Here is a 144,179-nt window from a genome sequence, read left to right on the forward strand (position 1 = left end):
TGTTCAATCCTGAGCTGATGGTGTCAAATTTGCAGATGAACTGAAGCTCAGCAGTTTCTCTTTGAAGTCTGGTCCTGAAGTTTTTTTGCTGCAGGATGGCCACCTTAAGGTCTGCTATAGTGTGACCAGGGAGGTTGAAGTGCTCTCCTACAGGTTTTTGTATATTGCCATTCCTAATGTCTGATTTGTGTCCATTTATCCTTTTCCGTAGAGACTGTCCAGTTTGGCCGATGTACATAGCAGAGGGGCATTGCTGGCATATGATGGCGTATATTACATTGGTGGATGTGCAGGTGAATGAACCAGTGATGGTGTGGCTGATCTGGTTAGGTCCTGTGATGGTATCGCTGGTGTAGATATGTGACGGCTGCCCTCTGATACTTGTTTCCAAACAGTACAGGGAGTCATCAATGACATCCGTATCCCAATACTTTAGCTACCAAAATGGGCAAGTGAGTATGTGAACCAAAAAGGCTGCAAGGCAGATTCATAAATACAAACATGGAAAGGTTCATGGCATCACAGTGCTGAGAAGATTGGGATTGTACTTAAAGGGGGAAGAAGGGAGTTTATTCCCCAGAAATGATACGGTTCTTTACAGTATGTCTTTGTCAACTGTTGTTTGGGTGCATATCCACTCCTACCTTAGCTCATGAAACCAAACATTGACATCAATGACACTGGAAAAAAGGAATTCAGTTACAAACTCCCTAGCTTCAAAACAGTTGTGGAGAGTGCATTTGAAAAGCTTAGATCTTGTTGGTGCTGCCTACACACCCATCTGGATGCCAGTGTGGCAAACACTGTTCATATAATCATCACCTGCTGCACATTCCATAATGCCTGTGAGCATGGAGGGGGATGCTTCCATCCCAACGGGGCTCAGGACAAACTCTGTACAAGCAGCTGGATCCAAACCAAGTTTCCAGTAGGTGAGGGAACTCAGGGATACCATTTGTTCACATATCTTGGCACAGCTGGGACACAGAGGATGATATTTGCCCGTGCCAAGGGATGCCTTCACAACTTTGTGCAGCTGCTGGAAAAGCACAGGCACATACACTGGCATATACTTGTGGGGCTACTTATTTTGTGAGAGTTTTGTTTCCTTGTAGCTGAAGACCTTTAGCTGTTCATTCCTGTGACAATTCACACATTATAGAAAATTATAACAGGGCACTTCCAGAGGGTTAACACCTTAGGATTGGATTTGTGTTGCAGAGGTGGAGGCTGAGTTATAATGCAGTTATTGCACAATGCTTCTGTCTTTACTGTTTGCACTTGTTTACAAACCTTTGTTATTGGGAGCACTCAGTCTTTCTTAATGGCCTTATCAACATTTGTTTTGGGGTGGTGGTGCACTGATGCTTTTTTTTTTTAACTTTTTGTCAGTGGTGTTAACTGACAAAAGCAGCTGTTATGAAGCACTAATCCCTACCAAGGTTGAAACTGGGGAAAAGAGGCAATTTACTGACTGGGTAGTTGCAGATGCCTTTGTTGATATTTGAACTATGTTTCATTTTTCTCTATGTGAACCAAACAATAAAATGTTTATCTACCATGTTTTTTGTTCTGCTGCATATTTACAAATAGCAGTGCTTTCTGTAACCACATAACACTAATTGTACTTTCCTCATCCCTCCCATGTATCCTTGGCTCTTTAGAAATGTTTGACCTGAGATTGGGGGAGGGGAGGTACAGACAGAAAAGCATTTGCAGTATGATGGCACCAGAAAGTTATATCATTCCAATTTATGTGCTGTAAATCATGGGACCCAACCCTGAACCTAAAACATCTTCAGTTCATAATACTTAGGAAGGAGGGCCCACACACAAGTCAAGGAAACTGTAACATTTCTTAAAAGTACTATATGGAAAGTGTAAGTAAAACATTTTAAAAAAGAGATGGAACCCCTCTTTGCCCTCCCACTGACTAGGGAGGAAAATGATCACTTGATTATTGTTTGTTTGGTTCATTCCTTCAGATGTACCTGACATTGGACATTGTCAGAAGACAGGATACTGGGCCAGATTGACCATTGGTCTGACCCACTATGACTGTTCTTATGTAATGAGGGGAAATTGTTCTTGGGGACAACTGGGGTCACCTCTTGTATGTGTTGTGGGGGCCAGGCATGTAGTGGGGTTCAGGGACTCCTGCAGGCATATTGTTCCCCTCCTGTATGCTCAGGAGGAAGGAGTTCCAGATGTCAGTGGAGGGTGTGCTCCTGGGAGTCCTGCAGGCTCCTCCTGGTCACTAGGAGGGGATTGGGTCCTCCAGCTCAGCAGCACCCTGGGTGGCAGCTGGAGCAGAAAAAGCTGGTAATTGTGGTTCACAGAGAGGTGCAGTGGCCATGGCAATAGACAGACTCAAAACATGTTTGGTCACCAGTTCTATCAACTTCTCCGTTAGAGAAAGATCCTGTTCCATGTGCCATGCCTCCTACTCCATAAACCAGTTCATCAATGTCTCTTCCTGCTAAAAAGCCCAATACTCCCCTGCCCTGATGAACTCAAACTGTTTCTGATTCCTTCTGTCCACCCTTGCAACTCTTCCGAGGTCCATCTGGTTTCTCTCTTGGAAACCAGATAGTCCTGACAGTTCGAAGACAAGGATATATATATACTTTGGAAGACTTTGAGAAACCCTCTCCATGTCTCCCCTTTTCATCGTTCCAGGAATACAGTTGTTAGACTATCCTCAGTTCTCAGATAACTTTTGCAGCCCCTGGGGAAGGAGCAGAGGCTACTAATGGTAAGATACATGTACTGATATTTTAAAAAATTAAAATTTTCAGTGTCCCAAAGTGGGAGGTGGCGGGGGGGGTGTGTGGCAGATCCTTCCAGGTGCTATGTTACCAGTTTGCAGTTTCTTCTTTAAAAGCTGGTCTACATTTGGAAAACGGTTGTTTTCAAGGTTCCAGAATAGAAAAGAGGTGGCTTTCCAGTCCAGTAGAAGAAATCCAGCAATGCCAGCAAGATGTTTCTGCTAACATATTGATGCATGGAGGGGTCTGGTCATCTATGAAGGTGGACTAAGCAGATTTGCACTGCTGTTCAACCTCAAGACCCAGCTGGACTTTCTCCTACACGCAGGGCCACCCGGGGGGGGGGGGGCAAGTGGGTCAATTTGCCCCAGGCCCCAGGCCCGGCAGAGGCTCCCATGAGAGTTTTCGGGGCCTCTGGAGCGGGGTCCTTCACTCGCTCCTGGAGCCCTGGAAAACTGGGGGGCTGGGCCCCCAGAGCTTCTTCCTCTCCTGGTCTTTGCCGGTGGGGGGTCCTTCCGCTCTGGGGCAGAAGGACTCCTGCCACCGAATTACCGCCAAAGCGGGACCCGCCGCTGAAGCGCAGCTGGGTCTTCAGCGATAATTCTGCTGTGGGGGGTCCTTCCATTCCGGGACCCGCAGCTGAAGTGCCCTGAAGACCCAGCTGCGATTCAGTGGTGGGCCCCGCTTTGACGGTAATTCGGCAGCTGGGGGCCCCTGCTGTGGGTCTTCGGGGCACTTCAGCGGGGGGTCCCGGAGCGGAAGGACCCCACCACCACCGAATTACTGCCGAAGCAGGAGCACCCTGCCGCCGAAGACCCCAGGCCCCCGAATCCTCTGGGCGGCCCTGCCTACATGAGAAATTTACTGAAATATGGTTACAGGACTCAGAAGCAATTTGACTGGGTATTGACTATATGCTCAGCTAGCTTACGGAACTTCTGTGCAAAGGGAAATGCAAAGCATGAAAACCACCTGCCCCACTCCATCCCTGGCATCACCAAAAATCCTGCCCATGGGCCTGCCTAACAAAGATGATATGGACAAGGAAAGAAAGAGACACACCACAGTGTCAGATCAGCACCACAAGTCCCTCTCTTCTTAACACAAAAGGACACCACACTGTGTTTATCCATCTGTAAGACCAGATCCTTCTCTCACTTCCATTTTTGCCACTCGTGTATCAATGATTAGTGCACAGAGGCCAGAAACCAAGGAGAGGGACAGTAAACATTTTGTAATTGCCCAAGGAATAGATTGTTGTGAATAACTTTCCTCTGATAAACAAAGTGGTCCCTTCCCCTTCCGGAACCTAGCCCTGGGCCAAAGTCCATTTAATGCCCACCTGCTACAGCATCCCTGAAATTTCCCAGTACATATGAATATTCCTGATGCTCTGGGTGAAGTCATGGAGGATGGTGTAGTCCAACCTCACATTGATCAGCTCCCAGGTATGACTGGTGGGCCAGGCGGCTGCTCTAGGAGCAAGATCCATGTTAACTTGTACTAATCAAAAAAGCAGTGGAAAGCAGTTAAGGTGTGATTAGCACAGCATGGTACTATGGGGGGGCAGGGACCTTTATAGGATGGGTAAGGGTCAGGAAGAAGAGGATTCAGTGCATTGTGGAACTGTGGGGTGGAGGACTATTGAAAATCAAGACATGGTACAAACTCCTTACCTCCATCTACACTGCACACTGGGATGGGTGTGGGCTATGCCACAGCTGAAGGCATGTACTTACATCCACCCCTCACATGTGCTAGCTTACTCAGTCTTTACTTGCCTTCAGGCATGTGCTAATGGCATTTACATGTGGACTGTGGGTGGGGGAGAGGTTCAATCTAATCCAAAATTGATTTTCTTTTCAGTGTGGATAAATGTAAAACAGCGATAATGATTGGAAATTGGCTTCTATGTCATATGAAAAAATGTTAACATCTGGTGACTCCCATCCAAGTCTAACTGAGCACTACTCTTTCAGTTTATTTGGAGTCCTTTCTATTATCTAATAATCTTACTTCAATAATTCATATTAAATCTAGCTCGTAATGACAGATTTTTAATCTAAGATTAGGCTAGCTTCCTTGTTTGATGTAATGTCTCCATCTGTATAGCCAACTTCCATGTCACTGCAAATTCTTTTAGGAACATAACTTGCCATAGATTGCTGTGGGAACAGTGTATTCAAACCAGATAAAGTATAAAATCCTTTCAGATGGAGGATAATTCAAAGTTCAAAAGGACATTTAAAAGAGATAAGAGAGAAAATTATTGTAGGAACAAGTTTTTAAGTATTTTCCAGGACTCTAATAGCCTGAATAAATTATAACTCATCATAAAAAATAAGATTCTATTTCACAGTTTCTCATTTCTTTTCTTTTTTTGGACTTTGGCCAGCTAAAAAGACACTACAGCATCTAGCCCGGCAGGTCTCATTTTAGGCTCATTAGCTTTGTTTCTCTTTACAGGCAGGCAAATTCATATCACACCCTTTTCTGTCCTCTGCCTGCCTGCTTCATTCTTGAGAGCTGGCAGAGGTTTGGTGGAAAATATAGATGTATGTATAAATGACAGTTACCCACTGCTCCTCCAAAACTAGGCTTCCATAGTTCTTTTGTAGCCTTTCAGAGTCTCTCTCCTGAAGACTACAACGGCTGTCAGCCGTTAGATAGTGCAGGCTCAGCATGAAAGGAGAAGAAAGTGGCAATAAAATTTCAGGGCTAGATGAGGGTCTGACATATGACTTGCAGAGTACCAGAAATATACAGGGAGCTTGGTCTAACTAGTTATAAAGTTTAGGGAATAAAAAAATAAAAGGATATTTTATAGAGTTCTGGTTTTATGAGGCTCGGCTGCTTGTTTGCCAAACATAATGGACACACACTCATCCATTTTTGGAGGAAAAACACCCCCCAAACACACTGTGAGCTTCAAATGAGATTATTTTTTCTATTGTTTGTAAAAGGCATCATCATACAGAACTGCAGCTTTAAAAACATCTAGCCTCCTTACAGAATGTCACAGTGCTCTTGGTTAGTTCTTAAGAAAGAGATCAAAGTAAGATTTTCAGGTCTTGATGTTCCTGTTCACACTGTGTTCTTTCTGTTCTGTCTGCACAACACTGAACAGAACTCAATATGCCAAGCAAGTGACAAGAGAACACATTTGTCACTACTTTGTTCTTTTATAAACCCATGAGTGCACTCCAAAGGAGTAATGTGAAAAAAGTGTTCACTGGTTATAGATTTAGGAAAGATGATTTTCTTTAGTGGACCAGATTCTACCTTCATTTATACCTGTATAACCCAAACTAATCCATTGTGCCAGATGCTGATGTGAATTGGCATATTTCCATTGGCTTCAATGGAGCTACACTCATTTAGACCAACCAAGGATCCGTGTCATTCTATTTTAATATATTATCTGCCAGATTACTTTAGTCTCCTTTTTTTATAATAATATTTGGTGCAACTCAAAATAGTATTCTTGCTATGTTACAACCTGACTGATCCATAATTAAGAATGCATGTCAAAATGCTTTTTAAGCTACTGGGCTAACTAAATGACTTTTAAAGCTAACATGGTTGTCATTATTAATGAAAGACTAAATACCAGTTTTTTCTAGGGATTTAATGTATGCAATTTGTTCTCTTTTTAAAATGTTATATTCCAAATAGGGACACAGGAAATACAGGCATCACATGAACAAGATACACTCCTGCAATCTGAATAGAACCCTAAGCAAGAGGCACAGAGAAGGAGAATAAAAGAATATTTTTATGTGACAACTGATATAATAGCAGAAAAGTAATTGCCTCCAAGTTTACAAGGTAATAAATGTTTCCCAGTGGCTGATGAACATCAAAGCCATCGACATTACAGGCAGAAAAGCTGAGTGTACTTACTAGACCCTTGAACTCTAGTGCAGAGTCTATCAGAAAGTAATAATGGTTTAAAGTGTGATTGCTTTTTTAACTTATATTTTATTAAAATTTATAGTATCCTTACATGGATCCAATCATACATAAAACAGAATGCTATAATCAGCACTCACAACGCAGATACAATGCAACCTAAGGAGATCCTACAGTTAAACCAAATCTGATGAGCAAACCCAGCTAAAAATTTACACTGTCCATATCTGACAGCAAGTCTACACTCAAAATGCTGCATCAGCACAGTTGCATTGATGCAGCTGCATCACTGTAGCACTTTAATGAAGACACTCTACGTCAATGGGAGAACACTCTCCCATCGGCATAGTTAATCCACCTCTCCAAGTGGATTTTTCACAGCCCTGGGTGACATGGTTATACTGATGAAGATCTGAAATAGCCCAAGAGAAGGAGTAACTCCTTAGAAAAGTCAAAAGTGACAAGATAAAGGTAACAAAGTGGAGGTGGGGGAGGGGGGAGGGGAGAGAAGGGGAAGAAAAGACGCGTAAATGTTTAGAACCTGAGGTGTGTGAAGAATTGAGTCCATACTGAACTCTGCTATGAATAACTCCCATGCACATAGTTATCTAGCACACAGACATAATGTTGAAGGAATGTTCCAGAAATACCATAGTTAAAGAGTTAAGAAGCAACATGAAAGGGTACTTCATTTTGAAGTGAACAATGACCTCTATCTCCACAGTAGCTTTTATTTGGCAATGCCATCATATTTTATATTTAATTAAGCCCAGATCCTCAGATGTATGTAGGTGCCAAACTCCCATCAAAATCAATACATTTGTTTCTCTTTCACCATTAAAGATTCCATTAAGTTTCAGAAACCATATGCATTCAGCACAAATGAAATACAGTTATCTCCAGGGTGGACTAGGTAGACGACTAATTCAAAGTTTTCTTCTCAAAAGTAGGAATGGAAGAAATGTTCTTCAAGGGCTCTGTGGTAAACCCCTAGTCTTATTAAATATGCCATGGGGTATTTAATGGCCAAACACAACATCACTTTTTAAGGTCTGATATATACAACCCACATTTAGCAAAGCAGATGGTACTCACTTTATCTAACAAAATTAGAAAGGGTTGAGTCAATCTCACTGACAGCTGAACCTGTGAGATCAGGCAGTTTAGGTATTGTCAAGCTATAGTTAAGAGCACTAAACTGATCCTTTGGCACCAGAATATGTCACCCTTATTTGCCTTACCATCTATTTCAATGGAAACACTCACAAATAAGGTACTGCACAACTAAGGCAGGCAGAATCTGACCCTTGATTACCTATATTGTGTAAATACCCTTTCAGTCTGCTCATTTAAGCCACCAGCTATAATCACCTTGTCAGCAGAAAATATTCATATTGAATGTAAAAGCAGCAAAGAATCCTGTGGCACCTTATAGACTAACAGACATTTTGGAGCATGAACTTTCGTGGGTGAATACCCACTTCGTCAGATGCATATTGAATGTGTTCATTGTGAAAAACATTTGAGTGAAAACTTAGTGTCATTTAAATAAATGGCAAAACGTCCATTGACTTCAATGGGTCGAGGATTTACTCCATTCTTACTAAATATATTGTTATATTTATTACATAAATTAAAATCAGTTAATCCATTACAAATCACAGTACATGGGTAGTATGAGAACAGGTTGGATAATTGTAACATTATGAATAATAGCCATCATAAATTAAATACAGAAATCAGATTAATCAAATAGTAAGTAATTATACACTGCAAGTTGCAGAGAATGACAGAGAAGGTGAGCAGCACATGAGACAAAGACCCACCATTAGCCTGAAACTCTTATTGGTGTGCCCAGAAAAATGAGATAATTATAGAGAACTCTCAAAAATGCTAGTAAGAAACCTAAATTACAATAATTAACCCTTCCCCAACCAATATTATAAAACAAGGGATATATTTAAAAGCAAAACAGATATTCCCAAATATTTCCTCCTTCAGGAGCACGTTTCTGTGTGCAGTGTGTATCAAGAGGCCCATAAAAAAACAGAAGTTTTAAATTAAAACCATAAACTCACTCCAAAAATGTCACCTGAAAAGTCCAAAAGATTATTTCAGCAGTGAACTCCATACCCAATTCACATGTTAAAAATATCCAATAGAAACATCTTGACTGTGAGACCTATTAGATTTTCCACTGTTGTAAAATATGGTTCAGTACAACCATGAACAGGGTCCCTCAATAAAATTAATCCCTTCTCCTTCAGCACATCTGCCCTTCCCCCCCCCCCCCGCCCACTTGCATGACAAATCTTGTCCTCTTTTTGAGTTCTAAATATGTATGACTACAGTTTACTGAAACTCTGACTCATGGGGAAAAAATGTGCTAAGCTTGTGGATTCTACATGTAACCCTTCTTCCCCTCTGAGTTGGCAGCAACAAGGGCCGGGTTCAGTATCCAGGGGTTGCGTTTCAGTAACACAATGCATAACCGGCTCGAGCCCCCACTCAGTGACCTGGGACACTTACATACCACACCCCCTGGGTGCCTCTAGGAGGCAATACTTCACCTCTCACAAGCACGGAGTCTGAGTGTAGCAAAATCTTTTTAATAAAGGAAGGAATCAATGTGGCATCCCATTGGAGAAACACCACAAACAGGGTTATAACACAAACCATAAACAAAAACCCACCTCCAAGTACGTTTGGCAATGTCCTTTTTCCCCTTAGGGTCTTAAGTCCAATCACCCCAAAGTCCAACAACCCAAAAGTCTCTGGTCAGTGCCACCCCAGAGTTCGAGAGTTTATCTGTAGAGGTCCCTCCCCGCAGCCTGGGTAGAAAGGGGCACCTTACGTGGTCCGGGGCCAACTGCCCTGCTTCTCCGTGGGTTCTGCTTCCGCCTTCTCCACGAACTGCTCCACTTTACCAGCCGCCCCACTCTGCTCCTCCAGCCGTCCTCACAAACTGCTCCGCTCCACCAGCTGCTCTACTCCATGAGCTGCTCCAGTTCTCCCTGCAAACTGCTCGGCTCCACTCGCTCTGTGGGCTGCTCCACCTGTCCCACAGCTACTCTGCTCTGCCAGCCGCTCCACTCCACCAGCTGTCCTGTGATCCGCTCCAGCCATCCCCACAAACTGCTCCACTCCGCCAGCTGCTCTGTTCCACAGTATAGCTTCAGGCTCCCCCACTAGTTAGCACAATACTCAGTGCTCTCAGCTCAGTAATTTCAACTCTTAGTGATCTCAGCTCTTAATAGGGGAGCCCCAGTGCTAGTGCACCATTAGCCCAAAGTGAGTTCAGCTCAGTAACCTGTATCTAGATTCTTGAGAGAATAAAAAAATCAACTCTGACATTCCACAGCGGAGAGAGGAGGGGGGTGGAACTGGTGCTTCTGGCTCCACAAGGAGACTGCACCACCAGGCACAGATACCTATCCCCCGCCTTCTCAATTCACTGGGTTTGGAACCCATGTCCCTTGTCTAGCAAGTACCACCCAACTGAGGTTGAGTCATTTCTGTCACAAAGCAGTCCCACAGCTCGGCAGCCTGGGATGGGGTAGGCGTGCCTATGCAAATACACTCTCTGAAATTCTTTCCACCAGATTGTCAGGGTTACATACACATCAGCCATTGAAAATGAATAGAGATTGATACTGAGGTAGCATGGGACCGCTGAAATGCAGCTTTTGGGATAAAAAGGCTTTCACTTCTAAATTGTCAGTTAAAATTCAGACCAGGTAAGTAATGAATGAATATTGTTTACCATCAGATGACTATTCTCTTGTACATGGGAAGTGAGTTGGTAGTGGTCTTTGTGGTGGTGGTAGGCAAGTGTTATCATAATACCATCACTACACTTCATATGAAACTTTGTTGACAGTCTCAGGAGAAAGGCAAGGACTGAATGAGCTGGTTGACTGAACTGCCTTCTCTTATCTCTACAGTTTGCCACTCCAGGGCAATTCTGCTCAGTTGCTACCCTGTGCTCTTTGAATAGTAAACAGAGGCCTACGGTCTAGAAAGGATGTCAATCTAGTAGTCGCTCTCATGGGTGCTGTATTTAGCAGAACATTAATAACTATGATAACAGAGAAATTTGTGAGTTCTAAGAAAGGCCCACAAGCTTTCCTTATAATTCCCTGCTACTTTTTTTGAATAATTTTTATGTTGCTAAGTTGTTCACCAACTTTTATGCTTCTTATTTAATCTTCTTATCCTCATCACATATTACAGTAGGTAAACCAAATACATCCTAGCAAATGATAAGTACTGAATTAAAAGAAGCTTCATGAACACCTGCAAAAACCTCTGTTATGGGGCCAGTGTTTTCAGGGACAATCTAATTCTTTTAATAACAGCTGTGTGGTAGAGCAGCAGTATATTATTGAGAGTGTCCATTATTGAAAATGAATACCTCCATGCTGAGAAATCGCTCAGTTGCTAAGAAAAATTCACAAGTTCATTGAGAGATAAAGTTTTGATGTGTTCCCTTTCAGGTATAAACCTAGTCGCTATTGGTTGATGGACTCTATCTGACAAAATATTTCTATTTATTCCACAAAAGGTTTTGATGTCTCATTCAGCTGAAACTGGATCTGGGAAATCGCTTGGATTTCCAGGTCCTTAAAACTGCTCTCCTTTATGATGTGTTCCCTTTGAGATTGAAATGTGGTGTTATTTTGATATTAATATATTTTTAATAATAATACTGTAATGTCTTTCCAGGAATTATTATTCATAATTGTTGTTTAGATAGTTTATTTAGATTAGTTTAGATAGTGGACTTAATATCACCCACTGAAATTCCTTTCTTCCAACTTCTTCACAATGTAATCTTGAGCATTTTTGCTGTGTGTCAGAGTCAATAACTGTCCATTCCATTATTTGTTCTTCCTTCACTTTTTTAAACAAAAGATAGTCAAGTATCTTTATAACACAATCACTTATTTTCTAAAAACTCCTGGGTTGTCAAGAAGTCTCTATAATTTTCACAAACTTTTATGGCATGTCATGAAAGCTGAACACTAACAGTTCTCTAGATCATTTAGGAGTCACAGGCTTTATGTAGAAATTACGAGATAAAATTCTATGGTCTGTGTCATGCAGGAGGTCAGAGTAGACAATCTTGAAGGATCTTCTGGCATTAAAATCAGTGAAAAGAACTCCAGTGCCTAAGAAAGAAATCCAGACATCAGTGTATCCAGGGACATAGCTCCAGAACTGTTATCCATTCACCCACAAGACAAAGTCATTCAGCCCAATCCACTACTACAATACTTTGCATACTTTGTGTGAACGTTGCACATTTATGTTATGAAGAGACAAGAAAGGCTACTACAAAAACCTTCATTGTAAAGATCCCCCCAAAGCTCTCACATTTCACCACCAAATAAACTTTTTTTCTCTTTGTTCATCAGGAGTTGCAACAGTGAATAAGTTAGGTCAGCTACAGCGATGCAATGTGTCCACCTCCTCTTCATTCCTCATGAAAGGCTTGAAAACCCAGATGATTCTTTTACTAAATTAACTAGAGATCCCAGGCTTGACAAGTTCTAGTTATTTTTAAAGCTCTGAAACTCATGGCTTGGAAGCATACATGATTAGTGACCATGCAGAAAAACTTAGTATAGCATGAGTAGATGGCAAATGCCTAGAAGATCTAGATTTGGCTGATGATATTGCTTTACTGAGTGACAGTCCTGAAAATTTACAAAGATAGACAACATGGCAAAAACAGCAGCGCAAGCAGGGCTCAAAATAAGTTATGCTAAAACAAACATCCTTGAAATCAAGACATCAAACAATAACACACTAGGCAAAAATATTAAAAAAAAGTAAAACAGTTTGTCTACCTGGGCAGCACCATATTGGCCAACGAAGACCACAAGAAGTAACTGACACTGAAGATAGGAAAGGCATCCACAGCATTTACTAAACCTACTGACATATGGTAATCAAAGATATATACCATCCGAACAAAACTGAGATATTTCAGTTCAGGCATAATATCAGTGCTAACGTATGACTGTGAGAGCTGCATATCTACCAAAAGTGGTAGACAGGAGAGTAGGCACTTTCAAAACTAAGTGCCTATAAAGATTCTGGGCATTGGTGGGTAAGTCTTCACTACCAGTACAGAGATCCATGAAATCACCAACCAGCAGTTTCCACCACAAACAGTAAAAGATGCATGACATATTTGGGGCATGTACTTCACATGCCAACACACGAACTCCCCCATGGAGCTGTAAAATGGAAACCAACTGTTGTGAGGAAATGAAGGTACCCAAGAGAAACCTGAAAAAGAAAACTCTTAGCAGGGAGGGCAGAACAGTTCATCTCAACATCATATAACAGATGGAAGCAGCAGCAAATGACAGAGGACTGGAAGAGACAGGTTTCTGCCCTGGGTGCCAACATTGCCATGAAGAGGATGTAGGAGGAAAAAAGAATAAAATGTCAAGCAAAAATTAGACAAAAGGCTTTTATCTACCTTTTGACTCTCTCCTCAAACCCTCTCCCCTCTTTTCCCTTCCCTCTCTATTCAAAATCTGTCTACTTAAAAGAATAAATCAAAGGCATTCTGCATAATCTTCCACTAACTTCCCCATGATGACTTTCCTCAGTCTGTTCAGACTTCTATTTCCAGCTGCCTATCTGATTTCTTCTCCATCATCTTCGACCAAAAAAACATCAGTTCCCAGAGTGATGCCAGGACAAAAAAGGCTAACATGATCTCTGGATTTATAAACAAGGGAGTAATGAGGCATAGGAATAGGGACATAATATTATTTCTATATATAGTGCCGTGAGGCAACTACTAGAATACTTTGTTCAGGCCTGTTGTCCACCTATTAAAAAAAGATGTTAAAAAGATGGGACGGGTACATAGAAGAATGATTTGAAGGATGGAAAACACCCTTACAATGAAAGACTAATAGATCTCTGGCTATTTAGCTCCTCAAAGAGCTGTTTAAGAGGTGGATTATGGTCTGAAGGGAGAAGGTATCTAATACGAGAGGGCACTGTACTCTGTCTGCTGAAAGCATAATGATTTCCGATGTCTGGATATTGAAACTAAAAATATTCAAACTGGAAATAACACTCATTTTTAACAATGAGGGTAATTAACCTTTGTAACAGATTACCAAGGGATGTGTGTGGAAGATTCTCCATCATTTGAAGGCTAAAAATCTAGATTAGACATTTTTTTAATGACACACTATAATTCAACACCAAGTTATAGAGCTTGTTGCAGGAATTACTAGGTGAAATTCTATAGTTTATGTTAAGCTCTAGTTTAACTCTGAAGGTATGTCTACACTTGCAGCAGAATGTAGAGAACAGGCTTTGCCTGCTCAACCACCATGGGTGTAAATAGCAGCATAGATGGTGACGCACAGCTTAGGTAACCAAAGGAGAGTGCCCTATACTCCTGAATCCTAGAGTATATAATCTGCAGAGCTCTCTACATGTCCAAGCAGTGCCTCCCATGTCTACACTGCCTTTCCACCCCATGAGTAACTACGCACCACAGTGAAAATTGTGGATGCTGCCTCCCTTTCACTGCACTGTGTAGCCACACATGTAGTGCCTGTACTCTGCATGCTGCCATTAGCGTAGACATAGCTTGAGTCTGCATCACAATTTATTTTCTGCTGCTCCCCTCTCATAGCTCAGGTGAGAAGTAAATTACTGCAGCTTTTTACTGGATGCAGGTTACAGCTTCCTCATACTGGTTAACTTCCACTGGCTGGTATACTGCAATGGTGGAGCTATAGCTCCCAGCTTCCCTGCCCATATGCTTAGAGGGGGGTCAGAATCTGGCCCACTATGTAGTTTGCAGCCACAAAATAGCACTCAAAGCACATACTTGATGCACAGTAAATTATTTTGCAATATACTAAATCCCTCAGCATGTTTTAAACACCAAAGTTAAATGCAGCATTTGTCACTCATCGCTATTTCCACCCACACATGTATTATTTCATAATCAATCGCAGCATCCTTCAGAGCAGCTGAACTGCATAAATTCTTCATGTATTAATATTTTGATTAACAGTTTAATAAAAAATAATGACTCTCTTAAGCACCACTACTGAAGCGTGAGCATATTATTGTGAGCAATCCACTCGCTGAAAAAATAATTTTGCTCTTTAAAGATATATATATGTGTGTGTGCTAGAGAGCGGGCTGTTAAAGTGTAAAAAAAGAGACCATGTAGTTGCCATTTGCCTCTGAGTCAGCAGCTAACATTTCACAAAAATTAGCATTTTAAGCATAAGTGCTCCCCCTACATGCTATGAGCCATCCATCCTGTATAATCATGTACACATAGCCTGCTGCACTCTGAGGGTGCTTCACAGTTTGTGCAGTCTAAAGGGTAACAAACTGATTCACTGTAGATTAGTCATTTGTAGCTGGTTACGCTGAAGACACACTGTGTCCTGGTCAGGGAAGGAGAAGTTGACAGCACACACAGGATTGCAGAGACACTTGCAGCTTTCTCAGAGGTTGAAGGTGAATATCTCAAGTGAGAGAACTGTGTTTACTACTGGAGGTAATTAACGATCAGTAATTAACACACAAGGAGGAGATGAAAAAGTTTGTTGAGACAATTAAATCTTAGCTCTTTCTGAATTTAGGCTATTTAAACAACACTAGCACGGTAAACTAGTAGCCCTAATTAGTTAAGAAGGATAGTACTTGCTATTAGACTGAATTCATAATAAAGGATCTTTATGTAATAGTTCTGTGACATGTTACCATCCTAGAATAGGGTCACAATGCCCTGCAAACTATGTACTACTGTATTACACCTATTTTCTTTGAAAGTTCTAAGACACAGTGACACAGAGCTGTTCTTTACTGAGTGTCTCTGATAAATCCAGACTGTCAGATTGCCGGTCAAAGGTAAATGGGACATTAAAAAAAAAAAAAAAAAGTTTTGACCTTTTACGCAAGGCTTGCAGCAGTAAGTGGTTCATATGAAGGGACTTGTGTAACTCTGTGCCACCAGATGGGAAAAGCTGTTTTGTATGTGGACTGCATGACCTCCTTTATTTATTCTTTTGTCCTGGAATGGTTTCACAGTTGCCATGGCTTTTCAAGATGTGTGAGGTCTGGAGTAGAGATACAATTGTATATAGGAGCAGACATTTGTAAAAGATCTATGAGGCACCGCTTTACAATTATTACAGTGGATAAGGCATACCCAGTCTCATTATTTCCTCTGAATAAAAGCAGACACCCTGTAGGCTCAGAGGAGATCTAAGATGACATATTGGGTCATATCATGCCCTGTAAAGGCGAAACCCAGAGTAAGGAGGCAAAGTGACAGAAAACTCTGCAAAGTTCCCACATAAGGAGGGATCTGGAGAAGAATTTGCATGAAAAGAACAAGATGTCGCCTCTGTACCCTCACAAAACTTTGCATTCTGGAAAAACAACAAAGGAAGGGGTTACCACTTCAGGCTGCTCCCTGACTGTTTGGCGTCCTTTGTAACTCTGATGCCATTTGCTCATCTGCCTGTGAAATACCCCGGCCTTGGCTACATTGGCACTTTACAGCGCTGCAACTTTCACGCTCAGGCGTGTGAAAAAAACACCCCCCTGAGCACTGCAAGGTACAGCGCTGTAAAGCCTCAGTGTAATCAGTGCCGCAGCGCTGGGAGCACAGCTCCCAGCACTGCAAGCTACACTCATAGCGGATGTGGTTTACGTGCAGCGCTGGGAGACCTCTCTCCCAGCGCTGGCGCTCCGACCACACTCACACTTGCGCTTTGAAATTTCAAGTGTAGCCATACCCTCCAATCCCCAAGGTGGTGTTGCAGGTAGAGATCTGAATTAAAAGCTGCAGAAAGCAGCGTTAATTCTTGCACAGGCATCCATGAGGTTTGTGTGTGAGTGTGTTGCACAGGTGGATTTTCTCTGACCCCAAAAACTTACCTCTTTACAGAGGGGTTCTGTGTTGCTTTCCCATCTTCTATTCTCCCCACCCCATCTCCACCCACTTTTGCTCCTCTCCAGACCCTTACATGCATGAGAGTATCAGACTCATTATTTTTAAAGATATGCTGTAAGCCTTTAAGAACTGATTAGTCGGAATGGCCTCTGCAGCCCAGATAAAAAAAACAAGATTATCCCCTAGAGGATCTTAGTGGAAAGGCCCCAGGCCAGCCAGCATCTACAATTAGTTAGCTGGAAATAAGTATTAATTCAAAGACACCTAGAGCTGGTCAAATGATCTATTCTGCATAATAGAGCTGATGGATTTGGGCACATTTTGTTGAATATATGATTCATTATACATTTTTTTATCATTTGACCTGATCCGAAAGCAACCAAAGAAGCGCTAGCTATGGCAATTAGGCCCTGATTCAGCAAGATATGTAAGCAAGTTTGGTTCTTAAAGCATATGAGTAGTCCCACTGAAATTATCTGACTATTCTTGTGCTTAAAGTTACGCACATGTTTAAGTATCTTGCTGGACTGGGCCTCAGGTAGGACACATATTACAAAGTGAAAATGTAACAAATTAGGGTATGAGTTAACCTGGACTCTTATCTGGGTTTTAGACCAACCCCCACTACTGTCCACACTGAAAAACCTAGAACCTGGGTTTATATGTAATTTAAACCTGAGTTTACTTATCTCGCTGGGATATAGATTAAAGCCTGAGTTTTACTTTAACCTGGGCTCTCACTCACCTACTTTGCAGTGTGGACACAGGCTACTGCTCAGGTTCCAGAACTCAGTTGCCAACAGTCTGCCAGTGCCTTCCCACAATCCTTCAATATCCATATTTTTTTAACTTTTTACCTCCTCCCTTCTGCACCAGCAGTCACTTACCAGTTTCTTCAGAGTCACAAGAGGGGCCACTAAATGATCTACTCTGATGTCCTGTATATCACCACCCTGCACTCACACAGCAACTGAAAGTAGATCAAAATAGTATAGCCTGCAGGAGACTATCCTGTTATATGCCACAAGCCGAGAACAGGAGGACTTGAGGTGGGGACCAGTGCCCTGCAATAGCAAGGAAATGCGTAAGAGAACTATACCCAGACAACTTGCTAAGTGACTTGAACCCCAAGGGGAAATAACCCCAAAGTCACTGCCAATCTGACCTGGGGGAAAATTCCTTCCTGACTCTACATATGGCAATCAGTTAGACCCTGAGTATGTGAGCATATCAGCTAGCCATGCACCTGAGAGAGAGAATGCTTGGTGCCAAATCCAAGCCGTACCCATCTTGTCCAATGTCCCATCTCTGGTTGTGGCAAAGGAGATTAAAACAAAAACAAAACAGAATACATTTGGGTAGGGGAATCCCTTTCTGCCCCCTGCAGGAAGCCAGCTAAAACATGGGTCAGTGTTTAAACCCCACATTCCACATGGCCTGCTCCATTTCTACACAGCACTCAAACAGAACTTGAACTGAGGTAATGTCTGGAAGAGCCTCATCCAACAGGGCTGTGAGCAGGCCAGAGACTTCCATCAAGGTTCTGGTGTGAGGTCAGTAAGGCCCACAATTTGGGGAGTAGAACCTGAAATCACCTCTACAAGAACATCTCCCAGTGGCTGGTAAAGGAAAGGATTAAACAGACAGCAATTTAGTGCAGGGAGAAAATAAAAAAAACCCTGAAGGTCACCTATCACAAGGGAAAATGATTCCAGTGACAAGTATGGAAACTCATCACCAACCAGCCCCCACTACAAAGAATTTGACCTGGTGCTCGGCACTGCCCCCTGCAAGGAGTCCAGTGTTGTGCTTTGGAGACATAATGAGATTATTTTGGGAGGGCAGCCAAGAAGGACCGGTGGAGCCAGAGGCGACCCTGACAGAAAAAGGACCAGAGAAGATGGAACAGACCTAGAGCTACCACAGATCCATCAGGCAGAGGGGATTGGAGGATGTCCTCATCCTGGAGTCCATGGACCTGTTCAGAGAAGGTCCCAGACAGCTATTTTGGAGCAGTTCTCTGGCCTGAGTTATATAAAAGATCAGATTAGATCACAGTGGTCCCTCCTGACCTTATTCTCTTCCTTTTATCCTTGCCTATGTTGTGCAGTGTGCAGCACACTCAAGTTACTCAAATAGAGTGGGCACACTGACATCCAAATGGGTTTGTAGGCTGTACCGTCTTGTCTTCAATTAGCCAAATGTACATCCGATTACAATATTGTAACTGCTCAGGATGTAATTAAACTTTCTTCTACCAAGTGCTCTCACATCATAACTCTGAGCATTAAAAGGATAGTCTGGGAACCCTAAAACACACTTTCAGTATCCATATTATTGGGAAGAAATGAAATCTCTTTGTGTACAAATCTTTAAATAGTGGCATTATGCATCCTGCTGATGCATCCCACATTGGTGTTCATGAACCTCCTTATATGGTCATCCAGAATCTACACAATGAGCAAGATCCTTTCCAGTTGCTATACTCGTGTGCCTCCTGCAGGGGGCAGACAATGGGCGTATAAACCTTTGATGGTCCCAGTGGATTTCAGCAACCCCATTCTCTCAAAGCCAGCAATAATTGCAGGAATTTTAGCAATTTTCACTACCCATGGTAAAACACAGCAAAAACTGCTTCACAAAATTCCCATCACCACAGCACCAGTAGTATATTTGCCAGCACCAAACTAGTTAGCCACTGACCTGTAGCAGTTTGGAGTAGACAACTTCCAGATGGCAATAGCAACCCACTTTTGACTGGTATGGCCTCTTTTACCCATGAGTCCTGTTGCTGAAGGATTGGGGTGAGCTCCTCGCACAACTCCATGAAGTGGCCTTCCTCATGCAGAAGCTCTAAAGCCATTGCTGGTCAACCAGGTCATTATGATGATGTCCTACCACGACTGTGTGCTTAGGGTCTTACTCTAGAATTGCTGGTCAGTGAAGGGGGAGTCTACAGCTATTAAAACGTGCATCAGATAGCTCCAATGCTCCATGAGTGCATCCAGCCAGCATGATCTCCTCACTAATGGCCAGTGCTACCTTCTGCGGCTGACAAGCCTCATGCCTTTATCTGCCTCCAGTTGCAGAAATGGGTATTGCATTAATGTCAACATCTGCACCAGGTCATGATCCTGAGTTGGATCCATGCCTTGGCATTGGCTGGAATGGAGGCCAAGGACAGAAGTGAAGAGAGTGCAGAGAGGGAAGTGACTTAGTTACTTGTATTAGTGGCTGTGACAATCAGGGTCCAGACATCTCAAGTGGGAGTACAGGGGATCTGAACACCAAAAGAATCAAGTGATTGTATATAAAAGTGTAAAGAGTAAGGCCTTTTATGAAAGCCGGTGACACACTAGTGATTAACATCATTGTGAAATGTATATATTAACACTGTGAGAGGAATTATGGATGCTTACTGATATTATGCTTTAAAGGCTGTGGCCAAACAGGGAGAAACAGGTTTTCTTGCAGACAGAAAACAGGGTTCTCACCTGCAGCCTACAATTCAGCCAGTGGCAGACCCACCTGCAGTATTTTAAGAAAGGAATTCTAGAATCATAGAATACCAGGGTTGGAAGGGACCTCAGAAGGTCATCTAGTCCAACCCCCTGTTCAAAGCAGGACCTAATCCCCAACTAAATCATCCCAGCAAGGGCTTTCTCAAGCCTGACCTTAAAAACCTTGAAGGAAGGAGATTCCACCACCTCCCTAGGTAACACATTCCAGTGCTTCACCACCCACCTGGTGAAAAAGTTTTTCCTAATATCCAATCTAAACTTCCCCCACTGCAACCTGAGACCATTGCTCCTTTACTCCTTGTTCTGTCATCAGGTACCACTGAGAACAGTCTAGATCCATCCTCTTTGGAACCCCCTTTCAGGTAGCTGAAAGCAGCTATCAAATCCCCCCTCATTATTCTCTTCTGCAGACTAAATAATCCCAGTTCCCTCAGCCTCTCCTCATACATCTTGTGCTCCAGCCCACTAATCATTTTTGTTGCCCTCCACTGGACTCTTTCCAATTTTTCCACATCCTTCTTGTAGTGTGGAGCCCAAAACTGGACACAGTACTCCAGATGAGGCCTCATCAATGCCAAAGAGAGGGGAATGATCACGTCCCTCAATCTGCTGGCAATGCTCCTACTTATACAGCCCCAAATGCCATTAGCCTTCTTGGCAACAAAGGCACACTGTTGACTCATATCCACCTTCTTATCCACTGTAACCCCTAAGTCCTTTTCTGCAGAACTGCTGCCTAGCCATCTGGTCCCTAGTCTGTAGCAGTGCATGGGAATCTTCCATCCTAAATGCAGGACTCTGCACTTGTCCTTGTTGAACCTCCTCAGATTTCTTTTGGCCCAATCCCCTAAATTTTCTGGGTCCCTCTGTATCCTATCCCTACCCTCCACCATATCTTCCACTCTTTCCAGTTTAGTGTCATCTGCAAACTTGCTGAGGGTGAAGTCCACGCCATCCTCCAGATCATTAATGAAGATATTGAACAAAACCAGTCCCAGGACTGACCCTTGGGGCACTCTGCTTGATACCGGCTGCCAACTAGACATGGAGCCATTTATCACTACCTGATGAGCCCGATGATCTAGCCAGCTTATAGTCCATTCATCCAGCCCACACTTTAACTTGCTGGCAAGAATACTGTGGGATACCATATCAAAAGCTTTGCTAAAGTCAAGGAATAACAAGTCCACTGCCTTCCCATCATCCACAGAGCCAGTTGTCTCATCATAGAAGGCATTTAGGTTAGTTAGGCATGACTTGCCCTTGGAGGATCCACGCTCACTGTTCCTGATCACTTTCCTCTTCTCAAAGTGCTTCAAAATTGATTCCTTGAGGACCTGCTCCATGATTATTCCAGGAAGTGTGACTCAGGGAGACCTGCAAATACCAACTAGCAGAGGACCATACCATACCGTACCTCTCATCAGGCCTGGCACACTCATTATCCCTAACTCACTGTTGTCATCATCTGTAACTAAAAGGTGTTGTGTAAGATGTCATATGCAAACTGGTAACACTCTAGTTATTAATATTATCGTGTCATTTATGCAGCGGTGGTATATTAAGAGTTATAGTCTTGTGATGAAAATATGGTCCTAAAATGTATCTGGCAGGTTGGGCTTAAGCCCAGCCTGTCCTAGACAAAGGAATGTTGGTTAGCTGGCTTGACTATATCTCCAGTGGACATTAAGCAAAGTGAGACCAGAGACAATGAAAAGGGCACTTATATGTCAAGTAAACAAAGCCATCAGGCAAGCAAGTGGAGGAAGCTGGCCACTTAACCCCAGTGGGGGATGGAGACTGACCGCACCCCCAGGAAGCCTTCTTGACTCTTGAATCAGGGTCAATGAACTATGGAAAATATAAGCAGAGACAAAAAGCCATTTTGTTATTCATTATTGAATGGATACAAAGGGCCAGACCATTTGAACTGTGAGAAAAATGGATCCTTTCAACAAAGGGGTTTTTGGAAACTGACTGTAGGCGTGAAATCTGCTTACACCAAGAGTGTAACTTGCTGAAATTAAGTGTGCATCACTAGAAAGTATGTTTTGTTTTGTTTTACCAATAAACTTAACTGATTCTCCTATTCTTACTCGTTATCACTTAAATATCTTCTCTTTGTTAATAAACTTACTCTTGTTTTTACTACAAAAACACTCCAGTGCCATGAATCAAACTGAAGGATAAAATCCTCAGCCAAACTAACAGGCTGATGCGTGTTCTGTCTCCCTGGAGGAAGCAGACTAGATAACTTATGTGCAGATCCACTAAGAGGGACTGGACACTGCAAGGGAGATATCTTGGGGAGACTTGGGACTGGAAGAGCTGTTGATGTCACCCTGTAATGAGTACCTCAGCTGGTGGAAGTCAGGGTGAGGTAATTGTGCTGTGGGTAGGCTACTGGTACCAGCTTTCTGAGATAAAGCTGCAGCACACAGAAGCACCTGGTGTTACAAGGCAGGAAGTGAAACAACCTCTTATTGGTCTGTGACCCTATAGTATCACAGTGCTATAAGAGCACTTCCACACAGGGGCTCAGGAAAGTCAGACAAGTTCTCCCACAATACACTGCAAAACAGTTCATAGAGCGGATATGCCCCAGAAATCCTAATGCCTAATCTGGGTTACTCTAGCACAAGCGTGGACTCAGCTACACAACTATGATGCAAGCATCATTTATCAGCCTGGATAGTCACACCCAGAGTACTAATCCAGGTGCCCAGCCCTGCATAAACTCGGAAGTGAAGACATGCCCTTAGAGTCTTGCACCCAGTGAGAGAGTTACTTAGCAGTTATGATCTCATGCCATGTAGTATTTTCACCAAAAATATCCTTTGTACAGATTTCCATGATATCCAGCAATTTCATCTCTATAGCCCCAATAAGCTTTCTACGCTTAGCAGTGCCTGGCACATTAAAGTATAAAAATGCATCTGATATATTATAAATGACTTTCTGTACAACTCTGTCTATTTTATGATATATAAAAAAATTGTACTGGGGCACTCTTTTTGAATGCCATCTATTTCTAAATAAAGTTAATAAAGTGTAATGAGAATAAGTATAAAAATTGATAGGATAAGCAAAGATTTAGAATAAAAAGAAAGAAGTTTAAAAGTTTGTTTGTGTTTAAATACCCAATAGAACAATAAAAGTAGCAGAAAAATGCAAGAGATTGAAAGGTTAATTTGTCGACAAAAGAGGCAAACAATTAGCTTACTCTTTACAAATAACTTCCTGTCTTAGTTTTCATAAGGTATATTTGGAGGCAGTTGCTAGAAACAGATGTACATTTCTCAAGGGGTGAAGAAAAATATAGAAAATAACCAAGATCAAGCTGGAGCAAATGATGAAAAGGTAGAACATCTGCTAAGCAACAAAACATTGGTGCTACGCTGGCTGTGTTCCACAATTCATGAATGGTAAAACTGAGAAAGCAAACTCTAGCAGATATATTGGACACATCTAGGGAGACTGAAGAGATACTGCTGGCCTGATGGAAGCCATATAACATTTCAGTTTCAGGATATGGAAGTTCTGGATCCACTGTTCATCCCAGGTCTGAATGACAATGTAGTCCCACCACTCTGCAGTGCTGCTCCAGAACCTCAACATATTTACAGAAGTGAAATACTTGGTTTTATTTTATTTTATTTTTTAAGTGAAGGTAATGTTTGTGGAAGACAAACAACCTTGGAGTCTGAAATCTTCCATTTATCCCCAGATCAGGCAGTGCTAACTACACATATTTCCCCACTATTGTGCTTCAATCCTGACCTATAAGAAACCACTTTTAGCAGTGAAAGGGTAAAATCAGCCTTCAAGCTGTCCTTGACCTCCTTGCTGAAACTGTGAGAAAGGGTGTCAATTAGTGTCAAATGTGGTAGTGTTTTGTGATGCTTGTCTGCTAGGAATTGGATTTCAACCATCAATTCATTTCACAAAGGCCATTAATAAGCCCTTAGATGATAATGAAAAGTGGAACTCTTATTGTACTTCAGCTTTTGGGGAAATTATTACTGTATATTAAAAACACTCATCAATTACATAGCAGGGGAATACCTAATAAGCTAGGATTTCATTAAGAATTATCAGCAAGCTTAACAAATGTGAAATAATTCTTAATACATCTGTGCATTTCATGAGAAGCTATGAAAAAATATTGAGAGAGAGAAAGTGCTAATAATTTACTTTGGCTTTAGGAAATCATATGATAAAATATTGCAGAAAAGAGTAATCTACAAAGACAGTGACTATGGTATGTGGAGAGAAAGTGTCTGTTTAAATGGATATGGCTGAAACAGTTCAATATGTATCTTCTCTTTAAGCAACAAAAAAGAGAAACAGACAATAGGAATAACATGAAGTAATTTTGCATACACTATATCTGCAGTAAAATACATACTTCAAATCCAGGAATTTTGTTTGTATTGAATAATATTTGAGAATGCCAAATACAGTATGATAGAGATAACTTGGTTATGATATTGGGTAGTCCACTATTAACTGGACTGAGATCACCAACTCGTTACATATTAGGCACTTTATAGCCATTAGTGAATTTTATCCTTGACCTGATTTGAACCTCTGATCAAAAGTGAATCTGTAATAAAAGTCTCCACCACTGTTTCCCTGTGTCATCCATTCACTCAGTGGTGTATCTAATAAATCAGTTTAAAAATATTAGCTATGGGCATTTTTTCTCTAAAAAAACAGATTTACAAGACTGCTTCAAAAACACTGCAGAAATGTATGATGTTTTCTTTTTACTAAGTACATCAGGAATGTTCTAACCTTCTGAAGCTTAGGATAAAGTAAGAGCACTACCGTTTTCTAGTAAACTACTTATGAACAAATAGCGTATTATTTTCTGCAAATATGCATATCCTTTAATTTTCTGTTCAGTTAATTGGCTTAATAGTTTTCATAATATTTCTGTCCTGCTCATTTTCTGAAATATCTACTGAATTATTGCATCTTACATTATGGGCTACATTTTTATTCAGTACATAAACATTATTAACATATACCTTCAGTCATTAAATGCAGACAATGACCGTATGTGGTACAGTGAGAATGTGAAATATATATGCTCTACTACAGCATTTTTCAAAGTTCAGGTCATGATCCAGTACTGGTTGGCGGCATGTCAGGTACTGGGTCGCTCTGGTCAGCATCGCTGATGTGAAAAATCCCGTTGGCAGTGCTGCCCAGCTAAGACAGGCTAGTTACTACCTGTTCCAACACCACGCTGTGCCCCAGAAGCAGCCAGCAGTGAGTCCAGCTTCTAGGCAGGGGAGCCACGGGCCTCTGCACGCTGCCCCCACCCCGAGCACCATCTCTGCACTCACATTGGCCAGTTACCAGGCAATGGGAGCTGGGGGGAGAATTGTGCCTGTGGGTGAGAGCCGCGTGGAGCTGCTTTTGCACCTCTGCTTAGGAGCCGGACCTTCTGCTGGCTGCTTCAGGCTCAGCGCAGTCAGCGGTGCCAGGACAGGTGGTAAGCCTGCATCTGCACCCCAGCTGTGATGCTGACCGAGAACCGCTGGAGATAAATCCACGCTCCAATCCTCTGCCCCAGCTCTGAGCTCCCCCAAACCCAGGACCCTTTCCTGCACCCCAAACCTCTCATCCCCAGCCCCCACCCCAGAGCCTGTACCCCTAGCCCAGAGTCCTGACTCCCTCCTGCATCCCAACCCCCTTCCCCAGCCCAGACCCCCCTCCCACACTGTGAATCGCTCATTCCTTTGCCCACCCTGCAGCCCTCACCCCGACACCACAACCCTCTGACCCAGCCTTGAGCCCCTCCCACACCCCAAACCCCTCATCCCCAGTTCCACTGGGTCCTAGACATCAACAATTTTCTTAAATAGCATCTGCAGAAAAAAAGTTTGAAAACCACTGCTCTACTAGAACAAAATGGAATTGTGGTTCCATATATTATCTTTCTTCTTTAAAGTAGGGTTACTCTACTCCTGTGAAACTGACCTGCAAGATGAAAAAATTACTAATTCCCCCCTCCACACACAACACACACACATACACTTTTTTTTAAAAATAACAAATTTAACTTTTTTTTCCAGTGGATCGTAGTCATGTTTGTCCCAGGACATTAGAGAGACAAGGTGGGTTAGGAAATATCTTTTATTGGACTAACTTTTCTGTTGGTCAAAGAGACAAGCTTTCGAGTTATGCAGAGTTATTCCCCCAGACCTGAAGAAGAGTTCTGTATAGCTCAAAAGATTGTCTCTTTCACCACTGAAGTTGATCCAGTAAAACATATTACCTTATCTATCTTGTCTCTCTCAACATATTTTGGGTCTCCAATTTTGTCTTTTTCCTGGGCTGAAGTCCAACCCAGTGTCCACGTGGTTCTTTTCCCAGAGTCATTGTCATGTGGCGGGTTGTGATTCTTGTCTCCATTTTTAAATCTGGAACAAAATCCACTCACAGAGAAATACAAGAATATACCAACCAAAAGTCAGCAACTAAGCAGGGACAGACTTAAGAAGGCTGCTCTCCTCTCTTAAGCTTAAGGTAAATTGGCATTGTGAAACATTCATTCTGGGCGAAATTCATTCCTGTGCAGTGGTCCAGCACAAGGGTTACTCACAAACTAACATCTCAAATTAGGGTTGAAGTGGGATTTAAGTGGTGCATAGGCCTTATGCTGAATTTTACCCTTTGTGCAAAGCCACACAGAATGCCAATACATAACAGATCCGTTCACTATCACCTGTGGAGGTCTGCAATTTTGGTGGTGATGGCGAATAGTAAAATGGCTAACACAAATTGGAATGTGTTGGGTTACTAGGGGAATGGGATTAGATTAGGAAGGAAATAGATACTGGGCATTAGGGATGGGGGTGTGACCAAGATAACTGCTGATACCTCTTGTGGCTGGTGTCAAGTGCAGCTAAAGCTCCCAGAGTAAATGAAGCCCAGGATTTGGCTGGAGAATCATTTGCCTGTAAAAAAGAAGGAAAGATTTGAAGTCTTTGCCGATCAAGGTCTTCCTGGGTATCCCCTACCCTTCTTGTGGTGGGCAGGGTGAGAGGATGCAGAAGCGAGCTGAATTCTAGGGGTAGATTGAAGAGGGTCTTTTATCAAGTTATTGGTTATATGGTGGGACCCTATAACCCCACACTGGACCCATCTAAATGCCTGGCATGTGAGAAGTGGTGGGCATGTTGTTAAATTAATAAAGTTGTTGCCTGTAGTTTAAATCCATCTCTGTGTACGTCTTTCATTGACCTGCATGTCTTGATCAATCAGGAATTGATACAGTGAAGGTTACACACCCAGCTATAACTCTGCCTCTTTCTTATTTATTATGATATAATGGGGCAAGCCCTCAGTTGGTGTAAATCAGTGGTTCTCAAACTTTTTTTTCATGGACAACTTGAAAATTGCTAAGGGTCACTTAAAAATCTTTCCAAATGTTGTTTGTACCGTTACCTAACTATTGTAAAACGCTTTGGATAAAAAGTGGTATATACAAAAATAAATAAATTTTTTTTGTTCTACAAAAAAAAGCACACAACTCATATTTTAATATCAGTGGTCTTACCTTTCTAATGCGATGGATGTGCCCTCTCTCCCCTACCACAGCAGCCCCAGAGCTGGGGCTAGGAAGCGGGGGGGTCTTTCCCTCTCTCCCCCGCCATGGCAGCCCCTGAGCTAGGGCTGGGAAGGAGGGCTGTCTCTCCCTGGCAGCCACAGCCCTGCAGCTGGGGAAAATTGCCTCTTTCGCTGGCCACCGTAGCTCTGCATATCCCAAATTCCCCCACCCTCTCTTCTCACCCCACTGTCCCCTCCCACCTACCCCCAAGGCTACCACCTCACCTTACATGTGCGTCTTCTCCAGGGTCCAAGCACCTAATTAGTGAAGCCACGTCTGCGTGGCTCCACTGATTAGGTAGATGGCCCTTCATTCTCTCACGTGCGGCCACCCAGGCACGCACCTTAGAGGGAACTATCCGCAAACCACCTGAATGGAGCTCACAGACCACTGTTGGTCTGTGGACCACAGTTTGAGAACCTCTGCACTAAGCCATCCTTACACCAGCATAAAACAGATTAAGTGTAACATTATAGCAAAATTTGCTGCCATTTATATTATGTGCAACTGTTAGCTCCTTAAGTAAATACATGATCCCACATTGCACATAAAGCGGTTTATTTGTGCATCTAAATTAGCTTTCTAGTTAACTTTATATGAAATGATAAAATACTTATCAATGACATGATGACTGAAGAAATAATATAAAACCTACCTTTAAAGAGAAAATGTGAAAAAAAATTGCATAACCTTAGGGAAAAGGAAAGAGACAGCAGAGATAACATCATGCTAGTTAGCAATCTGCCATGTATCAGAAATGAAGAACAATGACAGCTGAACACAAAGGATAAAATCCTAAAAACAAAAAAGTTTGATTTGTTGGGGTTTAAACCCCAAACAAACTGTGAAACCCTATCCTAATGGTGGATATACTGGACGTGTCTCTGTCAGAGACTTGTAGATGTTTTGCACTGAATTGAATTGAAGAAGGAAGATGACAGAGGGAAGAGGAGCAGAGGAACTTGGAGAGAGGATGAAGAGCAGAGAAAGAAATTGAAAAGAAAAAGGAGAAAAAATGAAGAGTTAATGAGCAAAAGAAAGAAAGGGTGAGGGAGAGAGAGAGAGGAAGAGGAGGGAGAAAGGAAAGGAAAAATTAAAAGAAGGAGGAGAAGACTTAGAAACAGGTGAAAATTAGTGATAGGAAGGTAAAGGGGAAAGAAAAGGAAGAGAAAAAAGGGAGGAGGAGGAGGAGGGTGGTGATAAAAAGAAGATGGAAGGGGGAGGAACAGAGAGGAAGAAGAAAAAGGTAAAAAGGATAAAGGAAAAGGGGATGACACTGCTGAGTTCACAATCCTACCAGTTTGTAACTGGGTAAAAGAGTATCAGCTAGCTGCTGGTAGAGGAATAACATTTTGCTTGGCCAAATGAAAAACTGTTGGCATCCAAATATTTTATATATGCTGAATGTGATACTTGATCTTATGCTAGGAACACACTATGGTGTGAAACCTTCACCAACCAATCACTATATTTGATTAATACTTTTTTTGTCATTTGAATTGTATTTCCTGCACCACAGAACTCTTAATCCAGTTGCATATTGATTTAGGTGGGAATGAAATTCAGATACAATGTAAAGCAATTGCTCACAATCAGTCCATAAAACAAATTCTACTTCAAGCAGAAACATTTCCCTCAGACCATAGAGCTGTACTTATTCCATATTTTTTATCCTTCAACAAAAATAATTCAGAGAATCAGGAACCCATATTTAGCTAATTACATGTTTAGCTGATAGCCTTCAGGCAGACATGGCTATTAGGGCTGGTGCTGGTAGCAAACCCTCTTGTCTTTATCTTTTATAGCGTTGCAGTATTAATTTATTCTATTATTCCAATCAAAGAGAGGCAGCCTGTAATCAATAATAAAGGGATGGTTTTATCTTATTCATCAATCCCTTACTCTTAAATATACAGATTTTTTGCCTCCCTAGTGACAATCTTTACAATTTGTCAATGTGTGTTAAAAATGGAATGAAGTAAAACTATTCCTTATAATAAAATGGGTGGACATGCCAGGCCTCGCTCAGGAGTGATGCTTATAGTGAAATGAAGTGTTTGTCTTTTAGATTTATTTATAACTAATCTATTGACCTGTAAGAGAGTTTGAATTAGTAAGAAATATATGCCGGTGGCTAGCAGATGTAAGTTAAAGTGGGACACGGGCTGCTTTAACTTCTGCCTTCCTACACCTTTGGCTGACTGCTGGAGACTTAAATTCCACTTATTTTGAATCTCTTGCAAGTTAGTAGAGCTAAGGCACTGTAATGGAGTGTAAAGGTATCAGAGGATAAATAGATTCGAGGATTTTAAGGCCAGAAGGGAACACCATTATGATCATCTAGTCTGACCTCCAGGACTCGATCTATGTTAGTTATACATTAATGAGCCTATTTTATTATTATCATGAGGACTCATAATTGCTTATTCCTTCTTTGAAATTGTAGATATATTATCTTGGGCCCAGTCTCTCAGACTTAGCCATGTGCCTTTTCCATACTACTATTGAAACGGAGGACTACTCACATGAGTGAAGTTCTACAGGATCAGTTGCTGTAATGGCAGGGAAAGCTGTGGTGGAGAACTCCTGTCTCTCATACTGCTGTTTTGCCACTAACATTCTGATATCCGTCTGTGGTTAAAAACACCATAGTGAATCTGAGCAACTACTTGGGTTAATAAGAGCTACTCACGTGAGAAACGGTTTGCTGGTCCCAGACAGACTTTTTTCACAACTTTTAAGCAGAAAGAAAATTAATAGGTCAAATCCTCTGGTGGGGTAACGCAGTGAAGTTATGCCAGCAGGGAGTTCAGCAGTCTATGTTCATGTAATATTAGGATTCAGATTTTGGTTCCCCACAGTTCAATGATGTCTGGACATGAGATTTTGGTTCAGAGTTTTCTCTACCCAGATGTATGATGAATAGATATAAATCACCTATGGAAACCATGTTTTCTAACCAACAAGAGTAATTTGCCTTTACAGTTACAGGCATTTCAAAATAAACAATATGATCACTAGGAGTGTATGCCAAGAGTCTGAACTTTCGCTGACCTCTCCTCGGATGTCGTTACATATCTTGCCCATTTTCTCTGTGCACACTATATAAAATTCCATAAGACTACAAAACAATCCATCTACATTTCAAGATGAATATTATTTCCGTGGGGTTAAAAAAAATTGAGGAATTCACATAATTCAAGTTACACTCACTTCAGTTACTGTTTCATATGTCTTTGTATTAAATCACAGATAAAATGACAGTTGTAAGTAAACAGGTAAGAAACACTCTGCCGTGTTTGATTTTTCTAGTGTTTTGTGGTTAGTCAGAATTAGCATATTTTAACTGGACTTTTCATACATATCTATAGACAGATTGAGGCTGATGCTGACCACATTCAAACCAGTCTTGGTAACAGTTTGTGCAAGTTCATTGGAGTGTAAAAATAAAATGACTGTGTTGATATCACAAGCTCTGCATTAAAAGCACAGTGCTTTTATTCCCCCAATGACTTTGCTAAAAGTACTGCACCATGGTGATTGCAAGCATGTGATCACAACAAAAGCCTCATATGACTCCCATGGGCAACTCAGCATGAGTAAGCAATTCCAAGCACCATCCAAAGCTACATTCCAGTAAGAGATTATCATTTCTGTGCAGCCTCGTGAGTCATGCCCCCATCCCCCAACAAAGATATCATTGTTATCAATCCCTTTATATGGAGTGATTTAATGAATATCACAATAAACTTTTTTTTAAAAAAAAATCTTGTATTTCTTATGGACAGTATTTACAATTCTATTTCATGCCAGTTTCTATTTTGGTTCTGAATGATGATGAACATGTGCTAATTTGTATAATGGACAGCAGATAAACTAAACCCAGGGCAGCTTTCCATCTGCATTGGCTTAAAACATTTTAAAACAAAGCAAACTGTTTCAGAAAAATTCAGTCCTTCAGCTCTCACAAAAAGCCCAGGTATTTCAGTTTTCTGTAGGAGGAATGAAATTCACTCTCCTGTCAATAGGCATGCAGGCAACACAGACATTCTAGATCCACAGTTCTATCATGTACTCTGGAATAGGAGTGGTTGCAGGCCAAGTCCATATGTTAGAGCCCCTTTATTTACACTGGAGCTGGTCAGGAAATGGGGACATTTCTCACAAAAAAACCTACATAAAATATTTGTCCTCATTTGTTGTTGAAAATTCCAAAATTTGATATTTTTCATCCAGCTCTAACACTCACACAGGTCTCGAGTCAGCTCTCATTGAGGCCAAAGAGAGTCTCCCCCCTGACTTGTCAGGGAGCTGGATCAGGCATTTAGGCTGCTTTAGACCTACTCTAATGGTGTTTAAGGAAGCATAAATAAGTGTAACAGGGTTCAAATGACACTATTTTAAACATTGCTTCTGAATCTGACTTTACCTCCCCATGCTTCTAATGTGGGGTTTGGGGGCCACAACATCTTTGTAAATATGGATTCAGTGGCAGTTCCACCACTATCTCTCTTCTTCCATACAAATCTATTTGGGGCCATAGCAGTTACTCCTGTGAAGCTGATTTGCTCACATCGGGCTCAAGGTAGGAAAATTCTCAGCTTATGGTATGTACGTGGACCTCCCTGGCCTGTGTGAATTTCATACTTTGGTCATAACTTATCCACTTTTACTCATCTTGCAAACAGTCCTTAGCTCCATCCAGCTCACTCATGGTGCAGCTCAAATGTGGGGGAGGCAAAGGTAGCTCTAAGCATTCTTTAAGTCTCCCCTCATCTCAAGCCATCTGGAAGGGCGACCTGAGGTCTGGTTCAGATTAAGGCAAACACAGGATTTCTCAAACTCATGACAGCTGCAGTGACTGCTCTCCTAGGGACTGGCTTGCTGGTGGGGATTCACAGAGAACATCACATTCTGGACTCACCTCCTATAGCCATCATCACGCTCTCTCTCTGCCCCAGAATGCCCCCACACCTGCTGTTCCCATGACACCCCCATGCCACAGGGGCTAAACTAGCTTTCCATCAGCCAAATCACCATTGGCCCCTTTAGGACTGGTCTGAGATTCTTTTCAAAGGCTCTGGCTCTCTATAACTCCACTCTTATTTGTTTTCTTATAGAAATTATAGATAAGTACATGGAGCAACTGGTTTCTTTAAGGACTTTGGCACAGATCCTCAAAGGTACTGTGGCCCTAACTCCCATTGAAGTCATTGGGGTCAGACCAATAAAAATACAGCAGAAGAGAATGAGATTGTAAGGTGGTTCGGGCAGGGGTCATCTTGCAATTCTGTTTGAACAGCGTCTAACACAATGGGGTCCTAATCCATGACTGGGTCTCCTAGATGCTACTGCAATACAAGTAAATAATAAATAATAATAACAATAGTGGAAAGTTGTGAGAGAGCAATGGACAGGATACTAGAGGGACACAGGATATAGAGCAGGGATCAGCAACCTTTGGCATGCAGCCCATCAGGGAAATCCACTGGTTGGGCCGGGACAGTTTGTTTACCTGCAACATCCGCAGGTTCAGCTGATCGCAGCTCCCACTGGTTGCGGTTTGCCATTCCAGGTCAATGGGAGCTACGGGAAGCAGCGGCCAGCACATCCCTCCACCCACGTCGCTTCCTGCAGCCCCATTGGCCTGGAACAGTGAACTGCAGCCAATGGGAGCTGCAATCCAAACGTGCGGACGTTGCAGGTAAACAAACAATCCCAGACCACTAGCGGATTTTCCTGACTGACCATGTGCCACAGGTTGCCAATCCCTGATCTAGACCATTACAGAGTCATGAGAGACAATGGGGAATCTACTGAGGGATAATAAGGATGGGGCCCAACAGATCAGTTTAACATATTAGAAGATGTTAGAGATGCTGTTGGCGACTACTGGTGAATTGTGAGTAAGGGAGTAGTGGTTGTATATGATTCTCATATGTCCCTCACTCAGGTCAATGCTTTTCTTACTAGATTTAACATCTGAATATCTTGTTTTATGCAATTAAGTACAACTCTGTATAATATAATACAGAAAAATCTCTGCTGTAAAAATAAAGATATGTACTGAAAACATTTTTTTTTGTGTAATCCTGAAACCTTGTTACAGCAGCAAGTCCTTTGGAAACCTTGCTTATAAAATGTTACCTATATAGGTAGCAGGACACTGATTGTACAGGTTGCTACTACCTACCACAGCTGACATCTGCAGGATGCTGTTAAATTCTATCCTGAGTTCAAATCCTGGTGCTGATACTGAAGAGTCCTGTGTGAGTCACTTCACCTTTCTGCCTGAGGACAATACACACAATACTTTCTCATCTCACAGGGTATTGCAGGGCTAACTGATTAGACAATGTTTGGAAAGTACTTCAGACATGAAAAGAATTATATTCATGCTAAGAATTATCACATTCAATATGAGGAGAAATTGAGGCAAAAATAGGCTAAGTGACTTGTTCAAGGTCATGGAGACTGTTATTTTACAAATTTGGCATTAGCAAATTTCAATTGTAATCCTGAAAACTGCTGAACATCCTCATCCTCCATGATTACAGTGGCAATTGAAGTCACCCAGCAACTCACAAGAGATGCTCTGCATGTTGCAGGGCTGGGCCCATGTTACTTTCCAGAATTATTGTGTTAACAGGTTGCACGAAAGTACATATATGCGTTGTGTGTGCAACTGTCTACTCAATTTGCTTTATACTTCTGTGAAATTTGCATCTTTCTCCCACAGTTCTGAGGCTCTCCATTATCTTTTTCTGTTAAAAAAAAATTGAAAGTACAAAAACACCTTGTAGAAACAACTTCAGTGTTGACTTGGCAAATAGATTCCATCAGAATGGTAAGAACTCTCAAATATGTAGCCTTTACCGGGTTGTTTAGTGGCTGTTTCAAGGTCTGTGTCCCATTGTGTATTGCTAATTGTCTTTTCTTTTTTGTTGCCCTGCTTTGCTCTTTCAGATGTATTATAAATGCAGGCCAGTGAATCCATATCCTGCTACTCTGGTTTCTTTGTGCAAAATACAGGCTATTTTAATTATTACCTTTAAAAATGAATCAGTATCTAATTCTGCAGTATTTTGTGGAGTGCACAGGCTTTCTGAGTTATTTATTTATTTGCATCTACTAGCTGATAGTATTTTGAATTTCCAATTACTGTGACAATATACCTTTCAGTATTACACTGTCAGTCTTGTGAAAAATACAGTAGCATGAACATCATCAATCAAGATTTTCACTGTATTATTTTCTTTTCATGACACACATTTGTTGGGTTTCTTTGCACTCAATATTTAAATTGTGGTTTATGTCAAATGCTCCTCAACTTTGATGCATAGGAGTCTGATTTATGTGCCTATAAACACACAACCACACATGCAAACCCTGATCTGTGCACATACTTATGCATGCACAAATCCTAGTCTGTGTGCATATATGGGTGTCTGCAGGTTGGGTACACACAGAAGTCACACGTTCCTCTATATATGCATGTTTGCATTTCTGGCTGTTGTGTCTTTTGCTCTTTAAAGAACAAACTTAACATGAAGGAACCCTATCAGCACAGTGGGGTACAAATAATAGTGTTTAATCACTATATATGACATGCAAGACCTCACTGCATAGATAAACTGCAGCTCTAGCAGGGTTCAGGTATTGTGAAACATAGAGACAGTGAGGACCACTAGAGGGCTCAGAAATTATTTAAAGGTATACTACCTAATTCCTAGACACTATATTGACCCTTAATTTTAAGAACTATAAGGTGCCCTTCATCTATGTGCAGCATTCTGATTGACAGTGGAAGATTTGGGCAGGGATTAAAAAGCCCCATTGGATAAAAAAGCTGTTCTATTTTATTTATCCATAGAAAACTAGTTCTGCTAAATATCATTGGAAGTTTTCTGTATCAAATTCAAGCTTCATGCTCTCACTTGCATAACTCTGCACCTACTTATATTTCTGCTCTCATTTCTCTCTCACCCCCATCTTTTCTCCTCTTTTTTCTCACTTCATACAGCACCTTTTGTATCTGTCTCCATTTCTCATTGTTCAGTCTCCTTCCACCACTGTAGCCCTCCAATTTCTAGTGTGTCACATGACCTTTCTCACCCTCATATACCTTCTCAAAACACATTTCTTTTCCAAAGCCTTTCAGAAATGCCTGCTCCGGAATTCTAATTCACCTTAGCTCATGCTCGTGCTTGTTGGCTCACTGAAGTCAATGAGGTTGCTTAGGTAAATAAGATGATCAAGTGTCAATGCTTTGTCCTTCCACTTTTTGTCAACAGACACGTCCTTCCTAAAGAGTTTTCTATTGGTTGTGGTGGTGTGTTTTGTTTTGTTTTGTTTTTATTTTTTAGCAGTATGGTAACAACCACAGTGCATGAAATCCGGCCACATTGAGTCAAAGGGAGTTTTGCCATTGACATCAAAGATAAGTTCATGGAGGATAGTTCCATTAATGGCTATTAGCCAAGAATCTGGGATGCAAACCAATGCTCTCAGTATCAGACTGCCAGATGCTGGAACTGTATGACAGGAGATGGATCACTCAATAAAATGCCCTTATTCTGTTCATTCCCTCTGAAGCATCTTGCATTGGTCACTGTCGGAAGACAGGATCCTGGACTACATGGACCATTGGTCTCACCCAGTATGGTCATTATTATGTTCTAAAGGGGCTAGGATTGCTGCCCCTATACTTGATTCCTACCGTTACTTGGATGAAACAATATGCTTATCTGCTGGCAATGTTTACAAATGACCCCATTAAACATCTGAGACCAGATTTTTCTCTCATTTACACCAGTAGAAAGAGATGGAGTTACTTTTGATTTACACCAGTGTAAGTGAGATCAGTATCAGGCCCATTTTCTTATGCAAGTTTGATCTCTTATGTTAAGACAACGCTTTATATAAAACTTAATGGGTACAAGATGCAGAAGGACTTTTCCTTGGGTGCAAAGTAATTTTAAAAAATTAATATAAAATAAACATAATTATGCATATGAAATATAATTCTAACACTGGCGCTATCAGCTATGTTTTAACCTATGCCCGCCAGTGTCAAAGCAGAACCTCTATCCCTTGAGCTTTAGGTGTAACTTTTTTAGCTGGCAGCTGAAGTAGATTCTTAACTTCTTGAATTAAGTAGTCACTAGAAGGGACAAAGATCAACATTAATCTAGTATAGGTTATATACTTATCTTGCCCACGGAGACTCATCCCAAGTGCTAAGCTCTAATGGATTCAAGCCCCACATTGGTGAGCTCTTTTTTATATATATATATATATATATAAGGTGACATAGTGTAGTGGTTAAGAATGCCGCCCTTTGATACGGGAGACAGGGGTTCAAATCCCAGTTGGTGCCCCTAACGCGTCACCTGCCTACCTCAAATATGAGAGCATCACGAACTAGGAGAGCCATACCAGCTCAGACGTCACCTGGATTAACAAAGTCCGCACCAGATGTTGAGGAACCAGGACAATCTGACGATAAGTGGGCTACTGGAACAAACCATTCATGGACAAGACAAGAGAACCTGGAATTGATGGAATGCTACTATAACAGTAGACCTAATGAGAGAGGATATATGAAACGTATGAGGGAGCTATGGATAGACAAAAGACCTACATCCACACTTACTGAGAAACAGCTAGTTACCCAACGCTTCAACATAGTAAAGAGGAAGCTGCTCTCACAGCTTGAGATAGACCAACTCCACATTACATCCCAGACGCAAGAAGGCCTGGAAGAACAAGTGGATGTACAGCCCACTCCTGAAGCTGAAACTTCACTGCCACCCCCTCCATTGCAGTGCACAGCAGCTGATATGAGGCATAAGATCATGGAGAAACTAGCTACAGTCAATCCTTGAGACCAATTACCAAGGCTCAGTGGAGAAGTACCATCAGATAGTATGTTAGAAGATGCCAATAGGGCCCTCATGACAATCCCTACTACCACCATAACTCGAACCAATGAACTGGTATACGCTACAGCCTCTGTAATGCTGGAGATGCTTGGCTGTACGATCAAGAAGAACAACAGTATGTACCCACCCTGGAAAATGAGGTTGGAGGATAAGACCAACGCAACTCGGAGAGAAGTTAGTCAGCTGGTGGAACTACAGAAGGGTGTAGATATTAAGGATGAGACTTGGCTACTGAAAAAATACAAGGGCCTGACTCCATCTGAAGCCCTAGAGACTGCTAAACAAAGGCTCACAGCACTGGCTACCAGGCTACGGAGATACACTAGAGAAGCAGAGGCCAAAAAAGTAAATGCCCTGTTCTCTAAAGAACCATCTAAGGTGTACTCCCAATTACGGTGCAACAACACAATAATAGCAGAAACTGAACAGTACTGGAAGAACATATGGGAGAAAGAGAAGACTCATAACACCTGTGCAAAGTGGCTGCAGGACCTGAGAACAGAGCACAGCAATCTCCCAGAACAGAAACCAGTTACCATCACAGTAGAAGACATCCAGCAGTGGGTTAAGAACATGAAGAGCTGGACAGCACCTGGACCAGACATGATCCACACCTACTGGCTAAAGAAACTAACAGCAGTGCATGAATGCCTAGCAGCACAGATGAACCAGCTGCTGGCAGCAGGCTCCCATCCAAATTGGCTAACACAAGGAAGGACAGTGCTGATCATGAAAGACCCCTGCAAGGGAATAGAACCATCCAACTACTGGCCAATAACCTGCCTCCCCACAACATGGAAAATCCTATCAGGTATCATAGCCGCCAAGCTACAGGACCATATGGGCCAGTACATGAGCACAGCTCAGAAGCGCATTGGGAACAACACCAGTTGCTCATAGATAGAGCAGTCACCCAAGACTCAAGGTCTAGACAGACCAATCTGAACACAGCCTGGATTGACTACAGGAAAGCCTACGACTCAATGCCACACACGTGGATCTCTGCTGCTATATAAAGTCAATAGGATACTAAGGACCTTCCTCAAGAACTCAATGGGACTATGGAAGACAACACTGGAAATCAACTCATGGCAGCTTGCACAAGTGGCCATCAAGTGCGGCATATACCAAGGTCATGCACTGTCTCCACTGCTGTGCTGCATAGGCTTAAACCCCCTCAGCCAGATAATTACAAGGACTGGATATGGGTATGGGTTTAGGAGTGGAACTACCATCAGCCACCTCCTCTACATGGATGACATCAAGCTGTATGCTAAGAATGAACGAGACATTGACTCGCTAATCCACCTGACGCGGATTTACAGTGAGGATATCGGGATGTCATTCGGACTGGAGAAGTGTGGCCCGATGGTAGTGAAGAGAGGGAAGGTAGTCAAGACTGATGGGGTGGAACTACCAGCGGGCCACATAGCAGACATACAGACCAGCTACAAGTACCTTGGCATCCCACAGTCACATGGAAACCACGATGAGGAGGCAAGGAAGACAGCAACATCCAAGTATCATCAAAGGATAAGACAGGTCCTGAAGAGCCAGCTCAGTGGGAAAAACAAGATCCACGCCATTAACAGATACGCCCTGCCGGTTATCAGATACCCTGCCAGTATAGTGAGCTGGCCAAAGGAGGACATGGAGGCTGCCGATGTGAAGACCCGGAAGCTCCTCACAATGCACGGAGGTTTCCACCCCAAGTCCAACACCCAGAGACTGTATACCAGCCGGAAAGAAGGTGGGCGGGGCTTGGTGAGCGTCAAAGCCACTGTCTTGGACAAAACCCAAAGCATCCAGGAGCACATCAGTAAGATGGCCCCCAAAGATGAGCTGCTGAGAGAATGCCTGAGGCGGCAGCAGACATGGGAGGAAGACCAAGCAGAAGAAGTGCCATGGCAAGACAAGATCCTGCATGGGATGTACCATCGACAGATAGCTGAGGTGGCTGACATTGGGAAATCCTACCAGTGGCTGGAAAGGGCTGGACTAAAAGACAGCACTGAGGCACTGATCATAGCAGCACAGGAACAGGCACTGAGCACCAGATCCATTGAAGCAGGGGTCTACCATACTAGAGAGGACCCAAGGTGCAGACTGTGCAGAGAGGCCTCAGAGACAGTCCAACACATAGTGGCAGGATGTAAGATGCAGGCAGGAACAGCATACAGTGAACGGCACAACCAAGTGGCTGGCATTGTGTACAGGAACATCTGCACAGCGTATGGGCTAGATCCTCCCAAGACCAGATGAGAGATTCCACAGAAGGTTGTGGAGAATAGCAGGGCTAAGATTCTGTGGGACTTCCAGATCCAGACGGACAAGCAGGTACTGGCCAATCAACCAGACATCGTGGTAATAGATAAGGACCAGAAGACAGCGATGGTGATAGATATAGCAGTGCCAAGTGACAGCAACATCAGGAAGAAGGAGTATGAGAAGCTGCAGAAGTACCAGGGCCTGAAAGAGGAACTAGAGAGGATGTGGAAAGTGAAGGCCAGAGTGGTCCCAGTGGTGGTAGGAGCACTCGGGGCTGTGACTCCTAAGCTGTGTGAGTGGCTCCAACAGATCCCAGGAACAACATCAGAGCTCTCTGTCCAGAAGAGTGCAGTGCTAGTAACAGCTAAGATACTGCGCAGAACCCTCAAACTGCCAGGCCTCTGGTAGAGGACCCGAGTTTGAGGAAGACACATACCACCCATAGGGGTGAGAGGGGGGAATATATATATATATATAAAAATATAACAATTCCCACTTGGGCTATCAGTGGTCCTTGACTTTGGGATCTTCACATAGGAAATGTAATGCTGGTTACATTTGCATAGGAAAGAGCATGAAGATCTTGTGAGCTTTGGTTTCTCCAAATGTTTATAATATTTAGTTCTATTATTACCAAAGCCTAGTCTCTCAAAGGTACAAATAAAGAAGCTCTGCTTCTAGTTTTCCAAAACTCTACATGAAGCTCTTTAAGAATTTCTAAAAGTATTGTATTTTATTTTATTGTATTGCCCTCTCCAGCACTGCGTACAATGCTTTTCTCTGCATACAGTATTCCTCTGTTCCTTTGAGTCTGGAAATCAGGTGCCACTTTCATCCCAGAGGTGAGTTTAGTTTATAATACAAAGTAAAAGAGAATTCTGTGTGCACATTACCCAAACAATGCACCTGCTCCTAAGAGACGCAGAACTATTCCGAGAGGTTCTTCTAAACAGAAGACTTCCACAATCAAAATAAGCTGCTTTCATCCTTGTGTTCTCTACCTCTTAACAGGTGAATATACTTTAGTGCATATACTCAGATATATTTTGCAAAGCCATCTTATTAAAACAATTATTTAGTCCTGAAACATTTGGGGCCACATGTTATTGGCATGACACCATTCATGTGAATGGATTGACCCTAATAGAGAATATGTTCTTAGTGTGAGAAAAAGAAACCACCAAATTAAAGAATACCTGAGAAAAACAAAACTAAAAGATCTCCTGTCATAAACAGATAGCTAAGGGTTAATGTCTCTTTCACCTAGAAAAGGGTTAACAAACAGTGACCTGAAACACCTAACCAGAGGACCAATCAGGAGACAAAATACTTTCAAAACTGGGTGGAGGGAAGTTTGGGTGTGAGTTTGTTGTTCTTTGTCTTGGTTCAGTGACCCTCTCGTCTCTGAGAGTGCTCTCTCTATCTCCAGGCTTTCTAATCTTCTGTTTCCAAGTTGTAAGTACAAGGATAGTAAGACAATAGGTTTATATTTGTTTTTTTGTATTTACATGTGTGTAGTTGCAGGAAGGTGTTAAATTGTATTCTGTTTGGATAAGGCTGTTTATTCATTTTTTCTTTTAAGCAATTGACCCTGTATATTGTCACCTTGATACAGAGACCAATTTTATGTCTTTTTCTTTCTTTTTATATAAAGCTTTCTTGTTGGATTTTTTTTTTAGTGGGGGCTCAACGGGATTGAGTCTGCAGCTCACCAGGGAATTGGTGGGAGGAAGAAGACAGGAGGGAAGAGAGAATCTCTTTGTGTTAGATTTACTAAGCCTGAATTTGCATAACCTCTGGGTGAGGGGAGAGAAATATTTGATTTCTCGGTGCGGTGTTTCAAAGACTTGAAGCAGGGAATCTCCTAGAGTACCCAGGGCGGGGAAATCTGGGAGGAGGTAAAGAGGGGGAAGGGAAGTGGGTTATTTCCTTTTGTGGTGAGACTCAGGGCATCTGAGTCTTGGGGTTCCCCAGGGAAGGTTTTGGGGAGACCAGAGTGAGCCAGACACTGGAATTCTCTGGCTGGTGGCAGCGGTATCAGATCCAAGCTGGTAATTAAGTTTGGAGGTTTCATGCTAGCTTCTCATGTTCTGAACTCTAAGGTTCCGATCTGAGTAGGAGAGTTATGACACCTCCTCATCATTAGGGCTTCTCATAGTCTCGAATCCATTGTAATGCTTCTAATGGGAGATTTAGACACTGGATGGAGATAGTGAAATGAGGAAAAAATTACCCAGAAATACGCTTTTGTGTCTAGTTTTTCTGACCATTGCCATAAAATTCTGATAACATTTTAGGTTTCAAAATACTAAAGCCTTACATCTGAAAAGCATAAAAACTATGTTTAAGTTGCTATCAAATGGGTACCTTGAGCTACCAGTGTCATTTCATTTACTATTTGTTACACTTTACCATGTCCAACAAAATAACCCTCCAGGTTAGATTTACTTTATCTACAGTTCCACACCCTGTAGCTATTCATTATGAAAGAAAATGAGGCTTCCTAACAGCTTGAGAGATGTTCCTATTTGGGCTACCATAGCAACCAGTATAGTAAAGTATAGGTCACATGGCTTAGCTAATTAATTTGACTAATTATGGCCTCATACCAGCTGCGGAAGGTGTTAGTGACCTAGTGAAATCAGCTGTGGAGAATGTAGTTCCTTACTATGACTGTACAACCTCACTGTGCAGCTATATTAATGTCATTATTAGACATGCCTCTAATACACACAAAAAACAAATACTACTGCATGATTAGAAGCTGGACATGGAGCCTTGAAAATGTTTAATGTAGACATTTAAATCTTCTTTATTGCTTTTTCTATCATCTGTCATTATTAAATAGGTTATAAAGAGCTGAATAGTTAAGCTTAAAAGATTGTCATTGAAAGGTGGTTTAATTCATCAGCTTTACAAAGGATTTATGAAGCACCTAGCACTTACAGCAATGCAGATATATACATAAGTACATATTTAGTACAATAATATTTATCAAGAGGGGAATATCTACTACCTAGCTAGCTTTTAATGGTCTTCTTTTTTGATACATTGTATAAATAATATTTAATTGATACTCAGAAGTGCTTTTATAGTGCAAATAGCATTGAATGTGTTACAAATTAGAAGACCGAAAGCTTTTGCATTGCCTTTATAAATGAGTTAATTTTAGTCAGCACCACATATGCAGTTTGATCTGGATTTTAATAGAAAAAGCAGGTGTCTACCTAGGCTTTGGGGAGCAATTAACAATTCATTTTGTATAAAACTGCATGTCTCACTGGCAAAACTAATTGAAGTAAATAAGACATTTTCAATCAGCTAAGAGAAGGGCATTAAAACAGCCAGGCAAAATTGTCATGACAAATTACCAGCCCAGACACAAAACCTTCTCAGAAGGCCTTTACTATGGTGATTGATGAGAATGAAAAATTAATGATATTTTACTGGCCTGTCAAAAAAAAAAAAAAAAACTTACTCGCCTGGGTGAGAAGAATTTTATAAGGCTGAATTAAAATATAGAAAATTAATTAAATGTGGTGTCTTTTTTAACCTAATTAGTAGTAGTGCTCTTCCCCTAATAATGTGATAAACAGCCAGATCTTGTCCCTACTCCTGAGCTATGGATAATCGCCTGACAATGGAACCACTGTAATTCCACAGTGCATGGAGGGGGTGGGATTTATGGAACTGTGCCAGAGGAAGATGGGGTCAGGATAGTCTGGGCGAAGACAGGGTTGGGGCTGGTGCAGTTACCACTGTGCTGCCCTTCTGTCATCTGCTGGTGGCAGGGACAGAACTAAAGGTCACATAATGATATTTCCATTCTGTGGCATCGGAGGGGATTCTTCTCACCTTCCTATGCCCAACACTCATCCATCCCAGATACTTAGACTGACGCAAAACTGTAAAGAGTGGGGTGGGGGCGGGCAGGAGAAGTGGTGATGGGAAGGATATATTTACATAATAGCCAGGGGAGAGGAGTATATAAACATTTTATTCATCTTCCTGCATTTATTCTGTCTGTCTCTTGTTCAGTTTCTCCTACTAGAAGGGCTACCATTACATAGCTTATCCCTGTGCCACAACTTAGCCACCCAAAAGAGAAAGAAATCTTTCAGTTCTTACTGGCAAATAAAACTATATGAAAAGATATCAAAGAGATTGGACTGTTTAATAGGGTGTAAGGTCGTGTCATTCACCATAAAATGGGTCACTGATTTTGTAATTTCAAATTTCATTTTGCAGAGTAAATTTAATAATCAAGTGTCATTGTGTATAAAAGCTATAACCCTTTTATTATAACATATAATTTTCCAATAAACGAAAGTAACTAGATGTTATTGAGGTCTCACATTTTTTATGATCATCTATAAATTATACTTCTATCTGTTAAAAAAAATCCTACCTTCTCACTGTAAGAGTGAGTTGTATTTCACGCTAAGGCACAAGAGGTTGTATATTTGACCACTGAATAATGTGACCTGTCAATATGATTATCTTTTTCTAGTTTATAGAAAAAAAGGCCTTGAGTTTATTGAAGCTAAGAGGCTAGTAAATTGGAATACTTCCTAAATATAGCAAACCTTGTGAAAAGAAGGGCAATTAGGAAGGCTGGTGATTAAGAAAGACCTCCTCTAAGCTTCTGAAAGGTCAGCTACTATGTAGACTATAGCTAATGGTACTAATTTTACAGCATCTTGTAAAGAATTGTTGTCAAGATATTGGTTTCAAAGAGATAATAAAAAAGGATCTTCAAAAAACTGTAAAAATGTTCCGCTATAAAATGAAGAACAGACATTGTCTTGATCCTATATTTCACCATGTGCAGAAAACAGATTACCTGACAAAAAACAAGAACAAAGAATAGCCTGCAGGAAAACAACCAGATATCTACTTTTGGCTCCTTTTTCAAGATATATATTGTGAAATTATGTCTCTCGTAGCTTATAAGGAGAAACCACTGTTTCAAGACAGGCATCTCTATCAAGCTATCAAGGCCTGAAGATGAAATGCAATGTGTTACATGGACCTAAAATGAGGGACACACAAAACTTATTCACACACAGGAAACTTAAACTATTGTGTTATTCATTCCATTTGGTACAAATAAACGTTTATATAATTTAAGTGTCATGGTTCTCTACTGCTGAGGTACATAATTTTAAACAGTAGAAGTGTGGGGTCAGCAAATGTGTGCAACACAGGTAACCTTAGGACTAAAATGAGCGATGTCTCTCAAAACAAGAGGTATGAACATGGGAGTCATATCTTTCCATCAAGGCTGAGCAATGTTTTTATGAATAGTACATAGTCACAGTTTCAGATTTCAGTGCATTGAGGATAGAAACAAATTTAAGTTACCAGGCAGCTAAGCTAGCAAATTATCCATGTTGACAGTTAGAGATGGTGAAATCAAAGAAATAATGTGAATATTTTTCCTTTTTCAATATGATACTGTGTCGGCTTCTGGGTAACCAGTGAGGTATTATAGAAGCTGTTTCATTCTGGCTTGGTAAATCTAAGGATTGGAATATCAACCAGCTTTGGGGATTGTATGTCCTCAGCTGGCTCCCTTGGGACCCTGGTCTCAGATACATATTGAATATTTTTAGGAATAAATGTAGTGACAGACATAACAAAGAGCAATGGTCTCAAGTTGCAGTGTGGGAGGTCTAGGTTGGATATTAGGAAACACTATTTCACTAGAAGAGTGGTGAAGCACTGGAATGGGTTAACTAGGGAGGTGGTGGAATCTCCATCCTTAGAGGTTTTTAAGGCCCAGATTGACAACACCCTGGCTGGGATGATTTAGTTGAAGTTATTCCTGCCTTGAGCAGGGGGTTGGACTAGATGACCTCCTAAGGTCTCTTCCAACCCTAATTTTCCATGATTCTAGTGGTTTCTGTTCTTCACATATTCCACCTGGCTAGTATTTTGGAGGGATATCATCACAGAAATTTTGACAAATAGGAATACTATAACCTTTCAAAAATTCAAATCCCCCAAAATATCTATGACAAATACATCCCTGAGTCTCACTACTGAAAGTGCAAACCTAGATTTTTATTAATCAACAAAGAATAAGTACAAGGTGGATGACATAACACTCTTTTATTGGGCAAATGTCTGTTGGTGAAGAAGAGAAACTTTTGACACACACAGAGCTCTTCTTCAGATCTGGCCAAGGTACTCAGAATGTCACAGTGAAATAAAAGGTGGAACAGATTGTTTAGCATAAGTAGTTAAAGTGTTCTAAAAGACCATTCAAGGTGAAGTGGGCAATTAACACCTCTGTAGTTGTAGCACAAATGGAGTGGGTGCTTAGTGGGTTATAGATAGTTGTAGTGAGCCATAAATCCAGTTTCTTTATTGAGTCCATGAGTTCCAATGTCTAATAAAAGGGAAAAAATATTTCTAGAGTCAAACAAAGGAAAAAGATTAACTGTGAAATCCTTAACAAACAACACTTCTACCACAATCTCTCTACCACTGATAGGGCAGCTATATATTTGCTGAAATCCAACCACCAGATAGTGATCAAACCAGCGGACAAAAGGGGCACCATCACGGTCTTCAACCATGATGACTATGTCACCGAGGCCAGCTGACAACTCTCCGACACCACCTACTATAATGAACTAATAAAAGAATGCCACACCACAGTTCATCCAGGAATTTAAAGATATCTTTGCTGTGATGGGGTGTGCATACCCCGCACTAGGTGAGAAAGGGTTACTCCCACACTATGGGCAGAAGGAGTGTGCATACACTGCCACACTTCCCCAGTTTCTCCAAGAGAAACTCTACAACCTCATCACCCACAAACCCACCCCAGTGACCTTCTACTTGCTTCCCAAGATCCACAAACAAAGGAACCCAGGACAATCTTTCATATCTGGCCATGGCAGTCTTACTGAAGGAATATCAGGACTCACAGAAACCATTCTCAAACCACTCGCCGTACAAAGGGCCATTTTCCTCCAGGACAAAACTGATTTCTTCCAACACTAACTCTGCAAGGTTAACAATCTCCCTCGGAACCCCATCCTTGCCACCATGGATGTCACCTCCCTATACACCAACATCCCTCACTGCCTGCCTCAGATATCTACAAGAAAATGCACAACACTTACATATCCAGCCCAAATTCATCCATTTCATCCTCACTCATAAGAAGTATACATTCAGCAGCAAACACCCACAGCTATGGGTACGAGGATGGCTCCTCGATAGGCCAACCTCTTCAATGGCCACCTCAAGGAAGAACTTCTGAACAAATACACCACAAAACTAATGATATATCTGAGATACAGTAATGCTACGTTCATCCCCTGGACAGACGACCTAAACTCTCCAGTAGATTTTCACCACAACTTCTACAACCATCATCCAGCCATCAAACTTTCTGTACAACACTCCCACATCGGCATCAGCTTCCATAACACCACAATCAGCATCAGCAGTGGAACCCTACATACAATTATATATAAGAAACCCATGTGTAGCCAATTAGTTCATTCTATCATCCATTTATCATTGTGTTATGTGGTGTTGTGGTCAATTCAGATGGCATTTTCATATATAACCAATGTATATTAAATAGATTTAGGTTGTAGGATTATTAAATATTTTGAGGCTGAGACCTGAAAGATTTTAGCTTAGACACACAAGGTCAGACTCTGCCATAATAAGAGATGCAAAACCTGCAACCATATTTCCACTGTTGTGATGATTAATGCCTCCCACAACACACCTTTCAAGATCAAGAGGTCCTCCATATGCCTATGATAACAAGTGGTATACCTCATCCAGTGAATGAATTGCCCCCCATAACAAGTGTGTGATGATCACTATGTTCTCAAATGAACTCACACAGTAAAATGATAAAGTGCAAAAACACAATATTATTCATGGGTAAACAGTTTTCACAGAATTATCGATCCATATCTGACCTATCAGTTCTCATCCTCAAAGGAAACCCGAAGAACAGCTTCAAAAGACAAGCCTGGGAGCTTATATTCATAACTATGTCAGACATGGAAAAACATGGACTCAGTAAAGACACTGGATTTACGGTACATAATAGCAATCTATTCCCCAATAACCTTCCTTTGTCCTATGACTACTGATGGGTAAACTGCCATTTCACCTCCTATGGTCTCGGACATGTTATCTCTTTATGCTAAACAATCTGTTCCACCTTATATTGAGCTGTGACACTTTGAATACCTTTCCCAGACATGAAGAAGAGCTTTGAGTAAGCTTGCAAGCTTGCTTCTTTCACCAGTAGAAGTTGGACTAATAAAAGACATTACCTCACCAACATTGTCTGTCTGATATCCTGGGACCAACAGGGCTACCACAACACTGCAAACAAAGAGTAAATATCTATTTCTGGGCTTGGTTCTACTCTCACACTGCCATTTACAATGGTGAAATTCTAGTAACTTCAATAAAGTTGATCCAGACTTACAATTAAGTAAATGAGGACAGATGCCAGCCTCTGAGTCATATTGATCTTCAGCTCTACTATTTTCTATATCTCTGGATATAATTTATATGTATAATATGTATATGTACATCAAAACAAAGTAGAGATGGGTGGAGGAGATAGTGCTAGCTTTCAACCCAATTTTAAATTTACACTATACTTCAAGTTTTAACTAGATTTAGGGTTTAAATTACATGGAGCTGAAAATTTTTAAGATATTCTTGAGAGGTTGTGGCCAGATATGACACAGATATAAGAACAACAATTCTTGCGAAATTTTTAGATGCATCTGGACCAGAATTGGAAAAATAGACCTTTTATAAGATTGTATCTACTATACTGTAACTTCTATGTAAGTTTGGTTAAGAAAACCCATGTTATATTATAACATAATATAATATATAATAATTAGGGCTCTCAAGCGATTAAAAAATTAATCATGATTAATCGCACCATTAAAGAATAATAGAATGCCATTTATTTAAATTTTTTGATGTTTTCTACATTTTCAAATATATTATTTCAATTACCACACAGAATAAAAAGTATACAGTGCTCATTTTATATTATTATTGATTACAAATATTTGCACAGTACAAAACAAGAAAGTTTTTTCAATTCACCTAATACAAATGATGTAGTGCAATCTCTTTATCATGAAAGTTGAACTTACAAATGTAAAATTATGTGCAAAAAAATAACTGCACTCAAACATAAAAACAATGTAAAATTTTAGAACCTGCATGTCCACTCTGTCCTACTTCTTGTTCAGCTAATCGCTCAGACAAACAAATTTGTTTACTTTGCAGGAGATCATGCTGCCCCTCCACTTTTTGGTTACAATGTTACCTGAAAGTGACAATAGGTGTTTGCCTGGCACAGTTGTAGCCGGCATCACAAGATATTGACATGCCAGGTGCTCTAAAGATTCATATGTCCCTTCATGCTTCAACCACCCTTTCAGAGGACATGCGTCCATGCCGATGACAGGTTCTGCTTGATAACGATCCAAAGCAGTGCGGAGTGACACATATTCCTTTTCATCCTCTGAGTCAGATGCCACCAGCAGAAGGTTGATTTTCTTTTTTGGTGCTTCAGGTTCTGCAGTTTCCACATCGGAGCGTTGCTCTTTTAAGACTTCTGAAAGCATGCTCCACACCTCATCCCTCTCAGGTTTTGGAAGGCACTTCAGATTCTTAAAACTTGGGATGATGTAGCTATCTTTAGAAATCTAACATTGGTACCTTCTTTAAATGACTCTGAAGTGAAAGTGTTCTTAAAATGAAAAACACGTGCTGGGTCATCATCTGAGACTGCTATGACATGAAATATATGAAAGAATGCAGGTAAGACAGAGCAGGAGACATACAGTTCTCCCCCAAGAAGTGCAGTCACAAATTTAATTAACACATTTTTTTTATCTGAGTGTCATCAGTATAGAAGCATGTCCTCTGGAATGGCAGCCGAAGCATGAAGGGGCATACAAATGTTTAGCTTATCTGATACGTAAATTCCTTGCAATGCTGGCTACAAAAATGCCATGTAAATATCTGTTATCACTTTCAGATGACATTGTACATAAGAAGCAGGCAGCAGTATGTCCCAAAAATGTAAACAAACTTGTTTGTTTTAGCAATTGGCTGAACAAGAAGTAGGATTGAGTGGATTTATAAGCTCTAAAGTTTTACATTGTTTTGTTTTTTTTGACTGCTGTTATGTAACAAAAAAATCTTACATTTGTAAATTGCACTTTCATGATAAAAGTATTGCATTACAGTACTTGTATGAGGTGAATTGAAAAACACTATTTCTTTATCATTTTTAGAGTGCAAATGTTTGTAATAAAAATAATATAATGTGAGCACTGTACACTTTGTATTCTGTGTTGTAATTGAAATCAATGTATTGAATATGTAGAAAAGCATCCAAAATATTTAATAAATTTCAGTTGGTATTCGATTGTTTAACAGCACTATTAATCGTGATTAATTTTTTTGAGTTAATCGTGTGAAACAACTGCGATTAATCAACAGCCCTAATTACAATATATTCACTGGCAAATGTTCATAATGATTTTGGTCCCGATTCAAAGCTCATTGAAGAGTCTTTCCATTTATTTTGGGTCACGTTGACAAGGACAGTATTTTAAGGCAGAAGCACAAAGAGGAAGAATTCAGGTTGAATTTTCAGTCTGAATTCAGCATCTCCTGACCTTTGAAAGTTTGATTTCTCAACCATAATACTACATTAGTAATATATTTATTGTTTGTTTTTTGTTTGGTTTGTTTTCTTTAAACATGGAATATATACATATGGAGTTTTCACATTGCCTTTGTCCTAATCAGCTGGTTTTCACACTAACACTGATTTGATAGTGGTGATCAGTGATTTCCTGCAATGGATGAAACATGTGACCTGCCTTTGACACTTTTGATAATGAGGTGTTGAGCTGGCTGTGATCACTAGCTGGGGTGGAGGGAGTCTCTCTTGACTGGTGCCACTTACATTGAGAGATGTCCAAGGGCAATTTTGGGCAATGGTCTTTCTGCTCAAAGGGCTTTCACATGGGGTACCACAGGGTTCAGTATTGTGACATCTCTTGTTCATTGTCTGTCTGAATCAGTTGAGAGTTTAGTGAGTAAACAAGAGATCAGTGGTGCCAAATGACGAAATTGAACTGTGATACTTTCTTAGGGTCCCCAGGACTGTGAGTCACCTTATTATCCCTCTGCCTCAGCAAATGAGAGAGATTTGCTTGTGTTTAATGGAGTGTCAGCTCTCTGACACCAACAGTCTGTCAGCTACCCAAACAGTCCCCTCAGTGCTCTGCCAGCCCATACTTTCCCTTGCAGTGCAACAATAAGTGAACCTCGAGCCCCTTGAAGCATTCCTCTGCAGTGTCCAGTCCTTAACCATTGGAAAGTCACAGAAATTACCAGGTCTGCTGTGCCCAAAGAAACAGAGCACATACCTGCTCCTCTAAAACATCACAACACTGAGCTATATTTATAGGAAAACAATAATGAATTTATTATCAAAGATTAAGATTTAAGAGCTACTGAGTAAGGATAATAATAGAAATGGTTACATATAAAATAAAAAGAATAACATGCTTCCTAGAGTCCAAGCTTAATTTCAACAGGCTAGACCAGGGATCGGCAACCTTTGGCAAGCAGCTTGCCAGGTAAGCACCCTGACGGGCCGGGCCGATTTGTTTACCTGCCACATCCATGGGTTCAGCTGATCGCGGCTCCCACTGGCTGTGGTTCACTGTCCCAGACCAATGGGGGCTGCAGGAAGCAGTGCAGGGGGAGGGATGTGCTGACCACCGCTTCCCGCCACCCCCATTGGCCTGGAACGGCGAACTGCAGCCAGTGGGAGCCACGATCGGCCAAACCTGGTGGGCCGTGTGTCAAAGGTTGCCAATCTCTGTAGATTGCCAGTTCAGCCTTAAGCAAACATTGTGGAGTCCAGTAGTACCTGATTAATATCTTGTTCTGGAAGAATCACAAGGATAACATTCCTGAAGTACCTTTCACTTGAAGCCAGATATCTTCCCAGGTTTCTGTTGTGATTGTAAAGCTAAGATATTTTTCCCATTTTTCTTTCTAAAGCAAAACATTGCACCACTTATAAGTAATTCCTACAAAGTGACTTTTGTTTCCATATTTCTTAACATGTTCTTCCAAAACTCTCAATTTTCATTTATTTTTGTCTGTCTTAATTTTTCCTCCAAGTAAATTCCATTTATAATTTTCCTCATCTTAGTGAAATATGTACAAAATTATTGTCTGGGACTTTCCTCATTTGCCCATATAGAATGTAGTCAGGTCATGATCATTGGTACCATCTTGTCCAGTGGTTAATTCACCTTTATGCCTCATACTTAGGTCCAAAATAGAGTTTCCTCAGGTTGGATACAATACCTTTTGTGTTAGAAAATTATCACCTCCCATTTTAAAATACCCTAGGGATCTTTTACTACTGGCTGTCTGAGCCCCTCCAGCATACATCTCCCAAATTGAATTCCCCCGTAACAATACATTTTTTCTTTCTACACATTGCAAACAGGTGTTTAAGGAGTAACTCATCCTGTTCTCTCATTTAATTTGATTTGATGGGCTGTAACAGACTCTAATCACTACCCTCCTCCTGGAGTTTGTTAGTAAGCACATTGGTTCATATGCATTGAAGATCTTACAGTTCTCAGTTACCAATAACCTGAAAAGAGGTAATGGCATCTTTAATGTATAGTCGCCCCCCTCCACACACACACACACACACACACACACACACACTTTACCAATTCTATCCTTCCTGAACAGGTTATAACCAGTAATTTTTCACATTCCAGTCATGTGAATTGTCCCACCAGGCTTCAGTAACGCCAATTATATGAAATTTCTTCTAATCAATGAGAATTTCCAATTCCTATTACTCATTGCCCAGCTGTTGGATTCACAAAGGAACTTAGGCACCTAACTCCCATTGATTTCAACATTAGGCACCTAACTATCGTTGTAAATCCCACTCCAGATTCCTATAGAAGTAACCAAAAGAGTCTCCTCTTCACATTCTTTGCCACTTTTGTTCAACTTGTTTACAATACACTGTGTACCACATTTGCCTTATTAGCACCCTCTTCTTATACTACTAATTTAATGCCCTCCTGGAAATCATAGCTAACGTCCAGAGAAGAAGATTAGCCCTCCTACCAGTTAGATTCAAGCTATCCCATCCATATGTCCCCTGTCTCTCTGGAATGTTGCCCAGTGTTCCATAAAACCACATCAGTCACACAACCAACAGTTCACTGCTGGTATTTTCTACCTTCTCCTGATTGTGGGAAGGATCTCTGAGAAGATCAGTTGGACACTTGTTTTCTTCACCTCTCTTCCTGAATTCCTGAAATCTGCTATGATCTATGTAGTTCCGTGTCATTGGTTCCAATGTATATTATTTCTTTCCTAATTTGCATAATTCCTATATTTAAAATACAGTGACTCTTCTTTAGTAATTCAGCAGTTTGTGACAATTGTTTTAAAAAGTGGCTGACCCAAAAGAGATTTAATTTCTTGGCAAAAATATTATACATATTTGATCTCATTGCTGTAAATAAATCTCTGCTTTTGGTGTGAATATGTGTTTGCATAGACGTAAAAAATTTTAAAAATGTTTAATGAGAAGTAGAACAAATATTTTAGCCATTAGAATGATTATTGAAAAAGGGTTAGAAAGACACTGTCTTTAAATATTAAAACAGCATTTGTTTTTAAGAAACATAACTGCTCAAATCTTCACCTCCAGATTTACCTTTAACAGTATAGTTTGTAGTTAAATATGACTAATGCAATAAACCTGCAATAAGACAAGTGAGCTTTCTTGTTTGTTTGATTGGTTTTTTTAAGGACATTTTTCATACCACTTGGTATGATGGGCAGTAAAGTTGGTTAATAATAATACAATATCCAGACTCTAAGGGCACAAGCTACAAGGCTTATGTCATTTTTTTACTTATAGAACATGATTAGAGAATGCAAGTGAAAGTGAATAACAAATAAGACAATTAGATTATAATGTATCATCTAAAGTATAGACACATGAAATATGTACAGAATGGAAACATTGTTTGCTCAGGCTAAAGAAAATGGCCCGAGTATCTTCTGCTTCTCCATACTCCACACCTAAATGCTGACTAATCACCCTCTGGGACAGATGAGATATACATGGGTACTACAGCTCCATCCTGTAGTTAGCAAAGTTTAGGATAGGTTTCTTATACAGAGGTCTCTCCCATTCTAGATTTTCTTCTTGAATCAACCACATGCCCTGTGGTAGAGAAGCAGCCAAATTTTAAACAAAAGAAAAGGAGGCAGGTAAAGAAAAAACAGATTTGGAAGAAAAGGAAAAGTGTGTGTTCCTTCAGAGCAGTCTACTGTCTGAATAATTAGCAAAGAAAGCCTGGGAGAAAAGTGAAGAAATGTCTTTAGAAGAGGACATTACAGGTTCACTCCTCTGTTGTGTAGGCCTCATGGTCAGGACAACACAGAAGGTGAAAGACACAAATGGAAGTTAGGTAGCTAACTCCCATTGACTTTCAACTACCTGTCTTTTGTGCTTTTGAAAATCTCCTCCATATTGTTTGCCACCAAATTTTACTTACCAGGTCCAAGAAAAACAGTAAGTTGTAGTTCTGAAGGACAAGGGGCCTCCTCTCTAGGTTTTGCCATGCTTTCAGCTTGTTCCCATGCTTTCCAATTAAATGTTCATATCATCTGTTCTAATGAACAGGAGTTGAAAGAGGTCAGGTCCAGGTTCAATTTGCCATCAATTGCTCTGTGCCCAATGCTTTGTCTGCCGCAGAAGACCCTTCTGTCATAACATTAAAGAAGGATGAATATAGTCTAATGATCATTAAAGTAAAAGTTCACATTTGCCACTATTATAATAAATAGAAAGATGACTAGGTGTTATATGTTTTGTTAGACTTGGGTTCTAGTGTTCTTTTTCTTAATATGACAACAAAAATAGGAAACTTTCCTTGAGGGCATGTTTCAGAGAACACTGAATTTTATGAGCCATAATCTCTGATGCAAGAAGAGTAAAATAAATCTTCTTTTGCCAGCAAGGTCTTTTGCCCCCAGGAAGTACTCACCTAAAGGAGTGCACACAAACTTTCCATCACTGCACTCCTCAGGGCTTTCCCTCAGGATACAGAAGCAGCTTTATATTCCACTGAGGGGTCCATAGGAGGTGCTGAATCAGCACACCTCCCTTTATCTTGACATGTGTCCATCACCTCTCCATGACACCCTTAAGTGACAGCTGCCTCGTGTTACTACAAGTTCTGCCCTCTCAGGCTTTCAGGTTCTAGGAACTTGTGTCAGGTTTTACACTGACAGAAGCAACTAAAGGTCAGGGTGAGTCTGGTACCATATGTGGAATTGTAACTTATAGTCAATTGATTTGGTATACGAAATGTGCTCTCATGACCTAAAGAGAGCCAAAATTTTCTACATTTAATAAAAGTACTTTTACATTTATTCACCATTCCATATAGAAATGCAGTAAATATTAATGCTATCTGTTTCCTGTCTTCATTCTGTTCTTCTGCCAGATTTACCAAGTGATTTATGGTGAAAGATGGACTCTCATTGATCTTAGTCTAAACAGTCAAACCACTACATTAAGCTGACATGGTTCAAAGCTTTCAAACTCTAAGGGAATGGTTTGCATGAAATACAATGGCCTGCCAAAGAGACACAGAATTAACAGCTGTCATCACCACAATGCTTACCATAACTGAGATCATTTTAATTGTGTGCTGTATCCCTTTCTGCCAACTTTATTTGCTATTTGCCTTCTTTAGATTGCAAGCTTTCTGGGGCAGCCACTATACCTTCCTGAATGCATGGAAACTTAAAGAGAAAATTTGGCTTTTACACAGTCTAAGGGCCAGATTCTTGTGCAATTCAGTGAGTAAGAGTATATTACTCTATTAAAGTCAATGAGACGACTTAGGAAGTAAGGTGCTACTAAAGTGGAATGAGGATGTCACATGGCCCTTAACAAGTTTGTGATCATTTATTAAGAGAGGCGAAACACATTAAGTACAATGTCCTTTACCTGAATCCAGGTTCCTTGTTTCAAAAAGGTTCAGCCACCGATTCCAAATTAAAGACGACTAAAAAGAAAACACAAGATAATAAACCTATTTGTTCACCGCAGTAGTGTAAGTGTTTCCATTTCAATAGCTTTCTCTTGTCAGATAGGTTTTGCCATGCTTTCAGCTTGTTCCGATGCTTTCCAATGAAAGGCCTGTGTTGTTTGTATCATCTGCTCTAATGAACAGGAGTTGAAAGAGGTCATGTCCAGATTCACTTGCTTGCTGTGTTCTGGGATTATGAAATAGAGGTAGAATGACCTTAGAAAGGACCTTTCCATAAGAGTGAATTATTGCTTGAAAGCTCTTTAGGACAAAGGATTTATCTTCCACAACCTGCAATTTTTGATCACAGTTGCCTGAATATGCTCACATTTCTCATACAGTGGTAGATAATATGCTAGAGAATATATATAAAGAACAGCATGGATTTCAGATGCTGGTTTTAATGGTTCATTTCATTAAGAAAGTTCTTAGAAAAATTGCGTGTCATTTTCAGGCCCACGGGTTATCTGTTCATTTCTGAAATAACACCAGGCTAGTCTCTCTCCAGGTGTTAAGCACCTAGCAGAGTAGGGACCTTGATCCTGGTTGGAGTCATTACAGTTCAAACGATCAAATATTAGTAGTAACGACACTGTAGCAGGTGTCACTATGTGGTGCTATTACATATCGTCTTCTAGGTTTTCCTTTTCTTTTCTTTTCTTAGCATCTAAGCAAGTTTTTAGTCTTGGAATAAATGCTTGTATTGTTTTATTGTTTTCTGGGCATAGGGAGCTGTGTGAGCAGCAGGAGAATGTGCTGAGTGCCTTGATCTCAATTCTTAAGGAAAAGTTGCTTCCTATGAATGGATCTTTAGTGTTGGGCTGAGATTCCTGAAAGAAGGGATTGCCCTGAATGCTGTTTGACCATCTTGTTTTATGACTGGGTTTTATGTATAAATACATTTTCAAACAAGGACTTTTGTGCTTTCTCCCATACTTCCCCTCCTGTGTAGGATAAGTTTAACCATCCACAAAGCTACCTCATTATCCACCTTCAAAACTCTCCTTTACTCTGAGGCCTACAAAAATCTTGATAACACTTAGGCTAGTGGTGTGCTGAGACCACAGACTTCCAATGTTGATCAGTATTATCTGATTGCTTGTACTCCCCAGGCACTCTGTATCCATCTGTTGTGTCTTGTTTCAGACCGCAAGCTCTTTGGGACTGGGACTGTCTATTTGTTCTGTGTTCGTGCAGCATCTACCACAACGGGGTTCTAGTCCATGACTGGATATTTTTATGTGTTATGATAATCATAGAATCATAGGACTGGAAGAGACCTCGAGAGGTCATCTAGACCTGTCCCCTGCACTCAAGGCAGGACTAAGTATTATCTAAAACCTCCCTGATAGGTGTTTGCCTAATCTGCTCTTAAAAATCTCCAGTGATGGAGATTCCACAACCTCCCTAGACTCTATTTATTCCAGTGCTTAACCACGCTCACAGTTAGGAAGTTTTTTCCTACTATCCAACCTAAACTGCCCTTGTTGCAATTTAAGCCCATTGCTTCTTGTCCCTTCTCAGAGGTTAAGGATATTTTTTTCTCTCTCCTGCTTGTAACAACCTTTTTTGTATTTGAAAACTATTATGTCCCCTCTCAGTCTTTTCTTCTCCAGATTAAACAAACCTAATTTTTTCAATCATTTCTCATAGGTCATGTTTTCTAGACCTTTAATCATTTTTGTTGCTCTTCTCTGGACTTTCTCCAATCTGTCCACCTCTTTCCTGGTACGTAGGGTGACCAGATGTCCCAATTTTATAGGGACAGTCCCGATTTTTGGGTCTTTTTCTTATATAGGCTCCCATTACCCCCCCCATCTCGATTTTTCACACTCGGTGTCTGGTCACCCTACTGGTATACGGTGCCCAGAACTGGACACAATACTCCAGTTGAGGCCTAATAAGTGCAGAGGAGAGCAGAAGAATGAGTTCTCGTGTCTTCCTTACAATACTCCTGCTAATACATCCCAGAATGATGTTTGCTTTTTTTTGAAACAGTGTTACATGGTTGGCTCATATTTAACTGGTGATCCACTATGACTCCCAGATCCATTTCTGCAGTACTCCTTCATAAGCAATCATTTCCATTTTGTATGTGTACAACTGATTGTTCCTTCCTAAGTGGAGTACTTTGAATTTGTCCTTATTGAATTTCATCCTATTTACTTCAAACTATTTCTCCAATTTGCCCAGTTCATTTTGAATTTTAATCCTCTCTTCCAAAGCACTTGCAACCCCTCCCAGCTTGGTATCATCCACAAACTTTATAAGTGTACTTTCTATGCCATTATCTAAATCATTGATGAAAGTATTAAACAGAACCAGAGTCACAACAGATACCTGAGGGACCCCACATTATTTATAATATAAATAAAAAGTAATAATAGAGAGTAACACTTAGAGTATCTGTATCACTGTTTTCTCCTCCACTTAGAAGCTGACCTGCAAAGAACCAAATGTCTATTACTAATCAGCAGAAGGGTGACAGTGGTGTCAGAACAGGACAGTGCAGTTATAAAAAGAGGCAACGATAAACAGGGATAGGACTTGATATTTAAGCTATTCCTATATGCATACAAGTAGCTAAGCATTATTATTATGGAGGCACCATGACAATTCTATATTTAAGGTTGAATTTTGATATTAAGGCAGTGATTTTCCTCCTTTTGCATGAAGATACAGAGTATATTCCCTAACATTACAGCACTCACTCTAAGTGCAGAATGAATTTCTGGAAAATTTACAGACCACCAAAGTAATTGCCTATGTAAATGGCTCCTGCAGCTGGACTTGATTACACTGGTCTTCAAATCCTCTATAGTGCTCACATGAGCATTTAAGCATATATATAGCAGTAGAGGTATGTATTTATATGTAAAGTGGCCAGATTTTAGAGCTCCAGCTCATGCTCTTACTCACTCAAGCACCCATTGAGATCAACAGGGCCACTCACATGTCTTTAGCAAAGCACACAAGTGATTGGCACTGTGGCCCATGTTTTGTGGACGGCTGTGGAATGAAAGGCACCATTTCAATGTATACCATTGTGGAAGGACAGAAAGAACTGACAGGGATTTGTAGGGGATCTTCATGCATGATAGTCTCTGTTAGCAAGAGTTAGGCTAACTGTAACCCTAATAACGCGAGATTTGTAGAAGCAAGGATTGTGTGAAGCGAGTGGAAAAGAACTGTGTGAGAAGTTGTTTTTCAACCATGTGTAGATAATACAATATGTAGACTGGCGTCTCTTAAGTGAGAAAAACAAGATATCAGGATGACCTATGTATAAACAAAATTCAACTGTTGCTTATTATTGTCTGTAACAAAAGTATAAATGCTTGCTGTAATTGTTTACCTGTGGAGAGACCTGTCTAGGAAGGGGAGACCCTATGTCCTAATGAACTCTCTCCCTGTTGTAGCTGCTAAACAGAATAACGCATCTGACTCTGCTGCACCCAAACAAAAAGCGAGGCCTGAGTTTTTTCTGACACCATTACCCAATGGGATTTTTCAACTGTTTTTGTGCCAGTACTTGAAGTCCTTTCTTCAGCTGCTTGTAAACAAAACAAACAAAAAACCCAGCCCCTTTTTCCCTCTAATTTCTTCCAAGGACACATTACACATTCTGCTGTTACTGATAGTCATTGGTGGCTGACAGAGAGCAAGACATTACTTAAGCCCACACCTTCAAAAGTATGTGCTTATAAATCTAAGAATGAATTGATTGCCTGTGTAGCAACACAGACAGGGGCTTTATCCAGGCCCACCCACACAGAATATGACCACACATTAGAAAGAAATTAACACCAGTTTGTGTTGATATTATGCATCACCCTAGCATTTTCTCTTGATGCATTCAAAGGGGACTGGGCTTATGCATTTATAAAAGCAGAAATGAATATAAACCTTTATTTAAAAAAAAACATTGTTTTCTCTGCAATACATTTCTGAGTTACAATGGGTCTTTCTTATTGTAAAAATGTTGATGGAGTCAATTCAGGGTCATCTGAATTAAAAAGAAATGAAGGAATAATCAATGTTCTTTAGTGGTGTTGAGTATTTCCAAAAATACTAAAGAGAAAGAGTGCTGAGAGTGATTGAAGTTTGGATCACTAGAAACTGAGGTTTCTATCCAGGTAATAGGTACAGCATATGCACCTGTTGTTATGTAAGAATGTAATGCTGTTGTTATGTAAGGATGTAATGAGTAGTTGCAGAGACCAAAGGTCAACCTCCATTTTGGAAGGTAGAGTTCTGGATAACAGGGAGGTAGATGTAGGCTCTGGTTGCTATTGTATTAGAATTATGTACTGGTTAAATAGAGAACTAACTCAATTGTTTGTTAAATATAAGCTCTCCAGCCCTTTAAAAGAAAACCACACAGCAGAGTTAACAGCAGTACAAGCTTCTCCACGGCACTTCAAAATTATATGGAGGAGCCACTTTGAGGAATGAATGCACAGTTTAACCTTGAGGTAAATAGGCTTCTCTTCTCACTGATTTACATCACTGTAAACCAAGCGTAACTCAGTTGAAATCACTGGCGTTCCATAATGTAAAACTGGAGGAGACTGAGGGTATGTCTACACTATGAAATTAGGTCAATTTAATAGAAGTCAATTTTTTAGAAATTGATTTGATACAGTCAATTGTGTGTGTCCCCACTAAGCGCATTAAGTTGGCGGTGTACATCCACAGTACCAAGGCTAGTGTCGACTTTCGAAGGGTTGCACCATTGTAGCGATCCCACAGTTCCCACAGTATCTGCTGCCCATTGGAATTCTGGGTTGAGCCTCCAGTGCCTGATGGGGCAAAAACATTGTTGCGGGTGGTTCTGGGTACATGTCGCCAGGCTCCCCTCCCTCCCTCCATGAAACCAATGGCAAAAAATTGTTTCTCGCCTTTTTTTCCTGGGTTACCCGTGCAGACGACATACCACAGCAAGCATGGAGCCCGCTCAGCTCACTATCACCATATGTCTCCTGGGTGCTGCTGGTAGACGTGGTACTGCAGTGCTACACAGCAGCATCCCCTTGCCTTGCCTTGCAGATGGCAGATGGTACAATACAACTGCTAGCCATCATGGGCATCCCAGGGGTGCTTCTGGCTGACCTCAGTCAGGTTGGTCGGGGGCACCTGGGCATACATAGGTGCTCCTGGTCGGCCTAGGTGAGGTCGGTTGGGGAGCTTGGACAAAAATGGGAATGACTTCAGGTCATTCTCTTCTTTAAGTTTTGTCTTCAGTCCTGCTTGGAATATCATGTCAGCTGAAGGCTTCTGCCTCAGGCTGCTCTCCCAGTCGGCAGCACCACCCGGTCGCACCTACCCCAGCCTACCCCTTGCTCCTATGGCTCATGAAGCCTGGACAGCCGTAAGGAGCAGTTCAACTATAGGCTGAGCAAGTGCAGAATGGTGCTAGAATGTGCCTTTGGACGTTTAAAAGGTTGCTGGTGCAATTGACTGACTCAGTTACACCGCAGCAAAATCAATATTCCCATCGTTATTACTGCTTGCCGTGTGCTCCACAATATCTGAGAGTAAGGGGGAGACATTTATGGTGGGGTGGGAAATTGAGGTAAATCATCTGGCCACTGATTACGCACAGCCAGACACCAGGACAGTTAGAAGAGCACAGCAGAGCACACTGTGCATCAGAGAAGCTTGAAAACCAGTTTCATGACTGGCCAGGCTATGGTGTGAAAGTTCTGTTTGTTTCTCCTTGATGAAAATCCATCCCCTTGGCTCACTCAACTTCCCTGTAAGCCAACCTCCCTCCCCTCCTCACTTTGATCTCCGCTGTTATAACCTCTGTCCTTCATGCCCTTGGAGATTTTTTCAAATATTCCAGCATTTCATCTTTTGGAACGGAGCTCAGATAGCACAGATTCGTCTCCTCATACAGCTGTCAGATGCAGTACCTCCCGTTCGGTCCATGCTGGAGCTCTTTTGCGATTCTGGGACTCCATGATCACCTATGCTGATCAGCTCTGCATGATCACCTGTGCTGATCAGCTCGCTATGCTGGCCAAACAGGAAACACAATTCAAAAGTTCCTAGAGCTTTTCCTGTCTACCTGTCCAGTGCATCTTAGTTGAAAGTGCTGTCCAGAGCGGTCAAAATGGAGCACTCTGGGATAGCTCCCAGAGGCCAAAACCTTTGAATTGGGTCCACACTACCCCAAATTCGACCCAGCAGGGTCGATTTCAGAGCTAATCCCCTCGTCAGGGAGGAGTACAGAAATCGATTTTAAGAGCCCTTTATGTCGACAAAAATGGCTTTATCGTGTGGACGGATGCAGAGTTAAATTGATTTAAAGCTGTTAAATTTTACTTAAACTCGTAGTATAGACCAGGGCTGACGCTCAAAGTCTCATTCCCAAATTTCTTAGCTTTTCTGTTCCCTATTATTTTACTATTTTACAGAACATGCCAGAAAAAATCATTAGAAAGCAATCAAAACATTCATTAAAAAAATGAAGCGAGTTTGGGTATTAGAATGTAATGCATACTGTTAGGGCTAGCATTAGGAGATGGCAGTCTGAGTAACTGTTCGTGTGGCTGAAGACATGAAATCTACCTCTGATGCACCCTCATAGCAGTGAAGTAGTTTGACACCATGACACCACAAGCTGCAAAGGCCTGATCCAAGGCCCTTTGGAGTCAATAAAAAGACTCTCATTGACTTCATTGGATTTTGGACCAGGTCCCAAGATAGCAGGAAGTACTGGAATTAAACTCAGAACTTTCCCTTCTACTGGTGGCACCATGTAAGGTGCACACAGTTTTGGTAAGGGTGTCAAAGACACTCTGTCTTGGCCTAAGTCTGCTCCCACTGAAGTCAATGAGTGCATTCAAAAATCCTACCCTTTTTGCCTCACCACAAACATGGCTCCAGCATGATGGATCGAAGGGAAAAGAAGGGGAACAAGTCTAAGAAAGTAGGAAGGAAGTGAACAAAGACATTAGAGTAAGGCAACAAAATGGATTAGAAGAAAAATAGAGGAGATTGGGAGACATAATAATAAAGAGAAGAAATTAAGACAAAGCCATTCTGCCAGAAATAGCACTTTTGGTCAGTTACAGATAGAAAGTTATGCTTCCCAGAAAGCCATTTCATGTAATGGGAAGTTGTGGGAGAACTAGGAAAGTCTAAAAAGTTTAAACAAACAAAAAAGTATGGGGTTCCCCAGTCATGTTTCTTTTAGTTTTAAATGTGTCACGTAGTTTCCAGTTTTATTCCAGAGAAGGCCTCAGGCTCGGACTGACCCTCTCATCCTCAGTCTTCCCCCTATATGGGCAATTCCGACTAGTTAAAATTAATGTCTTTTTCCTTCCTCTATTCTTTCCCTTTATTGTATGTAATTAGCTGGGGTTAGTACCATGGCCGTGCTACATCTTCTTGCCACTACAACTTTGCTCTTGGGCTATAATGTAGGCATCAGCACACTGCAATCCCCCAACTAAGTAATTCCTCCAACTTGCTTTTGTCATCAATTTTAGCATCTACTGGACTCAACCTACAGCAGCATCAACTGACTGTTTAGGCAGACTCTGTCCAAAGGCCAGCAGTGAATATTACATTCACACAACAATGGAATTGTCTCCTTCACCGAATAATTTTTGCTTTTTTACAATATGACTGTTTGGGCAGTCCACAAAGAAGTTTTGCTTGTATATGATCTCAGAATTGTTATTAACAGTTATATATGCTCAGGTAATATCAGTCTCTTTCCTTTGGTATTTATATTCCTGATTTGTGGTACATTGAACTTAACTGGACTATTGGATTACACTGTTCAGAGGAGGGATGTAGTATCAGCCCCACAGTGAGCATGCCTAGCAGTACCTGGGCAAATACACAGACTTCTTTATACTTTAAACTCAGGTTTAGAGGAACCAGACCTATTTTACAGGCACAAAAACGACTGATATCCTCAGGTCAAGTTCACTCTGTTTTATTTATTATGCACAATAAAGGCATGATGTGATCACAAACATTTTCAAGCTTATGGTTGACATTTGAATCCATATTGGGTTTGTCTACACTGCAATGAAAACCCCATGGATAATCTATGCCAGCTGACTTGGGTTTGTGACGCTTGGGCTAAGGAGCTGTTTAATTGCACCCCATAGAGCCCAGGCTCCAGCCCAAGCTCCAACATCTGCACTGCAATTAAACAGCCCCTTAGCCCAAGCCCCTGTGAGCCCAAAGCAGTTGGCACAGACCTGCCACAGGTGTCTAATTGTAGTGTAGACATACCCATTTAGGTACCTAAATAATTGGCCTGTAATTCAAAGGTGCTGAAATGCCAGCTTCCATTGACTTCAGGTCACTTCACAGACACTTCATTGATTTCTGAAAATCAGGCCACTTATTTAGGTGTCTAAATATGGATTTAGGTGCTAACTTCAGGAACCCAGATTTGAATATTATGACTGGCGTTTGTGATGTCATACTTATGTTCCAGAGAGCAAAAACTGATGGATTTATTCTACACTGTGTTGCTCCATTAATTTCAGGTCCGTTATGCCAGTTGAAATGCCTAACCTGCCCTTGTAAATCTAGCCCTTCATATATATGTACAAGAACAAATCAGTATTTCAGATGTGCCAGTACCAAATTCCCTCCAACAGTCGGAAAAAAACTAACATATGACCTAGTACTTCTATAACAAACTTTACATTTAGCAGTGTAAAATGATGTTCTCAATTAAAATGTGCACAAATAATTTTGAAATAGTTTTCAAATGTTCCATTGTTGCAGTTTCCAAGCAAATATGAAAATCTATAGTTCAAGAGTGGGTTATTTCCCTGTTGGGAAAAGAATGAACTGACAGGGACACAGGATACTGTATCCTGCTTTAATTAATGGAAGAGTATTTACAGTCAATCAAGGATATAAGATGAGAAAAGCAAAGTGCTTCATATAACTCATCGCTGAGGTACACTGCTTTCACGAGTCGGGCTAACAGTCCAACCTTCAGCCAGATTGTCTTCTCCTCAAATTATATGCCTTTTAACCACTTTACAAACACATTACATCTTCTAAGAACATGTGTCAGTGCTCTTGGCACTTCAAATTATTAGATCACTAATATTTTAAAATGACAGGGCAGAGCATGGTAGCATGTGGAATCCAAAGCATTCTGTGGTAAATCATATATGTGGCTGCCTGCAAATAGTCTCTAGTCAGGAATCCCACAATTTATCTTCAGTCTTTACACATGACCACACTACTGAGTTCATAAGACACTGACAAAGGTATCTTAATTTTTCATTTTCTCCACCTGCCTTACTAACTCTTACTGTACATGCCAAACGCTGGCCAGTAATTGAAACTTCCAGACAGGTACACTGATTATTTCGGGTATCTTGACAGCTCATTTATTTTTGTCTCCTTCAAGTACTTTATTGGCAACTAATAGGAAGTAAATGAGAAGGGAAAGGGCTCAGGAGAAAAGAGGGAGAAAACATCCAAAAATCGTGTGTCAGGCCCTGACATTTCATAAGATTATTTTTAAAATCATGAGTTGTAGTTGTTAATGTGTTTTTTTCTTTTTTAATTTGCCCTCTGGTTTTTAAGTCGTCAGGGTTCACTCAAGACATATTTTCAATCTTTTCTCTGCAGCCACAAAAGCCAGTAACTTTACTTCTATTTTTTTTTAATGAAAGCTGAGATTAACATGACTCCAGTAGCGGGGGCTTTAAATAAAACTTAAAATATTGCAAGACTTGCAATAATATTGTGAGAATTAGAAATATCATAGTGGGCACACATTTAAGCTGAGTTTGACATTTGTGACGAGAGTTTCATGAGTAGTCGCTATGTGAGGCAGTCATAAGACAATAGATTTAAAATAGGCACTCGGGTGCCACCTGCTGTTCAGGTAAGCAAATCCAACCTCCTCTTTGCTTAGATGGGAGCTCATCACACAGTTTCTCTTTTCTAGGCTGTTATGCACCATTCGGTCCTCCGTGGTGTTTTCTAGTTACATATACACTTTGGATAGTTATGCATCTGGATCTTCCTTCAAACTACTAGATTTTAAGGTCAGGAGTGAACAGCTAGAATGACCTGCTGCACAACAGCAGCTGGAGAATTTCACTTAATAATTTCTCTTACATCCCTCATGATTGCAACTGTAATGGGAAGGCCCAGAGTTCATCAAATGTTCTGCTCTGGGACAGAAAGAGGATCATTATGCTATCAGGAAAGAGAGCTTCCCAACAACATCCAGACCCCACTATAAGTCCTATAAGGACTTGAGATAACCATTAAAGCTGACTTTTTTATACACAGAATAGCTATTGCAGTAATTTTTAAGGGTTTATGTCTCCCTCTGGAGCACAGATGTTTAGACATATGGTAACTAAGGAACCTGGCTTGTTAAAGCAATATGTTAAAAATAATCACAAAAATTCCTTTTAAAGACTCTCAAATACTCCTAACATACCTTTAAAAAAAGCATCTGCAGCATAAACATATAGAAAATTGTATGGTGTGGTATATAGCTTTCATGAGCACAAGTTACATGTGGCTTCACCACTTACTACTGATGGAACATTCCCAAAATCATGACAATAAAACATTTGTACCACCTCACTTATCATTGATTCCATATACATACATACATATACATACTCATATAGACAGATATGTTGATTTTAAGACCTTTTGAAATCATCCCACTTCTGGGGTAATCCAGAACTTTTCAATGAACCAAGAATTCTGCCCCAGAATGAGTACGTTTTGTTGCCAAACTATATAGATTTGTAAAAAATTCTTGCATCTTCTTCATTTTAGCTTAGATTTTGAATTCTTATTTACAAAACAATTGCATCTTCTGTTTAATTTATCAGTGAAAGATGTAGAGGCCATGCAAGCTTTGTCCTGTTATGAAGATTTTAATTTTCTTGACTGCAGATAGTAACCAAACACTTTACAGGAATCAGTGTAGTAGTCCTGTATCCTCACTTTTGGAAATATCTCTTTACAGTTAATTGAAACAATCAAAGACAACCCCGTATACCTTGCAGGAAATCTTTTAAACTGACCCTAGGAACTTATGATGTCCTCAGCATTTTCCATAAATATTTTGCTGAATGTAAGAATCATGTCTTTATGATCTCTCAATATGTATGCCTGTCACAGTTTCAGGAGTGAGTCCCGGGCTCAGTGGCTTCTCCCCACCGCCTTGGGGGAGGGGCCTTGAGCTGTGGGCAGACTTGAGCCTGTCCACTTCCCCGGAACCCAATAGGACAGTTTCAGCAGGCACAGAAGTCAGCCACAAGGAACTAATATTCACTAAACTATGCATTTCTAAAATATTACCTTCATCTCCAAGAAGCCCAGTGTTTGAAGAGAGACAAAATAGACAGTTCAGATATTCTCAGTTATTCAGGTGTCAGGATCATGATTATTTGGAGGATCACAGAAGAAAATCTATGGTAAGTGCTTGAATCATTCGGGATAAACACCACTGTCATACATATTTACAATGGAACTATTCATTTTCCACAGTGCAGTGCTGAATATGTAATTTTTTTGGGGTGCAGAAGGGGGCTCCACACTGAGGCAAGGGTTCAGGAGGAGTGTGGGGTCCTGGCAGCGCTTACCACAGCTCCAAAGGAGCAGCTGCCAGGTCCCTGCAGCCTTTAGGTGGAGGCAGGGCCAGGCAGTGGTGCACACTGCCTTCATGCCCATAGGTGCTGTTCCTGGCCAATGGGAGCCATGTAGCAGGCGCTGGGGGCGGGGCAGCGTGCAGAACCTTCCAGTCAATGACCACCCCAGCGCCTAGAGGTCCTGGGGACCTGGTGACCACTTCTGGGGGCAATGTGGAGCCAGGGCAGATAGGGAACCTGCCTTAGACCCAGACCCCCCTACACCAACAACCAGACTTTTAACAGCCCAGTTGGGAGTGCCAACCGGAGCCACCATAGAATCATAGAATATTAGGGTTGAAAGGGACCTCAGGATGTCATCTAGTTCAACTCCCTGCTCAAAGCAGGACCAATCCCCAGACAGAATTTTACCCTAGTTCCCCAAATGGACCCCTCAAGGACTGAACTCACAACCCTGAGTTAGCAGGCCAATGCTCAAACCACTGAGCTATCCCTCCCCTCAGGGTCCCTTTTTGACCAGGTTTTCCAGTCAAAAACTGGACACCTGACAACCCTAGCTTATTCACATGGCATAGTTTTCTATTGACTGGACAACTTAATCTACTGTTACAATAACTGCAGTCAGTCATTTTCCTTTAGGCAATCCAGCCTAAAGTGAAAACTAGGGGTATTCCCTGGACTACTCATAAGCATAAAGTTAAGCATACATGTTTGTAGGAGCAGGGCCTAAATCGATAGTAAATCCAAACATCCCAGTAAACTTTTTAGAGGCCCACTGCTGGCGGAGGTGCTGTCTTTCAGATGAGTCATTGTCACAGAGTGCCTCTGCCACTACCTGGTGTGCTTAACTGCCTCAGTCACAAATAAACACTCCTTCACCGAGGTGCATATTTATTTTTTTCTTACATAGCAGCAGTATAATGCAGGCTTCCCCACAGCCTTCACTCTTCAGCCCAAGCTCACCCTCCAAACTCTCTTCTGAACTCTCTCCTGCTTCCTGTTCCTTCCACTTATATCCTCCCAATTACATCATTAGCCCAGTGATTAGAACCCAGGTGCTCAAAATCCCCCAACAGAAAGGTTAACTGCTTCCAGCTGGGCCTGTAGCCTTCTTCAGGCTGCAGCAATGTCAGGGATGAGGATGCTGCTAGTACCCTGTCACAATCATGTATCCAAAGTCCTGACTACTTATAGTGATTAAATACCACATTTCACAAGAGCTGGGAATTATCACTAGTATTTTAATTAAATACCACTTGGGTAACTATAGCTTGACTGACTTATTATCTCAACTGGATAAAGTGTTCTTCAGTAGAGTATTGTTGTGCCCTCTTTCAAAGCTGCTGCTGTCTGTGCAAGTGAAATCAATAGGACATGAGCATGTCAAAAAATAAAAAAAAAGTCTTACAAAAGTGGAAACTAGGCCAAATTACAAAGCATGAATATAAACAAATAACACACGTATGTAAGGACACAATTAGAAAGGCCAAGACACAAAACAAGATTAAACTAGCTAGAGGCATAAAAGGTAACAAGAAAACATTTTATAAATGCATTAAAAGCAAGAGGAAGACCAAGAACTGGGTTGGCCCATTACTCAAGGTATGTGTTGGGGGGGAAATACAACCTAGATGGAGATACTATAAGGTGGGTGCATAACCCAGAGAGTAATCAGTGGTTCACAGTCAAGCTGGAAAGGCATATTGAGTGGGATCCCGCAGCAATCAGTTCTGGGTCCGATTCTGTTCAATATCTTCATCAATGATTTAGATAATGGCACAGAGAGTACACTTCTAAAGTTTGTGGATGATACCAAGCTGGGAGGGGTTGCAAGTGCTTTGGAGGAGAGATTTAAAATTCAAAATGATCTGGACAAACTGGAGAAATGGTTTGAAGTAAATAGGATGAAATTCAATAAGGACAAATGCAAAGTAGTCTACTTAGGAAGGAACAATGAGTTGCACACATGCAAAAGGAGTATTGCAGAAAGAGATATGGGTTCATAGTGGGTCAACAGTGTAACACTGTTGCAAAAAGAGCAAACATCATTCTGGAATGTATTAGCAGGAGTGCTGTAAGCAAGACACGAGAAGTAATTATTCCGGTCCAACCCATGCTGATTAGGCCTCAGCTGGAGTACTGTGTCCAGTTCTGGGTGCAACACTTCAGGAAAGATGTGGACAAATTGGAGAAAGTCCAGAGATGAGCAACAAAAGTGATTAAAGGTCTAGAAAAATATGACCTATGAGGGAAGATTGAAAAAATTAGGTTTGTTTAATCTGGAGAAGAGAAGACTGAGAGGGGACATGATAACAGTTTTCAGGTACATAAGAGGGGAAGGAGAAAATTTTTTCTTGTTAACCTGTGAGGATAGGAGAAGAAGCAATAGATTTAAATTGCAGCAACTGTGGTTTGGTTGGACATTAGGAAAAACTTCCTATATGTCAGAGTGATTAAGCACTGGAATACATTGCCTAGAGAGGTTGTGGAATCTACATCAGAGACTTTTAAGAGTAAGTTAGATAAACACCTGTCAGGCATGGCCTAAATAGTACTTAGTCCTGCCTTAAGTGCAGGGGACTGGATTAGATGACCTCTCAAGGTCCCTTTCAGTCTTATGATTCTAAGTTTCTATGTGCTTTAAGATACAGATATTTAAGTAGAGATTTTCTGAATAGGGATGGACTTCAAAGTAAGGTTTCAGATTAGCAGCCATGTTAGTCTGTATCCACAAAAAGAACAGGAGTACTTGTGGCACCTTAGAGACTAACAAGTTTATTTGAGCATAAGCTTTCGTGGGCTACAGCCCACTTCATCAGATGCATAGACTGGAACATACAGCAAGAAGATTTTTATACATACAGAGAACATAAAAAGGTGGAAGTACCCATACCAACTGTAGGAGACCAATCAATTGAGATGAGCTATCATCAGCAGGAGAAAAAAAAATACTCACCAGCAACCACACACCGTACAACATAAACACTAACCCAAGAACCTATCCTTGCACAAAGCCCGATGACAGCCCTGTCCATGTATCTATTCAAGTGACACCATCATAGGACCTAATCACATCAGCCATGCTATCAGGAGCTTGTTCACTTTCCCATCTACCAATATGATATATGCCATCATGTGCCAGCAATGCCCCTCTGCCATGTACATTGGCCAAACTGGACAATCTCTATGGAAAAAAATAAATGGACACAAATTTGACATCAGGAATCATAACATTCAAAAACCAGTGGAAGAACACTTCAACTTCTCTAACTACTCAGTGACAGACTTGAAGGGGGCAATTTTACAACAAAAAAAACCTTCAAAAACAGCCTCCAAAGAGAGACTGCTGAACTTGAATTAATATGCAAATTAGATACAATTAACTTAGGTTTGAACAGAGACTGGGAATGGTTGGGCCATTACAACGATTGAATCCATTTCCCCATGTTAAGTAACCTCATACCTTCTATGAGTCATCTCAATTCAAAAGTTTTTTTTTCTCCTGCTGATGATAGCTAATCTCAATTGATTGGTCTCCTACAGTTGGTCTGGGTACTTCCACCTTTTCATGTTCTCTGTATGTATAAATATCTTCTTGCTGTATGTTCCAGTCTATGCATCCGATGAAGTGGGCTGTAGCCCACAAAAGCTTATGCTCAAATAAATTTGTTAGTCTCTAAGGTGCCACAAGTACTCCTGTTCTTCTAAATAAAATAAAAGGTAAAGATAAGGTAAAAGGCTAAGGTAAAATATTTATCACACACATACACTGGTCATTGTAAAAATGGAGGAGCTAAAACTTGGACTAGTATTAGTAGTTCCCTGAGCTTTTTGGAACATGGGCTGGACTGTGTTTTCCTATATATTTATATATCACTTAACACAATGGGGCTCTAATCCTTATTGAGGAAAATAATTTAATTAATAATCACATGCAGCGATCACACACAAAGTTGCTGTAAAGAAAACTGATATTTGCATGCTGTACACAAGGGCTGCTGGCATTGACTCTGGCTGCTAGGCCACACTGTCCTGAACTTAAGGGCCACTCTGACTAACTCTGGCCACTAGGCCATGCTGCCCCAAACGCAAGAGCTGCTGGAAGTGACACTGGCTGTTTTCGGCCTAAAGGCTGTTGGGGAGACTGTAACAGTGGTGGTATCACAAGCCTGACCCTCCCCGAAAGGGGGTTGGGGGTGCATAACCCAGGACACCCTCACAGATAAAACAGTTGCAAGACACAGTTGTAGCAAAAAGGGAATGCTGAGACTGTGAAAGGACCCATAGAAAAGTAGAGAGCAGACGTCCAAGCCAACAAGAGAGAGAAGTCCAGCAATGAAAAATGGGTAATGGACTAGGGAGAATGAGAGTGAAAAGAGGAAAGCCAACACCAGGAGAAAGGGAGAACTGATTATTAGGAGAACTGTGGATATACAACCAGACTAAGTGGTTTCCTTCATGGATCATTGTATCATGACACTTTGTCAGTTGTCCTGAGCACATGTCGTAAATTGTTAAAGGTGACTTTAAAATGGAAGATGGTACCCTTTTTGGTTCGCTATCATGTATAGAGAAGACCTGAAATATTTTTGTGTAAAGATGGGGGAGGAGTAGTGTAGATTTTTTTTCTTTGTTGTTACCTATAGAAATTTGTGTCTAATTTGTGCTTGAAGAAACTATAGAAAGTGGGTTACTGAAGCAAGATATTACAAAATACAAGACACTGAAAAATCAAGCAGTTGATAAGAGAAGAGATGTTAAGCCATATGATTTATAAAGCACTTTTGATTTGTGTTTGTTTCTATTAACTCCAATGCTATTAGGAGAAATATGTCCATTCAAGTTTTCAAAACACATACCTTCCAATTAAGGTGCAAAAGCTCACAGTAAATACATTTGGGTCACACAACATCTCAGCAAAACCTGACATCAGACTTTACACTCCTGACATTTTTTAGGGTTAAAACGCAAAAAAACTTTTAAACCTTCTGTTTCCATCACAAAGAATCAAAAAAGGGTAAAAATCCAAGTTCTGAAAAAACCTTTGCAGGCCTCCTCTAACCACAGATAAAAATCAGCTACTGGTATTATCCACTTGTGAGGGTTTGCTAGGTCCTGGATTCCATTTTAGAAAGACTCAAAGACACATGTAAAGGCTTGTACCATGGAGCAGACCATCTGTTGTGAAAAATTCCCATATCAAGAGAGGAAAGAGTCTGTTTCCCAATTAATTAGCTATTTTAGGAGAATTGGATATACCCTTTCCAATATGGTTACAACGGTAAAGACAATCATCTGTAAAGCTGTGTCTGTTTGCCTGATAGTCTAGAATGCTGAAGAAAGAGAGATATTTATTGTTAATCTTTTCCTCCTGAAGTCACCCCAGGAACTGAATCACTGAATGTAGTTCTGGTCTTTTTTATCCATAGTTGTTTTGTCCTCTTGTTAATGGCCCCAGTGGAGACATATCAAGGACAAAGGGTGTTATGGGAGTAGATTTCAGATGTTATTTATAGAAAGACTTTCTTATATGAAACTATTAATAGTAACTAGCTGCCCCAGAGGTGAATGAACAATACAGATGTCTCAATCTCAGTTAAATGAGCTATTCTTTTCCTGCAGAAAAGACCCGTTTGTACAAGGCACCATTTACAAGTCTATTGTGGGTTTTTTTAAAATAGCTACAAAATACTGTTGTTTTTATCTCTTTCAGCTGAGGGCTGAGTTTCTGGCTTCCGTCTGGCAGCCTCATGAGCAATCTGCATGTAGCAAGCCATGCTTGGTAGGCTCCTTAGAGTGAGCAGCTAGGAGGACTGTACACAAAGCCAAAGGGATGACTGGCTTTCCTTGTAAAATCACCATTTGAAAAGCTGAAGTCCAGGATCCTATTGAAGTCCTGGTGTGCAGGAACTTTCTTTTATAGAGATGGGGATAGTGTGGAGAAGAAATAGGGGGCAGAGGGAGAACTGAGAAAGGTACCTGTTGTATTCAGGGAGGGCAGGGAAATATAAAAAAAATAGAAATTTCTAAATATTCTTCATCTTAATCTATTAATAATAATACAAAGTTCTCATATGGCAGTATATGAGTCAGGTTTATCTGAGCATAGGGTTTAATAGCTTTGTCTTAAATTTTTCATGCAAATATGAATTTAAATTAATTTAAAACTAAGATAATGAATTCTCATATTTTCATAGAGAAATCTGTGTTACTCAAAGAAGCAGCCTTTTATAATCTGTGTGCTAGCTCCCTTAAAAGAAAAAGCAGAACTATATTAGGAGCTGCAGGATGTTTTTGCTATGTATGCACCTAAGGAATGACAAGTTGTAAAATCTGTGTGAAACTAGTTTAGCTGTGTCATGAACCCCAGGATGGCTCCAAACCAGCCCAGAAAACTTGGTAATATTTTGAGAAATCTTTCCCACTCCTGCTTTTTTCCCTCCAAAATGTCCCTTAGCCAAAGAGAGCCAGGATGGCCTGGAGTTCTGTTCTCATCTTGTTTCCTACTTTTTTATGTACATTCATTATTCAGTGAGACCAAATCATAGCTATAACCAAAATGGTTTGAAAGTTGCAGTTTGGGATATAGAGAGACTAGAGGGCCAGAACTAGGGTGACCAGATGTCCTGATTTTGGGTTTTTGTTTGTATATAGGCTCCTATTATCCCCCTACCTCACCCCGATTTTTCACACTTGCTGTATGGTCACTCTAGCCAGAACCACTTAAAGGGCCCCTTAAAAATCCCAGTAGACAGCCAACAGAGAATTCTGCTCGTGCAGACAATGCAGAAGTCAGCCACAAGGCTACCCTCCAAGACCCCCGTCGCAAGCCTGGCATAAGAAGAATGCAGGCGCAGGGACAAAGAAGGCAGTACTTGGACAGATTCCTGGCAGTGTTGTGGACTCTTTTCCAGTCCCTGAAGCAGCTCAGATTCAGCATGGCACAAAGGTGGGTTTATAGCTACTTTCCCTCCTCCCACATCCCTTAGGCGCTGAGTTTTGTGCTGCATCTTTTAGAGACCCAGCACAGAATCTCCCCCAAAGCTCCTTCTTTTATATTTTTCCATTCCCCCCCCCAAAAAAAAATTAAGAACAAAAATCTATGTTGAAAGAGAACATAAAGATTGTATTATTAAGGAATCAAGTCAGGAATGAGAAAATTAAATTTGAACATGCCACCTCAACTTTGCTCTATAGTGATTACTCATTACATTTACTCATTGCATGCTATTTCTCAAATTGTTCTCTTGTGCAGCATCCTGAGGTACTGTACACTGTTAAGAAGTGCATGAAAAGCATTTATATGTAAATGACACAGTAAACCATACTTTGTCAAAAAAAGCATTATTCATATGGATCTAAGGTTATGGTAAAAACTTATATAATGTCATATTTAGAGCAAGGTGAAATTTTCCATTAAAACTCTTTTTCAGCCAAAAATACAGATTCAGGTTGGCTAAAAAGTTTCATGAATTTGTCTCTATTTCAGCAAATTGTTTCAGTTGAAATGGAAAAAAAGAAGATTTTTTCAGAAAATATTCCCTTTTAATTTTTTGGGGCTATATTAGCAAGGGGACTTTAAGACTGGAGAAGGAAATGGTGATGGTAACCCTTATAACCTATAGCCCACTGGCTGAGGCACTCATCTGGAATGTGGGAGATCCAGGTTTGAATTTCTGCCTGGGACCACGAACTTGAATGAGGTGTCCTGGCTCCCAGGTGCCCTAACTACTGGATTATGAGGTATATTATAGCACATCTTTCCTAATCTCTCTCATTGAAGCTGTTCCACTTTGTATAAAATACTTAAGTATTCACTGAGTAAGTGAGTGAAAATAACTCTATAGCTTGGTGATTAGGGCATGTGTGGAGTGTCACCTGGGTTCCAGTCCCTGCTCAATAAATACCTATATGAAACATTGGTTCAACCTGAAACAATTTTTGTAATATTTTTGATTCACTGAAAATTCAAAAAAATATCAGTTTCAGTTTGACCCAAACCAAATTTTCATTTCAATTTTTCAGAACTGCCAGCAAACCAAAACAATCAGTTATTTGCCCAATGCTAGTCATTTTCACATTGTATTGTTTGAGAAACAATATGGACCAGTTTCAAGTACCTCACTCACACTGAGTAATAGCATAATTTACAAATAGTCTCATTAATTTCAATTATGTGAGCAAAAGTATTGTAAGCATAAGAATAATCTGGCCCTATGTAAATATTAATTTGAATAAAACAAATTAATTCACATTGATTGAGGTTGCACCTTTTTTTGCATTTGGTTTCAGTGAATGTTCTAGTGAATGAATTAATTGGCAGGGACATTTGCAGAAACAATTTATTTAAGGCTAATAGCAAATATGCTACTTAAGTAATCTTTGAATTCATAAATTTGAGTATCGGCACTTGAAACCAAATTCTAAGAGTTACATTCAACAAGGGATGAAACAGAAAACACTACATTCTGAAGTAATTGTCCGACCAAACTAACCAATACAACTTGAATTTTGAATACCAAATAGTCACAACAAACTGTTCATGAACAATCTACAGACCAACTATTGTTCGTAGGAAATTATTGGGCCAATTTTTTAAATTAGTCAATAAAATTGAGAAGATTGTGAATTGTTCATGGCCATTTTGTGAACAGAAAACAAAACATCTAAATTTGAGAAACAAATAATTTACTACTAATTATTCACTTAACTTTAGTAAAACTATTGCAGAAATACCAGCTAGTTGTTTTTTTTGTTTCAAGAATGAAGCATGCTATTTAGGATCCAGATGGATTCATTAACTGAAATATTTAACTGGTGGGAGTTAGTTCTACTTTTTGGCTCTGAAAAAGAATGAAAAATGTTCATCTTTAATCTATTTTCCCTATTTTTATCCTAGGCAATGAAATACAAAATGACAATAAAAGGCTTCCAGGATAGAAATTTTCATGAAAAACAAATAGAAAAACATGCACAAAATAAAATCCCATCCCACTACTTCTTTGTTGCTTAAGTGTACTGAAAGCTTATTTCTGAGAGCACAGATCTCCTCACCAGTCTGTTCTGGGTTCATGTCCACTATTAACCCAGCTGCATTTTGATTTGCTTTAAACTGTACTTGGAGAAATATGAACATTACTGTGGAAATTATCTATTCTTCTATTGATCTAATGTCTAAAATCGTGTCAATTTTCAAATACAGTCAGTCACATCACAGCAGTGCTGTGGGATTGTTACTAAGCTACCCATTAAATAAATATAGAGTAGTTAAAAGCAAGTATTTTTCTGCTAGGTGACCAATTTGCATGAGTAGATATTTTAAAGGATATCATGATTGGTAGAAATGAATGGATTTGTACAATGTACTTTATCATAAATGGCTGCATTCAGTTTTTTTCTGATGGGATTTTGGGATCAAGAATAGTATCATAAAATTAAATACAGCCTTTAATCTTTTATAAATAATTCTCTTTTAGTGAACAGTTAGCTTCTGAAAGCTGCAGTGGAAACTGTAGTTCTTTATTCAGCCATATACTGTAGACCAAGTGTGGTGCAGACAGCTGCAAAGGGAGGTTCCCCACAACTGCCTCTCTAACAACATGAAGGTTGAGCCAGACAGACTAGCCTCTCCAGGAGTATTTTAGGCTCTTTAACTTCATTCTGGCCCTCTGCTATGTAGAAATTGACATCTGTGCCAGATTTTGCTGAATGATATGATGGTTTTGAGCTGCAATATACACACCCAAGGTACTTCACAAACTCTTTTCATTTAGGGCCTTAGCTCAGGTTTGAGGTCCCTAAGCAAGCTTGCCATACACACACTACCAGATCATAAGGACAAGTACTGTTGGTGTTTATAAAGTTATGACGTACCTAGTAAAATATTCCCACTATGATTTAAAGTGGGACACTGAATCTTTCATATTTTTCTAGTCAGCAGTATCTAAAGATGTTTACATATTTATAAGGTTGATTTTATATACAGAGATGTCTTTGTCTATCAGGAAACTGAAGGCTGTAAAATAGATTTCCTGCTTTTTTCACTGTGCTAGGTCCCTTCAGCCATGGCATGTCAAGAATTACTTGTGCCAGTAAGTATGACATCTCATCAGTAAAGCATGTAATGATGTCTTTGGTGCATTAAGTGAAATTATTTCAAGTTGCAATGGACCTCAAGGAAAGGGTCAGAAGGTTGGATGCTAAGAAATAAATCATACATGTCTGTAGGGAATTTTTCCTTTGGGTTAAAGGAAAGATTACTTACAGACCTACAACTTCTCCAGGAAGTTGAACTATGGGTGACAGTGTGTCAAGTGGTTAAAGCAGAGAATTGAGAGGTAGGACTTCTGGCTCCTTCTCTTTCTAGCTGTGTGTCTTTAGGCAATTTAACTTCTTAAGCCTCTGTTTATCCATCTGTGAAATAGTACAGCAATGCTTGTGCTATGTAACTTGCAGGGGCATGGTGAGGCTTAATTTATTTAATATTTGCAAAGATCAACATAAAATATACATCCAATTGTTCCAATATCATTATTCTCCATTTCAGGATGGTAATAATGACAGTACATCAAAAGAGATGCCTTTTTTGTATTTTTTCACCCTTCAAAAGGTCATAATGAGACTGCATTTCATCAGTCCAAAGAATGGGTCTTTCATGCAAACAGTTTAAGCTAAAGAGTTTGGAATATTATTCTCCCATACTGAAGCAAATTTATATTAATTATATCCAAATCCTACTGAAAAAATGCAATAAGGGCCCAGTTTAATCCTAATTGAATTAAATGGCAATACTCCTATTTACTTCAAAGGGCATTGGCTGGAGCCCTAAATAGGTCAAATATAAATATAACTGGTGTTGGGAAACTCCAAGGAACACAGTAGACTTACAGGCAATCTATGGAACAGGAGCAGTATTTTATATAACATAAATATTTTTCACTGACGTGAGCTAAGCAATGAGTTTCCATATGGCCTATTGAAAGCCTTTGTGTTTGTATTTTACACATGTAGACATCAAGGGAATTTAAGGAAATAAAACCTTCTTTACAGACAAGTAAATGGCTGAAGGGATGACACAGTTCAGTCTTGTAGATGTGAAAAAAAAAAACAGAGTGAATAGGTTTTCATAAACTTTTACAGGCGATGGCTTGAAGGAATCCTATTGGCTTTGTTCATGTGAAGTGTATTGCCAACACAGTTTAAATCTATAGCCTGGGAGACCAAGTGCAAATTAGAAATAACTGAAACAGATTTTCACTGTTGTTGTGCTGGAAGTTATTTGACCTTAATGAACTACAGGAAACAGGAACAGGCAGCTTTGTAGCCTCCACAGTTCAGTCACATTTACTTACTACATTAAAACAACTTTCTTTTGGTTTGATAAATTGTCATTATATATGAAGTAGAGTGTGATTTATTATACATTGGTTGATGGCAGGAGGTTATGCAAGTATTACACTCATATGTTCTAAAACTATTCATTGCTGTGTTTGATTTATTAAGCACCTAGTCTGGGAACTTTAAAATATAGAACATAAAAGATAACAATTCATAGTGTATCTAATCAACTGCACAGGACAAAATAATATTGGCCACCAAAAGAGACCCATAATAACCCAACATTTAGAAACAGCATCATGTGCTGTTTGTATGATGTAACAAATAAGAAGTGAACAGCCATATCCTGCACTAGCTTGAGTTTCCAAATGGTCTCAAGATGTAGACCCATACAGAGTGCTTTTAATAATCTAGTCTCAAGGTGATAAGGTGCAGGTAACCATAGCAAGGTCCATAACTGAAAAATGAGGTTACAGTCTCCTTGCCAGTGGCAGATGGAAAACATACTCATAGCCAAAGCTGTTATTTGAGTATCCATGGTTATCTCAAAGATAGAATGCCTCTGAATTGTGAACTCATTTCATAAACAGCAGCCATAACCCATGTTCCAGAAGAGGCAACACAGTCCTCGCCAATTCTTCCGGCTGCTTTCTCCAACTGCCAATATTGCCTCTATCTGGGTTGAAACTCAAACAGAACACACTTACCGTAGCTCAATCACTTCCAAGTATTAGGTTATTTCTTCTATTACCCTACTTGGCTATACTGATATATTGATGTAGAGTTGAAGACATTACAGCCTGTGTCTTCTCATATTAGCTTTATAAATACATTGACTGGAGTGAAGGTGTAACAAGATGGAACCCTATGTTACCCTGCATGAAAGATCTCTAGGTACAGATGAACAATTGCCACAAACTATCTTCTCTGATCTTTCCCAAAGAAAGATTGTAGCCACTCCAGAATTCATCCATCTACTCTTGTCAAGGTCTAGACATCAATAACACTTTATGGTCAGTGGTACAGATGGAAGTTGATAGATCTAAACAAATAGGCATGGGCTCATGGGCCCAATTCTCACTTATGCATTGCATTGATCCCTTTGCACTGCTCTCGCAGTGTAGAATGGCCATAAGATGTAAACAAAAATGTAATTCTGATGCACTTTAAGGTCCCTTTATGCTACCAGGGCAGTATAAAGAGGCTTTAGTGAAAATGAAAATCAAGCCCTATGACTTCATCCAGTGCTACCAGGTCTTTGACCAAAGCCACCATTGTATAGAGTCAGAGCCACCTGATTGAATGGAGTCAGAGAAGTCTGAGGATTTTGGATCCTTCCACAACTTTCTTAACCTAACTTACCAAAAAGTAAGGTTGAACGCAGGTGAATAGTTAATGGGATTTTCAGCATCGAGAGACTAGTTCTTCAGTAGAGGCTTCAAATTGTCTCTTTTAAGGTCAGTTGACCCTCTGTAGAAGAATGTTGACAGTTGTACCCAACAGTGGCCTTTAACTGCCAAGACAGACAGAAGTACAATTCGCAGGTTTTGCCCTAGAGCAGACCCAGCTATATCTATTCTGTGAATACACACATGATCTCAGACTCCAGGGCTGTCACTCTGAAACTTCTCACCCCTTTCATCTCACTCCTATCTCTGTCCTTTGAGGTGTCCCTAATAATCAGTTGACCATCATTTTTGGCCCCTCCCCTTTTCTGGGGATGGGTCACTGTCAGCTGTGCAGGAGCTCCGTTTTTAGGACCCCTCCCACCTCACTCGTGGCCAAATAGACTGGTGCCTTTCACAATTCAAAATAATTGAATAGTAAACAGCAGTGGGAGACAGCGGGAGGATTTAAAAAACCGGCATAAGCCCTTAAAATATATTAAATGACACATTTTGAATGCTGTAGACAACACTCAAAATATTCAGGGTATCACAGTTCATTAAGAAAAGATTTCCATATTTGTCTTCCATAAATATTTCATTTTTCCAGGCTCCTATACTAAAATCGTATTTCTGAAGCTGTTCAAATAAAATGAAATGCACTGTAGCTGATTTGAGATATGAGAGAGAGCAAAGATTTATTATTTTTGTCTCCTCCTTTCTAAATAAAACTCTCTAATTTGAACTTTGCTCCAGAAAGGGGAACTCTTGATAGTAACTGGTGTGGAGATGCAGCAGCTTATGCCAGCAGCTTCAGAGATCTATTTTAAACTTGAGGAGACAGGAATAATTACATTTTTTTCCTCTCCAGACTATTTTAATGAGAGAAAACAAAGCTGTCTGCTTCCGGGATGGCATGTTTCTGACTGAGGAAAACATCAGGCTCCAGGATTTCATCCTTCACAAAACTTTGAAAAACAGGAAAAAGGATTTGAGTTCCTGATGTGCTAACAATTTGTGTTAATTCACACTCATGCATCAGTGACCAGCTCATTTGGGAAACATTGTTTCCAAGGTCAAGGGCTGCTTGTTGGATAAAGGCATTAAGCTGGTGAAAGACAAACATCGCTTATCACAACTGATCAAGCCTTTCATTGCTTTTTTTCCTTATGCCTCTTCCCTCCACTATTGAAAGCCCAAATTATAGTAGGGGCATATGTAGATTGCAACATTAGCGGGTGATTCTGAGAGGGAATTAACACATTTTGCTACAGGTTGCTGTGAATGCTGCCAGTATTTCCAAGGGCTGTAGACCAAAGTCTATTAGGAGTTTGAAAGTGTTAAACCATCTTCAGACATACTCTACTATGTGCACTTCCGTTGGAAATGAGGCAATGCTGCTTGCTAAGCTTCACAAAGAGATTCAAGCACTAATGTCTTCTCCTAACATGACTGTTTGACGTTTTTAGTCCTAGTCATCATGGATTTAGCAGAGTTTCTAAACGATTTTTCCTACAGATTCCTTTTCCTCAGTATTTTCTTACAGTTTTTTCCTCATGTGTGAGATTCCTGAATGAATGCTTGGGCTTGTGCACCAATAGAAAAATCTCTTTTTTTAAATTCATAGCACAGGTACTATCAGGTAGATGGCCCCAAAACATACTTTCCCACCCTGACTTGGCAGGATCACTCTCCCTAGGAGTTAAGAACAGGTCAGTGTATTAACGCTCCCCCTGAATCTCCATGCCAATCGTGGCAAATTACATATCAGGATTTTTTTGGTCTTAGACTTTGTCCACTGCAGTCTCTGCTAAGAAAACCAAATTCCCTCCTTTTAAGAATTCAAGTTCATTTGAAGACTCCGTGCTGTCTTTCAGTCTACATCCATAGATGCTTACTATGAGCAGTGGATGTGGAAAGACCTGAACACTATTTATCTCATTAATTTGCTCTATCAAGTAAATATCTTCATTCAATAATACAGCATCAGTATGCAGTGTTTTGCCTTTGTCTGCAGAATGTTTTCATCTTCTAAATGGTATTGCTTGGCATGCAGGCATTACAGTACATTATTTCAGGCAATACTTGTGACACTGTCAGATAGCAAAAATGTGCAATGTCCTTCAAAGGCTGCTGGTAATCCATTCTGTGGCTAGTTCCACTATCGACAGTTTCCTCTACCCAGCTGTCAAAACCTCCAGTTTTTACTTGACACTTCTACACTTTCATTGTTATGTATTTTCAGCCCAGAAATCTCTGTGGCACATGGAAAACTGAAACTGTTTAGAGCCGCATAAGAATATTTCATACAAAATAAATAGCACAAGGTTTTCTCTGATAACATAGTTTAGTGCCTCATAACTCACTAAAAGACTCAAATTTTGAATTTATCAGAATTTTCAGCATTGCATGGCATTTACATTGACATGGAAACCTTTGGGATTGCTGCAGATTTTAAGGTTAGCTTGCGATGGAGTCCATTAGGTCTTCCTTCTAAAGTACTTATTGATGGGTCTCCTTTCATGGGTCCCTTAACAAATCCACATGAGAGAAGGGATTATTGCTGGCATGACTTTTGGAAAGCAGTGGACCAGGGGAAGTAGAGTCCAAAGATAGCTTTACATTTGCACACCTTCTGGGTGCAACATGGCAGGGGGGAAGTATGTACATAAATGGCAGTGGGATAGAGGTAATAAATAGTGGAATGAGTGGGGACCAGGACAAAGGGACAAGTGAACAGAAGGTTCTGGTTTTAGGACCAACCAGGTGTCCACCCACTCTACTTCCTAATATGTGCAGGAGTAAGATTCTCAATTTGGTCCTTCCATGCACCCCTGCTCTTCATGTTCTTCAAATAGCAGTGGACTGTGGGAGAGAGCTGGGGTGCTTTTCTGCCACATATATCAGTATCTCTGCAGAGATGTTTGCTGCATAGTTGAGGTAAAGTGTTCCACATTGGTCATAATCTAGGCCCTGTGCCCTAAGAATTTTACAGTAGGATTAATTGTGCCTTTAAACATATAATCATCAAAGCACAAACTTACTCCTCAAGAGTTTAAATAATTCCACAATGGTTTTTTTTCCTGCAATTCTGGGAGCCAAAATATTTATGACCTTCATTGGTTTCACATAAAATTTGACTGTTATAGTTTGGCAGGAATGTGTAAGACCTTCAGTGAAACCAACTGAAAATTGATTTTTTTTTTAATTAACATAAGGTTTTTAGACTACTGTTCTTTTTATGAAAATACTCTTTGTGTTAGCGTCCCTCCATTCTCTTATATTCATAAAAAGCAGTCCTTTATGTCCCAGATTCTTTTGGGTAATGGTGTTTTATAATTGAGTTGTAAGCAAATCAAAGCAATTCTCATTGATCTTTAATTTAAAATTTAGTCATTTGCAATCTTACTATTTTGATACTGGAATATTCAAGTGATGTGAAAAGAAACATGAGTAGATCTAATCTCTCTCTCTCTCTCTCTCTCTCTGCCTCTCCCTCCCACCTCAAATAATTTAATTAAAATTATATAATGTTCTAGAATTTGAACAGGCCAATTAGAAAAGGGCATGAATAAATACATAGTACAGATGATGTGTTCTGACCCATCCTTATCAAATCAAGGGATGAAACTGTTTTTGCTATTTCCATTCACAGCACTCTTCCAGCACATAGCTAGCTAGCAATGAGTGGAATCAGATTTAAAGCAAGGAATCAGGAGAAATCAGCTTCAGTGTAGTCATGGGTATAAGCACTTGTCAGTGTTATGGCATAGTTGGCACACAAAGGGAGAGAAAGAGTACATTTCAGTGTATGAGGAACATTATATCTTTCCCCCATCTAGTCACTACAATTATTTGAACCCACTGGCACTGTTGTATAACCTATTTTTCTTAAGCTTAAGGTAATGCATATATTTTTTAGCACTGACATTATTAGAAGCAAAGTTAGTTCAATGCAGAGTACTTTTTACAAGTCTCATCCTGTGTTTATAAAGGAAAAGAAAATGAAACAAATATTAACAAAGAATGTTACACCTAATACATGAAATGTAATAACCGAGACAAATGTCAGAGAATCATAGAAATGAGAGTAAGAAAAAGACAATTGACCATGCAGGCCATCCTGACAATGCAGAATTGTTCCTGATTATATTTGCTATTCTTTTGGTCTCTTCGTTTTAAACCAAGTCCTAACTGGGCATCCACAACTTGTCTGCAGAGACTGTTCCACAGTTTATTATTCCAGGAAGTTCTTCTAGTATTCAGTCTACATTTTTCCTTTCTTAACTTCATCTCAATCCTGGTTATATCACTGTATATTACACTAAAATACATTTCCATCATTGCTGTTTAGACTCTTCAAAAATTATAGACTTATGTTTCCTTTTATCCAAACAATATATATTTAGCATTATTAATCTTCCCCATAAATCAATCGGTCTAGCTCCTTCAATGTTTTTCTAACTCTTCACAAACCTTTTAAACTTGTCTGCATCTTACTAGTAAGGTGAAGAACTGAGCAAATTATTCCAGATATTATTGCATCAGAGCTGTATAAAGAGGGACCATTTGCCTCCCTATTCTGGGCTATTGCTTTATTTTCTCAAAATTCAATAATTTGCATTTTTCATAGTTGAATCTCATAGTGTTATTGCCTGTGCATATCTCTAATCTCTCTAGGTCAATTTCTCTGTCTTCATTGGCGTTTGCAATTTTTCCCAATGTAGTATCATCTGCAAATTTTATTATCATATACTTCACTCTGTTTTCCAAATCAGCCATGAAATTATTAAATGTGATTGGACCATTACTAGTAGTATTTACATTACAGTATTTCCGAGAACAGGGTTGTCTTGTGTTAGGCCCTATGTAAAAACAAAATAAGAAACTGTCCCTGCCCTGAAAAAATTACGGTCTCATTAAACAAGACAGACAAGAGAAGGTGAAAACAGAGGCAGAGAAACATAGGTGCCGACTTCTTCGGGAGCTGGTTGGTGCTGGACTCCCCTTGCCCCTGGCCCCGCCCCAACTCCACCCCTGCCCCACCCCTTCTCACCCCCATTTCAACCCCTTCCCGAAAGTCCCCACGCCAACTCCGTTCCCTCCCTGCCCCTATTCAACCCCTTCCCCAAATCTCTGCCCCTTCCCCTTAGTGTGCCGCATTCCCACTCCTCCCTCCCTCCCAGAGCTTGCTACAGTTGTTTGGCAGTGGCAAATGCTGGGAAGTAGGCGGAGGAGCTGAAACACAGCGCGCTCAAGAGAGGAGGCAGAGGTGAGGCGAGGCTCTTGGGTGCCAGTGGGGTGCAGAGCACCCACTAATTTTTCCCCCATGGGTGCTCCAGCCCTGGAGCATACACAGAGTCAGCACCTATGCAGAGAAAAGTTGAAGGGAGGTGGCCAAGGTCACCCCGAAGGCTAATGAAAGAACTAGAAGAACCAAAGTCTTCAGGCTATTAGTTCAGGGACTCTGAGCCCGGTGTCTAGACAGGTATCAGAGGGGTAGCCGTGTTATTCTGGATCCATAAAAAGCAACAGAGAGTCCTGTGGCACCTTTAAGACTAATAGATGTATTGGAGCATGTGTCTGATGAAGTGGGTATTCACCCACGAAAGCTTATGCTCCAATACATCTGTTAGTCTTAAAGGTGCCACAGGACTCTCTAGTGTCTAGAGAGTGCAGCAGCCTCCTGTATATACAATTGCCTCTTGTGTATACCCATGTAACATTATTACTGTCTTACCCCTCTTGAGGCCTCCCACCAACTTTATATATTGCTGTTTATCGTTAATTTTGCTTCCAGTCTTCCAGACAGCTTTCAGTCTACACAAAAGTATTCCTGTCCAAACCAATTTAAACTACCTTTCCATGAAACATTTTATAAAACAAGCTATTGATCCTTTACTAAAATCTAAATACGTTACATCTACTTCATTCCCTCTGTCCACTCATTTTACAATTCTGTCAAAGCATAGCAACCATGGTAATCTGGAAAGAGGCAGTTTTTGCAAACCAAAGCTACTTATGCCTTCATTACTCCTTAGATGTTCTGTGGGTTTTTAAAATCTCTTAATATTTGTTCCATTATTTTACTAAGGACAGAATTCAGACTTACAGTGTGGTAATTTCCAGGAACACTCTCCTTTAGTTAGTTTATTTATTTTCAGAAAACTACTCTGCAGCACCATCTAGAGAGGTTGTCATGTTTTTCCATATTCAAAAAGAAACTGAATAACTTATTTTAGAGTAAGGGAGACAAGAAATCAAGAGAAAAAAGAATAAAGTCCCTATGAGAAAGCAAAGTGATGCAATGATGGCCATCTCAAATTGAAAATGTTCTCCAGAATGAAGGACCTCACAGCAAACAGACAGTCAGACTCCTCAGACAATATGCAGTACACAGAAAACCGTATGGAACAGTAACTTAACTATAAGCAGTCAAATTCATTCTTGAACCAAAATTCCTGAGCTTTCATTGTACAGGTCCAAAAGCATAACTGGCATTTAGCAAATTGTAAATAATAGTAGTGTGACTGAGCAGAATTTGCTCCAGTAACTGATACATTAAAGCAGTGTGAACAAACCTTGTATCCTCTGAATGAAATCCCATCAATAGATTGATGCAGACCTTCAGAAGTATTATGTCTTTTTCTGAACTGTGACTAAAACATACTAAAGAAGTCATTCATTTGACAATGGGAAGGTTTGTGTAACTTCTGTGAAAGAAGATTCAGCTCAAAAGTGGCTGAGAAGTGGCAATAATGAAATATTCATCTCACCTGCAAACTCTTGCAGTAGACCTGAGCCTACTTATGGCCACATTATTGATTTCAGGACTGATTTGGGCAATTCCCAATTTGATTATCATAGCCAAATGACCCCAAGGTTCAGCTGTTTAAATTAGACACATGCAATAGAAGTAAAATCTTTATTTCGCAAGGTCAGATCAAATTCTGCTGAGCTTTTTAATGCCAAAGGAAGTCGGTCAGATTTGAATCACTTCCATTGAGTAGCAGTCAAAAGAGAGTTTTGAATTTGAGAACACTAAATAAAACATCTGATCCTTTTAAATTAATGTTCTTCATCCTTATAAATGAATGAATAAGGGATGAACACATCAACACCCATAGGAAATGATTCTTAAAAAGTATTTTTTTTATTCTTATAGACAAATGATCATTAAAAGGAGAATTCCATTAGCCTACAAAAATATTGAAGATGAAAAAAAAAAGTTCTTTTGATATAACTCTCAGTTCACTCCCCCTCTAACTGCAACTGGACAAATAGAGACTGGCTTGTGTCACTCACAGAAATCTTCCTTTTGGTCTTTCTTGACATTTGGTGTTTCCTTTAATATGACTTTGTAAAGTGAAGAATGTAAAACTCAATTTCTAAAGACCATGACGGAAAGTATAATTGTGATTTCTTCCATATGTCTTCTCTGAAGGTCACATCTTATGAATTCTGCAGGCTAATTTATCTAATAAGGAATTGAAACTGGGCAGGGAAAATGGGGTCATCTTTTTCATTATCGAAGCCATGTGAGGACATTCAACTGGCAGAGCTGAATAATGTTATGCAATAGATTTACTATGATGGTCATGTTTCTAGGCCAAGTATTTAACCTGCTAAATTTTTGTATAGCCATTAAATACCAGCACTCTTCAAGATGTGAGCACAAAACTGAACTGAAATGACCTGCTTCCCAAATCTAGTGGAATGAAAATAAGTATGATAACATGGTCTAGTGATAAGGCACTGGAGTTAGGAGCTTTGAGTTCAGTTCCTGGTTATGCCATGGAATTCTTGAATGATCCTGGGCAAGTCTCGTCATCTCTGTGTGCCTCAGTTCTCAGTCTTTCATTTATATGTTGTATTTCTCTCTCTCTCAGCTATTTAGGCCCAATCCTGCAAAGAGATGCACACAGAGAGAGCTTGGTGGCCATGAAGAGGCCTGTTACCTTCAGTGGATCAGAACCTTAAACTGTAAGCTCTTCAGGGCAGGGAAGATCTGAGGTTATGTATCTTTACAGCACCTAGCACAATAGCACCCTGATCTTAGTTGTGCTCTGTAGGCATCAGACAATACAAATAATGATAATAAAATGCAGCTTTAATTTTAAGTACTACATACAGCTTACCAATATCATAATACAGAAACTTCATTACCATTACATTATTTCTTCTATACTTTTATTGCTACCACAAGAGCTACACTAACCATGATGTTCTTGAATTTAAAAATAAATTTCACGTTTGTAGATGAAAAGAGTTGGTTAACACAGACAGTATCAAATGCAAAGGAAGCCTCCCCATCCCAGGTACTAGCAGATACTGGTTTAGCACATCTTGTGTGTAACTTTTCTCTCACATTTTATCAGAGTAATTGTGTCTGTGGTTAACTAGAATTGACGCTGGTCTGTAAGGCAATGGCATTAACCCACAGCAATTACATCATCACTAGCAGATGCTTTATGTTCCATCAAAGAGTTAGGGCTCGTCATAAATAAAAGTATTTTCAAAACTAGCCTTTTGAAGTATTTTTTTAAAGAATACTCAGATAGAAACACATGGAAAATAAACAGTTCTTGAGCAAGCCAGTATTTATGTATATTGCTCAAATGCATAATGTAGACTATTGCACCACCATTAGACTGCACATCACACAGGAGGAAGTGTGGCTTTAAGGTCCATTGAACTCTGATCTTACCAAACCATCACAAGAACACCACATGTGCTAAAACCAATCTGCTGGCTCAATCACTGTGAACATTCACTGTGAACATTCATAGCTCAGCATTTTTCATATCTTGCCTATGGTGGGTGGTCTAGTGACTGCACCTTGAACGGTGCAATGAAACCTAGAGACAAAACGGTTAGTTACTTTAAGGTCTTTGTTTTTTCACTTACTATTATGCATCAAAAGGGCCAGAGAAGTGAAGAGGGTTTGATCTAAAACCACTGAAGTCAATGGGAGTATTGTGGAATTAGGTCCCACAAGAGGAAGTAAAATATGAGGGACAATGGTGGGTATGATCTGGTTTAATACACCAGGTGTTCCACAGTCCAGTTTTGCATCTGTTTATATTTTAAAATGTATTTGTCATCAGCAGATGTCTACGTAGATGGGTGTCTACGGAGGTCTTTAAAAAAAGAATAAAAAGGGAAGGAAGTTTCTAAGAAGTTCTAAGGTGATACAAGCGAGGGTAGTGAAACCTAGTACGTACAAGAACATAAGAATGGCCATACCGGATCAAAACTCAGATCCATCTAGCTCAGCATCCTGTCTTCCGACAGTGGCCAGTGCCAGGTGCCCCAGAGGGAATGAACAAAATAGGTAATCATCAAGTGATCCATCTCCTGTCACTCATTCCCAGCTTCTGACAAAGTATGAACAAATTGTTAATTCACATTGTATTTCAGTAAAACAAGTGACTCTGAAATTTCCTTCCCCCATTCTATTCAATTTGATAGGATACTGTGGTTATTAGAAGTACAAAATAGTCTCATCTATATGACCAAAAATTAGTTGACTTAAGGAAAGCTAGGGAGACCACCAGGTAACTCAATATGCTGAGCTTTAATCACTTCTGTACATTTCTGTCTATAGGGCCAGACCCTCAGCTGCGTATATCAGCACAACTCCACTGACTTTCATTGATCTGCCCCTGTACTTACTATACATATATAGCAACAATTGTACAACTACAAAGCTATAGACTGTAAGTTTCAGGAATCATTTATGGTTCTTAGTATAAATCTCTGGCAACCACCCACTGACTCATGAAAAGGTCTTGCTAAGTTTGAAGTAATGAAGTTAATGACATTTAATTCTTAAGCTCAATTGATAATAATGCTGACCTCACGGTGTTGAGATAAATTAGATAATTTTCAAGATCTTAAAGAGAAGACTTATAAATGTAGGAAGTGTATAACTAAGCCTGCCAAATCACTTTTAAAATATAATCCAATAGATTTCTCTAAAATAATGAGTCTTAGTGTTACTTGATTCCCTATTGAAATGGTGGTTGTGGCATTTCTTAAAATCACCACTATACTTACATGAATCTAGTTTTCACACACTTCAGTGTTTGAGGGAGTTCAAATCAGACTTTTGGTTTAGTCCATCATCAAGATATAGGGCAATTGCAAAATTCAGATTTTTGGATTTTGAACATTGGAAAGTTTGGGGGATGTTTGGATCTGAGCTTGGTTTATTTGTACAACTTACAATGGTTTTCATAAGTTTTTTTTCCATTATGAAACAAAAATCATATTGATTTATTTTTATGCTTCTTTAAGCCATCAAAAATAATTCTCCATTTTAAATGTTGATGTTTTAATTATGACAAAATCATGGAGGTTTTATACCTAGAGAGACACAAGCACTCCAGCTTTATAAATAATTAGAAATGAAATAAACTTTGATAACACTTTACAATAAAACGTCATGGGATGCAAAGTGTGAGGACTCCACAGACCAAATAATGCAATTAAAGGTGATTCTCATACACTTACACAGACATTATATTGGCTCCAATAGTTATAATGCCAAAAGTAGTGTCTGTTATCATGCTTGATTCACTGAATCACAAAGGTTTCTATAAACATTTTATTGGATCTAAAGGCCCATAAACTTGAAATAACATCAACAAGAGAGGGGATTTTTCCATGCACTTTACTCTTCCATTGCTAGGACGTCAGCAGAAGAGTTTAGCATAACTCTAGCATTAAAGAAAACTTTCAAAGGCAATTAACTACAAGTCACATGAAGATAAACCCCACAAAGATAAATTCTAAGTTAAAACTACTGTCTAAACCTTGTATCATATATGATATAGCGAGGTTACCGCAGACATAAATAATCATGGAACAGTCACATGGAGCTAATCATGGAACAGTCACAGCATCGGTGCCGTACATAGGCCAACATGTGTCTACATTATTTTCAGTGTAAACTGAAGCAAAATTACAAGAAAGCAGGCCCACTCTGTTTAAAGTTTTGCATCTGCTTTTTCCCTAGTAAAAAGCTTCAGGTAAAATCATTCTACTTTGAAAACAGAATGAAACAGTCTGAGACAGAGCCAGAAAGGGTTACACAGCTAGCTGGCTAATTGACCCAGAATCAACCTTTACAGATTTATTAGCAGATAATGTTTGTGTGTTTACATATATATTTCTAGAAGTTGACAAGGTAACTGATCAGTTCCTGTTTATTGCTGTATTCTGTTCATTCAGAGATTGAAAAGAAATGTTAACATTTAAGTGAACTATGAATGTAGTGATATTACTGTCTTAATTTCTCTTTGGAGTATATGATAAACTATCACCTATAAATAGTGGGAGACAGGCAATTGCTAAATACCAGTGATGCTTGGAAATAGGAGGTTACTTTGAAGACACTATTCTTCACCCAAGGAACACCTGCTGTCAAAAAGCTGACAATAGTCTGCCAAGGGTCTATAAAAATTCTTGGGCCCTGATCCTTTTTATCTCAGATCTGCTTAAGTTTCATCAGGGGAAGATGGAGTTGCAAGACTGAGGTCTCCAGTTCCATTCTGGATCACCATGATATTGGATATTTGGACATTGGACTATAACCAGATGAACTGATTCTGGAAAGGATTCTTTGCAACACTAAAGCTCACCATCTCTACTATGAAACTAACCTAAGAACTCTAGTCATATCTGCATGTATAATTATCTTTTAACAGTACTCTGTCTCTTTTCTTTTTTAATAAATTTTAGTTTAGTTAATAAGAATTAGCTGTGAGTGTATATTTGGGTAAAATCTAAAATATTAATTAATTTGGTGGGTAATATGTCCAATACTTTGGGGTTGGTAAAACTTTTTAATATGATTAACAAGATTTTCAATAATCCTCATCATATTTGACTTGGCTGTCTGGGTGGGTGCCCAAGGCTGGGTTTCTTTAAGGGAACTGTGGTTTTGGCTTCTGGGTAACAAGAAAGGTATTGAAGCTGTTTTGTTACTGGCTTAGTGAATTTAAGTATTAGAATAACCACCAGTTTTGAGGATTGTCTACCCCATTCTTTGCAGTTTGCTCTAATTGAGCAATCTCAGTGTGGGCTCCCCGGAACTCCGGTCACAAACATTTAGTACATTTAAAGAAAAATGTAAAATATGACCTATATAATAGCTTATCCCAGTTTTAGTATGACATCTGACACAATTCTACATCAGAGTGAAGGGTTCCAAATCTTTGAAGGATATCTACGCTAATGAGGAAGAAGAGTTATTTGTGAAAGGGGTAATGGAATGAAAGTGAGACAAGGAAGAACTTTCTGACAGTGATTTCTCTTACGCTGTTGAATAGTCTCCCAGTTGAATATGTGGGACATTTAAATCTAAACTGGACAAAACTTACAAGAGTAGGGAGACAGCATGAATATCCTATTATCTATTCCCCATCTCTAATGTGAATTAGGTGGAATGGAAACATCATATGTTGGATAAAGGGTCAAACAGAGAGAACAACTGACAGAATATTGTCAAGTTTGGAGGAAGTGTTGAGACTGGACTGCATTCTGCATTCAATATTATTCAAAATTTTCATTAGCAATTTGAGAAGAAGCACTAGAGAACATGCTGAAGATATGTAAATAGGGATAAAAATTACCATGAAACACACTGGAATAAAATGAGATTCAACATAGACAGATGCAAAATATTTTCAGGAGAAAGAAATAATCAAATGCTGGTTCTTGAGAGGAAGTGTTATGAACTTCAGTGGGCATTGCAGGTGTAACTCTCGGGAAAAGGCTACAAATTAACAAATATGTAATGAGGGGTAGACTGTTAAATTATTGAAAGGCAAGAGGAAGGTTGTAGTAGATGACAGACCGAATATGAGTGAAGAGTACAATGCTACCTACAGAAAGGTAAATGAAGTGCTGTGTATGATAAAATAGGAGAAGCATGTATAAAACAGGGAAGGTCATTAATCTGCTCTATTCACCAGTGGTTTGGCTTTAGGTGGAGTTCTGTCTTCAGGGCTGGCCACCAGATTTTAAAAAGCATAGAAAATTAGAGATCATGGGAGAGCAGCAAAAATGACAGTTTGGGGCCAGATTCTACCACTGTGGTTTATGTTAAGTAGGCCCTTACTCTGAGTAGTCCCATTGCTATGAGTGGAATTACACTTGGGCAAAGGTGCTCTGCTACACAAGTAGGGTTGGCAGAGTCTGACACTTTGAAAAATATGATTCTGAGGGAAGATTACGAGAACTATTCTGAAAAAAAGAGGATTCCCTTTCTGTGGTAATGACTGAGTGGGGAACCAGAAGGAAAAATGCCATGCACTGAACAATCAATGTCAATTTTTGTAGTACTCTGGGTTTTCCGTAGAAATCCTCTATCCTTTTATTAATTAACTAGATTCAATCTCCTCCCCTCAAACAAGCCCTAGAATCCTTGTCAATGTTTTCAGTGACTTTCTCTGATCTCCTAAAGCCCAATGAATGTTTTCCCTCAGTGTCTTCAGAGGAGTCCCATGGCTAATTGGAGGACAGAAAACAAGGGAGGTTGATCTACTTTTCCAGCTGTCTGAACAACTGCAGCACATATTTATTTTACTTTCATGAACATGGGATAAACTCTGCAAACTCAGCTTAAAGTGAAACCGAGGCTGATTTTAAGTATTTTTGAGATATGCACTGAACATTTTTCAGAGCTCTAATGGTAATAGCTTTTGCTTATTATCGATCTAGGCCATATTGAGAAGAGAGTAAACCAGAGATTAATAGCACTTTATCTCATTACCAAGACCCTAAGCCATCCAGTTCTGTATCAAGCCTCTAAAAACACAAAACATCCGTTGAACACTGTTGAAGAAAAAACAATTCCTATAGCACATTTAGGGCAAGATTTTTAATGAATCTGTAAAGGGGAACAATTAGTGTGGTATACAGGAAAATGCAATATGTTCATTAAACTGACTTATTCCTTTAACAGGATAGCTTTCTATGGTATTTTTTGTTGCTCAGGAAGTTTATTCTTAATAGCATTACCTCTTTAACAGATGCCCATTTAAAAGGATTCATAGCATTTTGTTTGTTATAGAAAATGCATTCTTACAATAGGCTCTACTATGTTGATGAGCTCTAGAGAGCGTTATGTGCTTATAGTTCAGTAACATTCATTCCACTCAGGCATTTGTGTATTTTAAACTTAATATTTACTGATTTCAACAGTGTATGCAGTAATCAGAGAAAAGAACAGAGCTATAAACTGAATACCACACAGAATACTTTGCAGACTAGAGTCAAGATCAGAAACACACTTTGACACAGGGGGAAGCGACTGTTTAAGAAAAGAAGCAATCATGACATCAGTGGCATCTCTGATGTGGACTAATATGCATCTTTTAATTCCCTCTGTCTCATATATATCAATATATCAGATTTCAGCATCTGGCCATAACTACATTTATGTAGGTGGATGGTTAACCAAATTTAGATATGGCCAGATACTGATCTCTCTTATGCTAGTAGAGTCGGTGCAGTTAGTCTGGATTTATACTTGTGTGACCAGAACCTAGCCATCTGTAGAGCTTTGGAAATGTAAAGTACTATTTAGTGCTCATTCCTATTGGACCCGAACCAATTACCCTATATCCAAAGGCCAGGTAAAGAGGATTGGAGGAAGGAATACTCATTCTGAACCCAAAACTTATTATCGATCTAGGCCATATTGAGAAGAGAGTAAACCAGAGATTAATAGCACTTTATCTCATTACCAAGACCCTAAGCCATCCAGTTCTGTATCAAGCCTCTAAAAACACAAAACATCCATTAAACACTGTTGAAGAAAAAACAATTCCTATAGCACATTTAGGGCAAGATTTTTAATGAATCTGTAAAGGGGAACAATTAGTGTGGTATACAGGAAAATGCAATATGTTCATTAAACTGACTTATTCCTTTAACAGGATAGCTTTCTATGGTATTTTTTGTTGCTCAGGAACAAGTTTGTAAGTTTGTAAATTGACCTTATCTTTAAAACAGAACGAACCAAAAGCCTTTGTCCAAATACCTCTGAATTTTTGTAGTTGTTTGAAATCCAAAATCTTTGAATTGGATGTATCTCCAATGGATGTCTAGAGTTAGACTATTAAGGCACCTACATAAAGGCCTTTAATCCTTTAAGCTCCTATTTTTGAAAGTCTTGGGCAACCATTCACAAGTTCATTGCTTACTGGAATAAAAGCTAAATGATTGAACAAAATAAAATAAGCAAAACAGAATAAAACAAATAAAACTAAAGATATAAAGTTGATATCTTACAAGAATAAACCAGATTTTTTCATTCCTACTTTATTTTTGTTCAATATCTAAATAATAAAAGGAGAATAAACAGTGATTGGTCCATAGTCAGACTTCAATATGATTTGATCTGGCTTGAATCTCTCAAAAATCGAATCGGAAACAAAGCTGCCGAGCAAAGATTCAAACATCAAGAGGAAGCCAGGAGAGAGTGGGAGGTAGAAAAAGGGAAAGGGAAACAGATGAATGAAACATTTGGCGACAAAATGTACTAATAAGTTGAATTTACTTCTGAAAAATAATCACTTATTTTGTTTCTTCCTGTATGTTTTGAAACACAGTACAAGACAATGTACAGCCTCCGTGGAACTGGCTGCAGTTACCCCACAGACTTCTTGCCTTCCCCCTGGACTTGGGCTGTTGGGAACCCCCTAGGCTGGTGCTAGTCAGAGCTCATTGCATGGCTGGTTTCAGGGCAGTTTGGAGATGAGGGGGTTAGTGGGCTTCCACAGCTTGGCCCCTCCTGGATTCTGCACTGACTCTCCTTCACTGGGATCTCTATGACTGTCCCTCATTCCCTTTGCCATGTATCTGATTCTCCATCTCGGGGGCTGCTGTTCACTCCCCTCCACAGGGGCCTGTCAGGCAAGGCCTGTCATCTCACTCATGGTGGGTTCCCATTCCTTGCACTGGTTCCCCCCAGCTCCACTCATTGACTCCCTCCTACACATGTAGCCAGCTCATTACACAGCCCCTCTGACCCCTTGTGTTGCTGTTCTCCTCTTGGCATCTGGCCCCAGCTCCCTCACACCACCTGGGGCTGTTCTCCCTGACTCCCCTTTCCCAGCACATGAGCTGGGGCTCTCTGATTGGGCCGGGTGCCTGGTCAATCAGACTGATGTGGATCACTAGCAACTTCCCATTGGCCATGACTTGGAGGTCCCTGATTGTCCAGAGGCCTTGTCACTCCCAGAATCCTGACTCCTCTTCGGCCCTTCCCTTGTCTGCTGATATAGGGAAGGGCCAACCAAAAAACCCACAAAGCTTTAGTAAGGGGACAACAGTCCTGTTATAATAGCAACACTTCTGCAATTGTTCTAGCCGTAGCAGGGTGAATTTAAGAGGATGCAAATTGTTAGCTGTGTGTAATATCAAATTAGTTGTTACAGAGATGAAAACGGTTCTGACATGCTTATAGAATTCTAAAAGTTTGTGTTGATTTTATCTATCCAACTAACACTTGAGGTTCCTGCCAGCTTTCAGGAGGCAAATTTCTCTGATTTGGCAAACTAGTGTTTCATGTGACAAATATTAAATAATCATGTAATGATAAAAATGAGTAGGATATCTGTATTAAACCTGGAATGTTCAGTTTAAAGTGGAACTCCAGTAATAGTTGTCTCTCATCACTCAGCTCCACCCCTACCTCTGTTGATACTTCAGTACCCATGATAGCTTTATTAAAGCCTCAGAAACAGAGAGTTCCTGTGAACTTGTAGCACATTCCACAGAGATCCTGACAGAATAGATTGGATCATAAAATAATCCAAGGCACCTTTACTATTGTTTGTATACATACAGTGATAATGGGTTCAGGTTCATCTTCAACTCTATGTGCATGAATTATTCAATATTTAAAATATATTTTACAAAAATAATGCAAAGTTGGTACTGTAGGCTGGATTGGGGGTGGGGGGAGGAGCTTGCCTGAGAGGGAATGAACACAGGTAGTGGAATACTGCTATCAACTGCAGCATTAAAACACAAAACACAAAGAGGCCATTTCTAAGCTAGAACCCAAACCATAAAATGTCTGAAGTATACCAAAACTAATACTGAACTCTGTCCATATTTTATAGATAGCTACAAATAGATATAGATACAGATAGATAGATAGATATAATTTTCTTTAGAAGAAATGATATACAATTTGGGCAAATACAGGAAGAGCTCTGCAAAGTCACAACACTTTTGAGTGTGTCCAACTTTTCAAAGCATATACTTAATTTTAACATTTATAGAGGCCAGAAAAATGTCTTGATATATTTTGCTTTGAACATTTTCTGAGGGACAGGTTATTTTAACAGTCATCAGACAAAATTTCTTCAAAATATCAGCAATTCATTTATTAAAAGTATCCATGATAGCCTTTCTTCAGATGCACTAACAATCCAACGATTGCATACCTTGAGTATTTTACCTGTTATAAGGCTGTCCATTCACAATCTGTGAAATTACCTTCTTCTAATGTCATGTATCCTCCAACCTAATCAGCCTCCTGCATTTCACTGACAAAAGATCAAATTTTATATTCTGTTTTCTAAAGAGCATTGAACCTCGTTACCTCAGAAATCTTGCCATTTTATGTTCAGATTCCTGAAAGGTTTGCTACTTCCTTCCAAATTACTACAGCGGCAGGATAGGGTAAAGATGGTGTTTTGAAGGGAGGCTGGTTTCTGACTAAGGAGTAAGAATATTTTAGAAAGTATTCAAAAGAAGTTGTCAGATTTCACAAACATCAGCACACTCTCAGTCTATTCATGTTCTCTCAAAAGAACCAGAAGCTCTTTGCCCAGATGGTCATACTCTCTTACAGAATTTGCGCTCTCAGTGCTCAGGTACAAAATGGAAGAGTTTTCTCTCCTGTTCATAAACTTTCCTCCAAACAATTTTGATTTGCTGGATGCATCCAAAACACCTTCCAAAATAGATCAGCATGCACCCCAAACTAGCCCTTGACATTATTAATCATCTTTATTATGGTAATGCCTAAAGATAAATCAAGTATGCCCCCCCCATTGTGCTAGGAACTGTACAAACACAGAGTAGAAGGAAAACTGTGCCCTACAGAGCTTACCATCTAAATAGTCAAAATAGACATAAGGAAAATGAAAGGAATGGGAACTGTGACCAGGTGCAACTCACCACTGCAGTGCCTCCTGCTGGCTGTCCTGGGGATTAATTCTGATAGCCATTGCACCCTCTTCTGGTGGTGTCTTGTCCACTGTTACTTCTGCTCCTGGACTCATGTTGTTCCAAGGACCACAGCATCCTCTTCAGGACATAGACCTCCGGTTGTGCCACACTCTGTGCTCCTTGTGAAGTCCACTGTCCAGCCACTTCCCTCAGTGGCAACTGCAGCCAATTGGCTGGCCACTTCCTCAGCGAGGAGGATGGGGGGAAGAGACCAGGACCTGCCCACTACTCCAGGTCCCAGCCCAGGAACCCTGTAGATGGCTGCCACTTGTTACATCCCCTTCAACTCCTCAATTAATTTCCCTGGGCCACTTCCCCATCCCCCCAGCACCTTCTCTGGCCTTACCTCAAGGCACCAGCCTGCCAATTTTAGCAGCTAGCCAAGATCTCTCTCTAGCTTCCCCAGTCCCTGCTGGTAGTACCGCTCTGTCCAAGGTGCTGGCACTCCTTCCTCCTGTTAGGAGCCTGATCTTCCCTCCTCGACCTGCAAGCAGCTACTGAACCTGCTCTGCCCTGCAGTCCTTTGTATATCGGTCTGCCTGGCCCTGATTGGCTGCTTCTAGCAGACCCTCTCCCATGGGCTGCTTTCTGCTCAGCATCCCTAGAGCTCCATTAACTCCTTACCAGCCAGTGTGGCGCAGATGCGCTATCACAGGGACATTGAAAGAAAGGAGGATAAGGGAAAGGAGAGTAAGGGGGGCAGGCATGGAGGGAAGCTGAAGTGAAGACACCGTGAGGGAAGGAGTCGATTGGAGCAAACAGCCAATCAGCACAGGCCAGAAGAAGTCCAGTCAAATTACATAAAGTTTTCTGAAGGTCCTTGCTTTGGGTCCTCCTGCAGCTGTTCCTAGTGGCTGGTTTGCCCCTCAGGCTCATGTGGGGAAGTGGAAGGAGGAGAGAGTGAACACTACATAGTCCTAGGGCCCCCTACGTTGGGTGGGTTTCTCTGGCAGAATTCTGGGTCCAGGAGAGGAGTGGCCCCATTTTGCCCCCTCCACCACAGCGCAGCAGTCCTTGTTTTGGCTGCTTCTGCAGCTGTTCTTTCTGGGTGTAGTCTGTAGCCGGCTGGCTGCAAGGACGCAACCCCCAGTGGGTAGATGACACCCATTTGGACACAACACACCAACAGGCATGGTAGCCATGCCTCCTGCTCACACTCTAAAAGTAGTCATCCTACCTAGCAGACATATTGTGGGAGTGAGATTGGCATATGCTCCTTTCATCCTCTTACCCTATGACTGAAGCAGGCTCATACGGTGGCTTGGGAGCTGATTTTGATCTCTCTATATTTGTATTTTGAGAGAGTGTGTTGGTTTCCTAATTTGGTGAACAAGATTGTGGCCTACTTCACTAGCATTCCAGAATGCAAATGGTGCTAACCCAACTTGAACAACTGATTGCAAAGAAAAAAGAAATAAATGCAGAGATCTGACAATAAAATCGTCTTGTAATTAAACTTTTATGCTATTTCTTAGTACAACAACTGAAACTAACCAAACTAAAACAGACATTACTATGTATAAAGTGTGTGTATTTAACCTTCTTTCCTAATAATAGCAATAATTAAGTGATGCTGACAAGCCCTCATTTGAGGGTGAGATTGGGGAGGCATGTCTTTCCTGACACAGTGGGATATAATATTAAATCTTAACGTGATGCTGGCAGCCTCCCAAAAGATAGAGTCAAGGCAGGTGGTAATCCAGTTCAGTGGCAATGGAAAATAGGCTATTGTACTTTGGCCTTAAATTACAGTGCACTGTTTGTATTAAGAACAGAGAACACTTTATGAAATATATGTAGTGTATTTCCCTAAAACCTTTCATTTATTTTCTTTATTAATAAAGGGTAACAATTGTTTCTCAGGTATTATATTTTTTTCTTCATAAAAGAAAGAATATGTCAAGTAACATGTTAATTAGAATGGTTAGGTACATTTTCAGCACTAAATTATTAATTTTCATTTAACTCTAGACTAAACACAGGATATTTCAAATGGAATTTTTAATGGAAATTATGTTACTGGAGGTGAGGAAACCACAGCTGGCAAGGATAAATCTTCAACATTTTATTGCTTTTACTTATTGCAAACTCTGTTTGTGAGAGAAAAAATAATTCCCTAAAAATGCAATATGTCTCACATTGGGAGCATGGTTTTAGCCCTCAATAATCTAAGTTGGACTATTTAGTAATAATAATATTTTTCAGTTCTGGATTCTTTAAAATCCATGTTTTGGAGATGAGGGATGAAATTTTGGCCCCCTTGAACTCATTGGCAAAACTCACACAGACTTTGACAAAGCCAGAATTTTCCTCATCTGAAGAAGAGCTCTGTGTAAGCTTGACAGTTTGTCTCTCTCGCCAATAAAAATTGGTCCAATAAAAGATATTATCTCAACCACCTTGTCTTTTTAATATCCTGAGACCAAAAATGTTACAACAACACTACATTAAACAATGGGACTATTTAAGTAAGAGTATGTAAAATTAGGGTCTTAGGGCTGCTCCTTCTCCCATGGATCTGATTCTCAGTTATACTGAGGCCTCTTTGTGCCACTTTGGCAGCGTAACAAGGCATTAAAGAGGGTGGGAGCAGCCTTCTCAAAATATTCCCTATACAGAAGGGCTCCCTGGCTGATACAGGGCCGGTGTAAGGGGCAGTATATCAGCCTTGTTGCTGCCCCTGACATAGAAAATGCCATGGAGGCATGTTAGGATGCAGCTGGAATGCACTGTGCAAGTTTATAAGTATCCTAATCTTTCCATGCCCAAGATGGACACAGAGCATAAGTCAGAGCAGCTCTCCAGCTGCTCCAGAGTATAAGCAGTGTAAAGCCACTTTAGCCCCACTATTCCTCCTCCAAGCACACGAATGAAGTTACAGTGGATTTGGCCCACTGACTTCATTGATGCAAGATCAGACCCATAATATGGTTCTAGCTGGCTGGTCAGCTTCACCTAAATATGTAAGTCACTGAAAAAGACAAAATTGTTCAGGACAGTGATTTAAGCATTTTTCTTGTAATTAGTCTGTTCAAAAGAAATAAAAGCTGTAGGGGTCATCAGTCAGGTTTTAAAGAGACAAAGCTATAAAACAGTGCAGAGGTTCACTATTCAGAAATAACAGAACGTGCAACTGATAAAAAATACATTCCAAGCATTGTTTTTCTTTGGTGGAGACTGGACTGCTAATTTTATTTTCCCTCCTGATAGACTGGGTGGGTGAGGAAGAGCTTAATTATTGATTAGTGCTTATTGGAAACTGGAATTTCCATTCTGTGAGAAATTCCAACTCTTCAAAATTTGTTGTCATTCCAAGTCAGAATGAAAAGTCAAAGTGACAACATAAGCAGCAAAGAATCCTGTGGCACCTTATAGACTAACAGACATTTTGGAGCATGAGCTTTCGTGGGTGAATACGACGAAGTGAGTATTCGCCCACGAAAGCTCATGCTCCAAAATGTCTGTTAGTCTATAAGGTGCCACAGGATTCTTTGCTGCCTTTACAGATCCAGACTAACACGGCTACCTCTCTGATAAGTGACAACATAGTCTATGAAAAAGAAATTCCAGAAAATTTAGATTCAGCAACATCAATTTGATTATGTTGAGTCATTTTGTTGAGATAATGTCAACATTTATTTTGACATTTCATTTTGATAACCTAAAAGACATTTTGTTTGATGGACTTAAGACCAGAAGGGACCATTGTGATCAGCTAGCCTGACTTCCTATATAACTTAGGCCATAGAAAACATGTATCTATTACATTAAAATTATTCGTTTTAATATAACGTGTATTTATGAAAATGACATATAAACTTCTGTATACAAATGATTTCCACAAGTAAAACCTATAATAGAGCTTTTGTACATATGTACACCATCAGGTACTATTGGCTGTTTTACAGATTGAATTTTTTAAAATCCATGTTTTGAAGCTGAGGGGTGAAATCATAACCCTACTGAAGTCATTGGCAAAACTCACACTGACTTTAACAGAGCCAGAATTTTACTCATGGAGCCACTACCTAGGAGCACAGGTGGCATTGCAATAATCTTTATAGACCTAAACTGCTACATTATAAACAAAGGATTCTGACTTCGCTACAGGGCCAAGCAGAAGACAAAACTGGGCTGCGAGGCAAGAAACCCTTATTAAAACACAGCTACATCAGTATCTTAAGTAACAAAGGAATTAAAAACTACTTGGGCCTGATACTTCAGTCTCTCCATCTGTAGAACATCATTCACTTCAATGGAAGTTCAGTATAGAACATATTTACAAAATAGGAACCTCCTGTCTCTAAATTTGTTTTCCATTGTGAATATACTTATTTCAAATGCATTCCTCCCAGTTTAATTACTGCAACTAATCTTGATGAGATCCTATTACATTCTGCTCAGTTTGGGCCTGATTTTGTTCTCAGCTACCCTGGTTTAAACATTCATCTTGAAGTAGATGGAGTTATTCTAGTCAAACCAAGAGTAGAATCTGAGTTTTGTCTCTGCATATCTTGATTCACTGAAGTACCTACAGTGTGTAATTTGTTTTTAACTCTACACAACTTAAAAAATAAAATGACGTGCTTATGTGATTGCTTGTAACACATGACACCTGACCTTTAGGAATTAATGGTATTCCATTAAATTGGTAGAGCGTACCCAGTGAGGAACTGAAAATTCAATTCCATTTGCCCTGCATGAACGATGAATGAGTGCAATGTCAGCCACTTGGGTCATCTAACTGAACTTATGGCTCATGTACTACATATATCGGGAAGAAAGGGTCTGAATATATTTGTGGCTCAAGATTTTAACAATGAATATGATCACATTCAGTGATTCGTTCTTCTGGGGGAGGAGGAGTCAGTGACAAAGTGAAATTAAATAAAAAATTTGCTCCATTCTCCATAGGGAGACACAACAGGCATTGATCTCTGTGCAGTATCATACAAAAATAGCTGAATGTGACTACTCTGTTGCCACAACATGGCACTTTGTAAAGGGTTTCATTAAAAAAAGGGTAAAAACCTTATTCACAATACTATGTATCAGCAGATTCAACTGTGAAACACCAGCTTGTTTTTCAGCAATAATGAAACTGGGAAGAAAATCTCATGTTCTTGATGAAGCTGGTGCACATTGTTTAAAGGTAAATATTAATTTGCTCTGCATCTACACATCAGTTGACTCCTTCACTGAGGAATCCACATAATTAAATACCAACACAGTTTCAGTACACAAACTGCAAACAAGTAGAGAGATACCATTGGCCCAAATCTCATCTAACAGATATGATTACGCTAATGATTATGCTTGTGTAAAGCTAATACAACCAATCTGTGTATTTCCTTTAACTCTTCAAACCTGGTAAAAATGAATTTGCTACAACAGGTCTGTATTCTTTTGCCATATCTTCTTCTATAACTGTTATTACTTGGCTGTTTTAACAGCCATACTGTTCTGTTTTTCCTACTAGACAATTTATTATTTTATCCAGTGAGTTTTTTATACCATTTGACCACACAGAGCCCAGTTCAGTATTCCTTGTGCAAAATAATCTCCTGCTGGCATCAACAGGAAATTTTATTATGCAGGGAGCACTGACTTGGGCCCTTAGCGCTTGTAAAATATGCAAAAAGTCAATGAGAGTTTTGTCTGAGCAAGAATTTTAGTTCCCCCATCTCTTCTATTTAATTTTTTTTTACAGAAATGTTTACAATGGAGACTAATTGTAAGTGTTAACTGTATCCATCTTACTTAAATTTAATAATTAGATGCAGAAGTTTAACAATTTGATCAGACCTGATGTAACAGTGATACTTATGAACTGGAGAAAGGTCAGACTTGGCACCCATCAAATCTTTATTTGCTTCCATAACTTCTTATTCATTTCTTTTCAGACGTAAAAATAGAAGGTCTCTTTTCTGTACTTTCCTCTGCTTTTGAACAAAGCATGAAGTTATTATTTTAGTATACTAACAATATTCAATGGCAAACAGTTCCTGTGTATTATTGTGCCATTCAACCCTCTCCTACCAATTGTTGTTGCCTTTTTAACAGAGCAGTTTACAATTCATTGGTGAGTAATTTTAATGTTTGCCCAGTATCCTGAATTCCATTTTCTTCCTCTGACTCATGGCATTGATGACCTATATAAAGAGAAGTTGTTTGCACAGTCCATGTTTTCTCGCTGTTGACATGCACAGGAACTGTTATAAAACCAAATAACAGGAAAGAAAACTCTTCCTTTCTCCGCATAACAGCTGCAGCAGACAACAAAAAACAAACACCTGAGATATATCTAGCTTATTTTTCAGGTGACCTCATTATGAAAAACAGGAAAGACCCAGACTCCTGTGTTTGGTTTATAAAATGTTGTTTGCCTTCACTGGCTCTGTTGGGATTTAGGGACTAACTGTATGTCAGGAAACTCAGGGAAGCAGTCTACATTGTCTGATGCTATTGTTTTTCTTTTGAGTTCACTAAGTTCATCACAACTATACTGTTTTCCTACTAACGTGTTTTTGAGCCAGTTTTACTGACTGGAATTTAGTGTCTTAAAATAATCCGACAGAAGATTTGGTGGAGATTTTCATCATTTTTTATATAAAATCAGGTGATCCGAGGTAAAGCTTTGACTGAGACACACAAAGGGAATTTGAGGATTTTAGCTCAAATTCTGCTGGATAATAGCCAGCTCCAGTAAAACAAAGCACGTGAAGTCTGTCTAGAAATGTGATCAAAGACAACTGCATGCCACCGCAGCACAGGGAAGCTGAGTCGATCTTCTTATCTGAGCCATAGGGAATCGGTGCTAGTTTTCTGTTTTTACAATAATCCTCCTTTCCTCTTTCACTGGATGCTTCAGGTATTAGCTAAAGCTGCTGCGAACTATTCACCATGACTCACAAACAGGTTTTAAAGGTTGCTGCCAGATTTGCCCAGCATCTTTGATCTTGGCATGAGCCTCAATGCACTCAAGAGGCTCATACATAAGGATAGCCTAAAAACAATATAGGAAGAACAATTAAATCATGCCATGCCCGCAGGGGTCTGTTTTGGGACCGGCTCTGTTCAATATCTTCATCAACGATTTAGATGTTGGCATAGAAAGTACGCTTATTAAGTTTGCGGACGATACCAAAGTGGGAGGGATTGCAATTGCTTTGGAGGACAGGGTCAAAATTCAAAATGATCTGGACAAATTGGAGAAATGGTCTGAGGTAAACAGGAGGAAGTTTAATAAAGATAAATGCAAAGTGCTCCACTTAGGAAGGAACAATCAGTTTCACACATACAGAATGGGAAGGGACTGTCTAGGAAGGAGTATGGCAGAAAGAGATCTAGGGGTCATAGTGGACCACAAGCTTAATATGAGTCAACAGTGTGATACTGTTGCAAAAAAAAAAAACAAACGTGATTCTGGGATGCATTAACAGGTATGTTGTAAACAAGACACGAGAAGTCATTCTTCCGCTTTACTCTGCGCTGGTTAGGCCTCAACTGGAGTATTGTGTCCAGTTCTGGGCACCGCATTTCAAGAAAGATGTGGAGAAACTGGAGAGGGTCCAGAGGAGAGCAACAAGAATGATTAAAGGTCTTGAGAACATGACCTATGAAGGAAGGCTGAAAAGAATTGGGTTTGTTTAGTTTGGAAAAGAGAAGACTGAGAGGGGACATGATAGCAGTTTTCAGGTATCTAAAAGGGTGTCATCAGGAGGAGGGAGAAAACTTGTTCACCTTAGCCTCCAATGATAAAACAAGAAGCAATGGGCTTAAACTGCAGCAAGGGAGATTTAGGTTGGACATTAGGAAAAAGTTCCTAACTGTCAGGGTAGTTAAACACTGGAATAAATTGCCTAGGGAAGTTGTGGAATCTCCATCTCTGGAGATATTTAAGAGTAGGTTAGATAAATGTCTATTAGGGATGGTCTAGACAGTATTTGGTCCTGCCATGAGGGCAGGGGACTGGACTCGATGACCTCTCAAGGTCCCTTCCAGTCCTAGAGTCTATGAGTCTATGAAGCCTATGGGAAATTCAATTTTTTATACTGGGCATGGGGAAATAAAATAGTAGTTAAACTATGAGGAAATTAGGTAATGTTCAGATCACAACATATCAAGGTATGAACTGGTATAGGACATAGTGTTATGGTACACACCTTTTATCCAATCCTGCTAGGTATGAAGTTAATGGCAGAACTCCCACTGCCTTCAAATGAAAATAGGATTGGGTCCAATCTTATAGTAATAGTTGTGAAGGCATTTTCATTACGAGTCTTTATTTTCATGTAATGTTTTAATGGAAAATTAGAAGCCTATCTTAGAATTATCTATGTGAAAAAAAATACCAACTTCTTTCATGAATAATAAAAAAGAAAACAAAAGATACCTTATTTGTCTTTGGATACCGTATAACGAGTTTTGTTTTAAATTCCAGACTTGGGCTATATGTATTTAGCAAAGAGTGTTTGAAAAAGGGCAGAATTCTAAGTGCTTGAAATTTTGCATTAAGGGTTATATGTATGTCTCCAGTACTCCCTGTCTCCATTGCAGCAAGTAGCAAAACGCTCATTGACTTCAGTGTGGCCAAGATTTCACCCTATGTATTTGCACTCATGTAACTTCCTCCCCATCAGTAGGCAGAGTTTGTCTCCTATAAGACTGGTAAAAAGTTTCATCTGTGAAAACTATGGATCTCCTGACATCAGAGGTTCCACAAGAGCCTACTATGTGGGGGAGCGCCATCTACCACTGGGTTCCCTTATTGTCCTCTGCTCTTGGACATCCCTGGTCTCAAAGGTGGGTTTCAAAGCACAGAGGGAGAACATATCAAAATCTTCCTTATTATGAACTTAGAGATAGGGGGAACGTTTTCAGAGAATGGCTGTTTCCTTCTTCCCTGCATCTCCACCCCACCTTTCCTTGGTGCACCTCTTTATTTCCTGTGGGACTCAGTTAAGCTCTGGCCAGAAGTAAAACCTCTGTGGAGTCAGGGAAAGGTGGCTAATGATACGACAAGGAAGGCACTTCTATGCAGGACCGGCGCTAGGGGTTTGAGCACCCTAGGCGCACGGCAATTTCGCCGCCCCGCACACTGGTCCCGTGGCTCCGGTGAAGCTGCCGCAGTGGTGCCTGTGGAGGGTCCGGTGCTCCGTGGATCTGGTGGAGCTGCCACAGTTGTGCCTGTGGGAGGTCCACCAGAGCCGCGTGAGGAGCCGACCGTCCACAGGCATGACTGTGGCAGCTCCACCGGAGCCGTGGACCCTCCGCAGGCACCACTGCGGCAGCTCCACCAGAGCCGTCTGCCGCCCCTCTCTGGCAAAATGGCGCCCACTACTTATTCTGGCACCCTAGGCGATTGCCTAGGCTGCCTAAATGGTAGCGCCGGCCCTGCTTCTACGCTCATCTGCCTGGATACATCAGGATTTTGGCATATCTGCCTACTTCTCTAAACAATATAGCGAGGTGCAGAACTCTTTGTATATGCACAATGCATGCTATTTTTGAGATTTCCCATAAATGTTGAAAAGTTGGAAATTTAAAAATTATTGTTTCCACAACAACAATGGAAATATTTTGTGTTCTACAGGCCAGCTCGGCTCTTCCTGTTTGTTTATCAATGCATTCTCATTGATTTAAAAAGTTTTTGTGTGAAGCATAACGAGATATATTATGGTTTGTTTATCTCTTTTCATGCCAAAAAAATTACAAAGCATTTTGCAAATTCAACGAAGCTCTATGTAAACATTACACAGCAATCACTTTATCCACAACTAACAGCCGCCGCCTTTGGGGTGAAATGCAGAAACTGTTTAGTATTCATCCCAACCCTTTGCTAGACTTTTAGGACCGCAAGTAAAGCGTGCCATATCCAGCGGAAAGTACGGGGGCATTCAAGTATGAAGAATGAATTTACGCAATCTGAAATTTCATCACAAGCTAATGACTGTATGCTTATGAGCTCAGCAATGTGATATTTAATGACTAGATGTTTTTATCTGAAACATGGGACCTTGAGTAACATGATGGCCCTGTATACCATTGGGGTATTTTATACTGACTTAGAGGAATTGCCAACAGCATTACATATAGTACATAAATAATCTGTAAAGATCTCCCATCTAATTACTAACCTGGCTTGGTCTTACTTAGGTTGTCAAATCTTCCAGAATCAGAGCACAAAATAGTGTCATGGAGGCTACATTAGAGTACAAACATGGTCTGGTGACTGAGTGAGAGTTTTTGAGAAAAGTATACTGACCAATGACAGAGTTTGTAAGACAATCCCTCTCACCAAAAATTGAGTTGAATAGTTGGCCGTATTCAGTTTTTAGGAGCCCCCAAATAACATTTATAAGTGATCATTTTTTACCTGATTAGTTAAGCCTTAATACAATTCACAGATAATCTAGTTAGCTACTTACACCACCAGGACCAGATTATGCTTCTTGGTGACCAGGCATTTACTAGCCTTACAAGACAGAGACTGGTGTGTAGCATGTCACAGAAGGGAGGACAAGGTAATCAATGAGTGACAGGCAACAGTATTGGTATAAGCACAAAGTGTGATAGAAGGTAAGGCAATGGGAAGAGAAAAGCAGAATTCAGAGACAGAGATGGGTAAGAGTGGAGAGGGAGGGGATGACAGAGTGTGGGGAAAGAAAGGAAGGAAATATTGAAAAAGAACAAAAATGTAGTGGAGGGTGAAGGGTAAAGGGGAAAAAACGAGTTAATGAGAGAAAAGGAAGGGCACTGAAATTTCCATAAATATCTGGTAAACTGGAGTTTGGTTAGTAGGCAGATTTTCCAACTTCCCTCAACTTCAGTTTAACATGGAGCCAAATCCTGAAGCCCTCATTCAGGCTCATCTCCCGTTTGACTTCATTGTAGTGTAAGTGAGAATACGTGCTAGAGAAAGGAAGCAAAACACTGATTCCAAATCATCTGGATTAAGCAATTTCTCTGAGCAAATCCTGCAACCCTTATTTGTGCATTCCCTTTGACTAAAATAGCAGTTTTGCCGTCAGGCTTGGCTCACGGCAGTCAGTTAAACCAGATTATCTGGAATCATCATGATATGCATGTTGCTTCCCCTCTCGCATCCTTCTAGTCTCACTAATACACACTCATTTGTTTGTAGATTGTAAGAGGTATCTCAGATGAGAAAAGGAGTTATCTAAAAAGAGAGGAGCTCATGAGTATAGAGTGTATCAAATGAATCACTTATTTTGGCAGAGTCCCTCTAAGCACCTGAATGTGTGTGATATATCTAACTACAAACAGCAAGCAGTATTTGTTGGAGTAACTCACTGCAAACAACACAAATAGTCTTAACTGGCCTGAAACAGCCTTGCTTCTTGATATAGTATTCAGTTACATGATGAGGTAATAGGCAGCCAATATAAAAGACCAGGGCAGGCCTAAGCTTGCCCTGGTGCATCTGCGGCCGCTGGATGTGGGGAAATCTTTGCTTATTATTATGTGCCACGTCCTGGATTCCTGATGAACCTAGGAAGCTGAACAACACATACTGCCACCTCAGCCACCCCGGAACCTGCATGGCACATATAAAAAGCTCAGGTTCTTCAGAAGAGATGTGAGCTTTTCCCATGGGTGGCTTAGGGTCTCAGGAGGGGAGGTGCGTGTGGCTGGGGACCTCCGGACACAAGGGGGGCTTGGGGCTCCAGCTGACCATGGGGGACACACTCAGGGCTGCAGCCATGGGGGGCCTCTGGGCTTCTTGTGGGAGACCTCGAGCAGAAAGGGTGGGACCAGGGGGGCTAGCCTTCCCAAAGGGGAGCTCCACTCGCCACCCATGGATGAGGTGTATCCTCTCCCACAGAATTTACAGGAGATTGGCTAGTGTCTTCAATGGGATCAGGATAGGGGCCTCCGAGTACTCATTTTGCCTCTTATTATGGACTGGGGGCTTGATCCTGCTCTTTGAAAAGCAATGGGCATTTTGCCATTGAATTCAATGGCAACAGGATGAAACCCTAAGAATTCTGGTTATGTGTTTGTAATTAATTTAAAACTAGCATTCTATTGCTAACCAGACAGACCAGTACAGTCTCTTTTTACCAATGGTGTTGGCCTTAATAAACTCTAGTTTTCCATTTTGTTTTTCAGTGGTCAATATAATAAAACTATCTGTGTGACATGCAAACAAAATGGCTAGTAAATGTCATACCAACTAAAATTACTTCTGCCATTTTAATTTTGCTTTCATAAGTTATATTAGAAACCAGAAAGAGGACTAGGGAGATGTCTCTTCAACAAACATACCAAATTGAAGTCTGGAGACTCAGCATGCCTATGTATTAAATAATTTGAATATCCTGCACATATTGCATGGCTTTTATGACTTCTGTTCCATTTATTCCTATTGCTTTAGAGCAAACACCATCCATAGGAAAAATAGTATTCATGTCTGATATTCTCCTTTGCTCTCTTTACTGACAGTACCATATTTTGATCAGATGTTCATAGGGGAAACTCAGACAGAGCATGGAGATCAAATTCATTATGAAGTGGGTTTGCTAGTTGTTGCGGGTGGAGAGGAGAAAGGGGGAATTTTCCTATGTGCCTGGAAATTTTGCTTCAGCATATTATTTTCAGACAACTAATAGCTCAAGAAGATTTCTCTGAAACATTAAAAAACTTGTAAACACCATAGCAAGCTTGCTATAAATATACTTTTAAAAACTCCTTTAAATTTAATTAAACTAATAGCCTTCTAAGTGTCTTAAAACCTGTATATTGTTTATACTGAAAGTTATTAAACAGTCTTTTGGGCATTTGAAATTAAAAGTCAGCAAGAATGAAATAAGTTTCCTTTCTTTTTTGAGTTATGACTTACACTCTGAATCAGCAGTGGAGTTGTCAACATGAACACGCTGCCCAGCAGGATGACAAGTTTCTAGTGGTCTCCATGGGTAGTTTTGAATACTGCCTTCTCCTCCTCCACCATTGTCTCAGCAAAGCAACAAATGACAAGCAGGCAGGACTATGCTGATGAAGAGGCAAGTGGTGTGACAATTATAAATGGTGTTTTTCCTTGGCAGTGCCTCTTGAAAAGAAAGCAGGAATTATGGGTGTCTTTCAAAACTGAGACAAAAGTACAATGTTACAAGAAGCAGGGCTGTTCTGTTGCAAGCATGTCAGCTGGATGCTGTAGTTTATTTTACTCTGGGTGTAATTTTACTCTGCTTTAATTAAACCAAACAATACAAATGAGGTCTTGTTACAGATTGTGTTCTAAATAAGGATGGTCAGGATCCATAAGATATTCAATTACATAATCATTACCATTATTACTATTGCAGGAGAATAGGTCTTTCCAAACCAGAATTACCTAGAAAATGTTACTTAATATCATTTTCAGAGTGATTAGAGATTAAGTTAGTAAATCTCAATATCTTCTCTCATTGTCAGTTCACAGACAAAATTGCCATCAACAATCCCATCCTGGTTGTAGAATGAACAAAGTGACTTGATTTAGATCTTTTCTATTGCTGATTTATATGATCAATTGCATAAAATCAGGTACAATAGAAAAAACAAATAATTTAAAATATACACTATGCTAACAGTATCTTTCACTATTCTATATTGCTTTTTATACTGCTTTCATCACCATAGTATCTGAGCACCATCCTGCAGAGTTCAATCATCAGGAGACATGAAAACTAGTTCTTTTACTTTTTCCAGTACATTGTTCTCTCCTAGTGTCTGGGATTCACTGCCCCTTTGTAGAAGCACTATTAAAAAAAGTTAAGCAGGATATATGGTCAATGTATATTAAAGGACTTGTGCATGGCCCAAGTAAATATCCATATATTCTGTTCATGTCACAGACCTTAGCAAATATCATGTTGTTAAATTAAAGGAATAGCTCCTTATGACAATGTTGGTAGTCATGTCTGTCAATTATCCTATAGACTTACATGAACAGGGGGCAGAGTAAGTTATCTTGTTTTAGGCATATCTGATGAATAAATCAAAGAGAAAGCACATTGATAAAACAGAGATACAGTATTATATTACACAGAACACAACATTTTCAGAAGGTTTACTAGGAGATACAGAGTTTAATAATCTCATTCCTTAGCCCAGTTTAGGAGAGACTACAAACCATTACTTACTGATGGTGGCTGTGAAGTGTTTTAAGTAAACTGAGCTGGTGGTCTGAGTCTAGTTCCTAATAGACAGTTGTCCACAATTCAAACATCACCATCATGTCTGGTTATAATTACTGACTTTGTTCTCAGCAGTGATCTGAAGCACTGAATGGCCATGGAGTCTGAACTACCTTCGTACCTACAGGTTTGGCCCTTCTAGCTCTCAGCTGAGACACATTGATGGTACCAATGTGTGACCTTCCATCGTAAAACATCAGTTTCCAGGGCTTTCCACCTCACTCCTTCTTTAGCCATTAAATTCACTTTAAAAATTAAGGGGAAATGAATTTCTTAATAAGATTTTTTGGCCAAATTGGCAAGAGTGACTAGTGATTTTAAACCTCTCAACTTCTGCATGCTCAGCTTGAGAGAACTAAAAGGGGTCTCATTTTCAGAAAATGCTGGACACCCACTCTCTGGATTTCCCTCTGGAAATCAGATCTGTGGAGGGTTTTCCAACACAAGCCACTATCTGACTCAGCATGTCCTTTGAATTTCCCTGGTCTAGCTCCACCTGTGCTGCCCACAACAGTCTTTCAGAATAAAATGATCTCAAACACAAAGCGTTGATGGCAAAATTTCTCTAAGTGTTCTTCAAAGGGTGGGTAAGAGGTGATTTCCACTGCACTTCAAGAGTCTGGAAAAGGGACTCTAGATCATCAGAAATAATGCATACATATTTATCAGTATTGGTAATGAACCACTGGGGCAAATTACCAAAAGGGTGTTATGGATTCTCTATCACTGGCAATTTTAAAATCAAGATTACATATTTTTCTAAAATATTTGATCTAGTTCAAAGAGGAATTATTTCCAGGAAGTTTTACATCCTGTGTTATACAGGTCAGACTAGAATATCAAAGTGTTCCCTTCTGGCCTTAGAATCTATGCATTCCTTTCCCAGATTTGAAGGTTCACTGACAAACAATACATCTCTATTTTTCCCCACTCACAGTGGGAGCAGAGTTTTCTCTCAAGCTTTTGTCTTGATTGGTTGCACAATTGATTGATTGGGAGAGAGGAGAGCATTGCCTCACTCTACACAACAAGGCTCCTGGTTCTGGGTCCTTAAAGAAACAGTAATCTCTTCTCCCTGAGACTCAATCTTTCCCCAGGGCCATTTCACCTCTCCCTACATCTGCCACTGCTGTCCCTAGGCTATGTTCCATTGAGACTATTTGAAGTAGGGTAGCTTGGACCATGTTCCTTTTCCCCCTTTTTGATTCCTCTTTTCCTTATAAGGTCTCTTTAAAGTTTTCTGATTTGGGTATCCAAAAGCACTATTCATGGTTGAAAACCTTGGCATTTTTTGCACACATCTTCTGTGTACAACTTGCAAATCTATTTTTTCAAGTGCAATTCAAGTCATACATGCAGGACACTCAAAACATATAAACAAATGTTTCTCTAAAGCTAGCATCATAGAAAGATGAAAACATGGCTGATTCATCAGTAAAAAAAAATACTGCTGCTAATCAATACATTTTATTTGTATGTAATTTCTGCTCTTTTCTCTAAAAGTTCCATGGAAATTAAATAGTACCTCCTGACATGAAATTGCATCATATGATACAAAGATCCTGGGCACAGAGTATGCACATAATGATGGAACATGAAATCTAACTGAGGTAGGAACAATTTATCAATATGTTTCTTAGGAAATTTCCTATTTCATTCAAAGCATTCATGCTGCCATCTATGTGTAGATTTCCTCAATGAGGCAGCCATTTCAGGCAACAAACTTGTTCACTTGTCTACTATAAATAAGTTGGTTGTGAAATACACTCGAACTAAAGAATGAGCTTTAAAGATTTTGCTGAATAGAAAAAACATCTAGATATCATGCCATATGCAATGACATTGGCCTGATTATTTACAATATTCAGAACAAATGTCATATGTGCTTGTTATAAAATCAGTCACTGATACGAAGTATCTTGTTTGTAATATATTTAAAGCAAGTCTAATATACAAAATGCATTTTCAAAAATGATCAAATGGAAACATCATATTAAATTGTATAATTTCACCCAAAGAGTGATTAACTATCATCTGTCAGACCCTATGTATAGTAGGCTTGTATCTCTTTTATAGGCTCAGTGTGTACCCATTAGAAGCTGCATTGTACCACAACCTCTTTAATTAGTCTTTGGACCATTAAGAAATTTGTCTCTTCTTCCATTTATCCCATATGTCACAAAATATAATCTTCCTCCTACCACATTCATCTGGTTGCTAAAGTGAAAACAATTACTCCAGTCTGCAGGGTTAAAGGGAACACAGTTATAATACAAGACAGTCAAATTCTCCAGTGTGTATTTAGCTGCTGTTTTTTTTTTAAAATGGTGACTAATAGGGCAGAATTACAGAAACAATGTACAGTTCAGATTTTATTTCTCCCTAAAATTAATAAAATACCTCACAAATCACAAAACCCGTACGTTTTATACATCAGAATTGCAAATATTGAGAGACTAAAGCTACATAGAATGGCAAGCTTGGTAGAAATGGATAGAAAGGCTTTATCAGCTGCTTGCCATTCTCTGAATGGCACTGATAATGATTGAAAACATTTCTCAGAGACTGGATGCCAGCCCAGAGCACTGTTAATAGTAAGCAGATGATCATAATTTTTTTATTTTAAAAAGTTTTCTGTCAAAATGCAGCCCTTTTTCACATCTTCATATATACTTATCCTCCAGCTATTGCACAATTCAGATGTACTGTATATAGTCTGTATCACAACTGTTACCATTTGTCCATACCAGTGATTCATACCCTGCATAGTATGTTATAGTAATTTATACCAGAGTCATTAACTAACAGATACAGGTTTCAGATTAGCAGCCATGTTAGTCTATATCCGCAAAAAAAGTACAGAAGTATTTGTGGTACCTTAAAGACTAACAAATTTATTTGAGCTTTCATGGGCTACAGCTCACTTCATCGGATGCATGCAGTGGAAAATACAGTAGGAAGATTATATATATATATATATATATATATATATATTATATATATACACATACACACACACACACACACACACACACACACACACACGCAGAGAACATGAAACAATGGGTGTTTACCATACACTCTCTAACAAGAGTGATCAGTTAAGGTGAGCTGTTACCAGCCGGAGAGAAAAAAACTTTTTGTAGTGATAATCAAAATGGTCCATTTGCAGCCGTGGACAAGAAGTTGTGAGGAACAGTGAGGGGGAGGGATAAACATGGGGCAATAGTTTTACTTTATGCAATGACCCATCCACTCCCAGTCTTTATTTAAGCCTAATTTAATGATGTCCATTTTGCAAATTAATTCCAAATCAGCAGTCTCTCATTGGAGTCTGTTTTTGAAGTTTTTTTGTTCTAATATTGCAACTTTTAGGTCTGTAATTGAGTGACCAAGGAGATTGAAATGTTGTCCAACTGGTTATTGAATGTTATAATTCTTGACGTCTGATTTGTGTCCATTTATTCTTTTACGTAGAGACTGTCTGGTTTGGCCAATGTATATGGCACAGAGACATTGCTGGCACATGATGGCATATATCACATTGGTAGATGTGCAGGTGAACGAGCCTCTGATGGCATGGCTGATGTGATTAGGTCCTATGATGGTGTCCCCTGAATAGATATGTGGACAGAGTTGACAATGGGTTTCGTTGCAAGGATAGGTTCCTGGGTTAGTGTTTTTGTTGTGTGGTCTGTGGTTGCTGGTGAGAATTTGCTTCAGGTTGGGGGGCTGTCTGTAAGCAAGGACTGGCCTGTCTCCCAAGATCTGTGAGAGTGATGGATCATCCTTCAGGATAGGTTGTAGATCCTTGATGATGCACTGGAAAGGTTTTAGTTGGGGGCTGTAGGTGACGGCTAGTGGGGTTCTGTTACTTTCTTTGTTGGGTCTGTCCTGCATACTCTTCTGGCTCTGTCAATCTGTTTCTTCACTTCAGCAGGTGGATAATGTAGTTGTAAGGATGCTTGATAGAGATCTTGTAGGTGTTTGTCTCTGTATGAGGGGTTGGAGCAAATGCGATTGTATCTAGAGCTTGGCTGTAGACAATGGATCGTGTGGTGTGGTCTGGATGAAAGCTGAAGGCATGTAGGTAAGTATAGCGGTCAGCAGGTTTCTGGTATGGGGTGGTGTTTATGTGACCATTGCTTATTAGCACTGTAGTGTCCAGGAAGTGGATCTCTTGTGTGGAGTGGTCCAGGCTGAGGTTCATGGTAGGATGGAATTTGTTGAAATCATGGTGGAATTCCTCAAGGGTTTCTTTTGCATGGGCCCAGATGATGAAGATGTCATCAATGTAACACAAGAAGACCCGGGATTTTAGGGGATGAAAGCTGAGGAAGCATTGTTCTAAGGCAGCCATAAAAATGTTGGCATACTGTGGGGCCACGTGGGTACTCATAGCAGTGCCGCTGATTTGAAGGTACACGTTGTCCCCAAACGTGAAATAGTTATGGGTGAGCACAAAGTAACAAAGTTCTGCCACCAGGTTTGCCGTGACATTATCGGGGATACTGTTCCTGATGGTTTTTAGTCCATCTTTGTGTGGAATGTTCGTGTAGAGGGCTTCTACATCCTAGTAGCTAGGATGGTGTATTTAGGAAGATCACCAATGGCTTGTAGTTTCCTCAGGAAGTCAGTGGTGTCTCGAAGATAGCTAGGAGTGCTAGTAGCGTAGGGCCTGAGGAGGGAGTCTACACAGCCAGACAATCCTGCTGTTAAGGTGCCAATGCCTGAGATGATGGGGCCTCCAGGATTTCCAAGTTTATGGATCTTGGGTAGCAGATAGAATAGCCCTGGACAGGGCTCTAGGGGTGTGTCTGTGCGGATTTGCTCTTGTGCTTTTTCAGGAAGTTTCTTGAGATACAGGCTTGATTTGGAAACAAATACAAAGGAAAAACAGCCTGCTGGTGAATGCCCAAAAAAGTTGTGTTTCCTGACTCTGCAGGAAACTAACCTAACATGTACAAATATGGCACAACAATGACAATAAAAGCCAAAGGCTGCTTGCCTTAAAGTAGTGAAACCAACCACGAGGTGGACAATTAAGCTCCAATTTTGTTAAAATATAAACACATGCCCTTCTTCTATCTGCAGCTGCATATCAAAGGAATTATTCTGTTTATGGATACGAGAAATGTCTTTAACAAAAGCTGGCACTTGACTACACTTGCCCAAATGTGGGTTTTGTTACAATCCAGATCTTGAACCAACTTTGCAGACATATTCACTGAGGTTTGCTAACCTTTTGGGTTGATCTTTGCTGAGTTCAGGATGCTAAAGAGGTTTTTATGGTTTCAGACAGAAACCATAAAAAGCTTCAGTGTTTCATAAAGTTTGGACCCTATAACAGACAAAGTGAGATGGCTTTGACTCTATGCGTTTTCAATGTTCTTTGTGCCAGGGCTCGTGTTAGGTTGATTTACACCAATCCCAAGCAGAAGTGAACCAAAGTCTGTTGTCTTTACTATTCTTGCATGGTTCCATAGGAACAAAGATACCTTTGTAGTTTCAGCAGGTATTAAACTTCCTGCCTGAGTTACCTACAGTGCTCACCTCTTCCCCAATCAGTAAGCTGAACTTTCAGGAAAGACAATCACAAAAACTGGCGTACAAGCTCCAGAAGTCTTGCTCAACCTCCTGATATTATTTAGACTGTGTAAGCTCTTCAGGACAGGGACTGTCTCTCAATATATGTTTGTACCATGCGTAGAAGAATGGAGCCTAATCACAGTTTAGGACTTCGAATGCTACCTTTATGTAAATAATACATATTATTGGATCACCCAAACAACCCTAGTTTTGCCCTGTAGTGACACCATGAGAGAAAACAATTAAATAAAACTAGATCATTTTAAAAAATCAGTTGCATTTAATCCAGGACCACAAACACTAAAATGCATTAACCATAATAATATGGTTATAGCATGATGTCAGTATAGGGCAAAACTAAATGTTATTTGAATGATTTAACTGTGCAATTCATTCCATACGCTAACATGTTTGGCATTCTTTAACACTTAACCTTAACTCTCAGTCTTCTAGGTTGTTTTTGAATGATTACATCATCTTTCAAATGTAGTTTAAATCCAGTTTAATATAGATTTTTTTTTAATCTGGGAATTTATCAAGGAATTATATGCCTGCTTGAGTTCTAGGATTGTTCAAAGACGTATAGAAAGTATATTATTTGAAATATGATAAGTTTATAAAGTAATTTATAAAGTACCCTATTACATTTTTATATAATCTTATTGGTTTCATACTTATTACATTATAAAGGAACTCTTCATCAAGACAGGAAGTGCTTGGCCCAATTTGTGGAATATCTGGAATACCCGTGGAAGAAAGAAATTCTCCCAAAGGAAGCAGCACCTTGCAGCCAGAAGCTGCAGTAGCCACAGTTGTGAAGGTAGTTGGGAAAGAGGTAGACCAGGCCAGCCAGGACCACACCAAGGACCAAACCATCAGGGAGGAAAGATCCACAAGGTACGAGCTTCCAGCAGCCCCTACTGCACCCTCAGACACCTCCCCAGGCATGAGGGCAAAGGAAGAGAAAAACTTATCCTTAGCCTTGGGGTAAAGCCAGCCCCCGGGAGGTAGAAGTTACTCCAGCAATGGCCATAGGTTCCAAAGTAACATAGTAAAGGGGAAAGGGACTTAGCTAGGGGCTCTACAGTTCCTGGATCCTGTAAATTCACTAGAACTTAATGTTTTCCTGTAATGCTCCTGGACACAAGTGGCATCCTCCTTTAGGAAGGGGTTAAACACCACCACCAACTAGGCCCCTGTCACCAGATACTGCCTGAGAGACCTACCTGGCTGTCTGGTCAAGCCAGCAGCTTACTTGGAGACATGTGATCACAATATGCATATAACAATCTGCATGCACTTACTTAGGAAACCACAAACTACCACATTAAATAAAATATTGCCAAACCTAGCCAAAGGGCCATTTCCCATTCTTCAGGTCACATACACTTTTGAAAAATTAGAAGTTGGTCAGAGCTAGAACACAGTAACAAATTTAGCACTGATTCACAATTTACCAATTTGAACTAAATCAACACTCTACTCTCTCCTCAAAATAAGGCTTTTTAATAAGGCATGTATGACTCTATCTTCTCCTTAGTGACTGTAGCCGTGACTAAATAATCCTTTTTATTTTATCTCCTCCACTGCCACCGCCGCCTCCTCCTCCTCCTCCTCTCTCCTACAGAAATCTGGAAGCAAAAGTTCCTTGTTCCTCCTTACAAAGTCATTTTCAAGTGAATTCAGTAATAAAAGTCACCTTGTTTGGGGTTGGTTTTTTTAGTAGTATTTGTTACTGATTTTTCATATATGAAACATTGGAAATTCAGCTTCCTATATTTTTTTGCCACAAAAAAAGCTTCAATCTCACTGCACATACTTTGGACAATTTGATTATAGGTCAACATTTTCAAACTTTTTTTCCTAAAGGTAGGTATCTAAAAATCAACCGCCTGATTTTCAAAAGTGCTGAGCATCCCCCACTCTGACTGAAGTCAGTAGGATTGCTGGATGCTCAGTATCTTTGAAAACAAGGCCATTTTTACTTAGATCCCTAATTATGAGAGTCTGCATTTGAAAAATATTTGTTTTCTCTGCCATGTCAAATGATTCCACCCATTTGAGAGCTGGAGTGTGTGTGGAGATGTGGAATTCGTTAACCAGTCTTGCTTCTGTCTCTCCTCTTTCTCCTGCATTATTAGTCTTTCCAGTGGCTGGATACTACACTGAGGTTTCTCCAAATTTCCGGGCTACTTTCCAAGTAGGTTCTTTAAACAGATGTTCCCAGTGAATTTTATCAACAGATAGTTTACTCAAGCTCAAAACCTGTCAGAAATTCACAGAAAGACACATCTTGTTTCCCGCTGAATTAGTTTTTATATAGACACCCAGCTCATGTCATGGTATAAAGCTTAATGCTTACACAGCTCATGTATTAACACAACACAGTATGTGCAACTTCCCCATTCAACACTGCCTTATTTTTAACTTGATAGCCTTTTAACAAATGTCCATAAATTTCAATGGAGCGGCAATAATCTCTTTCTGCACCTTCTCACAAAAACAGTTTCAATGTCAGTGTCTAGTCATTGAGACTGGGTTTCCCAGATATAGAATGAGGATATTGGTACATAACTATCTGATTGGGTTGTTAGGACTAGAGGTTTATTTCACTGATGTTTGAAAAAAGCAAAAGTCAATAGGAGCTGAAGGTGCTTTGCACCTCTTCCATCTGTGAAATGGGGATAATTCCTTCCCCCCACAGGAGTGTTACGGGGATAAATTAATTAATATGTGCCAGGTGCTCAGATACTACATTGATGTGTGCTCTGTAAAAACATGAAATGTGGTAGCCAAAGAACCTCTTAATGGCAAGGGGCACAACTGAGTGTATAGGTGTTACTAGGATCTCCTAGGTCTGCTATGTGCATTCTACTTCACCAAAGAGTGTCATGGGAGGTCTCAATAAAAGCTGGCATCACACTGGTCACCAGTAGTTGGTGAAACACATGTATAGATATTGTGTAAGGAGTTATGGATATACACAAATTTAGGTTTTTAAGGTCAATGTCTAGGGACTCGTCACCAGCAAAGGGGAAAGCCAGGCATTCTGGCAAACACAAACTGTTTATCTATCTGTTGTTTACATGTAATTAAGTATTGTATGGTTCACAGTGAGTTTCCTCTCACCAGTCCTAACCAAATGCTGATGAAGGATTGTGAAAACTTCAAAGAGAGAAGAGTAATGGGAAGAAGCAAACAGTGGGGTAGCGAGGGAAGGAAAGGAGACACCCTATCCTGAGATGCAAATCAAAGGCTTGCTCTAATAAGTGCGAGAGGACAAAGAGAACACCCTGGCATCCTTCACCTAGGAAGTAAAGGGACAGCAAGTTTGCTTCATGAAAGAGGGGTCTCACCCAGGCGTGGCAGAAAACACTGATTTAATGGTTTCATGATCTTGAGACAAAAAAATATATAATTCCTGGTTTCACTCAAAATGTTGTTTTTTATTTTAAACTTTAATGAGGCTTTTGACAAACCTGGGCTAGGGTTTGAGCTTTTACTGAAGCAAGGAATATGCTGAGTTTCGCACAGCTTCGGTTTCACGATACACATTTCTCGCACATCAATAAAATGCAGCATTTGTTAATATCAAACAGCAATGGACTAGACATGAAATACTTGCTTATTTTATCATACCTAACTTACAAACTAACTTCTACCCACAGGTATCTAGAAATTTACTTCCTGGGTAACTAATTATTCACTTCTGTGACATGGCACTGGAGTTTGAATTATACCTTGCACAGTAACTTTGTTTCTGTGCAAGGTATAATTCAAACAAGGTGATATGTTAACATCATAAACTCTGAGAGCAAATTGAGCAGTTTATTAATAGCAGAGTCCTGAGAGTATTTATGAACCTTGTGTTTACTCAAGAGTAAATCAGTTTTATTTGTGATACCATATGTTGTGGTCACTTTAAAATGGCCAGAAGTGAATCCTGTGCATTTATGTACATGAAAGAAGAGGTTTTGAAAATGCCATTTGAGCAGAAAAAACCTGGTGGCTTGGTTTCACAAGGAGAAACCCCTGTTTCAGTCTATCTCAACAGAGCAATTAAATTCTGCATCTTTACTCCCTTGCCCAAACTTCTTCTTGTATTCTCAAGCTTGTTTTGCATTTCATCATCCTATTCAGTTAGCACTCACTCCAACCAGGAACTGGCCTCATAAATGGGTCCAGTTAGTAAAACTTTAATAGTTTAAGTATTAAAAAAGAGTTCACATTCAAACCTCCAAGTGTTTGATAGAATGAGAGAGTGATTACCATGGTGATGGGTGTGGCATAAAACCAGGACAGAATACAGCAGATAATTTGAGAGCCTGATCAGACCTCTTCTGCAGTTCTTCTCACTCTTCCTTTGTTATAACTTACTGTGATCTGCAACTCACACTGGCACTGCCGCATTAGTGGAGTTCTTTGCTATTTAGCACTGTTCCAAAAAGCTCAGATGCTTCACGCTATCATTCATGCTTCAATTTTTGAAATGCTGATCATCCATTCCTAAGTCATTGGTTAACTTAAATCCTGTGCTACTTAATGTCTTGTAAAATTCCACAAGACAAACTGTTATTTTTAGTTCTATATGTACAGTAAACCTTTCTCCATCTATAACATTTGATTTTAGAGTCAATATTTCACAGACATTAAGTAACGAGATCCATTATATTTGCCTGAGCAATATATTATTTATTCAGACACAGCTTTTCTTTCTGACTAAAAGCAATCTTTTCCACTAGTTCCAACTTAATCATAAAAATCCCCATGATGTTCTTCCCGTTTTATCAGGACTTATTGTACAAAGAGAGACAGAGAAGCTCTTCATCCTCATTAAACTACTTTTTGTCTTTTCATATTTGCATATTCCAAATTTAGAGCCTATTAGCTGATGCTAACTAGTGTTGCTGCTGCAGTGTGATGTGTGAATTCAGAATCTGTTAAATTTACCAGGAACTGTCTGGATTTTCTGCATATGCTGCATGTCTCTGAACCAACATGATTAACTTTCATAGTCCAAAAGGCTCTGCTTTTAAATGGTGAATGTGGTATCTAGCCATGAAATAAAATGATTTTTTTTATTTTATCTAATCTGAAAATATCCCATTTTTTACTGGACAGGAGTCACTATATCAAAAGAGTTTCATAGCTCACACACTACTAAATTTAAATCAGTAGGGCCTAGAATGATTATTGCAAAAGTAGCCATTTAAGACCTTGTCTTTGTGTGTGTGTTAAATCAGTGCAACCAGCATTAGTTCCTATAACTTAGAATCTTAGAAATGCTTAAACTCCTCAGGTTCATACACACTATCTACAGGGAACTCCATTTGTCTGGATTCTTTGTGAAAGCATGGAAAGAAGATTTATAACAGTCTTTCAAAGAATCTCAATGGCAGAGCATATTACATAATGTTAAAAATGCCTCTGTGGATCTCAGACTATGCTTGATACAACAAAGCTTTTATTCAAAATGTAGTGGAAGTCAGTGAATTTACACAAGATAAAGGCCTTATCCACTGATGTTTGTTGGTGCTGTAATAAAGAATAAGGAATCCTGATGCTGTGGGGCTATCCAATAGTGAGGCAGCTGCAGAAAGAGGTAGATAGGAGAGTTAAAATGGTGCTCAATTTCAACAGCCGAACCTCCACCAAAAATTATATCCTTCGATATTTTACCTGCTAATTTGGGTTTAATTCCACCACAAAGACTTTGATTCTTGAGGGCTGCAATGATCACCACAAGTGTGATTTTACAAAAATAGAAGAGTAGGCTTATGCCTAGAATAGAGCAGTGGCATTTGGACCTGTTTGAGTCAGCAGCCACAGAAAATATAGTTTATTACCATAGAGATCGACTAATTGAATTTGATTAAATTTGGATACCTTTTCTAGATACATTTAGAATTTTTTTTTTTGAGACAGCTCAAAGAATACCAGACCGCCATTCCACTTAACTCCCCTGTCTTTTCCCTCCCTCCTAGTCCTCTCAAGTATTAGTTTATGTCTTCTATTTTATTACTGTTACTTTCATCCTAACATGTTAAATCTGTTGTATTGGCTGGTTTTGTATTGTCTATTCTTGCAGATTTGACTAATTGTAAAACTGCATAATTCTACTGAAGACCCTGTGATACGTGTCAAACTTGGAAACATATACCAGCTGTAAGTCATTTACCTTTCTGTACTTCTCTATTTCTTTATGAAAATCAATTACAAATGTGTGAAGGGATAAGTATAGGCCAAAGTTGCTCTAGAATGGCTTAACTGGACTACTGAGTAACTGTTCTACCGTTTGTAATAAAGCAAGACACTTGGCGGAATTTTCAAGCAAAAGTAAAAGCTTGTCAAAATAACCTCTTGGAAAAAAAAGTTCAATTTCCTTTTCCTTTATAAAGTGTTTTTAGATCTGCAAAAAGAAAATCACTATTGTAATGTTTAGGTACTTATATGGCTCCCCATTACTATAATATCCAAGTGCCTCATAATTTTTAAGGTATTTAACCAGGGATTCAACCTTTCCTGTTATGAATGAAGAACACAGTGTATCCTTCCCCAAATCACAGCACTCACTCGCTGAGCACAGAATTAATTTATTGACACTGTCTATATAAATCTGTTAGAGTTAAAATTATTTTTGAAAATTAATCCTTAAAAATAGCTCTAGGTGTCAAACTCATTTTTGTCCCAATTGATCTCATATCAGGAGTTATCTGTCTACAAAAGGATGGACAGAGAGGTCAATCTCTAGTAAATTTGGTGCAATGGGTGTTTTTTAAAAGAAATTTGAGGAATAACGGTATTTTTCCATTATTCTTCAAAACTGAAAGCGACTCCTTCAGCAGAAGCTCATAAAAATGTTCCTTGAAAATGGCTGCCATCTGATATTATTCTCAACTCAGGGTAATCGGTGGCCTCAGTCCCATTAATATGGCCATTGTATCCATTCATCTTCTCCTCACAGTGCTTCTGAAAGCACAGGGAGACACCATCTTTCCTGAGGACAGCTTGGCTTCACTCCCATTGGGATTCAAGAGAGGTAGTGGCCTTTTTAACTCTGCCTTGTAGTGACACCCTGAGGAAAAAAATATGAAAAAACCACTCTATCTTTACAAAACAATTTAATCTAATTTGGAATCACAAACAGTAATATGTATCAATCATAATTGTACGGTTATTGCAAGGTGCCTCTATGTGTTTGAGTTATGGTTGTCTGGGTGTCCTAACTGTATTTACATGCCTTAAAATGTTCAAATTCCTTTTACATTTAACTTTAACTCTGAATATCCTCCATTTAGAATGCTTGTTTTGGGTTTATTTACTATAACAATTCTCTTTACCCTAGATAACTGATAATGCTATCATTTTGTCTAATAACGTTTTCAGAGGAAAAGGATGGGAATTCCACCTGTTTACACAATACATAGAAAATAAATGAATAATTGAAACAAAAAAGTGTGCAACTAACAAGTTCTGATTTGCTTGATTTAGCCATTCACTCATGTTGCTTTTTGAAGCATCCCCCATTTGTAAGGTGCTGTTAGGGCCAGCTCAATAAAGCCAAGTTCTCTGCTTCAAAGGCTTATACTCTAATACCCCAATCCTGCAAAGAGGACCATGGGCGAAGATCAGTGGGGCCATATGGAGTTCCACATGGGATTTCAAACAGGGGCAGCTGTCCACCCAGGCAAAATCCCAGTGAAGTCAGTGAAGCTCCTTATGTAGTCAAGGTCTTCCAGGATCTCTTTGCAGGATCAAAACTGTAGAATGTAACACCCTTACAGCAGGGACTTTGTCTTTACACCTTTCTGTAAAGTGACCATCACATTGTTGGGAGTTTTCAGTTAATTACTAATGACACTGATGAAAAACCATCAGTGCTTCTCATCTACAAAACCAATATACAACTGTAACAGTGCAAACTTACCTCTCATGAGTGCCCCCTTGGCCAAGTGCGTGTTCTTACACTTTCTCTCTCAATTTGTCCCTGCTCCAGGATAGAGCAGTGCCCCAGGGCTCCCTCCCTGGTGACACTGGTTTACCCTCTTGGGCCATCTGGCTGCAGCTCTTCAGCTGGGCCACTATAGTTCAGTTCCCTCTCTGGGGTGCCCCAGTGTTGAAGCCACTTCCCCCCAGTGGCTAATGGGGATTGGGAGTAGGGTGACTAGATGTGCCAATTTTACAGGGACTGTCCCAATTTTGGGGTCTCTCTTATATAGGCTCCTATTACCCCCTACAACCACCCACTACTCTGGGTTGCACAGGGACCCTGTAGAGAGCACTCATCTGCTGTGTCACACAGCTTCTCTAATTCCCTGGGCCACTTCCCTGTAGCCTCACATCTTCACCCTGACCTCAGGTCCTTGTCCTAATGGAGTCCCAGCAACCAGCTCAGGGCTCCTTCTCGCTCTCACCAGCTTCTGGCAGCGCTGCCCTGTCTGGGGTTCTGCAGCTCTGTCAGCCAGCCATCCACACTCCTACAGCTCCAGCAAGGAACTGTACTCCCTCTAGCCCTACAACTCTTCTTATACTAGGCTGCTGGGACCTAACTGGCACAACTTGGAGGACCTTCTCCACTGCCCTTTTCTGGGACAGAGTGTGGCAGGGCATGAGGCCTGCAGCAGGAGACCTCAGAAGGTCTGGTATACCCTGTCACAACAATGTTCATGTAACTAAGACAAAAAGGACTCTTTCTATCTTAGTTTATATTCGGTCTCAGAGCCTTATAGCCACATTGCTGGCTGCCTTAAGGGGAGGGTTCTGGGGCAAGAGCAGCCACGTTGTATACACTGCAGTAAAGTTAAAGGGATCCAACTAATTTAAAAAAGCCAATAGAGATATGCCTGCAGGAAACAATCTGTAAACCAGACTTGTTCCAGCTTTAGTCCCTTTATCTCCATTCTTTTAAAAAAATACAGCATCTCTAGTACCAATAGCTTGCAGCACTACATTAGTAAGAGTTGAATTTACTCACATTAATTCCAAACAAATTCTAATCAGTGTTATTACTTATTCAATGGTGTAAAATGGGAGAATATAGCCTTTATATTTTCTTCATTTATTTTAATAACTTATTTTAGGTCTAATAGTAATGAAACATTCATTGTACTTCTTACAAAGAGAGCTGCATGTGCCCTGTAATTTTTCTGATGTGCTTTTCTAATGCATATGTATAGAAATTATGCAGAAAAGACAGAGCTCAAACAATGAATTTACTAATTAATGTGAAGATTTTAATATGAGTATGACAGCATCATAAGTGGATAATGGGGATACTAAGTTTCAGCTCTGACAAGCTCTTTAACAATGGCCACTGTTCAGCTGTGTGCAGACAACACACTGTAAAGCAATATTATCAAGAAGAATCGAGGTTTTTATACTTACAAGCATATTTGGAAATGTCTGATTTTTTTTTCTTTTTTGTTAAACACTGATGTTAATGTTGTTCTTGAAAGGATGATGAACTATATATCTTCAGCTCTGCAATTTTCAAGTTTTCTTATTGTGAGAGATACAATGCAGATTAGTTTTACATCCAGTAGGTGACAGACAGACTATCAAGATATTGTTTTTCTGTTGTGTGTTATATTAGCTACATTATCTAATTACTTTGATTAGTCACTAAATGGTGAAAAAACAGATTAACTCAAACATTTAGAGAATGCATTGTCGATATGGCTATGCAAACTCATGGAATCTAATGCTTTAAGACCCTCAAACTATTTTTTGAGTTCACAGAGCTAATTTAAGGTTGCCAGTCCCCCTCCCCCATAACTTTAAGTCCCCTTCTCCCCACAAGGGTGGGTCAATTAAACAAACAAAAACTGTTTCTTCTTTCCCCTATCCCCACCCTTAACTAAAGCAGAGCCTGTCCTGTGTATTACAGCTAGAAGACTCCCAACCAACAACATGCACAGATGGCAAAAAAAATGGGTATATAATATGTTCATCTTATTGCATTAGAGAAGAAGCTGAACACAAACCATGCATCTGAACATTTTAAATGTGGGAAATTCAGATATAAAACCACACTTCACAGCTGGCATTTAAGTATAATGGAATGATGGAGGGCCCAGGCTTCTACTTCCCCCAATGACAAAGTTTTTCTTTGAATATTAACTCCTTGCAAATCTTTTGCAGCACTTTGAGACACCAGCTTTGATTTGTTGGTGGTAATATTTTTTTTTAAATGGGGGAGGGCTGTTACTAAAAAGCTCAAGCCACCCTACATTACCTGCCTCTCTTCTTCCCTCCCTCTTCTCTGCTAAATATCTCAGGTGAGTGGGATGCTGCTGGTGTGAGCGGGGTGCAAATTGTTAGGCCATGATTTTTTGCTTTTTCATAAGTGAGTGGATAAACAGAAAACTTCCACTGACACACATTCTGCAAGAGCTTTAAATAAATAGAGTTACTAATGTGAAAGTGCAAATAATGATCTGGAAATCTATAGACTGAGGGCCTAATTGTGCCACTCATATTCACCCACAGAGGGGGCCCTCCACACATAGGTTTAGGCTTCATCGCATGGAAGGAGGCGTCAGCTGCCTCCACCGTAATGTTCTCCCCATTTTCTCAAGCCCCACAGAATACTTTCCATTCATCCATGGGAGAGAAGGACAGGAAATGACAGGATAGTATGGAGCTATGTCAGTTGGGCAACGTATCATCTGTCACAAGCTTTATGGGGACCTGGCAGGAAAGGTCATTTGCCACAAACTCCCTTCATGTTTAGGATGCTCTTTGGGAGTGGTCGCAATAAGGGAAGATCCTCACAGAATGACTCCTAAGAGGCCCTGCTGCCAGGAATGGTGGAAGTGCTGCAGATCCAGTGCCTGTGCTGACATACAGCTGTCACAGATCAGGGCAATCTGTATTTCTCCTCAGAAGTCCAGCATGAGCTCAGGCTTCCTGCTCCCTGGCCAATCACCTCTCTTTGGTGGAGACACACATTTCTCTCTCTCTTGAGGGGCTCTCCAGGATGAGTAATTCCCTGCCTTCACTGTGTTATTCCCAGCAGAGACAGATGCCAAGCAGTCTGGAGTGGCCCAGGAATGTGGGTGCCAAGCTCAGGTCAGACTAACAAACCAGGGCACAAACCCCAAACTGATGGCGTGTTCTATACTTAGATTTCAACAACCAAGTATCAAGTATGAACTCTTCAAGCACTATAACAACCTTAACATGGAGTCACAGACAGTCCCCTTGGGCACACCAGTCTATCGTGCCACCCAGGCAAGCTTGCTATTGTGATAGATGGACCCTTACACCAAAAAAACCAGCAATATTCAGGTTACTCCCAATCCCAAAGGACCAGTCACTTACCACAGGTCAATTGCACCACAGATCACACACCAATGACAACATTAGTAGCCAATCCTGTAACAAGCTAACTAAAGATTTATTAACTGAGAAAAGGAAATGAGAGTTTTTTTACAAGGTTAAAGCAGGTAAACACACACACACACACACACAAATGACTTACAGTCTTAGATTCCAAAAAAATAATAGAAGCTGCTGTAATGCGCAAGATCTATGTCCTTTAGGACTAACCCAAGATAAACAGCTTGGGGATCCCTTGCTTATGATTAGAAATATTGCCCTTTTCAAATTCCAAGCAGCATGACAATTTTTTCTTGACAGAGATTTTTATTCCCTCTTCCAGAGTTCAAGCTGTGATTAGATGAGCTTTTGTGCACACTCCCTTTTCATGAGTGTATGGAAAATGATCAAAGTCTTTTGTCCTCTGATGTTCCACAATGAGGTGTCTGGTATCTATAGGATTGGACAGGACATGACACCTCTTGTGGTAGACTAGAATTTCACACTTGGTAATGCTTCTTTCCTCCCTGTACGAGTTTCTGGTTTCCTAGCAAACATTTTTATAGTTACAGAGCAAACACTTAAATATTATCTTATAATATGGGATACAGATATTGTAGTGAGAGTAATGCATGCAGCAACTCATAAGCATTTAATAAAGTCCATACACTAAACATGTCTCTATAAATCTAATACCTATTTTAGCAATATACAGGTGAGCCAGACTGGTTTCCAGCTATGTGTTTGTCAGTGTTCAGTGAGGCCTACTGGCCTTGGTATGAGCTGGCACCTGGTCTGCCAACACCACAACAAGCTGCTCAAGCAGGCCTGCCTGCTTTCTCTTCAGAGATGGTTGGTTAACAGTGTAACTGTTATCACAATGCTATCTTTATGCAAGCATATGTTGTTTTAAGGTAAAAGCACTACAGAGAAAACAGATTAAAAACAAATAAAATAACTTATATGCATGCTAATCAGCCAGAGATCATCCCAACACTGACATGGGCTCTGGCAGAAGCAGTCCTTCAAAACTGCATCCAAGGGGTTTCCCTGTAGTCTGAAGTTCATCACAGCTTCAGCTCAGAACAAGCCCACAGTTTTATGGGGCCTCAGTAGGCCCAGTCCATCCCTTCCCAAAGCTTGGGGCCCTCTGTGAAGCATAGATCCTATCAATTTCTTGGATCAGGAAGAAAGCCATGAACCTGTTTAAAAAGAGGCTATTTATCCAAAAATCCTTTCTTCCCTGTTGGCCCCTGAAGAATCCAGTTAGAACTAGTCTTTGTGAACTTTTCCAGGGGGCAGCATCAAAGGACTGATAACTAGAAGAATAAAATTAGCATCTCCCTCCTCCTGGAGATCTTACATGCACTACCACAATAACACATACACAATTGTATTTTAATACAATGGACCCCAAAAGTATTAAACCTAATTCAATAAAGATAAATGTTAGTGAACTAAATTCCACAAGGTTGCCCAGGATTTTGTGGGATATTGTCAGTCTATCACAACTGCATCGCTATGAGACAGCCCTGGCTTCCTACGGATCTGCGGTATTCATAGGGTGGATCCTCAGCAGCAAACCCTGACTTCCCAGTAAAATAATTCAGGAGGAACTTGGCAAAGGAAAGTCCCTTAGCTATTTCTCAAGGGGTTTTCCCTAGAAGGGGCTGCAGGTCCATTTGAAAACTAGCTGATGTTTTTATGCTAACTACTTTTTACAAGTATTTTTATGAAAATTCTATGAAAGAAGGGTATATCCTTCCCTTCTTACATGTGCATAACTCCCATAGACATTAATAGGACTTATGTATGCCTCTCAAGAGGAGAGAGGACCCCTAAGCATCCCTGTTATGATGCCATTAGGATGCAAGATGGTGGTGGGAAAATGTCAATGCACTTCTGAGACCTCATTTAAATGCAGTTATGATATACTCTAATTACCATAATTGCCCAAATCATGAATCCTGGGAGATCTTATTAGGACAGAGCTACTGGAATAGGACAAAACTTGTTTCTGTTGCACCTTTCATACTCTAGATACCACAAAGTATTTTACAAAGAAATGATTTCAATACTGGGATGCTGACCATGCCACTTCCCCTTTTCTTTTTGAAAAGTATCACAGGACTTACGTTTCCACTTTGAAAAACCACTAGGTACAGATAGGAAGATATTTGGTTTAACATCTTATCTGAAGGACAACGCCTTTAATATTGAGTTATCATAGGATTCGGGCTCACAGCCCATGCACATAATGGGACTTGAACTGAACCTACTGGCATAGTAAGAACAGATATTATGGCCCTGATCCAGCAAAGCATTTAAACATATGCTCAATAGTCTCATGCTTAAAGTTAAGCATGTGCTGGTTTTTTTTTCCTTGCCTGGAGCATATAACTGCAAACAAACCTTATTTTTTAATATTTACAGTATTGGGAAAATTTACATTTCAATATAAATAATGTGTAACAATATAATAAATGATTCCATTCCAAATACTGTAATATCAAAACAATATTAGGAGCTAAAATCAACCCCTTAAAATCAAGAAACAGAATGATTAATTATTATTATTGATTTGTTCTACGGTAACACCTAGAATGATTGTCTTAGACACTGTGCAAACAGAATAAAAACAGATGCTCTCTGCCCCAAACTGTTTATGTATCTGTTGTCTTGTATTTTACACATAGATTGTAAAGACAGATGCAGAGCACAAGGAAGTAATGAGACAATATTAGTCAGTGTGTCAGCCAGTATTCTCAGTAGCCCGGTAGCCTAGTCATTGTCAAGTTTTTTGTAGGCATCACAGAAAAGGTGAATTTTAAGGAGAGGTTTTTGAAAGAGGATAATGTGGTAGTTTTGCATTTCCTCCCAAGAGTGTGGTTAGCATGGGAAAAAGCATGAAGGTGCTTTTTAAAAAGCATAACAAGTGGGCGATGGAGGCTGGCACCATGGGCTGATCATTAGTGGGAGCTGACATGTTGATAGTGAATGAGAGATGATAGGCAGGGTTGCAGTAGGCTGTGAAGGGCCTTGAAAGTGAGGACAAGTAGCTTATGTTTGATGCAATAGAGAAGAGGGATCCAGAGGAGCAATGTCCAGAGAGAAATGTGATTAAAGTGACAGACTAGGAAAAGGATCTTTGTAGCAGCATTCTGAAGGGATCTGAGCAGGTCATAACTTTTCTCAACACAAGAGAGAATTCAAGTTTTGTTCAACTCTAACTCTGCCCTTTTGTGTTGATGCCTTAATATCTGGTCTTTTTATTACAATATATTTTTGTCAGTTAATACTAAATGCAGAATTTTACAAACTAAATGTATTTGCCTTTTCCTTAGTTTTGTGAATTACCTAAACAATCTTTTCAGTAATTAATTCTCAAAAAATTCTGTGTGAAACCAAGAAACACAACAAGCTTCATTCTTACTTAGTCGTTTAAGTATTCCATGACCATACTCAGGAAATCATTTTCCCCCCTTCTCCCATTTTCTTTCATTAAATTACTGAAAAGGCAAATTTCAATATGTCCACAGAATGTGTGATACCTCTAATGTGCAATTGCTATATATGCAGGAGTACATATTACTGAAATTGTGAATATAACATCCATGCACATTTAGTTTAATCATTAATGTATTTCTTATTTAATACACTTGAATCTGGTTGTCCTTTTCAATATTCATTTGTTCCATTTCTTCCCTGTCATTTAATATTCTACCTGCTTATTATGTTATCACTCTATCACTTTACTACTCTTTACTGCCACAACCCTGATGTCGTCATTTTTCTAATTCTCTGCTGCCCTTCTTTAGTGTCAGACTTTCATTATGTCATCCTGCTTTTCTTCTGCATAGTAGAATGTAACAATGTAGAACTACTCCGGATGCAATTTTCCATGTAATATTTCATTAGTTTCATAAACAGAATTTGTGCCTTTGTTTATTACATTGTAAGATTTTAAGAGACCTGACTACAAACATCCAGTTTGCCTTTAGCAGTTCTATTTTTATTCTCTTTTATGCAGTACAGTGGTTGTGAATGATGAACTCTCAAGGCTGACCCTTTCAACTGTGTTAATGGGATCTTCTTTGTACATTCATTTAAAAAAAAGTGTTGTTTGCATATATTGCTTTATTATCTATCAACAATTCTGACCTTGAAATACAAGAGATTTATCCCTTAAATATCAAGATTATTAATTATCTTGATAATTAAACCTGATAATCTAAATAATTAAATCCTCAAATAGAGAGGTCTAATAAATTCTGTTGCTCCTCCTCACAAGTAGTACCTTAACCTATGAGTAGAAGGGGGCAAAAGCTTGTCTGAAACTAAGTGAAAAATGAAGATTCGGCTACACTGAACTTTGTGAATTCATATTGGTTTTGCCAAATTGTGCATTTTGAAAACAAGAACAAACCCCAAATTCCAAAAATATCACAATGTTTCATTTTCACAACAAAAACATTGATATTTTGGTTTGAAATTGACATTTTGAAAGTCCTTTAATATTTTTAATAACTAAAAATGTTGAAAAAAGTGGCCAAACGCAAAATAAAGCATTCTGATTTTGCCAAAATGGAACATTGTTTGACTCAAAAGGAATTTTTTTTTAAAAAAATTCCCTATGAACCAATCCATTACTTGCACATCTCTAATTCTGATCAGTCCCATGAGAGTCATGGAGTAGTGTACAGCCCAGCAAAAGAGAGGATATTAGAATATGATCCTTAGCTATTAAAATTAAGCCAAATTTAGCTCACTTCAGACTATTCAGGATTTGATCAATAGACCATATGCTATTTTAAGTTTGTACAGCTGTGTTATTACACAGTTATGCACTCATATGATGTTCCCAAAGGAAACAAACTTTTTTAAAAAAAGGAAACAAATCATGCCAATTAAGGGAAATTTAAGTGTACGAAACCGCAATAATGAAAATAAAACCCAAAATATCATAAAAAGAAAAGGCTCACAAGTTTTATTATAGTGTTTGGAGAGTGCAGGGCTGGCCTTTTGTAGCAGAAGGGTGTCTAAAAGGGAGGGAAGGTCTCTTAAGGTATATCTATACTGCAATTAAAAACCCACAGCTGGTCTGTGCCGGCTGACTGGAGCTTAGGCTAAGCATCTGTTTAATTGCAGTGTACACGTTCAGGCTCGGACTGGAGCTCTAGGCCATATAAGGTGGGAGGATCCCAGAGCTTGGGATGCTGCCCAAGCCTGAACATCTTCACCCCAATTACAGAGCCCCACAGCCCAAGCCCCATGAGTCCAAGTCAACTGCATGGGCCAGATACAGGTGCCTAATTATGATGCAGACATGCCCTTATACAGGATTAATGGTGCAGACACTGATTTCCTGATTCTGGTTTCACAGTGGCCTTACTTCCATATACATCTGTTGACTTCAATGGAGTTACCCCTGATTTACATAAATGAAAAATCAACCTACTCATTAATTTTCAATCTTTCCTTCAAACTTTTTCATTGCATGCCAATACTGAAAGCATGTATGGACTCATGTGCCCACCTCATTTCAGCTGCAAAATCAGCGTATTAAAATATGGTCAAAATATGGATTAAAAATTCATAGTTATGGAAAAACTAACTTTCACCACAAGACACATATCAACAATGTATTGCTTCCTTGACTCCCTTTATGATTTTACAAAACAGCATTCTTTAAATCTAGGAAGAGCAAAGAATTAGGATTGTCTCCTTTGCATAAAAGACTCTTAATTAATTGTAATTAGACTGACTCTGATCAGGCCATGAGATCAGAGACCATAATATATCTTAAGTGCATTCTGATATTAACCATGATGAATTATTTTTGTTTAATCTTTTCAGTTAGTGTTTCTACCATTTCTACTGTTTGATTATATATAACAGATGAATAGCTTAATGGGCTGGAATATTATAACTCAGGGATGTAATGTATATGGTTCTTGGCATTTATTTTTAAACTGTTGAACTGACAGTGTTCCACTTTTATCCACATATGCCTTATTTTTTTAATTTTTAAAATGTACGAAAAACAATGCAGTCCCATACCTTAGTATAATTTGTTTTCAGTTTTACAAAAACTACAAAGAAAGCTTTAAGGAATGTTATGTTTTTAAAAACCATGAACATTTTAAGTTTTCTGTTGCTGTGAAGGTTGCAACCTGACAGAACTTGCATAATGTACTTCTGAATTTTTCATGTTCTGACTTTAGATTGGCCCCACTTTAACAAGGATGTGCAGTATACATCCATAAGGCCAGACGAGTGCCCTTTTTGTGCATATATGATTTATTGAATATTGGGTTAGTATTCAGTTTGTGGAGGCAACATTTGTATTCACACCAAATACTGACTCGAATGCAATTCATTCAAGATAATATTCAAAGGCTGACTCTTAAGATTTACTGGAACTCACTGGTTCAAATTCATTCCTTGTGTAACTGTACTAGCTTTGGTGGAGTTACATAAGAATTTAATTGTGCCCATTATCTTAAATGTATGTGTTCTTCTAAAAAGTTTTGCCCAATGATCCCAATTATAAACACAAAATCATAATTCTCTTTAGTTTTTAAAACAAAAACAAAAAGTTTTTATTGGAGAACTGTTGTATTTGGATACCTGCTATGTTGTTTTGTACAAGATACACAGTAGCAGTTTGGTTAAAAATGTTGTTATATCCATTCTTCTAATAAAAGACTTTCAAACCAAAAGGGAACCCCCACCCCCACCCCCGCCAAAGGAAACACAGCCAAAACAATGGCCTTGTACTTTAATAGAAAAAATGTAGCAGATATGCAAACCAATCAAACTCTTAAACTTGTTCCACAGTGAGGTTACAAACACCAGGCCACATTCATGGGTGTGCTTTGGCTGCTTTGCACCAATCCAGTGATATAAAGTAGATGTAAAAACCCAGTTTATTTGGGCTGTGTAGGGCTGCTTTGGGTTACTGAAGCAGAGCAAAGCAGCTGCAGTGTACTGGTGAATCTGGCCCATTTAATAGACATATTACTTTTATCTCTGGCTTTATTAAAGTAACTTCCAACTTAGAGCTGCTGTAGATGACGTGCAACAGTAGCCAGAAAGAAACAGTCACCAGTTGCTTGAGTTATGGGGTCAGTCATCCTTCCCACACAAACTACAGAATCTAGGTGTTATTCAAATCTTTGATGCTAGACTTTAGCTTTCTTGTATCTTACAGTTAGTGTTTTCTAGGCATATTATGGATCTGGCTCAGTATCTTTCAAGGACCTTATGCTTAGTTATATTTTTGATGTTACTCATTTGGGGCAGAGGGGACTGGCACCACTGACAGCTCTACTTCATAAAAAAAAAAAGTCTCCTCCCAGTGCACCAAGGGCAGGAACGGAATGAGACTTCAAGCTAGCCAAAGAAGTTTGATGCACCTCCGTAAAAGAAAAAAAATACAACCACTGAAAGATCCGGTTTGCTCAGATTATCTGTGAGAATTAAGAACTAGATGTAACATCCAATCAATGCCTTACTTTTAGGGTGGTTTCGTAGCTCCTTTGGGAAGGTCCTGGCCAGCTAACATGACAATGCTGATTCAGAGAGCAGTTTAAACAATATCTGAACTTGTGTGGATCAAGCTTCCATGTTAAACAATTATTTGATATCGGAAATAATCATCTTTTCCTCTTATGACATATGCAGTTGAGAAAGGGAAGTAAGATTACCGATATGCACAGGGACAAGGGATCAAGCTGGCACAAAGCTACCAAGAAGGAACAAAGCGAAGATGCAAAGAAAAAAAAAAACACAACTTTTGTACAGTGTGCACTTTTCTAAAACAGCATCTGCGGGTGACATGTCATACCTGACATAGGTATAGACAGGAGACTGTCTACATACTAGACACAAAATGTTGTAAAATCAGAAAGTAGTTACCTGATTAATTACAGTGAAAATAACTCAGTAACAGATGCAGAGAAAAGGAGTGCCAACAGAGATCTGAAAGATTCTATTAAGAAGAAATGAACTTCATTTACAAAACATTGATTAATCAGACTTTATGCAAGCAGAATCCAACCTCTTTCCAAGCTGAGGTCTGGCTGTGGTGAATCATACCCACAGGTGCTACTTAGACCTATTGGCTGAAATATCATCCACAGCCACTCCACATTTGGCATAGCATTACTGCTATTGAATCCCCATAACTAGTCTACCAGGAGCCTGACCTAGGGGTGTAAGTGGTTCAGAGGACCTTGTCAACATCTTTCATGACAGGATGAATTTCACACCTACAGTATTAAATAATTCTTGAAATACAGTAAGTTAAAAAAATCTGTAATTTTATCATGAAAAATTTCCATTCATGGGTTTTAAATACATCACAGGTTGTGTGTACAGTACACACTTATTTATATGAGAATATGGCATATTCTGCTTTTGATGATGTATGTGATTACTGTATATGACCCTACACACTCCTGTATTCACACCCTACACACTATTATAATAATCTTTGTACAAACTATGCCTTGTGAGGTCTCATTTGGAAACTACCAACTCACTGATCATTAATATTTGTGCGATTTATGTGTAGTGTATATTCAGAGCTATGGATATACGCTAAAATTATGATTAAAGTGTGTTTAAACCAGGCATGTCAAGGAGAGTTGTAAACAGATTTCTCTAAGACAAAGGCATAGGCACCGACTCCATGGGCACTTCGGGGCTAGACCACCCATGCGGGAAAAATAGTGGGTGCTGAGCACCCACCAGCATCCCTCCCATTAGCTCCCCCCAGCCCCTCCTGCTTGCTGGCAGGCCCCACGAATCAGTGCCTCTCCCTTCCTCCCAGTGCCCTCCACCTGCTGCAATCAGCTGTTTCACAGTTTGCAGGAGGCTGGGAAGGAGTGAGGACATGGTGCACTCAGGAGAGGGGGAGAAAGGGGGAGGCGGGGTGGGGAGAGGCAGGGATAGGGTCTTGAGGGAAAGGATGGAGTGGGGGCAAGGCTTGGGTCAGAGCCGGGGTCAAGTCCCCTCCCTGGCACTTTGGAAAGTCAGCGCCTGTGGACAAAGGAAAGTGTATTTGCTTAAAGACCAGGCTGGTCAGAGAAGTAAAGACATTGAATGTCCATTTTTACATATTAGGTAAACAAAGCTAGCAAGTGGAGGATGAGACAGCATGACATCTACACCCAGGGAGAGAGAGAAGCTTGGTCTAGGTTTTACTTTTCAAAAAATACATTGCAAAGGTTTACTGGTCCATACAGACAGGGATGCTGAACCTCAAGAGAAGCAATTGAATGAATTGATTGTATACAATATTACAGAAGTGTATGATTAAGTTTTAGACTTTTAGATGCATTTTCACTTAAATTTGCTTTTAACCCATTCTAACTTGATTCCTTTTACTTGGCATTACGTAAACCATGTCCTGTTAATAAATGTGTTTTATTTTTACTATAAATCAACTCAGTGCCATGTTTGCTGGGAAGGGTATATTTATCCAAATTAAGTTTGTAAGCTGTAATGTACTTTTGTCTTTTTAAAGGAACTAACAAACTTCATTATTTCTCTGAACTGTCCAGGAGTGAGCTGGACATTGCAGAGCAGATGCTTTTGGGAAAAATGTGGGTCTAGGAGTATGTTGGAGTCATCTAGCTGGTTATAACCAACGCTGGTGGAAGCCAGAGTAGGGCTGTGGGGCTTTAGACAGGCTACTAGAGTCAGAGCTGCTGAACCAGGGCTGGCTGCGTAGCACACAAATACCCTGAGTATGACCTATATGCTTGTTGCTGACTGTCAGCATCCCAAGCTGGGAGCTATAATAGCAAAGCATTGTGAGACACTCAGGGTTACAGGGTAAGAGGTGACATACCTTCTTACTGATCTGGATTGCACCCCAAGTCTCATGATACTATGCCACAAAGCTAATGTGAGTTTTGTGCTTATTTTTAAGCAAATCCTGCTTCTATTTACTTCAATAGGAGCAGAAGCAAGCCCTTATTGGAAAATTCCTCCCTAAAACATATTCATTTAAAATTTGGGCTCAATATTAGATTCTACACCTCTGAAACGCATACCTTACTTGTATCATGATTTATCAAGGCATTTTAAATTCAAATGATTCTCTTCATCCTACACTGTATGTTGCCAGCTTGCTGTACTGTCAGTCTGATAATCATCATTATCAAGTGATAGAGATATAGAGTTTGGACATATGCATACTTGCATTATGCTCTCAAATTTGCATGGGAGTTGGGGGTAGAGGAATAATGTCTGACATCTGTACAAATTATATATGGAAACAAAACTCCAGAGAGGTTTGCCAAACTTTAACCGTTTGGGCAGCAATTTGACATGCCATGTGTCTTCCTTGGGTTAACTATTTTTGGAAAGTATCAGCCAAAATGGTTGAGCCATTTCTCTCTCATTTCTAATAGTTGCTTCAAGACCATCTGCTATAAATTGGAAATGATAAAATAATTACAGAAATGCAGCTTGCTGTTGCCCTTCACATTTCACCTTCTCATTGCAATTTTGCTAAGTTGTAACACAGCTGCTTGGAAAAGAATCCTCACTCTGATTTTTAACCACTACAATGAAGGTGACAAGAGAACTTCAGTCTGAGCACTTCGGCTTTACCCTCCCCCCAGAACACTTGCATGCACCTGTGTGTGCTCTCTCACAGAGACACATTCTCCTCTTTCAATTATTTCAAAAATGCTTTCACACCAATGCAGACTACAGTCCAGATTGTGACTGGCCTTTGCGAGGGTGTGTGGAATGGGTTAGAGAGGCACAAGGAGCCTCCTTCATGTCTTGGTCTCCTGTATCAGAGTCACATCTAATCAAAATCCATGTACTTGTAAGATTATTCCCTTCTAACACACCAAGAGGTGTGAACCACACAAAAAGCCAAGGAACGTAGTGGGAAAGCTAGATAAGTGTCCATTGTGCACATTCCTTCTCTGTCAGATGCTCTGCAAGGAACTGTGGCTCCCTGAAAATCTCCCCCACAGCTTCCTTTGGGGTGGTGTAACTCTGCAGTGCTTCCAATACAGATCATTGCTTTCAAAGCACAGCCTAGTCCAAATGTTCTGACCAAACAGTCACTGTTGAAGCATCTTGCTGATGAGCAGATGGGTGCCAAAGAAAACCTTTTATGAATAGAACTATGTACAGCAATGAGGTAACAAACTTTACATGACTCTGTGTAGCTGCATCTTTATTTCTGCTCTCAGCAGGAAGTGTGTCCCAGGAAACCAAAGACTGCATGAAGAATGTACAGGACAAGTGGCAGCTCTACACTTCCTGGACAACTTATTCTATAGCACAATTGTATTGCTATGCTAGGAGGTTGGGCAACCACACCACCTCATTGAAAGCTGTTGGACATGACTTCCATTCAGGCTAAATGAGGGAACAATTAAATGCCCCTTTGTTTAGTGATAGCTGAAACAATGGTAAATCACCACCACTATATGGTTTAATATGGAAAGATGAGCTGGGGCTGGACCATGATATCCAAGGGGTTTCCTAAAGGTTTGATAACTGTGAGGCAGGAGATTGATTTGATAGATGTTCCAGTTGTGTGTGTGTGTGGGGGGGGGGGGGCAGGGAAGAGCAAAAATCCAAGGTGACAGATGGAACAGCCACTGGCAGCATGGCCAGGAGAAAAAGCTAGAGAGATAGAGAGAGAGCACGCATGCGCTAGAGCTCTTTGGGTACTGTGCTGGCTGAAAAAGACTTGAAACTGTGAGCAAAGAAACCATCTCCTGCTGTTTGATTCCCACTGTACTCAGGGAAACAGGACTTCGTAATTCTTTGTAAATAAACACGACTGCATCAGAGAAATATCTGACTCCATCATCATTTTCTTCTCCTAATAGGAACAACCCACAAGACACTGAATATTGGCTAACATGTTGGGCCAAAAGGCCTGCTGAAACATGCCTATCTCCCTGTTGAGTTCAGAGGAAGCTGGTAACTTTTCAGAGTGTGTGTAGGCAAAAGTGACACATAAGATGTACTCAGAGCTAATTTACAGCAATGGGTAAAAATCATACTGTATCTGATTCAAACTAGAATAGCTGATGCCTACTCTGAGGAGCCTCCATTCGTTGAATCATCAAATCCCTCCTGGACTGGGCCTATTTGCAGAGGAACTGTAGGAGACCACCCACTTGACAGGAGGAGGATGCTATTTTTATCTTGCCAAATTCTACTCACACATGATAAAAGCTGAAGGAAAGCCAGTGTGAGATGTGAAAGAGTCACTTAAATGAGGCATTTACTCCTCACTTGCAATCAACTGGGGTTGTGTCCTTCACAAGCTGTTCCCATTAGAGAAAATGGCAGAGTTTTTCTCTCCATTGCTACTGCCAAAACCAGATGCCTACGCTACCATATGTATGACATTATGCATTAAAGAGCTAGTCTTGATATGTAACTAATAGTGTTTGGTGGCCTTTTGCGCCAGTATTTCAGGCTCTTGTAAGTAAGAAACAAGAAGCCCAGTTTAGTCAGACAAGGCCTCAAACATGACCTAGGGAGCAAGTAGCTTTCCTTGAGCTCAATCAAGCTAGAGTATATTACATCATAGTAAATACATTAGGATGCTCCAGATTTCCAGCTAGCAATTGTGTATATATATAAGATAGATCTGTATACAGTAACAAATCAGGTAAAGTGCTAATTCCACAAAGGACTCCATGTATGTCAGCTATAAAAACTATATGGGATAGTTCACTTTCCACTTTTTTTTTTAATTTTTGCATACAACTGTGTACTCGTTTAAAATATTCAGCTGCATGCCTCTATTCAAATGTGTGACCTGCAGCTTTTTTCTTCTGTCAGGAAAATCAAACACAGCTAACCTCTTTTCAAAAGTTCAGAATTCAAAAATTATCTCCCTGTCCAAAGCTTCATTTCTAGTTGTACAGATATTAAAAGTATTGCAGAAATGCATCAAAAGCAAAAGCTTTTCAGCAGCTATTTCAAAGCTTAGTGCTCTTTTTAAAAAGCTTATTGTGACTTAGCTCTTGCTCATCTCTTAATCATGCAGAAAATGTTCATATTAGAGAAGTTTGGGGAAATTCAGCCATGAAACACCCCCAAAGTTCAAAAGCTCATAAGTGGGGTGGGTATTTGTTGCCAGGCAACTCTTTAGAGTAGCAGCTGCAATTGAGTTTCAAAAGATATTCTTGGAGACACTGTTCAGAAAAGCATCACAGCCTGGCATGACCCTGCAATATGCCAACACCTGAAGTTCTTAGTCATTACTCATACAAACTCCTTCTGAAGTCAGTGAGTTTGTTTCAGTTAAGATTGATCACCAAAAGAGGGCCAGGTTGTCCCCAACTGATCAATGGGGCACAACAGAGGGAAGGCATGAGGCAAGAAGCCTCTGTGATAAAACCTTACAGCAGTAATAGACCAGCAGAGGATAATGTCATGAATCTGGTAAGGGTTATAGCTGCAGCTATTTTTCTCCCAACGAGGTTGGTGACATTTGGTGGATTTTGTGAAGGATTCTCATTTTTTTTGTGATTTCTGCCTTCCAGTAGGTGGAGTTTTCTCCTTATCTTAAATGTTCATCATTTTCCATTACTGTTGTTGGTGCTGAAGCCACAGGCTGCCCTTAGCAAGGTAGTTACAAGTGAGGCTACTCTCAGCAAAGGCAGACTTTTGTTTCCCATTTGGCTAACGCCAAGGTGCCCAGAAGGGAGATGGTCTGTTACACATCCTTTGGGAACAAGACAGGAAACTATGAGGAGTCTGGTGAATGTGTGTGTGTGGTGGAATGAAAGAGACTGTGGGGGTGCAGGGGAATATGGCATGGGACAGAAGGAGGGCGACGGGTAGCAGACTGTAAGGGAAAAGGAGAGAATTATGGGTGCAAGTGAATGTGGAAAGCAGGGGCTGGAGAAGAGATGGTGGGAACATGGAAAGAAAATGGGAGTGAGGTAGCAGTTTATGTAAGTAGGAGAAATGAGAGCAGTAGAATGGCAGGGGGGTAGGTGGTTTCCCTCAGGATGAAAAAAAAAAACAAGACTGATTTTTTTTTAATCTTATGAATTTTAAGCCAGTCTCATGATTTCTTGAGGGGTCTGACTCAATTTTTGGATTTGGGGGGTGATGGTGATGCCAGAGATTCCTGAAAGCTCTAAAGCTCCCCTTAGAACTCACAGTTTCGTTCTGTTCCAAGTGGATTGCGGGTCTAACACTTGTTACCAATGTGAACTTGGTATTAGTAAAAGCAGCAAAGAATCCTGTGGCA

This window comes from Gopherus flavomarginatus, chromosome 1 (assembly GCF_025201925.1).
Source record: "Gopherus flavomarginatus isolate rGopFla2 chromosome 1, rGopFla2.mat.asm, whole genome shotgun sequence".
In the NCBI taxonomy this organism is placed as follows: domain Eukaryota; kingdom Metazoa; phylum Chordata; order Testudines; family Testudinidae; genus Gopherus; species Gopherus flavomarginatus.